The 144179-nt window shown below is 43.0% G+C and overlaps 4 protein-coding genes and 1 long non-coding RNA gene across 19 annotated transcripts in view; 2 read left to right on the forward strand and 3 right to left on the reverse strand.

The window, feature by feature from the left end:
* Positions 1-31078: 31078 nt before the first annotated feature.
* ALKAL2 (ALK and LTK ligand 2) lies at positions 31079-40615 on the forward strand. Of its 2 annotated transcripts, none has more exons than XM_033176716.1 (6): positions 31079-31377; positions 32029-32338; positions 33573-33626; positions 33713-33793; positions 36761-36825; positions 40032-40615. In XM_033176716.1, exons 2-6 carry the CDS (start codon positions 32086-32088, stop codon positions 40035-40037), a joined length of 459 nt encoding a protein of 152 aa, XP_033032607.1. In that variant the 5' UTR covers positions 31079-31377; positions 32029-32085; the 3' UTR covers positions 40038-40615. The 2 variants fall into 2 exon arrangements, with proteins under 2 accessions (XP_033032607.1, XP_033032608.1); XM_033176717.1 differs by having other exon boundaries at positions 40035-40615.
* Positions 40616-41891: 1276 nt separating this feature from the next.
* Positions 41892-57456, reverse strand: ACP1 (acid phosphatase 1). 5 transcript variants are annotated; one of them, XM_033176712.1, is made up of 6 exons: positions 57296-57456; positions 50132-50205; positions 49772-49885; positions 44969-45030; positions 43087-43192; positions 41892-42946 (listed from the first exon to the last, which is right to left on the reverse strand). In XM_033176712.1, the coding sequence occupies exons 1-6, from the start codon at positions 57336-57338 to the stop codon at positions 42869-42871; spliced, it is 477 nt and encodes a 158-aa protein (XP_033032603.1). In that variant the 5' UTR covers positions 57339-57456; the 3' UTR covers positions 41892-42868. The 5 variants fall into 5 exon arrangements, 4 of the variants coding, with proteins under 4 accessions (XP_033032603.1, XP_033032606.1, XP_033032605.1 ...); XM_033176715.1 differs by lacking the exon at positions 49772-49885 and adding an exon at positions 49927-50040 and having other exon boundaries at positions 57296-57443; XM_033176714.1 differs by lacking the exons at positions 49772-49885; positions 57296-57456 and adding exons at positions 49927-50040; positions 53662-54547.
* Positions 57457-57522: 66 nt separating this feature from the next.
* Positions 57523-103048, forward strand: SH3YL1 (SH3 and SYLF domain containing 1). Of its 10 annotated transcripts, none has more exons than XM_033176701.1 (11): positions 58193-58267; positions 59449-59604; positions 69075-69185; positions 72478-72591; positions 74728-74792; positions 86165-86277; positions 87206-87334; positions 89230-89398; positions 90388-90466; positions 95706-95762; positions 102206-103045. In XM_033176701.1, coding segments are annotated over exons 2-11 (1029 nt in total). In that variant the 5' UTR covers positions 58193-58267; positions 59449-59603; the 3' UTR covers positions 102397-103045. The 10 variants fall into 10 exon arrangements, with proteins under 10 accessions (XP_033032595.1, XP_033032597.1, XP_033032600.1 ...); XM_033176702.1 differs by having other exon boundaries at positions 58250-58267; positions 59485-59604; XM_033176704.1 differs by lacking the exons at positions 58193-58267; positions 59449-59604 and adding an exon at positions 57523-57599.
* LOC117062811 (10 kDa heat shock protein, mitochondrial-like) lies at positions 81493-81965 on the reverse strand. Its single transcript, XM_033176719.1, has one exon. The coding sequence runs from the start codon at positions 81934-81936 to the stop codon at positions 81625-81627; it is 312 nt and encodes a 103-aa protein (XP_033032610.1). The 5' UTR covers positions 81937-81965; the 3' UTR covers positions 81493-81624.
* Positions 103049-142295: 39247 nt separating the features above from the next.
* Positions 142296-144179, reverse strand: part of LOC117062812 — a 23398-nt gene continuing 21514 nt past the window's right edge. The window contains exon 3 of the long non-coding RNA XR_004428607.1: positions 142296-142323. This is a non-coding gene — a long non-coding RNA (uncharacterized LOC117062812). The remainder of the gene's footprint in view (positions 142324-144179) is intronic.

A 144179-nucleotide genomic window follows, 5' to 3' on the forward strand; every position in this document is an offset into this window, starting at 1 on the left:
TAAAAACTTAGCGTGAGCTGTGACCACACCACTGCACTCTAGCCTAGGCGAGAGAGTCAGACCTTGTCTCAAAAAAAACCCAGAAGTTTTCCTTCCCTGAGCTCTCCTCCTCCACCGTGTAGCTGAGAACTTTAAACATGAAGCAGGCGGCGACCCCAATTGCCTTTAATTAAAAGCTCAGTCCCACTGCACAGCAGCCTTAAAGAACAACTTCTTCAGGATGTTGGAAGCGTCAAGTCCGGTCCAAGGTGGAACCTGCGTTCTAATTCCTGCTTCATAATAAGCACATGCTGCGTGGATTGCACCTGATGTCCAAGGGGAAGGGGGTGTGGGGCCCGGATGTGCCGGCTAAAATCAAGCAACCCTGTGGCAGGTGCGGGGAGGGCTGGCCCCTCCAGCCTCCCTGCTAGCAGAGCGCCGGCTGTTTACATCTTGGTGCTGTTCTGTCACTTACTAAGCCACCAGGGGAGATGAAACATTCCAGCCCTGGTGGTGCATAAGTGAGCGCCAGCTGTTTACATGTTGGTGCTTTTCTGCCCGCGCACACACACGCCCGCACACACGTGCCCCCACACACCCGCACACACGCGCCCACACACACACGCCCGCACACACACGTGCCCACACACACATACCCACACACATTGCTGCACACACACGCCGCACACACACGCACCTACACACACCCCACACGAGCCTGCACACACACCCACACACATGCTCGCACACACCCGCGCGCACACGCACCCGTGCACACACGCACCCACACACACATGCCCACACATGCCCTCACACACATGCCCTCACACACACGCCTGCACACACATGCCCACACACACACGCCCTCACACACACGCGCCCACACGCACATGCCCAGCAGATGTCTTCCACCAGCAGCGGAACGCAGGCGGCAAGGCCTGTCTCCTGCATTCCTAAAATGTGGACACGTGAGGGCACGTCCTTGCCGGGCTCCCTCCCCATTCAGCCACGTGGGCTCAGCAGCGAAGCTCCCCACCTTCATTCACATTCACACTCGCGTTTATTCAGAGCAAGTGAATAAACGTGTCTTGATGTTACACTGTAACTGGTTAGTTCTTTTTCAAAAAGGGAGAAATCAGGACTTTATTATTTCTGCTTATTGAAACAGGCTCTTTTTTGGCTGACACCAGATTGTACAAGCATCTGCTTGTTGCTCTATTCTGAAAGCAATGTAAAAATCTGGTTTCTTACTCTTTCCTCATATTATCACTGTTACAACCATGGCTTGGATTTCAGATTCATGTATCCCTAAGCTTGAAGGTCCATGTCTGGTGAAGCTGATTAGCTGCAGGGCAACAGGAAACTGGATCCTCGGGGATAACAAGAAAGAACCGTTCTCTTTACATAGAAAAACTTTTTGCCAAAATGACAGACAAGTTCTCCTGAAACTGAGAAAGTGTGTGTCACCCTGACACCACATCCTGTCTCTGACTCACCAAGTGTTTCTCCTGTAATCCCCCTGTTGAAAGCTGGTGCAAGGGGCTGTGAGGAGCCTCCAGGCGAAGCCTAGCTCCTGCCAGACCTTGAAGCAGCCATAGCCATCACAGCACCATCGTGGCAGCCTTGATCTGGCCAATGTCCTTCCACCCTCTTACCTGAACCCCAGTGTCCAGGCCAGGATAGGAGAGAGACTCCCGGCATCCGTTCCTTAGAAGCTCCCTTCTGCTTCCATATCCAGGTCACTGTCACACAGTACAAAGCCTCTGCCACCAGCAGGGCCAATAGCTGCGGACTCTGATGTTCATCCCATCATAATAAACGTGTTCATCAAACTAAAGCCTCAGACTCTCCTCTTTTGTGTGGGCTGACAGCTCTGACTGTACAAGAGAAAGTGGTGTTGCCGAAAAGTGAAAAAATACCATTTACTTGGGGGAATGGTGAGTCATTCTAACTGAATTTGCACAGAGCCTGCAGGGGTCCTACAGGATCCACCTGTTTCACATTTGCAGGACAGAGGTCAAGAAGGTCATGCTGCCGGGGTCATATGCTAATTAGTGGAACAGCTGGGACCAAAACCTGCCTTGAATGAGGCAAGCTGTGCAGAGCCGCTGGGTCAGGACCTGGCTCCATCGCGCTCAGGAAATGAGTCTGCGTCTCTCATGCTGCTCGAGCACCGCCTTCTACAACACTCCTCCCTGACTCAGCTCAACCAAACTCGTCCATTTACCACTATTCTGGGATTTAAACTAAATTTCTTTTCACTCGTTTCCCACACTGGCCATGCCGGGCGGCTCAGGACCATCCAGGCCTCCCTCAGGCCACCTACATTCGAGTTTCTGTGGATGCTCTCAGACCAAGGTGGGTGGTGACCCTCGTGCACCCATTTCCGCCCCATAGTCATCTATTCAGCATGAGACAAAAATCCCATCTGAACTCCATTACATGTTATGCAAAGCATATGCCCTAAGTTGCAAGCACTATTCAGTATTCATACAGGAAACACTGTCTGATCTCCCATAACAAATATAAACATTCTGGGCCTACCCTGTCTTTTGGTGAGTGCTTGCTGGTTGTCCTAATCAAAGAGAACATTCCTCTTGGAATATTAACTGCTACTTTTATTAATCAGGCTCTTCTGAGCAATCTTCCTGCAATAACCTTTGTAACACTGTTTCAATAGCTTTTTGTATTAAGACAGGGCCTTCAATATCACCTAAGTAAACGGTTTTGATTTAAAGAGAATTAAAAGCCTTTCTGACTGAAAATTTTCCCCAATGTCCTGTTTAAAATTTCCACTCTTGGTCAAATGAAGTAAATGAATTGATTTAACCATTAAAAATATTTATTGTCTACCGTGTTTCAAACATTCAGCTAAACAGAGGAGTCTATAAGAAACACAGTAGGTGCATTCCAGTCTCACCACACGGCCTTTCTGACCCCACAGCCCCCCAGGTGCTTGCTAACATCCTAGCCTGTGGGTACTGACCTGCTGCCATGGCCCAAAGTCGTGTATTCTCAGGAGAACTCGGGAGAGCATCGTGAGGGACGCGTCCTCAGAACATGGGAGAGCATTGCGAGGGACGCGTCCTCAAGAGAACTCTGGAGAGCATCACAAGGGACGCGTCCTTGGGAGAACGTGAAGAGTATCGCGAGGGACGTGCTAGAAGCTGCTGGCCTGTTTTCAACCCACAGCCCCAAAGACCACTGGCTCCAGACTCTTGGGCTGAGGGGCCATGAGGCCACCCCTTTTCCTTCCCGCACCCTGGGCACTGCACAGCCGTCCACTTTGCAGCCTTGGTTGCACTTTCTCCAGCTACTTGCTGTGGAAACTATGATAAAGTTCAGCCTTGAAGGCACTGGGTAACCTGTTTTATGGTTTCTAAAAAAACATTCTTCTTTCTCCTCTCCTCAATTTAAAGACATCTGTTTCATAAATACCAAGCGAGAAAATTAGTGAAGTGTTAAATAAATGCAAGTAGAAACTGTATTAGTCTGTTTTCATACTGCTGATAGACATACCCAAGACTGGACAAAAGAAAGAGGTTTAATTGGACTTACAGTTCCACGTGGCTGGGGAGGCCTCACAATCATGGCAGAAGGCCAGGATTAGCACATCACCTTGCAAGCGGATGCAGCAGGCAAAAAGAAAGCCTGTGCACGGCCAACTCCCGTTTTTAAAACCATCAGATCTCGTGAGACCCATTCACTATCACGAGAACAGCGCGGGAAAGACCCGCCCCTGACGAGAACAGCGCGGAAAAGACCCGCCCCTGACGAGAACAGCGCGGGAAAGACCCGCCCCTGACGAGAACAGCGCGGGAAAGACCCGCCCCTGACGAGAACAGCGCGGGAAAGACCCGCCCCTCACGAGAACAGCGCGGGAAAGACCCGCCCCTCACGAGAACAGCGCGGGAAAGACCCGCCCCTCACGAGAACAGCGCGGGAAAGACCCGCCCCTCACGAGAACTGCGCGGGAAAGACCCGCCCCTCACGAGAACAGCGCGGGAAAGACCCGCCCCTCACGAGAACTGCGTGAAAAGACCCGCCCCTCAAGAGAACAGCGCGGGAAAGACCCGCCCCTCAAGAGAACAGCGCGGGAAAGACTCGCCCCTCACGAGAACAGCGTGGAAAAGACCCGCCCCTGTGATTCAATCATCTCCCACCAGGTCCTTCAGCACACGTGAGGATTATGGGAGCTACAAGATGAGATTTGAGTGGGGACACAGAACCAAACCATATCACAAACAGATAACACTAAAAACCAAAACCAAAGCAACTTCTAAGCCTGACACAGGTCAGCTGTCCAGGGGCCACTGTCCCTCCCCCCCCCGCACCCAGAGAAGCTTCCTCGTGGCAGTGAGATGCCGCCAGGGCAGGGGGTCAGAAGACAGGGGGGTCTGGCCGCAGTGGTGAGGGACCTCTGGTGCCTGGGCTGCAGACAGACGCCTCTGTTTTCAACTTGGGAAACAGAGCCACGCCATCAAGACAGACGGCCTTTCTCTCCCACTGCAGCCAAGCCTCTCCACACCTTCCCAGTCAGCAGCAGTTGTTTCAAGAGATTTCTAAGAAGAAACAGGTTCAGTCTTGATGCCAGCTCTACACAGCAGTGACCGAATAGCCCCAAGGTTTAGTCACCTAAAGCCAGTGAGAGAGGAAGTACAGGCAAGCCCCCAAAGCTCCTGTCCAAATGGACAGAAACATATTTGTATTGGTTGCCTCCTGATCCCGGCCTCAAACGGTGCTTTGTAATCTGTGTTTTCTTTGGATTCACTGAAGTGGGGGATTGTTATGCATTTCTGAGCTGCACAAATGCTACCTCTTTCAGTAACAACTCTCCCAGGATTAAAGATGATAAAAAAATAAAAAAAAAAAAAAGCCACTGGCTGGCAAGCCCCCAAGCTGAACACAGACCTAGATGTGTATCGCCCTCCCCACAAGTTATTTTTTCCACTGAATTAAATTCCAGATGTTTACAAGCACAGATTTCTGTGTTTCTCTGGTCAGAAACGTGATGTGGTCCGTTGTGTGGAAGCCAAGAGAGGCGCTCGGAGGCCCCCATAACGTGACGCTAAATGTGGAAATCCAGTGAAATTATCTTTGCGTAAAACTGGCTCACTTTGCTTTTTAAGATGCGGTTGTGAATGGGAGCTAGGGCACCTCCATTCCCTGTGAACCAAATCCATCTCAGGTTCTTCTAGTCAGCATGGCTACGTGCCAAAACACACCTAGGGTTAAACTGGGGCTCTTCGGCCGGGCGCAGAGGCTCAAGCCTGTAATCCCAGCACTTTGGGAGGCGGAGACGGGCGGATCACAAGGTCAGAAGATCGAGACCATCCTGGCTAACACGGTGAAACCCCGTCTCTACTAAAAAATACAAAAAACTAGCCGGGCGAGGTGGCGGCGCCTGTAGTCCCAGCTACTCGGGAGGCTGAGGCAGGAGAATGGCGTAAACCCGGGAGGCGGAGCTTGCAGTGAGCTGGGATCCGGCCACTGCACCCCAGCCTGGGCGACAGAGCGAGACTCCGCCTCAAAAAAAAAAAAAAAACTGGGGCTCTTCCACCTGTCCCTTAATCCCACACTGGGGACTTCACAGAGGGCCCACGCCTGACCACTTTGCACCTTTTCCATCTACTCTGATAGAATCATCTCAATAGGACAATGCATATTCATGTTTTGAATCTAAGTACTCCTGCATCAGTCACAAAATCGAGCCCCTGGCCACTGAGGCCTCCCCGTTCACCTCCCAGAGGCTGCCACTTTCTTCAGGGCTATCAGATGAAAGCAGCAACAGAAACACCACGACAAGGCCGACTTCAGGCTGCAAAGCTGATGACGCCCCACAGGCTCTCCAGCTTTCCCCGTGTGCTTCACCCCTTTCCCTGCGGGAAAGCCCCCAGGCATTCCTGATCCCTAGTCAGAGCTGTGCTGCAGCCCCGGGGCTAGGGTGGGGACAGCGAATGTGTTTGTCCACAGACCTTCCTCAGGTCACGTTCTGAGTCTGCTTCTCACTCCTGCCCCCTCCCACCCTCCTGGTTCTGCCATGGACAAGCTGAGGTCTCCCTGGGACCAGGGGACCCGCATGGCCCAGCCGCCCCACCCCACCATCTCCCAGGCACGTGAGAAAAGATCACATTCTCTGTGTTTTGGAGATTTCTTCTAAATGTATTTTCCAACTATCATTTCATATCAAATCAGCAAGAAAAAAGATAAGTATGTGTGTTCACCTGGCCATCTTAAACCAAAGCCACTTAACCAACTCATTTGTTTTTCTAAGTATGTTTTAACACTGCTGTGAACAATTCTCCGTCCTCTTATTCTTTCATTCTGTCTCAGTACACACACACATAAACACACACACACACACACACACACACACACCCCTTCCCTACTGAATAGGATCCCTCTGCTATAGGAACAATGTCTTATTCTCTCTGGTATCATTTTTAGTTTGCATAGGAACCACTTGGCATGGTTGTTTAAAATATAAAGGGCTCTAGGCCTTAGACAGTTTGATGCAACAGCCCCAAGCAAGCCTACAAATCTGCATTGTAAGAGCTCCCAGTTTTTTCTGATGCTAGGAGTTAATAGCACATTTTGCAAAATATGCTCGGGTGTTCTGTATATAAGGCATGCTATAAACATATGTTGCCTTCTTAACATAAAGGAACTAACATTCTTTCTGCCTATTTACAAACAAGAAAATAGGCTTTACTTAGAAATGAAACTCAGCTAAAGGTAAAAGATGTCAGGAACATCTCCAAGAAAGCCAGAGTCAGCCTCTAAACTTTGCATCAAGAACGGCAGAGGCTTCACTGAGGGCCCAGGGACGCTTGGCAGCTGTGAGGCAGCCCTTTCTGTGCTATCGCGGAACTGGGCACTTCTCCACTCCCTTCCCACAAGGTGGGTCTCTGCTCACGGTCCCTCCTTGGGGGCCTTCCTGGGTGCGGGAGGTCGTAAGCCTACCCACTGCACGGGGAAAGCCTGAGAGCTGGGAGAGAAGTCAACAACAGTTAACAGCCTCTGTAACAACAGTCAGCACCACCGTGTACAGTAAACTTAGAAATTCAACTCCAGTGAAATCTTATTTACTTTATGGAGATCATAGACCACTTAACATGATTGAAATACATTCAAGATGGTTGTAGTCACAGATTTCCCAAAAAGGATGTAGTTATCCAATATTTCATATGTATTCACAGTCGGAAACATGTCAGGCAACAGAAAGCAACTGGCCAAGCCGCTGCATGCATGTCAGCATGGCAGAAAAATCAGGCCAATAAATCACTGCGACTCTTTGCTGCCAAACCACAGCTAAAGGTGTTCGTCAGCACCACGGGCCACCTCTCAGCGGAGCTGAAGGCAGCAGAACACTTTGGGTGGGTAGAACTTTGATACAAATGTAAATAACTTTTAAAATCTCTTTTGGGAAGTATACTTTCTTTTGTGGTTATAATACATCTAGGTCATTAACAGCCATGAGACTTCTATTACAATACATAAATGTAAGCAGAGAGGCCAAAGAAACGCGTCCAGTCACAGGAGTCCTGGGAACTCGGGAAGGCCAGTCACGCTGGAGGACAGGGACCATGATTATTTAATTTAAAATATGTAGATGTTAAGTAGAGTCATCTAACTCTGTGTTCAGGTGGAGGTTTTAAATCTCAGGCTTGCGGCTGTCATGTTTGATCTGATGTGGATGCTGTTGATGGCTAACAGCAGATCAATTCTTAAGACTAACATTGACTATTTCTAATCCACTTTAAGGAAAACTTGCCATTCTCTCATCACCTTTACGGGGGTGGGTAACATTTCTGATGAGAACAAAATGCTTTCTGGTCGGATATCTGAAATGAAATTGGGAAGTAGAGCAGCGCCTCGGTCCCGAACCTCTGACATCATCACCTTTCCAAGGGAATCAGTTCACTTTGTAAAACCCACAGAATTACACCACCTCCATCATTAATGAGAGTAATTAATGTCCTTTTCATTTTATTATTTTGATATTTTTATGAAACTGTTTAAGGAGACATGTTAGTCTCTGGAGGAGGAAAATCATGAACATCAGAGGCGTGTTCTTGAATTAAACGGTCAGTCTCATCCGACATGGATTTCCAATCGAATTCTGAGTCACAGCCTGACAAGGAGAAATACTGGTCTCCGGATAAGTTAGAATGTGCAGAAGAAATGCTTGGGCAAAATAGACGAGTTTTGTTCTGTAAAAGATTCAGGACTTAGTGCTTGTGGTTGAAGTGGTGGACATGGCAAGACAGGAGCGGAAGAGAGAGATGGAGAAGACGCAGGGGAACTGCATCTGCCTCTGCTGCTTGTGTGGAGACCAGCGCAGGGACCATGGACGGGAGAGTCCTGATGTACTCAATATAAATACCAATTGTGTGCTTCTTTTACAGTGAAAATGTATTCCTCATGTTATGGTGTTATTTACCAACATACAAAACTAAATACTATATCATGCTGTGTTCTCTTAGGCATATCTCCGTGAAGGCCAGCCACCAACACAGCATAATAAATAACTGTATACACTGAAAAAAAAAATACTCAGGAGGGGAAAACATGCTACATTAAGCAGAGCAATAGCTAACTGTAAAATCCCCAGATCGAAGTCTCGTGGTCAGCAGAAAGAGCAGAACTTAATGCTAATTAAAGCTTCATTTAACAGGAAGGGTGAGTTAACAAGTGGTCACCATAGCAACAGAAGAAGCGAAGGGTGTCTGCGTCCCCACACTGCACACCTGTTGAATCCCTTTATCTTCACAATCCATTGCACCGACCCTTACCTGACAGCACGTTACCCTCTCTCAAACAGGTGGGGTCATAGTGGAACAAAGCATTTTATAGATTATATTAAGAAATAAACTCAGAAACTACTACTTTCATGTAAGACAGCGTGAGTTCGGTGGACCGCTGATTTCAAACTCATGCACTTCACGTCCCGCTGATGGTGAGCACCATGGGATGAATTCACTGTTTGGCAGCCTTGGCTTCTTGGCTGCTCAAGCTCCAGAGTCCCATTCTCAGCTCGCTGTGCTCACCTGTGGGGACTTCACCTTTCCTTCTGCAGCTTTTCTGGAAGGCCAGAGCCACCACCTGGGCCCCTCCTTCATCTTTACCCGGCTGGTCCCCAAAATAATCATTATCCACTCAGCTGCCCCAGCCTCCTTGTTTGATAAAATAAGCCTTTTTACCATCTTGTTTACATAGTTACCTTTAAAAGCCAGCATAAAAAAACCAAAAACCTTGATTCTGCTACTTAGTAAAGGGTGCCATCTTAAGTAATTTAACTTCTCTGAGAGCATGAGAATAAATCAGTAAATGTTTTTTTAAGCAGTGAAACTTTTTTTCTAGGTACAATATTAGGCAGAAACCCAATTTAAAAATAAAAGCCGAGTTGTAGATTCAGTGAGGGTTAGGGACCTGATTCTGATGTGCCATCTCCCCATTCAGACAGGGGCTTCCTGGAGCTCCTGCACCCCCAGCTTCGGTTCCTGTGCAGTTCTAGGATCAGATCAATTAACTCGACAACAAGAGAGACATATGGAGATTCCTACACAAAGACTCTCAAGCACAAAGAAATCCTGCTGCCTGTAAAGTGGAGCTGCCTCAGCTCTTGATGAACGACATAAAATGTAAGAGTAGTTGTCATTTTCATAAGTAGTCACCTAGATTCATATCCACAGAAAAGATAAGAGTAAGTTGTCATTTTCACAGGCAGTAACCCAGATTCCTACTTGCAGCGGCAGCGCTAAGTCACATGAATTGATTGAGTCGTCAGTGGGTTCACTGATAGGTTAAAATCGTCTATTTTGGGTTGAGTTTGGTAATATGTACCAGAAAACCAACTTGCAGTGGCTTGACCAAATCAATAATCATCTTTTGCATGAAACCAGCAGCCCACTATTAGGCAAAGCCAGATTGAAACAGCAGGTCCACAATTCACTTAAGTCCCAACGTTTCTCTGCTTCATACACTCTGGGTTTAGTTTTTGTCTTAATGGTTTTAAAGTGGCTCTTACTTGTGTGATAAGAGATCATGTGTGCAGCTGCCCAAAGGCCACCCTCACAATTGGGCTTCAGTGAGTAAGGAGGCAAGGGCAACCTGCCAGCAGGTGTGCCGAACACCTGTGCGACCACGGTCGGGCCCACGTCCCCTGTGCGACCACGGTCGGGCCCACGTCCCCTGTGCGACCACGGTCGGGCCCCACGTCCCCTGTGCGACCACGGTCGGGCCCACGTCCCCTGGGGCTGCTCCTGTGGGCTAAACAGGTCCTCAAACCTGGCTGCCTGTTCTCACTGCTCCCTGGAGAGCCACCCCAGCGGACTGTCTCCACACTGGAGATCACCCGTCCTGGAAACTCCCTCCCTCACTCCTTCTGGTCTGGAAGTGGGCGGGGTCCTGGGTGTTACAGCAGCTCTGTTTCCCCATAGCCTCTGCCCCTTCACTCTGTAGATGATGACATCACTAACTCCTCCCCTGAGTATTCTGGCAACAAAGGAGCCAGCAGACAAACCTCTTCTCTTACACAGACCACCTACGCCAGACCTCATCGCCTCACAAAACGCTCACCCACCTACTGCTTTTAGCTCAATTTCCAGGAACTCAGATGAAGGGAAGTGCTCTCATGGGACCAGGTGCAGTTCTTCCAGTCCACTGCCCTGCAAGCCTCAGGGGAAGCCAACTGCCCCTCAGGGAGTAGCATGTGCTTTGTTGGAGGCGTTGGAAGTGCCACACGCTACATGTCTGGCCCTGAGCGGGAGAATATAGGTGCAGGGACGTGCTGGGGACGCTGACTGGGGCTGGTTCAGGTCTAGCTACAGAAGAATCATGAAGACTGAGGGTTGGAAAAACAAAACCTCAAGTGTGAGGCAGACAACCTGTGACCTTGAGGGACTGTCCTGCAGCACAGCGGGGCCATGGGAACAGCAGCAGACACCCGGCCTCCTCACTACCTGTGTGTGTATTAGACACCCCGACCTCCTCACTACCTGTGGGTGTATTAACACCCCGACCTCCTCACTACCTGTGTATTAGACACCCCGGCCTCCTCACTACCTGTGTGTGTATTAGACACCCCGGCCTCCTCACTACCTGTGGGTGTATTAGACACCCCGACCTCCTCACTACCTGTGGGTGTATTAACACCCCGACCTCCTCACTACCTGTGTATTAGACACCCCGGCCTCCTCACTACCTGTGTGTGTATTAGACACCCCGGCCTCCTCACTGCCTGTATGTGTATTAGACACCCCGACCTCCTCACTGCCTGTGTATTAACACCCTGACCTCCTCACTACCTGTGTGTGTATTAGACACCCCGACCTCCTCACTACCTGTGGGTGTATTAACACCCCGACCTCCTCACTACCTGTGTATTAGACACCCCGGCCTCCTCACTACCTGTGTGTGTATTAACACCCCGGCCTCCTCACTGCCTGTGGGTGTATTGACACCCCAACCTCCTCACTGCCTGTGTGTGTATTAGACACCCCGGCCTCCTCACTGTCTGTGTGTGTATTAGACACCCCGGCCTCCTCACTGCCTGTGTGTGTATTAGACACCCCGGCCTCCTCACTGTCTGTGTGTGTATTAGACACCCCGGCCTCCTCACTGCCTGTGTGTGTATTAGACACCCCGGCCTCCTCACTACCTGTGTGTGTATTAGACACCCCGGCCTCCTCACTGCCTGTGGGTGTATTAGACACCCCAGCCTCCTCACTACCTGTGTGTGTATTAACACCCCGGCCTCCTCACTACCTGTGTATTAGACACCCCGGCCTCCTCACTACCTGTGTGTGTATTAGACACCCCGGCCTCCTCATTACCTGTGGGTGTATTAGACACCCCGCCTCCTCACTACCTGTGTGTGTATTAGACACCCCGACCTCCTCACTACCTGTGTGTGTATTAGACACCCCGGCCTCCTCACTGCCTGTGGGTGTATTGACACCCCGACCTCCTCACTGCCTGTGTGTGTATTAGACACCCCGGCCTCCTCACTGCCTGTGTGTGTATTAGACACCCCGACCTCCTCACTACCTGTGTGTGTATTAACACCCCGGCCTCCTCACTACCTGTGTATTAGACACCCCGGCCTCCTCACTACCTGTGTGTGTATTAGACACCCCGGCCTCCTCATTACCTGTGGGTGTATTAACACCCCGGCCTCCTCACTACCTGTGTGTGTATTAGACACCCCGACCTCCTCACTACCTGTGTGTGTATTAGACACCCCGGCCTCCTCACTGCCTGTGGGTGTATTGACACCCCGACCTCCTCACTGCCTGTGTGTGTATTAGACACCCCGGCCTCCTCACTGCCTGTGTGTGTATTAGACACCCCGGCCTCCTCACTACCTGTGTGTGCATTTAGACACCCCGGCCTCCTCATTACCTGTGTGTGTATTAACACCCCGGCCTCCTCATTACCTGTGGGTGTATTAACACCCCGGCCTCCTCACTACCTGTGTGTGTATTAACACCCCGGCCTCCTCATTACCTGTGGGTGTATTAACACCCCGGCCTCCTCATTACCTGTGGGTGTATTAACACCCCGGCCTCCTCACTACCTGTGTGTGTATTAACACCCCGGCCTCCTCACTACCTGTGTATTAGACACCCCGGCCTCCTCACTACCTGTGTGTGTATTAACACCCCGGCCTCCTCATTACCTGTGGGTGTATTAACACCCCGGCCTCCTCATTACCTGTGGGTGTATTAACACCCCGGCCTCCTCACTACCTGTGTATTAGACACCCCGGCCTCCTCATTACCTGTGTGTGTATTAGACACCCCAGCCTCCTCACTACCTGTGTGTGTATTAACACCCCGGCCTCCTCACTACCTGTGTGTGTGTTAGACACACGTGCTTTATACATGTCTACTTTAAGCCACCTTTGAATTTCCTGTTACTTATCACCAAAATCATTGCTAAATGTTTCCATTTCAACTTTCAGATCAACTATGGCCTGAGTATGATAGACTTATCCATGCTTTAAACAGAATATATTATTTTCAACTTTGAAAATAGAAATATGTAAATTCAAATGCAGAAATGTGAGAAGAAAAGAGAGCAAACAGAGTGGAAGGTCAGGTGACCTTGCCTGGCATGAACATTAAGGTCAAGGTGTGTGAACTGTGAAATTTCCAAGAGAACCTCACTGAAGCAAAGGATGGAGAAAGAATCGCATTTGGCGCTGGGAGGGTGCAGGCGTGGGTGGTGCAGGAGCTACATCATTTTTATACCCAGAAATCAACAGCCACTATTTGAAATAATCTAAATTTGTGCTGCTAACCTTCAGTGTGACACAAATCACCTGGGGATCTTATTAAAAGCCAGTTTCTGACTCACTAAATCTGTATGGGGTGGGAGTTAAGGGCAGAGAAGCTCTCAGAGGGTGTCGAGCTGACCCTGAACCAGACTTTGAGGGTCAAGGTTCCAAATGGCATTGCCAGCAGCAGGGCAGACACTAACATTGTAGGAATCATCCCAAGAAATGAACAGCCTGTAAGTCACATGTTGAATGTGAAAGAAATCAGGGTGTGTGCGTGTGTGCGTGTGTTTCTCTGTGTGTGCACGTGTGTGCCTGTTTTTGACTCTGTGCATGTGCGTTTCTATGTGTGCACATGTGTATATGTGTCTGTGCATGTGCATTTGTGTGTGTCTGTGTGTGTATTGGTTTAGATCTGTTGGAGAGTTTCTATTTGATGAGATCGATATATTTCCCCACTTTTTGGAAAGGACGATGTATATAGAAAGACAATGAGTGCTTACGTCATGTGAACGGAGTCTCTCTCCGACCCTCAAATGTTTTATAGAAAGTAATGATGATGGTGAGGATTATAATAATGCATGTTTCCTGAATAATGAAAAGGAGTTACAGTACACTTTTACCTAGTTTTCCAAAGTGCTAGGTCAGATTTAGCTAAAGTGTGCTTGGAATTAATGAGACTTGGAAATGCAAAATCTCAGAGCAGTAAACATCTCTTTGTTCTAATGTTCTTATGTAGCCATTAAAACTTAAATATTAATACTAAAATAACTACTGTAAAATAAAGTAAAAATGTAAGAAAATAATGAAAATAATTCTAAACCATCCACAAACGCTTTTGAAACTCCATATCTACACAGTGACATAAAGAAATTTAGATGTACCCAAGAAATAATGAAGAGTGATTTTCCTTATGAAGAGCTGATTGGCTTTAAAAATAAATTGACCACAGGTTCTTTAAATAACAAACATCCTTAGCACATTTGAGGTTCAATTCAACTTAAATTTCACCTCCATTTCTCAGGGACACACATAAGTAATTATGAGCATGTCGTCTGGGTCAACTCTGAAGAAATGCCCTGTAAAGACTCCAGCCAGTCGCTTAGGAGGGACGTCTCAGGGGTGCCAAACATTGGGAAGCATCAGGATGATGAGTCCCTTGTTTCATTTTACGTCCGAACGCTCTCGCGTCATATGGCATAGACACTGGTGTTGCATATAACAGTTTCTCAGAACTGACTGCATTTTAGAAGAAGGAGGAAATTATAATTACCAAGCCCCTATGCATGGGACTATGTTTCATAAATCTCTTAATCATAAGGGTTCAAGTAAAAGCCAAAAATGTAATGAGCTCTTTCCCTTTTTGTACATACAAGTTATACTAATATAAGAAATAAGCTGGGCCCAATGAAAGCTACAACTTGAGAGTTTGATGAATTTGTTTCCACTATTGTCTATGACTGTGATTTCAATCTGCTGACAATAAGAACGGAACTTCTTCCTGTGGTGTGATGCACATGAAACTCACCATTAGAAACATTCATTAAGGTTTGAATAAGGCCAAATCACAAGCGTAAGAAGAGCTGTCTACCATTTTAAACAGCCATCAATTAATTTTGGCAAAAACAGTCCCTTGAGAACTGTTTATTTTTAATACTTCAACGAGAAAAGCCTTTAACATGACACTCTTCAGTGTCAGGTGTCGTTTCAGTCTGGACTCCACTGGACTGGCCACATCCACATTAATGTCATGGTTATTGGTGGCACTGAGTAAGGGTCCCACCTAAAGAAATCAGTATCAAACGTGCTGAATTGTGCAAGCCGCATTTACTTCTTGCTATACAAATACTATTTATAATATAAGTGCAATATAAGATCAATTACTAAAATGTGTCAAGCAGTTAAAATATATCTTAATCTTAGTAAAGTTATAGCAATTTAAAGATACAGGCTTTACCATAAAAATGTCCCTTTTAAAGGTGGAATCAACTCAAATGTTCCCACTCTGGGGAAACCAATAATCACCCACTGCCATCTGCCAACACCCCACTCAAACCAGATGTTGTTCAGATCTCAATGTAATGGTGCTAGAGCTGACCATTATTATTCTTAGTATGACAATTTTCTAATGTCTATTTTTTAATGTGAAGTAATGATTACATAGAAAATAAAAGCAATATCCAGGCTCACCTTGGAGATAGTGCAGGCTCAGTTCCAGGTCATCCCAATAAAGAGATGTTGCAATAAAGTAAGTCACCCAAATATTTTGGTTTCCCAATGCATACAAAAGTGATATTTACACTATAATGTGGTCGATTCAGTACACAATAGTATTACATCTGAAAAAAGTATAAACATTAATTTAAAAATGTGTTGCTAAAAATGCTAACAATGCCTTCAGTGAGTCATGATCTTTTTGCTGGTGGAGGTCTCCTCCCTGTTGATAGGTGATGAATGATCCTGGTGGTTGGGGTGGCGGTGGCAATTTCTGAAAATAAAACAAGAATAAAGTCTGTTACATAGATCGACTCTTTTTTCATAGACCATTTCCCTGTAGCATGTGACGCTGGTTGATATCATTTTACCCAGAGTAGAACTTATTTCAAAATTGGAGTCCATCTTCTCTAACCCCTGCCACTGCTTTATCAACTAAGGTTATAAAATACTCTAAATCCTTGGTGATCATTTCAACAATGTTCACAGCATCTTCACCAGAAGCAGATTCTACCCCAAGAAATCAGTTTCTTTGCACATGCATTAGAAGCAACTGATCACCTGTTAAAGTTTAAAGTTTTTATCATGAGATTGAAGCAATTCAGTTCCATCTTCAGGCTCCACTTCTAATTCTAGTTCTCTTGCTATTTTCACAACATCTGGTTACTTCTTCCATTGAAGTCTTGAATGCCTCAAAATCACCCATGAAATTTAGAACCAACTTCTTCCAAAGTCCTGTTTATGTTGATACTTTGACCTCCTCCCATGAATCATAAATGTTCTGAATGGCATCTAGAATGGTGAATTCTTTCCAGAAGGTTTTCAATTTACTTTGCCCAGCTCCATCAGAGGAATCACTATCTATGGTAGATATAGCCTAGCAAAATATATTTCTTAAATAATAGGACTGGAAAGTCAAAATTGCTCCTTGATCCATGGACTGGAGAGTGGATGATGTCTTAGTAGGCATGAGAACAACACCCGTCTTCTTGTACATCCCCATCGGAGCTCATGAGGGACCAGGTGTCAATGAGCGTTAATATTTTGGAAGGAACCTTTCTGTCTCAGCAGTAGAGCTCAACAGCAGGCTGAAAATACTCACTAAACCACGCTGTAAGCAGAAGTGTTTTCATTAGGCTTTGTTGTTTTATTTATAGAGCACAGGCAGAGCAGACTTAGCATCATACTTTCAGGCCCTGGGATTTGGGGAATGGTAAATCATCACAGGCTTCAACTTAAAGTCACCAACTCCATTAGCCCCTAACAAGAGAGGCAGTCTTTCTTTTAAGCTTTCAAGCCAGGCATTGACTTCTCCTCTCTAGCTATGAAAGTCCTAGATGGCATCTTCCTCCAATAGAAGACTGTTTTGCCCACATGAAAAATCTGTTGTGTAGCATTACTACCTTCATCAGTGATTTCAGCTGGATCCTCTGGAGAACTTGCTGCAGCTTCTCCATCAGCACTTGCTCCTTCACCTTGTACTTCTATGTTATAGAGATGGCTTCTTTCCTTAAACCTCGTGAATAAACCTCTGCCAGTTTCACACTTTCCTTACGCAGCTTCCTCACCTCTCTCAGCCTCCATAGAAATGAAAAGAATTAGGGGCCTTGCTCTGGATGAGGCTTTGGCTGAAGGGAGTGTTGTGGCTGGTTTGATCTTCTGTCCAGGCCACTCAAACTTTCCCCATAGCAGTAATCCGGCTGTTTTGCTTTCTTGCCACTCATGTGTTCACTGGAGTAGCATTCTCAATCTCTTTCAGGAACTTTTCCTTGCACTCACAACTTAGCTAACTGGTGCAGGAAGCCCAGCTCTGAACCTATCTTGGCTTTTGACCTGCCTTCCTCACTAAGCTTAATCATTTCTAGATATGATTTAAAGTGACAAACATGAGACTCTTCCTTCCACTGAAACACTTAGACTTCATTGCTGGGTTATCAATTGGCCTAATCTTAGGCTCGGTGTGGTGGCTCATTCCTATAATCCCAGCACTTTGGGAGGCATAGGCGGGTGGATCACTTGAAGTCAGGAGTTCGAAATCAGCCTGGCCAACATAGTGAAATCCCGTCTCTACTAAAAATATAAAAATTAACTGGGTGGGGTGGCACTTGCCTGTAATCCCAGCTACTCGGGAGGCTGAGGCAGGAGAATCACTTGAACCTGGGAGTTGGAGGTTGTGGTAAGCCAAGATTGTGCCACTGTACTCCATCCTGGATGACAGAGCAAGACTCAGTCAAGAAAAAAAGATCACGAGGTCAGGAGATCGAGACCATCCTGGCTAATACGATGAAACCCTGTCTCTACTTAAAAATACAAAAAACTAGCCGGGCGACGAGGCGGGCGCCTGTAGTCCCAGCTACTCGGGAGGCTGAGGCAGGAGAATGGCGTAAACCCAGGAGGCGGAGCTTGCAGTGAGCTGAGATCCGGCCACTGCACTCCAGCCTGGGTGGCAGAGCAAGACTCCGTCTCAAAAAAAAAAAAAAAAAAAAAAAAAAAAGAAAAATGACCTAATCTTAATATTGCTGTGTCTGTGGGAATAAGGAGGCCTGAAGAGAGGAGAGAGAGAAAATGAAATGGTTGTTCATTGGAGCAGTCAGAACACACACACTTATCAGTTAAATTCGCCATCTTATATGGGTATAGTTCATGGTGCCCCAAAACAGTTACAATAGTAACATCAAAGATCACTGATCATAGATCACTATAAAACACATAATAAAAATGAAAACGTTTGAAATATTGCGAGAATTCCCAAAATGTGACACAAAGACGTGAAGTGAGCACGTGAGGTGGACAAATGGCACTGATGGACTCACTGGATGCAGGGTGGCCACAAGCCTTTGATTTGTTAAAAGGAGACTATCTGTGAAGCACAATAAGGCAACATATGGGAAACGGTGAGCATCTGTCATACGTCAGCATGGCAAGGAATGTTAACGCCTAACGAGGGCACGTCATGTCCCACTCAGGAGCCCAGCGTCAATGTGCAGATAGCAGGAACCAGGAGATCCTCAGGCCACTGCCCATCTTCTGAAAGCCTTTGAAAATGATCCAATGGCATAACAGCTGCCATATGATAGTGGTAAATCATTCATAGATGGGGGAAAAAGGTAGATCTAGAATGAATCTTTTCTGAGCACCTAAGAGGATATGAGTGGTGACAATGCACACAGTGATGGAGGTTTTATTTATTTATTTATGTATTTATTTATGTCTTTTATGATGTTGACTTTTTTTATTACACTTTAAGTTTTGGGGTACATGTGCACAACATGCAGGTTTGTTACATAGGTATACATGTGCCATGTTGGTTTCCTGCACCCATCAGCTCATTATTTACATTAGATATTTCTCCTAGTGCTATCCCTCCCCCAGCCTCCCCACCCCATCGACAGGCCCCAGTGTGTGATGTTCTCCTCCCTGTGTCCATGTGTTCTCATTGTTCATCTCCTACTTATGAGTGAGAACATGTGGTGAGTGAGAGCATGTGGTATGTGGTTTTCTGTCCCTGTTATAGTTTGCTGAGAATGATGGTTTCCAGCTTCATCCATGTTCCTGCAAAGGACATGAACTCATCCTTTTTTATGGCTCATAGTATTCCATGGTATATATGTGCTACATTTTCTTTCTGCAGTCTATTATTGATGGACATTCGGGTTGGTTTCAAGTCTTTGCTATTGTGAATAGTGCCACAATGAACATACAGGTGCGTGTGTCTTTATAGTAGCATGATTTATAATCCTCTGGGTATATACCCAATAATGGGATTGCTGGGTCAAATAGTATTTCTAGTTCTAGATCCTTAAGGAATTGCCACACTGTCTTCCATAATGGTTGTACTAATTTACACCACCAACAGTGTAAAAGCGTTCCTATTTCTCCACATCCTCTCCAGCGTCTGTTGTTTCCTGACTTTTTAATGATCACCATTCTAACCAGCGTGAGATGATATTTCATTGTGGTTTTTATTTGCATTTCTCTAATGATCAGTGACGATGAACATTTTTTCATGTCCGTTGGTTGCATAAATGTCTTCTTTTGAGAGGTGTCTGTTCATATCCTTCTCCCACTTTTTGATGGGGTTTTTTTTTCTTGTAAATTTGTTTAAGTTATTTGTAGATTCTGGATATTAGCCCTTTATCAGAGGGATAGATTGCAAAAATTTTCTCCCATTCTGTAGGTTGCCTGTTCACTCTGCTGATAGTTTCTTTGCTGTGCAGAAGCTCTTTAGTTTAATTAGATCACATTTGTCTATTTTGACTTTTGTTGCCATTGCTTTTGGTGTTTTAGTCATGAAGTCTTTGTCCATGCCTATGAACTGAATGGTATTGCTTAGGTTTTCTTCCAAGGTTTTTATGGTTTTAGGTCTTACATTTAAGTCTTTAATCCATCTTGATTTAATTTTTGTATAAGGTGTAAGGAAGGGGTCCAGCTTCAGCCCTCTACATATGGCTAGCCAGTTTTCCCAGCACCATTTATTAAATAGGGAATCCTTTCCCCGTTGCTTGTTTTTGTCAGGTTTGTCAAAGATCAGATGGTTGTAGATGTGTGGTGTTATTTCTGAGGCCTCTGTTCTGTTCCATTGGTCTATGTATCTGTTTTGGTACCAGTACCATGCTGTTTTGGTTACTGTAGCCTTATAGTATAGTTTGAAGTCAGGTAACATGATGCCTCCAGCTTTGTTCTTTTTGCTTAGGATTGTCTTGCCTATGTGGGCTCTTTTTGGTTCCATATGAAATTTAAAGTAGTTTTTTCCAATTCTTTGAAGAAAGTCAATGGTAGCTTGATGGGGATAGCACTGAATCTATAAATTACTTTGGGCAGTATGGCCATTTTCATGATATTGATTCGTTCTAACATAACATGAGCATGGAATATTTTTCCATTTGTTTGTGTCCTCTTTTATTTTGTTGAGCAGTGGTTTGTAGTTCTCCTTGAAGAGGTCCTTCACATCCCTTGTAAGTTGGATTCCTAGGTATTTTATTCTCTTTGTAGCAATTGCGAATGGGAGTTCACTCATGATTCGGCTCTCTGTTTGTCTGTTATTGGTGTATAGGAATGCTTGTGATTTTTGCACATTGATTTTGTATCCTGAGACTTTGCTGAAGTTGCTATCAGCTTAAGGAGATTTTAAGCTGAGAAGATGGGGTTTTCTAAATATATAATCATGTCAGTGACAGAGGTTTTAAACCTGTGAGCTGGGGGAGGGAGTGCACCGCTGAAAGCCAGGCCTGTTGAGGGCGTCGGCAGAGCAGAAATATTGCTGCTGATGTCTCAAAACTGTAAAGAAAGAAGGCGAATTTCCATTTGAATATATATAGAGAGAAATACATGAAATACATCTGATGCATTGTATTGATTTTTGAGCATTCAGCAGCAGAGCCTGGGAGTCACTACTGATGGGGGCCCCAGATTCTGTGAAAGCAGAGAGGACAACTAAATGGGACCCAAATTCCTGAGTCAGAACGAGGGTGGCACATGCATTGTGACACTCTGAATGAAGCTGTAATCACTGCTTCACCATGACAGGTTCTAAGACAACAAAAACCCAAAATGTTACCACATAAACACAGTCCCTGAAACATGGGATTTTGAAAGGAAAACCAGGAGTGTATTTGGTCAAAGTCAACTAAATTATGAACAGCACGAAAAAAATAACACAGTCAGTTGCTTAGTTTATAGAGACAATTATATTTACTAATTGATTCAATCCTTCAAAAAGACCTACACACTAAAAAGAAAGAGAAAGCAGCCCCACTTTGCTCATGAGGAGATTAAAAGCCTGGAGCCACAGGGACTGGCTGTGGCCACAGTGAGTGTCGGAGTAGGAGTCAAAAATCAGCTGCCCTGCTTGGTCTCCTCTGACTCAAAGCCTTTCCTTAACTCTTACACACGACTGATGGGAGTGTAAACTGGTACAGCCACTTAAAAGCTAAAACTGAGAACAGAACCTCTATATGGTCCAACAAACCTCCTACTGAATGTTTATCAAAGGGAAGGGAAATCTCGATATGAAAGGGATGTCTGCACCCCCCAATTATTGCAGCACTATTCACAACAGCCACAATGCAGATTCAATCCAAGTTGACAGCAACAGCAGGTGAATACAGAGGAAATGTGGCAAAATACACACTGGAATACTCAGCCTTAAAAAGAAGAAAATCATGTCATTTGCAACAACATGGGTGAACCTGGAGGACATTGTGCTAAGTGAAATAAGCCAGACACAGAAAGAAAAACACCGCACGGCCTCACTTACATGTGGAAGCTAAAGAAGAGCTCACAGACGTGGTGAATGGAACAGTGGTTACAGGAGACAGTGAGGGAGTGGGGTGCTGGCGGGGGGAGCTTGGTTAACACGAACAAACCTACAATTACAAAGGAAGAAGTTCTCGTCTCCTCAGAGGGTAATTGACTGTATTTTCAAGCAGCAGAAGAGAGGATTTTGAATGCTGTCAACACAAAGAAACGAGAACTGAGGTGATGGATATGCTAATTAGACCGATTTGATGATTACACATGGTACACATGCACCAATATTTCACACTGTACCCCATAAATATGTACAATTATTACATGTCAATTTAAAAAATCCATGGGAACAAAAAGTAGAGTTGCTTTTGCCAGAGTTTTGGGGAAGAGAGAAATGATGAGCTAGTGTTTAACAGGTCCAGAGATTCTGGTCAGCATGATGGAAAGTTCTGGAATTGAACAGTGATGATGATGGTTGTACAAAATTGTGAATTTACCTGATGCCACAGGGCTGCACTCTTAAAATGGTAAAAATGGTAAGTTTTATGTTACATATGTTTTATCACAATTAAAAATAAAATAGTACATGCATTCATTTTGAGAGAAAACAAAAGTCTCCTTCTTCACTTTGAAGGTGTCAACTCCCAGCCCATAAGGACAAAGAGAAAACCTCAGAGTCATGTTTAAACATGTCTGATTTATACTGAGGACAAATTGAAGAAAGTAATTTATATTGTGAAGAGTAAACTTACGGAACTCATTGCCAAAAGAGGAGGTACAGACATAAAAATATCCAAAGACATCTACGAGAAATTGTTCATTTATTGACAGCAGCCTAACAGAACATGGAGCACGATCAGGTTTTGAGTCACCCTGAGGTTCACATCACAGCACACAAGCAGCTTTTTGTCCCACTGCCACTGTGCCCCAGTGCATTTCTGAGGACAGGAATGAGGAACTGGATGTATCTGCAGGTCCTCCCCATAGCAAAAACGCTGCACCTTGCACACACCTGGGTCCCTGCTGTGTCCAGCCCCAACCTGTGCACAGTGAGGACAACATACCTGGTGATCAGGACAGGGTCAACCCTGAGATGCCCAGTGCCTAACTGTGCACAGCGAGGAGAGTACACCTGGTTGTAAATGCAAGGTCACCCCTGAGATGCCCAGTGGTTTTACATGGTGAGGGCAGCACACCTGGTTCTCAGCACATGGTCACCTGTGAAATGCCCAGTACTTGCACGTTGTGAGGGAATCACACCGGTTGTCAGCACGGCGTCACCTCTGAGATGCCCTCCCGCTCACATGTGTAGCAACAAAAAATGTCTGGCTTAACAAGTGTCATTCTCAGCTCCCAAACACAGCAGAATAGGGTGTTGTGCTCATATTTAAAGCTTTATTTTGTATTGTGTCTCTTTTTATAAATTGTCTGTTTCTTTTTTCACGTAGGTGAAAGTTACATCTTCAATAAGCCAAGTAATAGGAACTTACTTTGCTCACCACAGTGCCTGCTCCGCCTCAAACTATGCTCAGGATGTGGCCAGCACGTGGTCAGTTTTTGCTGAATGGAGGGAAGAATTAACTTTTGGAGGCTACACATGGTCCCAAGCTCAAGGCTATGTTTTCAATGGTCCTTTTAAATGCTCTTACAGAAATGTTCATACTGGGAATGCCAATGTCAGGATGAAACAGGTGATTTCTGTAAAAGATGATTCTCTTAGGAAACCAAGACTTTCTCTACTCTCCATCCTCATCTCCATGCCCCAGTTCTGAGCCTCCTCCTTTTTTCGCCTGCATCAACTACAAATGTGGCTGTGTCCATGCTGAGGTTTCGATTCAAATACCATGTCCTCAGAGATGATTCTAAAACCACCTTATCAGATGCAGGTCCCCTCCACCCTCACCATCTTATCTCTATCTCAGCATTTGTCTCTCTCCTTCTTCCCTCTTTCTTCCGTGATCTTTTTATAACTTCCTACTATTTCATATAGTTATCTGTTTGCTGGTGTTTACCTTCTGAAGCAAGAAAACCATGCAGGAGGGACTGTCACACCTGCAGCACCTGGTGCAGTGCTGGACGTGGGGGACACTTTTCATCTCTCTGCTTAGCAACAGCATGTGACGGAAGGAGGGAAGGTCAGAAAGCCCCTGGCTTGCCTGTCTGCCCACTGGGGAGGGTGGGCAGAGGCAGGCAGGACTGGTCTGTCTACCCACGGCCCCAAACTCTTTTCCTCCATCATCCATAGCTACCTCCATAAAACACAGATCTGATCATGTTGGTCCCCTGCTCAAGGCTTGTCAATCATTTCCCACTGCCTGCAGGACGAAGTTCAGAGTACTGCAAGTGGCATTGAGAATGGCCTCTTCTCCCCTTGTCTCTCCTACACTCTGCTCCGGAAGGGGCCCCTCACACATTCCAAGCACGCTGGGACCCGGCACCTTGGCTACTTTACATGTGCCTTCCCTGCCCCCTTCATCCATAAACCAGCCTCAAGGGAGTGGCCCCCACCCTACACTCAGCCCAGTCTCCAGGAGCACACAACACATGGGACACATTGCACCAAACAATGCCGGTTTCTTGTGGACAGAATTTCTCCCTCTGTCCCCTGAGCACCTGAGGACCCAAGCAATGGCCATGGGATGTGTGAGTGAATCAAAGCTTCTTAGCACGAATTCTCCCTTCCTTCCTGGAGGTGCAGACTGTTTCTGTTTGATGTCCATTTCCAAGCATGTCCAACCTGTGGCCCACGGGTCACATGCAGCCCAGGATAGCTTTGAATGTACCCAACAGGAATTTGTAAACTTTCTTAAAACATGGCATTTCTTTGGTGATTTTTAAAAAATCTTATCAGCTATTGTTAGTGTTAATGTATTTTACATGTGGCCCAAGACAATTTTTCTTCTTCCAGTGTGGCCCAGGTAAGCCAAAAGGTTGGGCATCTCTGCCTCCGGTTTTTCCCGGGACCAGCAACTGGCCTGCGTTATACTGGTGCTGCCTATCTGCTGTGGTCTCAGTGTCTGTGTCTCCCCAAAGTGCTTGTGCTAAAACCTAATCCCAAGAGTGATGGTGTCAGGAGGTGGGGCCTTTGGGAGGTAATGGGGTCCTGAGGGTGGAGCCTGATTAATGGGATTAGTGTCCTTGAAAAAGGGACCCCAGAGAGTTCCCTTGCACCTTCCACCAAGTGAGGACTCAGTGAGAAAGCGCCATCTATGAGGAGTGCGGGCCCCACGTGAGGACTAGGTGAGAAAGCTCCATCTATGAAGAAGGCAGGCCCCATGCAAGGACTCGGAGAGAAAGCGCCATCAGTGAGGAGGGCGGGCCCCACGTGAGGACTAGGTGAGAAAGTGCCACCGGTGAGGAGGACGGGCCCTCACCAAACACTCAGTCTGCCTTGATACTGGACTTCCAGCCTGCGGAACTGAGGAATATGTTCCTGTTGTTTATAAGCTACCTGTGTATGATATATTGTTCTAGGAGCACACATGGACTAAGACAGTGTCTCAAGCACTCTGCCTAATGGACTGCATTATAATAGTGGCAAAAATATCAGAGAAAGCAGTCTTGAAATGTCCCCATGGTTTCAGGGAAGGGTCAGTTGAGCAAAACATACACTGTTCTTAACTAGGGCTATGGATTCATAGTCCTAGTATATCCCAGCCAGCCACACTTATATACCATCCTAACAGCACAGGTACCATGCCTCAGGCAGCAGCAGGGGCCCTCACGCACAGGTCTGAATCCTACTCCACTGGACTGAGCCCTCACCCACTGTTCTGAGTGCTGGTCACATGGACACTTACTAATTCAGGATATTTCAGTCCACTTCTAACTATAGATTTTCTATGCAGCTGTGAACAAGTCACCAAATTCTGATGCCCCAGACGTTCTCCAGGATTGGATAATGCTCTTTTTCATGCCATATTGTAAGGGATAAAATACAGGAAAAAATAGACCATTATGACAGCAGACACTCTGAAAGGCAGTAATAGCAATAATTGATCAGTTACAAGACATTTAAACTACACTAAAAAGTTAACATACTTTACCTTATTTAATGTTTATAAAACCTCTGAGGTTGTACATACTCCTGTCATTTTAGACATGAAGAAACTGGGCTCAAAGAAGTTGTCTTGCCCAAGTTCACACATATGTGAGCAGGAATCAGAACCTGAGCCCATTTCTGTGACTTTGAAGCCCACATCCTTTGCACTCTGCTGTGCTGTGTTCTTGAAAGAAAGTGGAGTTCAGGGGAGGTGACTCTCCATCAGTTCCTCCCACCCCCTTCCTACAGCCCCATCTTCCCAGCAGATCCAAGAGGTTCTGGTGCCTCCTCCTCAGGAGTTTGCAGATGCAGTTCCCTCTATCCAGGAGGCACCCCCATCACTGTGGTTAGCTTATCCTAGAAACAAACAAAAACATACTTTGGTAGGTGGTGCCTTTATGACACTTTGGATGTCTCTGCGATGAACCTAGATCATTGTGTGTGTCACTGCTGATCAGGATATTTGCTTTCCTGCAGAAAACCGATGGAATGCAGATATATCATTGTTGTTACTCAGCATCTATGAATATAGTTTGTTGGAATATTGTCATAGATGAGTTTGACTGTTGATGTAGCCTTTATACCAAATAAAAGGGTTTTTTAAAATATGTTGATGATGGGTGTGTTCTTTCAAATTTATTCTTACTGCTTTCATCAAAAGATGTCAGATTGGTGCCTCCAAATGGCAAGTAAGCATCACAGTGTTTTTAGATTTTAGAACTAAAATTCAGTTTGAAGGAACAAGGTAAAGTCCATACTTCCTTTAAGCCTTTCCCCATGAAAAGTCCTCTTTATCTTGGCCATGGAACAATAAATTTTTTAAAAAAGCAAAGCAGCCATGCTATCTTATCCCAACCCTTTAAATAAAACTTTCACCTGATTTCTGCATAGCAGCGTGCATTTGCAGATGCAAACGCGGTGTTGAAGAATGGGACGGCGGTAGATGACCATGTTTTTGGAATCATCTTCCTCCCTGAAGGGGAGAAGCGTTACACAGAATGCTGCACTTCATTGATCTAGAATAAGCTGCAGATATCATGCATACATTTTCACTTATAAGAGTCTATATTTATTACATTTATACCAGGAAAATTAATCCTGTTAGAAAGCTTGTCTTCCTAAATGCTTTAAACACTGTTTAGTACGTGCCTAGCATACTAATAGCATTTTGATAGCTTGAAAAAAAAAAAAGAATTGGTAAATATTAAAGAGTAAGCAATATTTATCATACATGATGCTATCCTTTATGAAAGGTGATTATTTTATTCTACGATACGAACTTCATTAGATTTTTTTTTTTTTTTTTTTGAGGCGGAGTCTCGCTCTGTCGCCCGGACTGGAGTGCAGTGGCCGGATCTCAGCTCACTGCAAGCTCCGCCTCCCGGGTTTCCGCCATTCTCCTGCCTCAGCCTCCCGAGTAGCTGGGACTACAGGCGCCCGCCACCTCGTCCGGCTAGTTTTTGTATTTTTAGTAGAGACGGGGTTTCACCGTATTAGCCAGGATGGTCTCGATCTCCTGACCTCGTGATCCGCCCGTCTCGGCCTCCCAAAGTGCTGGGATTACAGGCTTGAGCCACCGCGCCCGGCCCATTAGATTGTTAAATGATTGACATAATGACTGAAAAATATAACAATTCATTTTAAAGCATGTGGTTAATACATACGTATTTTAGAAGTCTTTGAAGGCAGCTAATATTCATCTAAAATTAAATACGTACCCTCTGGATGAAGAAAAAAATGACTGCAGTCAAAACATCAGAACTTTTTGGGAGGCCGAGGCAGGCAGATCATGAGTTCAGGAGATCGAGACCATCCTGGCTAACACGGTGAGACCCTGTCTCAACTAAAAGTACAAAAATATTAGCCGGGTGTGGTGGCAGGCGCCTGTAGTCCCAGCTACTCCGGAGGCTGAGGCAGGAGAATGATGTGAACCCGGGAGGCGGAGCTTGCAGTGAGCTGAGATGGCGCCACTGCACTCCAGCCTGGGAGACAGCCAGACTCAGTCGCAAACAAAACAAAACAAAACATCAGAACTTTAACCTGTTTATGAATTGAAAAAAATAACTCACCCATCTCATGACCTATACATAGCACTCTTAGAGTAGATTAAATACAGGTTTTTATTTTTTTCTCTGCTTGGTTTTCTTTCTATGATCCAACACAGTTTTCTCAAAAAGATAACCAACTAAATCAAATCTAGAAAAAAACTTTTTTCCAGTAATCCTAGAACATAGTTTGTTGCTAATTTTGCCTCTTTTCTTTTTGGCTTCCTGGACCCTTGACAGTAGAATGTTGTTCACGTTCTAAAGGAAGGAATTAAATGATTTAATATGAACATATCACCTCTTCTTGTCTGCAAATAGATGGTGAAACTCATAGTGATGATCTCAAGTGAATTATCTTCAGCTTTTTGTAGGGAACACAGCATCTTGTTTTTTTTTTTTTTTTTTTTTTTTTTTTGAGACGGAGTCTCGCTCTGTCGCCCAGGCTGGAGTGCAGTGGCCGGATCTCAGCTCACTGCAAGCTCCGCCTCCCGGGTTCCCGCCATTCTCCTGCCTCAGCCTCCCGAGTAGCTGGGACTACAGGCGCCCGCCACCTCGCCCGGCTAGTTTTTTGTATTTTTTAGTAGAGACGGGGTTTCACCATGTTAGCCAGGATGGTCTCGATCTCCTGACCTCGTGATCCGCCCGTCTCGGCCTCCCAAAGTGCTGGGATTACAGGCTTGAGCCACCGCGCCCGGCCAGCATCTTGTTTTAAGACTTGTTTTGGTAATAATTTTAGTATTATGTAATTTTAGAGTTTGGAGACCAACTAGCCCAATCACCTCATTTTACACAAAAAGTAGAGGAGAGACTAAGCGATTTGTTAAATACAGCTTCATATGTTCATCTTCACTGGGATGCTTTACTTTGCATTAACCGGCATAGCCAATGGATTTAGCAGATCAGACTGTACTGACACAACACAGCTGATTCTTGAACAACACGGGTTTGAAGGGGTCCACTTACAGATTTTTTTTTCAAACGTGGGTCGAAAACACAGCAGCTGGAGGATGCGAAACGCACGCAGAGGGAGGGCAACTTTCCGTATTTGCGTGCTCCACAGGCCCATTGTGGGACCTGAATGTACTTGGATTTCGGTATCTGCTGGAACCAGTCTCACGCTATACCAAGGGATGACTGCACACGTATTTCTGGTGACTGGAGAACTCCAAGGGGTTCATCTTGACAATACCATTAACTTAAAAGTTCAATAAAGATGAACAAATCAGTGGTACACTCTAAGTTTGTTAAAATCTGTAAAATTTGTTTCTGTAATATAAAATGAGCAGCACCTAGATAATTTTAGCACAGAACTTTGTAAAAACAAATGAACACATAAATTGCCTGACTCTTAATTGTAAGACCTCATTAATCCAAAGACCAACCAAGCATCAGCTCTGCTGCTGTTGATTATCCACCAAACCTCTGCTGAGATGGGCAAAAGTCTTGGCCCACACTTGGATGGTAGAAAGGGCTCGTTCAAGGAATCCATTTTTCCCAATAAAAACTGCAAAAGAAAAGAGATAATATTAATTACTAGCAAGGCTTCCTCGGTAGGTAGAATTTGTGTGTGTGTTGCAGGGGGAATAGATCCTACTGGTATTTTATAGAAGAAATTTAGCTTTTGATTGTATAAAATACTATTCTAATAGAGTCTACGTAAATTTAAAATACGTGAAAATGTGTTTTCTTCTTTTTAACATACAAAGCTTTTTGAAAAACTGTCTTACACCAAGCTATTTTACAACAGTAAAATCTTCTCATGGTTCTATTTTTCTGGGAACTGCGGTGTCCACCAGCCGGTGGGCCCTGCGAGCAGGACAGGGAGCAGGGCCGGGGAGGGCCGGTTCCATCGCCAGGCGTCGCTCTCGCCAGAGGAACTCAAGTGTCTAAAGGGAAAGGGAGAAAGGAAAAATGCCTCCTTTGAAGTGCCTAAGGTCTGTTTGACATAAAATTTTACTTTTTTTCTGAGTGCATTTTAGCAGAAATGTTCACATTTCAGTCATGTTGCTTGCAAAAAGAAAAAGAAGAAAAGCCTCGCTGTGAAATCAAACCATCTGTTTTTTAAGGGAGCGGAGAGAACGCACATCCCAAGGGCGTGGGGCGGGGTCCTGAACAGGCATATTTCATATCTTCCCTCTCCACGTTGCCTCCTTGCCCAGTTCTGCCGGACACTTTCTCCTCCTAAGGAAATAGACCCGGTGCAGGAGGAGAGAAAGGACGCGGAGACGGGCGCAGACCGGGCCTCGCCGAGAGCTCAGGGGACCGGGGCGCGCAGCCTCCAGCCCGCACCGCCCGCGCGCACGTGCGCCTGGGCCAGCACCTTCCCGCCGCGGTCCCGCGGCTGCCGCGATCCTGGTGCAGGCCTTTAATTCTCGCCCACTCCGCCTCTCTGATTGTGCTCAGAACACCTTTCCCAACCAGATCGCGGACTTGGAAGACGTCCAGCTCTTGCCCAGAAAGCACCAATCGAATGGGAAAGTGCGCAACTGATGGATAATACATTTTACAAGAATAAAACAAAAGAGGCAAATTGCTGAACTTTCACAGATGTGCCGGGCTTCAGCCAAAGAGCCAAACTTTCTTAAAGACGAGCCCGGGAGGCAAGTGCCCTCCTGTGGGCTTTCCCTGCCGGGGCGCGAGGTACCTGCCGGCCGAGGGTCCAGCGCAGAGGAGCGCGCAGGCGGCGCGGTCCCTGCGGGGGAGGGACCTTCGCTAGTCCTGTCGCGGGGGGTCTGGGGAGGCGGTGCAAGCCCGCCCCGCTCGCCCACCTCCTGCCTCCTGGCCACCCCGCTTCGGGGACCCGGCCTTGGGGACCCGAACCTGGGGACTGGGCTCGGGCGAGGCAGACCCCTCGGGGTCCCGAGAGCGGATCCCTCCAAAACGGATGGACTCTAATTGACTTATTAAAAGTCGAAGCAATCGGGCAGCTCCCTTTTTAATAGCCCAAGATCTACATTTAGACAAAAACAGAACCGAGTTCCTGGTAAAGGCGTTTCTTCTCATCCTGTCACAAGTGACAGGAACGGAGGGAAACAGGCTGGGGGAGGGGCGGGGGGAGGACAAAGGGGGGAAGAGGAGGAGACGGGGAGTGGGGGAAGGTGGGGCAGGAGAGGAGACGGGAGACGGGGAAGGTGGGGAGGAAAGGGGCGCGGGAGACGGGGCGCGGGCGAGGGGGAGACGCGGTGGAGATGCGGTGGGGGGACAGGGCGGGGGCGGGGGCGGATTGGGAGGGGGGCGGGAGACGGGGGGGAGGCGAGAGCGAGGTGAGGCGGGGGTACTGACGAAGATCCGCATGGGGGTACGAACACTTCAGCGGCTTCTAATTAAAGCCCCGCTCGGAGCCCTCGGGGACCCGCCTGACGTCGGCGGGCGCGGGGATAAGAAGCGCCCCGAGGTCCGAGGCGGGAGTCGGAGCCGGCGCACCCCAGGGCGGCCGCGGGTCCAGCGCTCGGAGCGGCGGAGTCCCCGCGTCCCGTGCGCTCCGCCCGCCGGGCATGGAGTAGTGGCGAAGCTCGGGGCGCGGGGACAGACGTGCGCACAGACGGCGGCGACTCCGGCGGCTCCAGGTAACCGACCCGGCTCCGACGCGCAGGTGGCTCCGCGGTGGCGCGGGGCAGGTCCGGGCGGGCGCAGCCGCCCGGAGGCGGAGGGGCTTCCAGCACGTGGCGCGGCCGGGGCCATCGCGAGGGTCCGCACCCGGCCTCCTCCGTGGGCTTCGGGGACTCGGCGCCCGCCGGCGACCACCGCACAAAGGCAACGCTGGAAACTTGAGCGCTGCCGCCGGGCCGGCGCGCGGCGCCGCGTTCTTGGAGAGAGGTGGGCGCGGGGGCGCGGCCCCTCCGAGGTCCACCCGCGGCCGGGAGCTGCCTGGCACCCGCGGCTTCCGAAGGGGAAAGAAAGTTGTGCCCGCGCCAGGCGCAGCGCGCTCGGCGGACGCGGCCTTTCGGGCGAAAGTTAGGAGGGGCCGGGCGGGCGGGCGGGTTCCGGGGGCTCCTTTCGGCACCAGCGGCGGTCGCTCCCCGTGGGCGGGACCTCGGGCGGGATCGTCGAGGAGACCGCGGCCCCCTCACCTGCCGGCTTGTTCCTCGGGGTCCGCGGAGGTGCAGGGCCGGGTCCAGCGCCAGCGGCTCCTCCCGCCTCCCCTCCCCCCCGCCCCGCACTCCGTCCCCCTCCCCCGCTGACTTTCTCTCCGGCCCCCCGCGCCCCTTCTCCCGCAGCGAGCCCAGCTCCCGGCGCGTGTCGGAGTCTCCCAGCCCCGCGGCCCCGAGCGCACGATGCGCGGACCCGGGCGCCCCCTCCTCCTGGGGCTGCTGCTGGTGCTGGGGGCGGCGGGGCGCGGCCGGGGGGGCGCGGAGCCCCGGGAGCCGGCGGACGGGCAGGCGCTGCTGCGGCTGGTGGTGGAGCTCGTCCAGGAGCTGCGGAAGCACCACTCGGCGGAGCACAAGGGCCTGCAGCTCCTCGGGCGGGACTGCGCCCTGGGCCGCGCGGAGGCGGCGGGGCTGGGGCCTTCGCCGGAGCAGCGAGTGGGTGAGTGGGGCCGAGCGCGCCCGAGGGCCGGGGCTGCTGGGAAATAGAATTGTCTTTGAGAAACACGTTTCAAAAAGAGACATCAATTTTGACCATTGAACAGCAGAATTCCTTTTTTTTTTTTTTTTTTTTTTAAGAAAAAGAAAATAGCAGCAATAGGTCCGCGCATGAGGCCTGGCAGAGAAGCGCCCGGTCTCCTCCTGGCGCGTGTGAGCTGCTGTGCGGGTTGGTGCTTTCCGCACGGAACTGTCACCCGTCACTTTGGAAATGGAAGCATTTCCAGCAAAGCGTTCCCAACTGAGAAGGAAGCATCCAGGCTCCTTCGTGGCCCTGCCCAGAGTGGTGGCCCACGGGGAATTTCCCAGGAAAGCATGAAAGCTTCTAATGCTTTTGTGACACAATCAGGTCAAATATGATAAGGTCCGTTTCACCCCGGCCGCGTCAAGTTAGGAATGAATGAAGACTCTCACTAGGGGGATGCCCAGCGAGGGATGCCAATGCTCCTCTTCAGAGGGCCTGACTTCACACACAGTCGGGGCTCAGCCAGGAGCCCTGAACGGGGCAGTGAAGATGGAGAGGGTTGTAAACACGCAAAACAAAGCTGAACTCAAGAACACCCGCAGGGTTCTCCCCACCCACTGTCTGCGGAGAACCCTGGTGGTAGAAGTTTGCCTTACTGAGTCTTTCCCTAGGATTCTTACCCTACAAACCAGGTTAATGCATATTCCCACTAATTTACACCTCACTGAAACGTGGTCTTTTAATCCTTATTCTAAATATTTATCTAGAAAAATTAATATTCTATAACCCATTTTTGTTTGAAGGGTCAAGGGTTCTCTAAAAACTTTGAAATGTGGGATTTGATTCCCAAGGTCCTCAAAATTAAAGTGCCTAAAAGTGACTTATTCACTAGAAGTTAAATGTTTAAAAGAAAAAAAGTTTTCTTACCTCTGTCACTTCGTGGTCTCTGTCTGCATCCCATGGGGTAGAGAGCAGACATAACCCTGGAGTTTCAGGAGTAGTTACTGTTATTTCAAGGAAAGTAAATGTCCCTGATACTGACTGAGTCTTCTTCACTGTCGTGTGTTGCAATCCAGGGCCCCAGCCTTTTTTATTTTGTGTAAAGCAACTTGGCTAATGTGGAGTTTCTAATTTTCTTCAACGTTCACTTAAGATCACATTTTTAAAAAATGCTTCCTTCAGGTAATATACTACTTTATTTTCCCTGAAACAGAAATTGTTCCTCGAGATCTGAGGATGAAGGACAAGTTTCTAAAACACCTTACAGGTAAGTTTCCTCCTCGTTCCTCACCTCTCCCAGAGTTCCTTTGCACCTGTGAGTCTTCATGATCTGTTTCTTCTTCCATGTTCCAGGCCCTCTTTATTTTAGTCCAAAGTGCAGCAAACACTTCCATAGACTTTATCACAACACCAGAGACTGCACCATTCCTGCATGTAAGTAACAGCATTGAATTTTTACAAAATGCAAGCGCAGTGCAGGCAGCGGTTCCCACCTCTTTCCATTTCCTCATATAGGCCCCTGCCTTCTTAGCTCAAATTTGCCTATTCCTTCCTCACTATGGAGTTAGGGGCCAAGATGGCCAGACCACTGCAGAAGATAACTAACTTCTGCATCAGCTAACGCCAAACTGGAAATTATTTACAGTCACTGGAATAATAGGCTCTTGGGATGGGCTGAACTCCGATTCTCCTTCTGTTGTTAATTCTCCTCCAATGCCCATGTTTGTGCATACTCGACTATGGCAGTCAAACAGATGTTAAGAATGAGTTGCTAAAATGACTCCAAGAATCAGATTGACCTGGATCATCACCACTGCTCTGAGCAGACTTTTTCCTCCCATCAGTAATTATAACCTCATCACCCAAGAATTTCATTGTGATTTCAAAACTGTTTCTCTGGCTGGTTCCATCACTCCTTCAGAAATGCAGAGCTGCCCTTATCAACCTAGCTCTCAGCAGTAGCTTTCTCTCCTGTTTATTTTCAGTCTTCCTAACCTGCTTCTGGCTATTCATTCATAACAAAACATTTTATTTCTCCAAAAGTAGCTCCTTGTTCTCTTCACTGAAACCTTATTAGCTACAGTGATAGGGCCCTAACCCATTTTTTTAAAATTCAGACTCCAACTTTCATTTCATTTAAGGCTTACAGAAAAGTCACGCAGAGACACTAGGCATCCTGCTAACTGCTGTCATCAGGGCTCTCCAGCCGGACCAGGCAGCAGACCAGACTTGCTGTCCTGCCTTCCCCCTCCAAAAACAAACAAAAAGCCAGTGTACACAAAGAATAAGTGCTTTTCTTTGTTTAGGCAGCAAAATTACTTCAAATAATAATAACCATCATTTATAGGGCTTCTTCTGTGAGCCAGGTGCATGCCAATGAAGCTTAGCCCACTGAAGTAGTACCACCAGCACGTTTTGGACAAGGCTGAGGCACATGCATGCTTAGCATTCGCACCAACAGCACGAAGACACATGGAACGCAGCCTAGGCCCCTCTGACCATGGCTTTAGCGACACCATCCTCACGCCAAGGCCAGCAGCACACACTTCCTGAAGAGTTTCGTTTTCATATTCTTGGTGCTGGGCCCCACCCCTCCATGTGGACCTGGCACACTAGTACTGTTTTCTTCTTTTGGAATGTAATCACCTGTTTGGGAATCATTAATGTGGCTCTTGGGGCCAGAAAATTTTATCATTTGTATTGTTTTGATGTGCATATATTTTAATTACATATTTCCTTACAGTAATAGGATCACAGATTCCAAATTTGGAAGTGACCTCTGAGTCATTCAATCTCATCTCTTCATTTATGGATAAGGAATTGCTTTTGCGCTGTCAGATATCAGCAAAGATAAGGCACAGATCTCATGGTTGACTCTGCAGGCCTTTTTCCAGGGCATCAAGCTGCGCCCCCATTCGATACCTCCTTTTGCTCACAGCAGCTCGGCTTTGTGATACTAAGCTCCTGATCACAGCTCAGCCTGGGCCATGGAGAGGGAGAAGGCTGAGAGATCTGTGCCTTAAGATGGGAGGCTACTTTGTTGCTTTCTGCCTTTTCTTAGCCCATAAAGAACTGGAGAGCTGAAGTTGGACCACTTTTTTACTGCATTAGGCTGTATAAAAGAAAGTCCTTGGGATCCTGGAATATCAGACCTGAAGGAACTTAGTATCTTCTCAAAGTGTGGTCCTATGGGGAGCTTGCTGGGAAAGCAGAAGTAAGTCCCATCTAGACTTGTTGAACAAAGTCTGCATTTTAGTAAGATCCCCAGATGATTGGTCTGCACATGAAGGTTAGCAAGACATTGCTGAAAACACCTGGGTTAAGCAGGATGTGGTCAGCTGGGACCCTGGACATGACACAAGTGGAAGTCTTTACAATTCATTGATTAGATCAGCCACTGAAATCACACAATCCACTGCATTCATGATGTGGAATCTGTTTAGGAAAACTACATTCTAAAAGGCATGATGCTGCTTGTGAAAGAGAAAGCCAGGCGTTCAGATGACCCAGGGCCACTGTTTGGGCATGCTTTTTCCCTATGAAAAACATTTTCTGTTTGAAAAATGCCTAACAATATGTGCCATAAATATTTAGGAGGTATATTTTTGGAAGTAGAGCTGGCTACTTATCTAACATATTGTATACATTTATCATTGTCAGTCTACCCGTTCAACTCAGATTTTCAGTTGGGTATAAATTCTTCCTTTTAATAGGATTTTTCTATTCTTCAGAAATAAACTGTAATAATTTACAAACAATTTCAGCTTTCCATAGATCTTCACCCTGAGGACATATTTTCCCTTATGGCCATGACCACTACACCTTCTCAATTTCCACAGGCAGCATGGCCAGAATAGTGGAATGGGAGGCTGTGTACGATACCAAGGAGTATCAGTCTCCGCTTAGAAATGGGCACATTGCTTCCGCTCGCCATCCACTCCAGGCCTCTGCTCTGCTGACTTTTGACCCACTTTCTTTAGAATTTACAGGCAGAAGGCTTTGTCCCATGGTCAACTCAAGTTGGGATTCAGCCTGCACATGACCCAAAAGTAGCACAAGGGTATGGAAGGATTGTCACGTAGGAAGCAAAATGAAGTTATTTCTGAGAGAAGCAATGGGCAGCCAGCTCAGCCGTGCAGTCTGCGTGTCTGTCCCTCCTCCCTCCGCAGCCCCACTTACATCATCCCACTTCTGCCATTGAAGCTTAAGCCCTTGAAGTACCATAAATTATTAAGTCAACAACTTAGAACCCATGCCTGCAGATTAGACTCCGTATTGCTTCCAGGGAATTCAGATATTTAAAGAAATAAATGGCTTTAGTAGCTGATATACTTGCAAAAAAAAGTGATTTATTTGTTTTTTAAGTAACTGACAAGGGTCTGTGATTTATTTTCACCATAGACTATAAAAGATGTGCCAGGCTTCTTACCCGGCTGGCTGTCAGTCCAGTTTGCATGGAGGATAAGGTAAGCCTGGACAGAAGCGCACTGGAGCGCATACCAAAGACGGGAATCCTGCTTGGGACATGAAAACTTCATGGGAGTTTAGGAACACTCATTCTTTGCCTGAGGTAGCCGTATTCTAAGTAGAGATGGTCCAACACTTATCTCAGTGCTGAAAGCCGCCCTACTGGCCTGTCTACACTGCCCAGGCAGCTGTTGTTAACTGCTCACCGCATGGCACATGGGCACTGAGTGGGTCCTGCTCTGAAACACAGCAAATCAGCCAGTTTCAGCATATGACTGAGTGCATGAGCCAGGAACAGACTAAAACTGACCCTGTTTACTTTGAGACATTCATTCATTAACACTCACAAGTTGAGTAGATGACCAACATTGTCCATGTAAATTCAAATGATCACATCTGGTAAATGTTTGAGTTGTAGTCTATCATGACAAAAAGCTCATAAAGAACAGCTATCCTCTTTAAATGTTTCTATCAATGGTTTTTTTTTTTTCATAGCCTCTAATAGTAAAAACATAAATGCATAACACATTTATGAACTGAACTTTGTACCTGGGCCCCTCGAGGGCTGATATGCAACATGTAACACCAACCATCAGCGGATGTTTTGAAGGGTAAGGTTTTATTTTCCTGACACAAATGCCACAGAATTCAGTCACGTTAGACAGCAGGATGCCACTGTAATTTCACCAACTTTATACTTACTACATATCTTGTGTGTGTGGGCACTGCCAGATGCTGGCTGCACCAGCACAAGACAGACAGGCTTCCTGCCCATTGATAGCTGTTCAGAGCACATTCATGAAAAGGGAATATTTTTCTAGTGGTTACTCGAGTTTGTCTCATGTAAAATGGATGAGGGTAGGGTAGTGCTCTTTCCTATACAGATGTGCTCTCTACGGAGAAGCAGTGCTTATGAATATTTAGGTAGCAGCAGCAGAAAGGTTGCGTGCACGACCCCAACAGCAGCAGGAAGCATCTTTCCCAGTAGAAGAAACTGCTGCTAATGAGAGGAATGGCACTGGGGGAGGCAGGCCGGTGGGTAATGGCGGGTTGAGGCTGCGTTTTGCACAGTTTCACTGCACTTTTTCTTTGGAGATAGTGAAGGTTTCAATGCCAGGCAAAGCTGGGAAGTGCTGTGTAGTAATGTCCCCCCAGGTCCCTCCTCTTTCCAGTTCTCTCGAGCTGCTTATCCACTGCCTGTATGTCACACGGACTTTCTTCTCTTTAAATCAGTGAACAGATGTATATTCCTGTCACCCAAGGTGATATGCCAGGGGAGATGAGATTTTTTTTTGAAGGTATTTCTTTATAATTAAATCCCATTGTTCCCAGAGATGAGCCAGGGACATCCTTGGAAATTTTCCACTTACTTACAAGTGAGGAGAGCCAGTTCCCCACTGTTTTAGCCACTCGAAGAGCTACTCTGTCTACATGTCCATTAGCCAACCCCTGCCTCCCCTCTGCTGGCTGCTGCTGGAGGCAGCTGCAGTTACACTGAAGAACGTGGTCATTTCAGTGGGACTCAGGCTCCTGGATGGGTCTCTGCACGGCACTTCATGCTTCGCAAATGCCACAGTGATGCCCCGCAGAAAAGCTGTGGCGGAATCCCCTCGATAGTCTCCAGCACCCTTTACATCACTCTCCCCATCACCGGACAACCACATCAGAGCCTGACTGACGATGAGATGCAGGTAAAGGTAACAGGGCAAGGCCCAGGCTCGCAAGCTTCTGTTCCCAAAAGGCCACCTGCTTGACAGCCACAGGTGTCACAGCTGTAACTGGGTTCATTTTGGCCAAGACACAGGTATAGCTTAAAACACTGATACCCTCTTAACTATAATTTCATAACTTCTATTTTTATTTATTTATTTATTTATTTTGAGATGGAGTCTCGCTCTGTCGCCCGGGCTGGAGTGCAGGGGCTGGATCTCAGCTCACTGCAAGCTCCGCCTCCCGGGTTCCCGCCATTCTCCTGCCTCAGCCTCCTGAGTAGCTGGGACTACAGGCGCCCGCCACCTCGCCCGGCTAGTTTTTGTATTTTTAGCAGAGACGGGGTTTCACCGTGTTAGCCAGGATGGTCTCGATCTCCTGACCTCGTGATCCGCCCGTCTCGGCCTCCCAAAGTGCTGGGATTACAGGCTTGAGCCACCGCGCCCGGCCAACTTCTATTTTTTTAAAGATACTTTCTTCAAATTCCAAAAGTTTTAAACGGCAACAGCAAACTGTTACCTGGCTAGTCACCACAGTGTAGATACAGTCCGGGGTCTCTCTGTGCTTTGCAGACCTCAGTGAGACACCAGAGGGCAGGGCAGGCATCCCAGGGTGCCCACACTAGTGCGACGGTGTGGCATCAGGAAGGCTCTGCAGTCCCGGTTCTGCTGCTTAACAACCTGCCACACGCACTTCTGTCCTGACACACAAGGACGGCAGGGCAAGACTGCAAACCATGACCTTGTCTTTGTAAAGAAAGGCCCAGAGCCTGAGAAAAGCAGGTGTTTAGCAGGAAGGCTCTGCCCTCATCTCAGAGCAAATCCATTTGCCGCATTCTGAAGCTCATTAATAGACCTCTTGAGGCCAAAGAGAACAATGTCCCCACCTACCCTCCCTAACAGTCACAGACGCCCTTCACTGTGGGAATTCCAGGTCAGTCAGAAGCCTGAGCTCTGGAATATGGTCAAAGAAAAGGAGTTCTGAGTAGTGAGTGCCCAGTGCACTCTCCCAAATGCAGCCTTATCTTAGTAACCTTGAAGTTTATCATTCTTTTAAAAATAAACAGAATACCAATGGTTTAGTTATTCCAACAAAGAATGCTAGAAACAACTGTCTAATCTTGATTATTAGCTTTACCAACTCTGTGAACACTGAGGTTGCAGAACTGCCAGGTAAATCCCTGTGGCCTGGACTACTGAGGATTCTGATAGCACATGTAAGACTAAGCACTCTTCTTCAAGCTTTAATAAGCATCCACATGTATCTGTGATGACTTTCATTGCTTTAGCATCGCAGCCATGTAGTAAGTGCACAAAGAAGTTATTTTTCAAAATACAAGAGACTACACTTTTTGGAACACAGAGACATACAGACGCACTCTGAGACTGCCTATGTTTATACACATGTTGTATCCCCTAACTGAAGTGACAGGTCTTCTGGAATTCACAGGAAGAAGTGTGGATAGTCACATCAAACGCAATGTATTTGTTTTCAGCAGTGAGCAGACTGTACAGGAGCAGCACACCAGGGGCCACGAGAAGTGCCTTGGAAACCAACAGGGAAACACAACTATCTTTATACACATCCCCTCATGGACAAAAGATTTATTTTTGCAGACAGACTCTTCCATAAGTCCTTTGAGTTTTGTATGTTGTTGACACTGTTTGCAGATACATATTCGATAAATCAGTGTATTGACAGTGATATCTGTCACTCTTATTTTAAAAACAACCACAAAAGGAATGCTCCACGTTTGATGTGTAGTGCTATAAAACACAGAGAATATTTCATTTTCTTGATTAGGTGAAATCACAAAAAATGTTTCTTTAGAAACGTAAGCAGAATCTTAAAGTATATTTTCATATAACATAATTTAATATTCCGTATTACTTTCACTGTTAAATTCTCAGAGTATTACTCAGAATGGCATGAAAAATTAAAATTTTGGTCATGTTTTAGGAACAGTGGAGTGTAAATCTGTGGCTAATTCTGTCGGTCCTTTGTATAATAAATGTAAAATAGTATTCCAGCTATTGTGCAATATGTAAATACTGTAAATAAACACAAGTAATAAATGAAGTGTTTGTTATAATGACTAGTCTTCAAAGTGACTCTCTACCTCTCTAACAGGTTCACTGTTGGGAATTCGTGACTTCAGATTTACTGAGACCATGACACTGGCAAAAGGTCACAGAATATAAAAGTCATAAACAAATGAAAACTTGAAGCCTAAGAATTTCTCTAAGGGATAATTAGCATTTTTTTAAAGTAGAGGCTAGTATATATTGGTGACATAATTTCTTCAGATAGGCCCTGATTTGCTGGGAAATACTCCAAATAAGGTTGTATCCATTATTTCCCAAGCGATTTTGTAATCATGAAAATGCAAAACTAGGAGGAACCTTAAGACTTCTAAGCAGTCTCAAAATGTTACATGTAGATATATTTTAAACAGATCTAACTGGATCCAATTTAAAAAGCTGAATTCAGAAAGCAATGTTTCTCCATTCATATGAGCCCTTGTCGGCAGATGGTATTGTCTGGGTGTAGCCATAAGGACAGAATAGTCAAGAGTCCTAGGATTTGTTTGAGGATGTGTATTTATAAACATTAAAGAAAAACTATAGGATTTTATTTCCAAACATAAAGGAATAGAAGAGTAAGAAATTTTGACTTTGAGATAATTAAAAGCCATTACTGAATGAAGAGAACAGGGTGTAACTTTTGAAGTCTTCTTATTTAATCCTGTTTTCTAATTACAGCTCATTACTTGACCTTTTCTTCCCAATTTTTTAAGTTTTAAGGATATCATGTTCAAATATCCAATCTATTAATATTTAATCCCCTAAGTTTTCCGTATGTCTGAGTAATTCCAACAAGAGCAAGACTCACTGAGTTTGCAAACTTTCTTCCTATGAAGACAGCGTGGCACTTCCACATGATACAGTGGGGAAACTACTCACTCTCATCTGGCAGCAGCTCATCCTCCAGGCACCAGTGAGTCAAGGATCAAACATGTCTCCTCCCCCTGGCACTGCCTGGGACCCTGACGATACTGGTCAGGAGTGCAGATGTTCTGGCCAGGCAGCTGTGCGTCACTGCACAGGAGGGCACAGCGTAGAGGCAACATGTCCAGAGGATGGTATTAGGCAAGGACATTTCCAGCTGAAGGACCTCAAACTTCTTTCAGAAACTAGACATTATGATATGCGGCAGTAATGTGCTTATTTTCATCATTTTACTTTCTCATCCTGAAGATAAAACATGCACACATAACATCATAGATCATGTAAAAAGGACAAAACAATGTTTTCAAATGCTTCCTTGTCAATAAAAAAAACAGGCAGACACCAGATTTATATCTCTAGTTGTATTTTTATAACTCCCCAGTTTATTTTGAAATATTCATGATTTCGACATTATCTCAGAATACACAGAAATTACCTATATCTGCCTATATACACTTATTAAATGCTGATGAAGAATACTTAATATTTAAGCATGCCAAATAATAAAGCTTTTCCCAACTTTTAAAATTTTTAAAAATAAGCCAATTTATATTGGACATTTGGGTTACATGTGCATATAAAAATAGTCATATTCCTCAACTGACCATAGTTAGACTAGCATACAAGCGTCCTTCTTTCTGGATATAATTAAGTTTCAGAGGCAAAGTGGTTCAGATGGGAGCCAATGAGCTGACCTCATGAAGTAAACTCGACAAAAATCATGAAGTATTGAAGGTGCTAACGACTGTTTCCATAAATGTTTCTCTCTTCCCTATCTTTTCAATATACAAGTGTGCACTATGGGTGTGTATAAATTAAAACACTTCTAATCTAGACTGTGAGCTCCTATGGAGAGGGCTACTGTCAATCCATAAAAGGCCCTGGGGAAGAGAGAGGTAGCACAGGGAGCAGAGGGCACCTGCCCTCCATCAGGCCATCCACACAAACCTACTGAAGAGGTAGACTTGACTGACTAAGTCTCAGCGGGCTCAGATGCTGACCTGGGCCTTCAAGTGAGGTTTTCCTTCATTATGTTTTATGTTGCTTGTTCTACTATTTTTGTAATTGGGGCAAAGTGAGATGTTCAACTAGTCTAAGAATGCTTAATATACCCCATAAACTGTCAGAATCAAATAATTTTATTGATTCTTCTGCCAAACATAACTGATTTCCATCTACAATATTTTTTAAGGTAAGAAACAGTAAGTCAACTGAACAAAGAGCTAGGCCTTTGGGCTCTGGAACATGATTACACACTGACTGAGAATGCAGGACCTCAGGGTGGGGTCTAGTCAGGCTGGCCACAGCAGGGCATGAACCTGCCTCAGTGGGCCTTCTCCAAGAACGCTCTGCAGCACCTGACACATTGCTGGTACACCGTCTCAAAGTCAGAATCATTCCCCTAAATGGACAGGAAAAGAAGAAAATGGCAAAACCTGCATAACAAGAACATCCTTAACACAATCTACTCTGTTATTTAATACTGCAGGATACAGACGAGGTGGGTCATCATATTAGCCCTAAAACGTGAACTGTACTTACATAATAGGGATCTTCAATAATAAGTTGTTTTTGTGGATCATAGCTCCCAAGTAGTTCAATTTTAGCTTTGCAGGTTTTAACTTGATTACTTTTTCTATTCAAATCTCTGTAAAATTGAAACATGAACTTAGTTTTCTGATCTATGGTTTCAAGTTAAACAGGGACATCTGCTAGGGTCTTATGAAACATCCATATTGAAATCAAGACAGGCTGACCTAATTTGAAATGAAACAGAACACTCAGCAGGCCCGTGTGGCCCCTTCTGCAGCTGTATGCCACTGCCCTCTCTCTAGGCAAGAGAGTTTGCGACAGCAGCTTATTCTCACTGATTCTGTTATACAAAATATACAATAATTATATTTTCTCCCACGAAATATATTTTGAGACAATCAATCAAGTTTCAGAGATAAAACAAAGGTGACAGAAAGGAACCCAAAACACCATCTGAACCAGTTCCAAAACAGAGGGCTACTAATTCCATCCTCAAGTGTCTTGACAGCACTTCCCACAGCATGACCCACTCCTTAATTACTCTTCCTTCTTTTACTCCTCAAGCCTCTGCCCAAGCTGAAAACTCAGCTTCACTCTAGACTTCCACCTTTAGCTTTCACATTGCTACAAAAGAAAAAGGCAAACTGAACTAAGTGCCTCCATTTATTTAACACATTCGACTGAGCACCTACGGCAGATGAGTCGATGAGTCAGGCATGTGCTTTATGTGGGAATGGAACAGCCAAGAGCCCCGTGCGTGAAGTTTTACAGCAGCTCAGGAGTAGGCGCAGGGACGAGAACTGCGGGCAGGCCTAAGTCTAATGCACAATCTGGCCTAGTGACAGGGTAGCGGAATACCTCTACAAAGAAATGAATTTCAGCTGACCCACAAAAGGCAAATAGGAGCCGAATGGCCCAAGCAGCAAGACGGAGCTTCCAGGCAGAGGAAGAGCACATGCAAACGTGAGGCTGCAGGAACTCCGCTTGCCCCCCACACACAAAGAAACACAGTGCTCAGCGCCGATCAAAGCAAATGGGGTCTCCTAAAAAGGTGTTTTTACGATACCTATAAGCTATGGTGTCAGTGAAAACAATGAGAACAGAATAAGGACTGAAAAATAAAATTTAAAAATGCATACATTTTAATGAAGGTCCCGATTAATAAAAAGTAATTAAAACTGGTGCATCCCTATCTGTTCATTTGTACAAAAGTAATTAAAAACACAAATAGTTTATCTTCATCAAAAACAAGTACTATTTATGAAAAAGTAGTGATGTAAGTCAGAATCCTGGAGTGACATTAAATTATGATTAGTTCCCAGCGACGCCCTAAGTAGAGGACTGGGGCAGGTCAAGAGAGTGGTGACTGAGGCAGGACAGCAGGGCCCTGCCTCACTGAGCCTAGGCTTAAATCCCACCACATCTACCACATGTTAGCTGTGTGAACTTGGGGACACAACCTAACATTACCGTTTCTCACGTCCTTCTTTCACAAGATGGGGTAATAATAGGAACCTACAGTTGCAGAGCTTTGGCCTGAGAATCAATAAAACACTGCCCTGTCCAGGAATCATTACAGCAAAAATAACAAAATCGCTCTCATGCAGAACAATGTGCCTGATAACAAAACTATCACAGTCAAGCTAGTTTTCCAATTAAATCATGCTATTAATAACTGGACTTTCCCTTTTCTAAGGTGTATTTCCTTGAAAATACCTAAGGGACAATTCTAGATTACTAAGGTTTTTTGCTGCTCTAAATAAATAATTTTACATATGGTGACCATAACTATTAAACCTTTAATATAGAAAAAGTAAATCTGGACAACAAATTACTTGGCCCATTACTGAACTGAGAGTTGAACAGACATATTCTTCAAAAACAGGATTACCTCAGATTGCTTTCATCCATACATAGTATATAATCAAACGTGGCAAAATCTTCTTTGGTAATCTAAAATTGAATAAGAAGTCAAAATACAGTGTTTATACCATTTAAGCCTAGAGGATGCAAAGATATACTAAAAGAAAACAAAACTGCTATATTTGAGCCTGTTATTCACTAACAATTTAATTAAATAATTTTTAGGATACTTTTAAGTTAGAACAGAGTTAACCTACTTCTCAAAACTGTACTGCAAAGAAATTTTGTATTATAAAGTTCCATACAATAATCATAAAATAGTATAATGTGTAGACACAACGTTTATACATCAGCTTCAATTTCTTAGTAACAATGTATAACAGTCAACATACTAAAATATCACATATTTAATCCCCTTCATTATTCTACTCTATTTCTCATTCCACAAGCACTGAACATCCGGGGCCCAGTGACACACACCAAGCTAAGCGGATAGAGCCGTGTCTGGTGGAGCTGCCCTTCTACACGGGGCAGGCAACACACAGGAGGCACAGATGCCCCGGAGGAAATAAAGCAGAGAGGAGATACACACAGGTCTGGGGCAGGGAGAAGGAGAAGTATTAAGTTGGGTGGTCAGAGGTGGTCACTAAGAAAGAGACACAGGAGTCATAACCGACAGTCCTCCTTTATTTTGATCGAATATTCATAATTTAAACCTGACACAGAAGAAAATGCCACCCAGTATTTCTTTTTTTTTTTTTTTTTTTTTGAGGCGGAGTCTCGCTCTGTTGCCCGGACTGGAGTGCAGTGGCCGGATCTCAGCTCACTGCAAGCTCCGCCTCCTGGGTTCACGCCATTCTCCTGCCTCAGCCTCCCGAGTAGCTGGGACTACAGGCGCCCGCCATCTCACCCGGCTAGTTTTTGTATTTTTAGTAGAGACGGGGTTTCACCGTGTTAGCCAGGAAGGTCTCGATCTCCTGTCCTCGCGATCCGCCCGTCTCGGCCTCCCAAAGTGCTGGGATTACAGGCTTGAGCCACCGCGCCTGGCCTGCCACCCAGTATTTCTACTGATTGTAACCTGAAAGCTTATCATTGTTTTCTGATATAATCTATAAATATACCTACTTAAAATATAAATAAAAAGATTATTTTGTGAATTTCAACTACTATAAATAATGGCAGAATAAGAAACATAAACATACATACTGCGGAACAAAGGCGCAAAGTGTAACTTTCCTAATATAACTTGTTTTTCTGAAAAATGAGAAACTTCGGCTTTTAGCATGCACTTCCAGAAACTAGAAAGGACTGTATTTCGTCAACACTCCCATGGCACTGACTTATTTCAAAATTGAGAATAAGTACAATACTGAATTTTTTTTTCTTTTTTGTTTTTAGAGAAAAGGTCTCACTGTCACCAACGCTGGGGTGCAGTGGTGAGACCATAGCTCACTGCAGCCTCAACTTCTTGAGTTCAAGCCATCTTCCTACCTCAGCCTCCCAAATAGCTGGGACTACAGGCACATGTCATAGCACCCAGCTAATTTTTTAAATTTTTGTAGAGATGGGTCTCACTATACTGCCCAGGCTGCTCTTGACCTCCTAGGCTCAAGCAATGTTGAGCCTCTCAAAGTGTTATTAGGATTATAAGTGTGAGCCACCAAGCCTGAACAGTATTATTTCTCCAAATTAGTTATGTGAGAAATGCCCTAAGATTTAATACTAAACTTGTTTCAAATTCTGAACTAATTGTAAATTTTTCATAAAAAAAGACTTAGTAATCGTTACATAATTTTTAGATGTTACAATAATTGAGAAAGGAAAGAAACAGCTATAACTTATGTAACAAATGCACAGTAAAGGATTTCCACTTGCAGCTATAAATGAAACAGCTTGTGGCAAATCATCCCTATTACTAAAAACAACTAGAAACCCCATATACAAAACCAATGCTCTAGTGACCATCAGGCTTTGGGGGCCACGAGGCCGCTCTAGCTCTGAGGCTCTCGCACAAAAGCAGCCACACACTACAGGTGAATGAACAAGTCTGGCCGTGTTCCAATAAACACTGTTCATAAAATAGGTACCTCAAAAAAAGGTGCAGTCCCCAACCTGCAGACTCCTGCCACTTGCCACTTCTCTTCCCGCTAAAACTGAGCAATGACAAGGCCTCAGAACAGGGATCTCAAACAGTTCAGTAGCAGAACTCTTTAACTCTTTACAATTATTTAAATCCTATGTTATGGTTTGGATGTGTCCCCCAAAGTTCCTGTGCTGGAAACTTCATCCCCAATGCAACAACAGTGAGAGGGAGGATCTTGATCAATGCTACTAGCTTGGGAGTGGGCTCCTGACACTGATGGGTCCTCTCTCTCTCCTGTTTTCCTCCTCTTGTTTTTCTAGTTCTTGCTCTCACTCACTCTGGGACACTCTCGACTCCTTCACCTTCTACCACAGGATCAGGCAGCAAGAAGGACCTCACAGCCCCATGAGCCCCTTGGACTTCACAGCCTCTGGAACTATAGGAAATAAATCTCTGTTCGTTGTAAATTACCCAGTCTCAGGTACTCTTAGAGCAGCACAAACGGACAAAGATACACAAGCAACAAAACAAAGAGAAAAAAACAGAAAAGGAAAGCAGATTCACAAATGGTCCAGATAATCAGAAAATCAGATAATCAGAGTTGCCACGGTATTTAAAGCACTTGTGATAGTATGTTCAAGAAAACACAGAGCAAGATGTAGAATTTCACCAGAAAAATAGAATCTACAAAAAAAAAAAAAATGAAACTTAAAGAATTAAGTAAATAACAGACAATCTTGATACTGTTTGAAAATGGCAGAAAGATTTGTATATCAGAAAACAGGTCAGCAGAAAATATCAGACTGAAGAAGAGAGTGAAAAGGATAGAAAATAGAAGAGTGTTAGAAATATATGTTCAATATACACGTAAGGTGACTCTCAGGAGAAAAGAGAAAGAGAAGTACAATACGAAAAGATAACAGCCTGGGATTTTCCAAAATTGATGAAAAGCATCAAGTCACAACGTCAAGGATCATATCTAGTCTACCACACCGAAACTGCTGAAAACCAAATTCCGAAAGAAAAACTGAAAGACTGCCAGAGAAAGTAATAGACAACAAAAAGACAACCCATTAGACAAATTTTTCAAATGATAAGCAGAAACACTATCAATCTTCAATAAACTTTTTTTAGAGAAGAAAAAGAGGGAACATCCCCAATCTGTTTCATGAGGATGTGTACCCCACTACACGGTGTCTGCTGGGCATGACTCCAACAGAACACAGCAGGTGCACACCGTTACCACAGCAGCACTATCTGCAGTAGCCCCAAACTAGAAACCCCCCGACCCCCACCAGGAGGACAGCAGACAAACTGTGAAATGATACCGTATCCGGCAATGACAATTATATTGCCACAATCAACACGGAGATTCTCACAAGCAAAAAAAGCTGACAGACAACAGCATGTACTATAATTCTACTTCTATGAAGTTAAAAAGTACAACCAATTTTTTGTGGGGATTTCTGGAGGAGTGGGGAGGGGCTATTATGGGACCTCAGGGTTGCACTCACAATCTGTGTACACAAGTCAATGAAAAGTTTACCGAAAAGAGAACATAATGTATAATAAAGTAAAAAAATCTCCTTTGAACTAACTGGGCAGGAAGCTCACGTATTCTAAAAGACTAACTGTAAGAGTTAAAAATAAGCACCCTAAAAACATTTCATTTATTAAACACAGGTTGAAAGGCACTGAGAAAATTGAGATTTTAAGAAATGTACAATAGTTATCACACAAACTGTGACATTAGTAAAGGAAAAGAACTTGTAAACAAAGATCTGATGTGATACTGATTCATAAAACATACCTTAAAAATTTCTTAAAAGAAACAGGAAAAAAAAAAGCAAGAAACATGTGCAAATACTGCTTCTAAAACTGTTCTTTAAAAAAGTTCCTAATATGTCTTTAAAATACTTCATTTGCATCCACTCTTATTACACACTTAGTGTATAAAAAAAACTGACCTTAAAAACATAAAACTTCAAAGTATGAGTGCTCATATTCTGAAGGACTGCTCCAAATAAATCTATTTTCAACAATTGGCAGTAGAAACTGGCAAGGTATGCAAAGGCCTGAAGAGATTAGGATGGATAAATAGTATAAAAATGTTTAATCACCTGACCAATGACAATTCCATTTCAGAAAAGGTCAGTCCCAGAGTACTTCATTTAAACAAAGAACTCTTAGAAAAATCAACTTTAGCTTCTAATTTATAATACAAAGACAAGGTTATCTTTAACTGAAATTGCAGAATTTGATTGTGACTTTATTAGACTCCAAACTTGAAGTGTGGCACAACACACTATAATTATATGTCCATAATGTTGTTGGTATTACCCTATATTACTAAGCCACTTTACAGTTGAAAAAATATTTTTGTATGTATTATATAACTTAATTCTAGCAACAAACTTGCAATATAGGCAGGATAATTACTATGGCCTAAATGTTTAATAAAAATTATGCAGGAAGGAACAGAAGACAGAGTACCGCTCAGCCCCAGCTCGCAGTCAGGCTCTCTTGTTATAAATTACCTAGCTTTTATGTGCATTTTAATAAATAAATTCCAAAGTCATGCAAGTCTTTCAACACTGTGCATCCAGAAGTGACAAAATGGACACACTGTAGCTGGTTAAGCTCACCCTAAATAAACACATTCATTAATATACAAGTCTGGTTAATCCCTTCACTACTTCTCAGGTTACCGGACTCTACATATTAGAAATGGAACAAGAGCTTGTCTACCTGTCTTGCTTTATGGGCTGTGTGAATGCCATGATTTCTTAGGCAGCTCACAGCTCTTGGGTCTGGGGACCGGCCCACGTTCCAGTCAGAAACAGCACCGCTGTCAATGACCCACTGAAACACAAAACACACATCTTCAAGTCCAAGGACGGTACCTGCCGGGCAACGTGGCTCATGGGAATGCCGTGCCTCTTCATGCAGTTCTGCCCTCGGTAGTCAGGGGCGTTCCCTATCTCATACCGGGAGGTCGCCGCGCTGTCTACCCTCCACTGCAGGGGAAGAAACACGGAATTTTTTTTTGGCAATTTCCTGCCCAGAAGAGTTCAGGTTGGCCTCTTTAAGATAATGAATGGTACTTACATTCTCTGAGATGTTTTGATCAGTTACAAGTTTCCTGAAAACTGCTTCTGCAATGGGTGATCGACAAATGTTACCTTTAAAAAAAGGGGGGGTTGGGGAAACAGAGGGTTAGGTTGGATGGAAGGGCACACACCAGTTCCCCCTCTTCACATACCTGACACGCAGGGGCTGTGCTACCCCTCAGGAAAAATAAAGGCCACCAACACTATCCTCTGACGCCTTTGTCCAACCAGTGAGGGTAGACCCTGCTGGAGAACAGCCCATCAGGCTCCAGTTCAGTGACTTGACACCAACCGGCCAAGTACTCATGACAAATATATCAGAGTAACAATTTCAACCAAAATTACTGTTTAAAGAGCTGCTACTAAAGATCCAGGAGCGAATCATGAAAATGAAGTGGGTTGCAACCAGCTTATTTTAAAATGAAATACAACAGAATAAAAATAAAATACAGTGGTCTGTCCCTCAGCAGACTCAGGGAGCTGGTTCAGGACACCCTCCCGCGCCGACCCAGTATACCAAAACCTGCATGCTCAGGCCCCACAGGTGGCCCCTGTGGATTTGGAGTCCAAGGATAGGAAAAGTCAGCCCTCCAGATAGACGGGTTTTCATTCAGACAACAAGGTATTTTCCATCTGTGCTTGGTTAAAAAAATTACTTGAATAAATCCCTCGAAGTTCAAACCCCTGTGGTTCAAGGGTAAACTATGTATTTTCAAGTATATCACACATAAGGATGACTATTGTTTCACAAAACAACACATAAACACACAAACACACAAACATGCATTTAAGCATAAACAGCGATTCAACACCGACATTCACTGAGCGATCACATGCGAAGCCCAGGGGCACAGATCCAGGCATCAGCAGCCCAAGGTCAGGGACCCCACTCTCCAGACCATGATGCCGACACGAGGGCCACCCCTACTTCAGACAGCAAGTGAGAAATCCAGGTTCCCCAGGGCTCCCTCAGGTTTGATAATTCCCCAGAATTACTCCCCAAACTCAGGAAAGCAGAACACTTACCATTACAGTTTCATTATAATAACAGTAACAAAAACAAAAACGAAAACAAAAAATAAAACCAGCCAAAGCAAGTGACCCACAGGGCACACTCTGGGAGGTTTCCTGACAGGCAGCTCCACTGTCCCCCGGGACACCTTCCCCTCCTGTCATCAACATGGGGCAATATTCAAAGAGCAACCCAGGAAGCTCCTCAGAGCCATGGTGCTCCGAGGTTTTACTGGGGTTTTTGGAGGGAGACACAATGGGTTCAATCACTGGCTATTCAGCTGAACTCAATCTCCAGGCTCCCTCCCACATGTGGCTCAAAGCCCCCACCCTGAGTCATCTCATCAGCATATATACTATGGGGGCCACCTTCAATAACTAAGATACTCCCATCACTCCTAGAAAACTCCAAGGCATTTAGAGGTTACCTCCCAGGAGGTAAGATAAGGGCCAAATTCACTACCCAGAGGAAAAAGACATAAGATCTCATCCCCAAACAGATCTACCATATACAAGCAATGTACTTATGGGAGGTGCACAGTTGGCTATAATAAAAGTGAGAAAATGAATACTAATAAGCAATATACTACAGTAGCACAGAAAAAGAACGATGCTACAAAGCAAAAACAAGACGTAAGAAAATTTCCTACCAGAAAAAAGAAAGATTAGAGATGATATTTAAAGGATGATCAGGATCTTAATGGACAGAGGAAGGGAAAGGCATTTAACTCAGGGAGATTGTGGCACTAAGCAGGTGAGGCTGCGATGCTTCAGATACAGCCAGCCAGTGTCTGGAAACTGATGGGCTGGTATACAGGAGGCCTAAAACACTGGGCCAAGACTTGGACTTCGCGTAGCCACTATGAGGAGAAATAGAAAGTCCTATGGAAAAGGGTAATATGACTTATTCAACAAACATATTTTGTATGCCCACTCTATGTGCCAAGCACTGTGCCCTAATCTGAAGACAGAAAGTTGTTTAAGACATAGACCCTTCCTACAAGTTACCAAAATTACTGGCAGGGCTAAGGAAACGCTGGAAGAGCACATTACTGAATTGGAGAGACCTTGTAAGAGGTTCCTATGGAGGAGCAAATACAAGACAGTGTCAGAGTGGAAAGGTGTGGCAGCGTTCCTCAACCATCATAAAGGTCATGGAAGATACTCCTGTAACAAAAGACAGGTTAACAAGAGAAAAAACATAACAAATCTAATCAGTTTTATGTGACATGGAAGCCTTCAGAAACGAAGACCCAAAGACCCAGGGAAATGGTTATGATGCTTAGATGACCAATGCACAACCATGTAGAAACGGAACTGGACAAAAAGAAATGATCCAATGGTAGTGGACTGAGGAGGGAAAACCTGCAGGGCCACAGCATTTCCTCCCCCAGGAATGAGGCAGGGCCCCTCTGGAATGGGGTCTTCAAGAGAAGGCAGAAGGGAGAGAGTGACCTTTGTAGGTTTTGCGGCTTGCTCTGCGGGAGAGTTCTAGTTTCTATGATCTGCGTTGGGGAAGATAAATGACGGTTTCTATGACCTTGCTTCTGGGGCTGCTCTGAGGCCTTCCAGGATCCTTAATGCCAAAGCACCATACTGAGTCCAAACATTAGGAACTGAATTTAGGAAACAGACAAGAAAAAGAAGAACTGTGAGAACAGACAGCACTAAATAAGAGTTGACTCTTTGTCATTACTAGGGTTTCTGTTTATGACAAACAAGTACAATGAGGATCTTCTAGTGTTGTAAAACACAGCTAATTCCCTAATTCAGATAACCAGCTCATTGCCTTACTATACAGCCTTCAGTTTCTACATTGTAAGACCTAAGCACATTATGTAATTTTTTCTCACAGAAGACTGTAGTTTCCACAGCAGTAAAAAATCTTACCTACAAACCATAAAGGGAAAGACAACAAATTAGCCTTGAATGCCCTCTCTATGCCACTTTGTGTTGTGAAGTTGTTCCTTTCGACATTCTAAATTTGGTTTAGTTTTTTAAACAGGTATTGTCATCAGCACTATTTTAATTACTGAAAGGCTTCCCATGGGTGTGTAACTCTTTTACTTGTCACCATATACCCTGGGAATATTTTTAACAGCAAACATTGTATTTCTAAATTAAGACACTTACTATTATTTTGGAACTGTACAACAACAGATGCCTAATATCTCAGCATCTAAAAATATAATAATAAAGACTAGCCCCACACGTTTACAAATAATTATCATTAACTGTAAAATAACAGCTCACTTTCCCCACAACAATATGAAAACTTGCATTATTAACTGTCCTGAAGGCTAGTAGTAGTTTGCCCTGTTGATTTCGAAAGTTGATGCCACCAAATTGTGTCATGAAAAAATGGAGCACCCTGGTCTTCAGTGAAACATTGCATGTACTTCACCTACAGAACAAGTTCTAAAAACAGAACATTCCAACCTCAAATGCCTTTAAAAACTGTTTCAATCTGTAAAGTATCAAGTTTGTCTTTTCCAAATTAGGCAGACTATTTTATACCTTTCTTCAGCATTTTCAATTCAAGGATGGAGACTCATAAAAGGCAACAGGTAGGCTCTGGGAGCGTAGGGCTGTGTCTGCTATACCTGGTAAGAGACCCGGCACCCAGTATGGGTGTAGCCCAGAAGTAAAGTGACTCCACCAACATGTGCTATCTCCACCAACCATGCTGGCTGGGTCATGGCTCCTGCATCATCTTCACTGGTAAGTCTCTATCTTACAAAAACATAAAGCACCCTTCATAATTGGGCTGTAGTAAGGCAGCTCAATTATTTCCCATCATTAGCTTCCCCGGTGAAAAACCTCTGATGCTTTTCTACACTTCAGTCTCAAAAGGGTCCAAATGAATGCTTTGAAGGAATAAAACTTTTTACATTTCAAAAGCATACAACTGTAACTGTCCTCTATACAGCTACCAAATAAAATGCCATTTACCGCTTAAATTCCCTCAGAATGCAACTACTCACCACCCAACCAGTAAGGGCATGCTCCACCTCCAGTTTAATCTCAAAACAACAGCTGAAACTCTTCTTTTTAAACTTAAATTTGATCATTTCCCACCTCTGCTCAAAACCTTCCAATGTTTATTCAGAGTAAGCCCAAGTCTTCACATGGCCTCCCAAGATCTGGATATAAAACATGGGTCTGTAAATTGGCTCATGGTCCACCTTTGTGTACAGCCCACAGTGGTAAGAATAATTTTTACATGGTTGGGTAGTTGGAAAAAATCCAAAAGTAGCATTATCTTGTGACATGTGAAAATTATACAGAGTTCCATCCAACTGTGATGTCCATAAATGAAGATCCACTAGAACACAGCCAGGTTCACCACATGCATGGGTACTTTGTGCTACACCCTTTCTGTATGGCATGTGAAGCAAATCTAAAATAATTATAATCTGGTTCTTTACACAAAGAATTTGCAAACTCCTGCCCTAAAGGACCAGTGTATATAAGGAATTAACTACTCCCTATACATCTACAATGGAAGCACTGAGAAAACAGTCACTCAAATTATCTGCTAAATCTTCCAGTATAGATGAGGAATGCCAACTGAGAAAAGGTATCCAGCCACCAGGCCCAGCCACTGTGGCTTCCCTGTGGTTCATGACCATGGCCAGTATTCTCCCTTCAAAACCTTTACCTGCTTTCCTCTGGGTTCAGGATGCTTCTCCAAAATATCCTAGGCTTGCTTCCTCACCTCCTTCAAGTCTTTACTCAAAGGTCATCTATCAGATGGGGCCTTCCCTGACCACCCCACTCAAAACTGCACTCCACTCTCATTCCCCTTTTCTGCTCTATTTTTCTTAATGCTTCACACCAACCGATTGAGCGCATCAATTAATACTGGCTGGTGACTGAGAGAAGGTGAGCTCCAGAGACGCTGGGATTTTTGTCTGTTGTGTTCACCACTCCATATATCCCTACCACTTAGAGGAGTGCATGTCATATAGTAGATGCTCAACAACAACAACAATAACAAATCATTGAATTGTACTGAAATACAGTAGACCCCCTTTTACAAGGCTTTGCTTTCCATGGTTACCCCGTGGTCAGTTTCAGTTGGAAAATATTAAATGAAGAATTCCACAAACAAATAATTCCTAAGTTTTAAATTGTGCACTGTTCTGAGTAGCAGGATAAATTCTCATGCCATCCCATTCTGTCCTGCCCCAGAAGTGAATCATGCCTTTGTCCAGCGTATCCATGCTGTCTATCCACCTATTGCCCTCTTGCTTATCAGATCCATTGTGATATGCTATCACAGTGCCTGAGTTCAAGTCACCCTTAGTTTACTAATAATGGTCCCAAAGCGTAAGAGTAGTGAAGCTAGCAATTCAGATACGGCAGAGAGACCATAAGCACTACCTTTAAGTAAAAAGGTGAAAGTTTTTGACTTCTTATGGAAAGAAAAAAAATCTTATACTGAGGTTACTAAGATCTACGGTACGAACAAATCTTCTATCCATGAAAATGTAAACAAGGAAAAAGAAATTCCTGACAGTTTGTCGTCTCGCCTCAAACTGCGAAAGTTGCGACCACATTGTAAGTGCTTAGTTAAGGTGGAAACGGCATTACATTTGCCGGTGGAAGAAATGAGCAGACACATGTTCCAATTGACAGCAGTTGGGTCTGGTACTACCCACGGTTTCAGGATCCACTGGAGAGTCTTGGAATGTACCACCTACAGCTAAAGTGGGACTACTGCATATGCAAGGGTCCAACTCCCCATGAACAGCAATCATGATACCTTATACCAGCATAGTCGACAATACTAACCAGAAATATACAAGGGAATGAAATAGTATTTGGTAACCATCCTTAACCAAACTACTGTTTAATAAACTTGTTGATTACATTCAGCCTTCAATAAGTCTTAAAAATTAAATGATGCCCACTACCAATGTGAAACAAGGTGAGCCTTCCAATTCTTCTTTCACAGAAATTAACTTCTACAAAACCTAGTCAGCGTTTATCATATATTGTCCTAAAGCTGGAAACAAAATGAAAAATAAGCCACAGTTATTGCCCTCAAGAAAATTAAACTTAGCTGGGATTTCAACAGACTATCAAATAATTATAGTAAAATTTGTGTAATAAAGTATGTCGATAAGCAATCACAAGAAGCAACTCATGGTCTGGGAAAGCAAAGGAGGAAATATTTGGGTTTGACTTTATAAAATAAAAAGACGTTCCAGGCAAAATTCATAATGGGCACCCAGCCATGGAGGCTCAGTAAGCATGTGAAGCGCTACAGAGTAACGAAAGATTCTGTAAGCCAGTGTCCCGAGAGTGTGAGCAGGAAAAGGTACAGGAGATAAAGTGAGGAGTCTGTAAAAAGAAACAGAAATTTTACTCTGCAGGAAATGCAAACTCACAGAAGGTTTTAAGTAACTGGACTACTGACAATTTAGGCCTTCCTCTCAGGGTGGAGGCACCGAGGAATATAACCTTGTAGTACTACACCGAAGGAAGATCCCTGAAAACCTAACGGAAAGTAAATTATGTTTGAAGTAAGGTAAGCTAAGTGTTGAAATTCCAGGAGTGAAAATATTTTAAGCTGGAAAGTTCCTAAAAGCCATTAATAAAATACACTTTTATTTTTCATGGGCAAAGTTATACAGGGACCTCCAGGTCTCCTTGGCTTGGCTTTTACAATCAAGAAACCCGAAACCGTAAAACTTCATCTCCGTTTAGCTCAGATCCATACCTAAGCACGGCCTAAGGAAACCAGCAAGCAAAACAATCTTGTCATAGGACTTCGGAGGCCCCTAAGAGACCACATTAGTCCGACAACTCCAGGCCTACCTGGGCCCATTGGAGGAGAACGAGAGGGATTCTAGTAGGCGCAAAGAACGAAGCTTGGCTTGTAGGGGCTGTGGCTGCAAATGCCAAAAGCCCCGGATATATGGCAGGTGCGAGCGGACCCAGGTGTACAGGGCAGGCTGGGCCGGTGCACGGGGCGGATGGGGAACAGGGGCGCTGCGAGACACTCCTGGAACACCCTAGCCCTCCCAGTCCCTGGCCTCCTCCCCCTCATTGTTCCCAGCCCGGCGGCATAATCCACAGGGCCCAAGCCCGATCCAACCCTCGCGGGGGACGTCAGAACATGAGTAAGTCGGCGCCCTCTTACCCAGACACACAAACAGAACGGACTTCGTAGCCTGTTCCGCCATCTTTCCGCGCGCAAAAGCGCCAACAGACCGCGACGTTCCGCACGCCGACGCGGCGCATGCGCACTGCCAGCCTCTCGCCCCGCGCGCCGGCGCAGTCCCGCACCAACGCCGCCAGGGCAGCGCGGGCTGGAGCCACGCGTGCGCAATCGGCTGCTGTGCGCCTGCGGGGGCGGTCCTGCGTCGGTCTGAGGGCCGGGGGGTGGGTCCGCGGGTCAGCTGCGAGGACTGGGCCGTCGTTCACCTGCAGGGGCGGGGCTGCAAGTTGTCCGAAGGAGGAGGAACCGCGGGGTGGGGTCACCTGGAGGGAGTAGGGCCGCGGCCGCGGAAGGCGGGGGGGGGTCACCTGGAGGGGGCGGGGCTGCGGGTAGCTTGGAGAGGAAGGAGCCGAGGGAGATCAAGGTTACCAGAAAGGGCCGAGAGTTGCCTGTAGGGGCGGGGCCGCGGGTCACCTGCGGGGCGGGCTCAGGCTCGGCGGCTCAGCGGACGGCCCACCTGGGTTGGGGCACAGCGCCAGTCCCGCACACGTGGCGGGCAGTGGCGCGCGTCGTCCGAGTTCGCGGAGAGAGGCTGGCTGGGTGAAGCGGGGGAACCTGCCTTGAGCCCCGCAGGGTCCACGCCGGACCAGGGCGGGCCTGAGCCTGGGCGCCCCCCGGGACCCCCACCCCCAACGCCGTGCTTGGAGCCGCCGCGGGGCCCTGGGCTTTTCGATCTGAAGGACGGGGCGGTTCCGAAGTCCCTGGGGGCGAAGGCCCGAGCGCGGCCCGGCGGGCGCGTGGGTTTTGTCCCGCCAAACATACACTGCAGGTGTGCTGCGCCGCCGCCTACCTCACCTGCCGCAGGTACGCCCTCACTGGGGCCTCCCAGTCCGCGGGGCGGGGCGGCGCGCCTTCCTCTTCCTGGGACCGGGCGGCACGGCCGGGCGGGCACCAGTGAGTACCGGGGGGCCCACCTGTCCTGCCGCCCCTTCCCCTCTCAGGAGCTGGGCGGTGGTGGGAGCAGGAGGACGGGAAAACCGACGATGCCTCTGGGGTTTGTAGGTCGCGCGTCTGTTAACAGCAAACTGCCCAAAGTTAAGATAGAGCAGCTCCCAGGACTTTCTTGACCGCAGCGATTTTGATTGAAGTTTAGCCACCGTCTTTTCCATTTTTAGAAAAGCTTTTCCGAAGTTTGGAATGTTGACGATGGTCGTGTTATTTTTAACTTCCTGATACTTGAATGGCCGGGTGTCAGCGACCATCCTTCCGTTCCACGGAGGCGGCTCTGAAGTTTGGGTCGGATACGCGCGCTTGGAATGCGCGTGGAACCCGCGGCGGGCGCGGGGAGGAGGCCTTGAGTAGGGCTCAGGCGAGGTTCGAGTTTGCCCACCCCCGACCTGAAAGAGAAGGGCCAGCCCTTCACACCCGGAAGGGAAGGGCCAGTCCCCCTAACACCTGGCGCCGGTGTTGCTGGGCTGCGGGGTCGTGGCAAGCACGGGTCCTCTCAGATCGCTGGGCCTGAGCGCTGGCTGCTGAGTTTTTCCTTCGTTAAGGAGTGAAACTGGTCTGAATCGGTTGACCACCGTAAGGAAATGGGATTTACACTGTGGACAGAGATGTGTCCTTTTCACTTCATTTGAACCAATATGCTCGTGCCCCCGTGGCGGCTGAGTTGGAAAGTGACAGGAAGCTGTCCCCGCAAGAGAGTAGGTGCTCGGTTTCTCTTCTGCTTACAGGAGATGCATGTCCTGATTTCTCGTTCTCCTAGGTGTTTTTATTGAGATGTAGGGAATATCTGAATTCATAACGACTTAGAAAATCTGTACACACAGTTGAGAGAAATAACAGGTCTCGAGGCTAAGGTGCTGTTTACTCCCATAGGCTGGCCTCTTATTAAAATATTTGTGCAGCGATTGATGTTTACAGATTACTATGTTGGAGGTTAAAATGATCAGAGTGATAGCCTCCATCCTGTCTATCATGTTTAAGGAGAATTGGTTATTTAGTTCACTAATGTTCTATTTAAACAAAATTTCTGTAAAACTAGTAAATGTTACCCCACATTCTTTGTAAGTTAAAAAAAAAAGTTTAATGTTTGCTCATCAAAAGTGATTTGATACTTTTGTTCTGTTTAGGAAATCTTTATTCTCAGGAGATTTCTCATTCCACAGAAATAAGGATCTGGCATGTCAACATAAACATAGGACGTTGATGCAGTCAAAGGGAAATAACTGCTGCCCTGACTCTGCTGAGAGCCTCACAAGTCCCTGTGCACACCAGCTTATTTGCCAGTGAGTGGCGTCATGATGAGACATAATTCTCTGCTCTTTGAGACCTAAGTACATGAAGTTTTTAAAAAGATTTTCTTTACTCTAAAAGATCAGACCAGTGTGGCATGTGTGGACCTGCTCTGTACCAAGATCACACTTTTCAGCTGGAGAAGATGAATGGCAGGATAAATAAAGGGCTTTCCTGTCTCCCGAGGGAGCAGAGAAACCTTTCTCTGTCCTCTTCCTTCCCCAGCCACAGCCTCGGTTCCAGGGACTGGAAACAAGCTCAGGCTGGCACTTGATGTTCAAATGGTAGTCTGGTTTAAAGTATGACTGGGGAAGTGAATGATCTGACCAGAGAGACAGGTTTTTATTTTGAGAACTGACAAGCTTTGTTTCCTTAAAACGAAGTAGTTAAACCAAGGTCACAGAAAGATAAGAATTGACTTAAGAAACAAAGGCCATAGTCGTCAAGCAGTGGGGTTCAAAATGCAGTTTTGTTAATAAAAGTAGCTTAAGGCCACATTTGAAAACCTCTTCAAAGATTAGATACAACACTTTCTTTTGGCTAAGATTTCTTCAACTTATTCTAAATATATCTTTAGCAGCATTCTAGTTCCTTTGATCTTAGATGGAATTTTATCAGTTTAGTGAGTTAATCTCCATTTCACATAAAGTATAAGGTTTAAAAATTTGATGAATATATAATCAATAAGAACTTGGAAAACCAAATTTACTAAGCTTGCTTTCCTTTCATAATTAGAGTCCATTGAAGAAAATAATATAAGGGAAGCAAAAGTTTGGGAATCTGAACTCTGGTAATGAAAGTGGTGGAGAGGGGCCCTTGGGTCTTCTTGCTTTCATTCCTGACCCTCCGTGGAGGACTAGATTGGAAACCGTAGTCAACTTTCTCACCTCAGGTGGCAGTTTGCTCCAAGTAGGGTTCTCATGTCCGTGTTTGCCCCCAGTGGCTCTAGCATTGAGTTTATAGACCTGTGATCAATACCTAAAATTATTTCCAGGTCTTAAGCTGATTTACACTTTTGAGGTTTCCAAAGTAAAATTTTTTTTGCCGTATTTTATAAGCCCTTCTCATTTAAAAAACGTGTTACTATGAAAATTTCAAACATTTTAACTTTTTTTTTAAAGAAAACTTTATCTGAAAGTTTATTAGCTTGAGGTTTGGCAGCCACCCTTTTTTTTTTTTAGGAAAAAAGTTAAATATTTATAGAGATTTTGCATGATTCAAGGGGCTTAAGACGTTTATGAGAGTGCAAATGCTAACCGTGATATGAAGTTTAAGAGGCTTCATTAGTATGACCTGTATCTTCGTAACTTTGGCCATATGATAGAATGGGACATCAGCACTCTGAACAGGTCATGCTCTACATGCCTTATGGTATAGCAGAAGAAAAATGGGTGAGCCATCATTTAATGCTGAGGATGGGATTTGAGGCTTATATCTAAATTTTTATTTGCATATGTTTTTGTTCTGACAGAGAAATTCACTGCATGTAACTGACCAGGCATGATTTTATCAGAAGTTGATTAGAATCTGTAACATTTTCTATAGTTCAACTGACACACTGAAGATGTCCTTACTGTGCCCAGCCTTGTCAACAGCTGGATCACAGTGACACAGGCTGTATCTAGGACGGGTCTTGCGGTCTGCAGCTGTGTGAGGCTGCATCTGATTCCCAAGTCCAATGGCTCTCTTCCCGTGTTTATAAATCAGGCCATGACCTTTCCCTACAGCAGGATGTTTGCAAGATCAACTCTCAACTCAGGAATTTGCTTATTTGACTGCTCTAATACTGCTTGGTTGAGAGTTCAAAGTAGAAAGTCTTCTGAGGGGATAAGATTTATGTATTATTTACAGTGCTTCAGTTGCATGTATCAGAAAATCTAGTCTAAATTGGCTTTAACAGAAAAAGATGTTGCTGGTCCATTTGACGAAGAAGTCCAGAGCTGCTGTGACTTCAGTCTGGCTCTGCAGAGCCCAGGTTCTCTCTCCACCTCCTGCCAGGCTCCCCTACCAAGGCTTTGCTCTCAGACTCTACCCCTGTGGAGACAAAAATCCCACAGCAAGTGGAAACAGAAGTGCCTTGGAAAAAGTTCTTCTGGCAGTTCCTACACAAGTCCCCCATCAGATGCTGGTATTGGACCAGCTTTGGTTATAAAGCCTTGCTGTGGCACAAAGAGGAATGTTGTCCTGATACAGCAGCCTCGGGTCACCCACTCCACTCTGGATACTATGGCTGCAGCATCAATGGAAGCAGACAAGTTGTGCTGCCTCTGAAATAAAGTAGATGAAATATTCAGCAGCGGAAAGAACAAGTTTCCACTCCAGTGAACTAATTCAAATGTATCAAGCATCTAGATGTATGCATAATATGGATATATGTAATTAAAATGTATTGAACATCTAGAGCATCTCTCCCAAGATAATTACTACCCGACAGTAATGGCTATAAAAGCTAAAACTGGAATCAGTCTACATGTTTAGCAATAGGAATCAGTTGAAGCATGCATCAAAATGCAGGCAGTAGTATTGGTGGGTATTAATGTTACAGATGCTTTTTATCCTTCATATTTGCATATCTGTACTTTTTCCTGTATTTTACAGTGTACTTGTGCATTGTACAAATAATTGCTGATAATGTAAAAATATAGAAATGCAGAAATTTTGTTGCCATACTTGGGTTTGTTGCACTACGAAGTTGAAAAAAAAATTCTATAATTCCTGGTTCTTTTATAATTTGATATTTGACATTCTAAATGAATTTGGAGTTTCATCTTCAATGAATTTGGAGTTTATCTTTCTGTAACACAAAGCTGTGAATGAATTTTTGTTTTTCTCCCCAAATGAACATTATCTAGTATGCAATACATCATTTCAATATAGAATTGAAATGTCATTTTTATTATATATTAAATTTGTAAAACATATTTGGGTCAATTTCTGAATTTTCTTTGTACATTAATTTTTGTCCTACATTTGCATCTGCTGTTAAGTATTAATTACTGAGGCTTTGTAATATGTCACAGATTCTGTCAAGGCTGGGCTATCATTGTTCTTCCTTTACGTATTATTTCCTAGCTCTTCTTATTTTCCCATTTGAAATTGAAAATTACTGTGTTTTGTTAAAAGACCCTTGTAAGATAGAAGACAGATTTGATTTCATTAAGAAAAAACAGAAAAAAAGCAAATTCAAAAGACAAGTAACAGCGAGTCAATGTTTTTAAATCATATTCCAGAAAAAATATTAATTTTTTAATGTATAATACGAAACAGGGAGAAACTCCCTGTAAATAGACAAGGTGCATGAAAAACCTTTGATAGAAATGTAGTCAGCATTGCTCATCATAAAAGAACAAATGGAAAATGCAGTGAGAGCTACTGGCTATGGCAGTGAAACGGCTCCTGTTACTCACACTCTTGGTAAACAGCTAGGAAAATGGGCAGCTGTGTGTGGAGCACTGTTTGCACATGTTGGACATGTCTGAGATCCACAAGATAAGGGGAACAGGAGGTGAACTCCATTAGTGACCATTTTCTGCCTGGAGCACTTCCTAAACTGCAGGACAAGGAGGGGGCACCCAGAGCCCAGGCTCCTGCTGAAACGAAGAGGCAGAAACGCTGAGGTAACTGGAATTTGCAGAGCATGTTATTAGCAATGAGAGACGGCTGAGAGAAAGAGCTCCAGAAATCTACAAAGGGATCCCCCTGAGCCTTCGGCTGAATATTAAGTGCTATCTGTGTAGGGTGAAATTGGCAAAGGAGGGCAAGAACAACTGCCATGAAGCTTTGAGGTGAACTATTCACAGTGCTTGCACCAGGCTGGGGACAGCCATTCCAAACAGCCACAATGGGGAGAGCTTATTAAACAACCAGGGCACCCAGGAGAGAACCCAGAAGGGACACACCTGATGGGTAAAATAGTTCTAAAGACTACTCTAGACACACAAACAGAACACAACAATAAGCCAACAAATGATCAAGCTGATCTGCAAGTAACTTAACTGCCTGCTAACACAAGTGTCAACACTTTTAAGGGAAGCAATGAAATCTAGGCACTCAACATGGTAATATCTACAATGCTGTTTTACTAGAAAGGAGTAAAAACAGGAAAACATAACCCAGAGCTAGAAGAAGAATCAGTCAAAAACAGATCTAGAAATGGCAGATTATGCAATTTAAAACACCTATTTAACACACAAAAAATAAAATACCTAAGAATACAGGTAACCAAGGAGGTGAAAGATCTCTACAAGAATTACAAAGCACTGCTGAAAGAAAACAGAGATGACACAAACATGGAAAAACATTCCTTGCTCAAGGATAGGAAGAATCAATATTATTAAAATTGCCATACTGCCTAGAGCAATTTATAGATTCAACACTATTCATATTATACTACCGATGCCCTTCTTCACAGAATTAGAAAAGAAAACAAAACTATTTTAAAATTCATATGGAACCAAGAAAGAGTCCAAATAGCCAAGGCAATCCTAAGCAGAAAGAACAAAGCTGGAGCCATCATGCTACCTGACTTCAAACTATACTACAAAGCTACAGTAATGAAAGCAGCATGGTAGTGGTACAAAAACAGACACATAGACCAATGAACAGAATCAAGAGCCCAGAATTAATGCCACACACCTACAATCATCTGATTTTTGACAAAGTCAACAAAAATAAGCAATGGGGAAAGGACTCCATATTCAATAAATGGTGGTGGAATACTTGGCTAGCCATATGCAGAGGACTGAAACGGGACCTCTTCCTTACACCATATGCAAAAATCAACTCAAGATGGATTAAAGTCTTGAATGTTGTTAAAAGAAAAACTTCAGCCGAATTAAATTTTAAGGAGTTTAATTGAGCAATGAATGATTTGCAAGTCAGACAGCCCCCAGAATCACAGCAGATTCGGAGAGACTCCAAGGATGCCTCATGGTCAGAACAAATTTATAGACTTAAAAAAAGGGGGGAAGCGATATACAGAAATCAGAAATGAAGTACAGAAACAACTGGATTGGGTACAGCTCATCATTTGCCTTATTTGAACACTCAGCAGTGTATGAGTGGTTGAAGTATGGCTGCTGGGATTGGCCAAGACTGAGCTATTGTTACAGATGCATACTCCTAAGTTAGGTTCTCAATCTTGTCTACATATTAAGTTAGGTTGCAGTTCATCTACAAGGACTCAGATATTGAAGTATGGAGTCCTCAGGTCATATTTAGCCTGCTTTAACAATGTAAAACCTAAAACTATAGAAACTCTGGAAGATAACCTAGGAAATTCCATTGTGGACATAATCCCTGGCAAAGATTTTATGATAAAGATGCCAAAAGCAATTACAACAAAAACAAAAATTGACAAATGGGACCTACTTAAAGAGCTTCTGAACAGCAAAAGAAGCTATCAACAGAGAAAACAGGCAACCTACAGAATAGAAGAAAATATTTGTAAGCTATACATCCAACAAAGGTCTAATATCCAGAATCTATAAGAAACTTACTTTAACAAGCAAAAAAACAACTCCGTTAAAAAGTGGTTAAAGGACATTGACAAAAGATTTAAACAGACACTTTGCAAGATATAGAAATAGGAAAAAGTGTTCAACATCATTAGTCATCTGAGAAATGAAAATTAAATCCACAATGAAAGGCCACTATGTACCCACTAAAATATCTAAAATTTTAAAACCTGGACATTGAAAGTGTTCGTGAGAATATGGAATAACCAGAACTCTTCTAAGTTTCTGGTGGAAGCCTAAAATGTATAATCACTTTAGAGAACTCTTACGTGGCTCCTTACATTGCTAAATACACATTTACCACGTGAACTGGCAATTCCTATCTTAGGTAATTACCCAAGAGAAATAAAACATTTTTTCTTTTTCTTTTTTTTGAGATGGAGTTTCACTGTTACTGCCCAAGCTGGAGTGCAAAGGCACCATCTTGGCTCACTGCAACCTCCACCCTCCAGGTTCAAGTGATTCTCCTGCCTCAGACTCCCGAGTAGCTAGGATTACAGGCACGCATCACCACGTCAGACTAGTTTTTTGTATTTTTAGTAGAGACTGGGTTTCACCGTGTTAGCCAGGCTGGTCTCCAACTCCTGACCTCAGGTGATCCTCCTGCCTCAGCCTCCCAAAGTGCTGGGATTACAGGCATGAGCCACCGTGCCCGGCCATAAAACATTTTTTCACAAAAGGCTTACAAAGGAATATTTATAGCAGTTTTATTTATAATAGCCAAAAGCTGGAAAGAACCCAATTGTCTATCAACAGTGACTGGAAGGACAAATTGTGCTATGTCCACACATTAGAATACCAGTTGGCACTCAAAAAGGAAGAGCTTCTGATCTATGCAGCAATGTGAGTGAGTCTCAGTAATTTCATGTGAGTAAAATAAGCTAGACAGAAAAGAACACACTGATGACTACAGGAAATTCTGGCACAGACAAAATTCATACTCAGTGACAGAACTCAGATTGGCACCAACCTGAGGCAGGGACTGGGTACAGGAGTGACCACTGCAGAGGGCATGGATGGAGTCGTCAGGGGTGGTCTCTACCTCTCTCTGTCCATGCCCACTGAGCTATACCTGTAACAGGTAGATTTCATTTTGTAAATTGTGTCTCATGAAGTTGATTTGAAAAGCCTACACTGAGAGGCAGTATTTTAACTATTCTGAGATAATTTAAAAATGCAATGTGCCAAAATACACTAATGCTGTGATGCCACTTGTTTTTAAAAGGAGTAAAGAGCTACACACATGCATCATGCACACTTCATTTTGCATAAAGTATCTATGGAAATACCTTCCTCTATCTTAATGCCATTGATGATTCTTGGGATGGATTTTTTTCCTGATTTGATACTAATACTCCTGTGTTGAGCCACAAAGAACTGATACTGACATCTTTTAAAGAAATTAAAATAGAACTCCAAAATGAACCTAAATCAGTTTTAACTTTTTAAAATTTTATTTTAGTTTGAGACAGGGCCTTGCCCTGTTGCCCGGGCTGGAGTGCAGTAGCCCAGTCATAGCTCACTGCAGCCTTAAACTCCTGAGTTCAAGTAATCCTCCTGCCTTAGCCTCCTGGGTAGCAAGGACTTCAGGTGCACGCCACCATGCCTGGCTGATTTTTAAAATTGTTTTATTGGTAGAAATGGGGTCTCACTATGTTGCTCAGGCCGGTCTCAAACTCCTGGCCTCAAGTGATCCTCCTCCCTTGGCCTCCCAAAGTGCTGGGAGTACCCAGCCAGTTTTCACTTTTAAAATAAATTACATCTTTCAAACATACCAAGCACCAAAATATATCACATTTTATTAGAAATATTTATATTTTCTTAAATAAAAGAAAGGGATTTTTCCCCCTATGCTCTTTGAGCATTTGATCTGTTGAAAGAGTAAACCATGAGTTTACACTTGAGATCTGACACAGGTCTTAAGCAATTTTAAAAGTTTATTTTGTCAAGGTTAAGGATGGCCCATGACACAGCCTCAGGAGGTCTTGACGACATGTGCTCAAGATGATCTGAGTATAGTTTGGTTTTATACATTTTAGGGATACATGAGACATCAGTCAATATATGTAAGATTGATTAGATCCAGAAAGGCGGGACAATTCGAAGTGGGGAGGGGGCTTCCTGATCATAAGTAGATAAAAGACAAACAGTTGCATTCTTTTGAGTTTCTGATTAGCCTTTGAGTATGTGATTTACAGGAATAGTCACTTACGCCTTAGTCTGGCTTAGTGAAACAAACAGGGCAAAGGAAACAATAGATATGCATTTGTCTCACGTGAGCAGAGGGAAGAGTCTGAATTCATCTTTTGTCCACAGGGAATTTCCTTGTGGCAAATTGTGAGGGAAGTGTGTAGCTTACCTTTGTAGCTATCTTTTTAGGAACAAAATGGGAGGCGGGTTTGCCTGACAGAGTTCCCAGCTTGACTTTTCCCTTGGCTTGGTGATTTTGGGGTCCTGAGATTTGTTTTCCTTTTACAAAAGCAAGCTTCCGTTAGCGTACTTCATCTACATTCTGTAAATTACTGAGGTGAAACAGTGGAAATGAATGCCTTCAACCTTCCAGATCCTGACATCTTGCAGTACAGTCACGCATGACCCTCTTAACTGTAGTCAGTGAAACAAGAACTTCTCAGCCTCAGGGCTCTCATGGTCCTACACTGAAGCCACTCAGCTTGTTCGCTCTGCTGATTCCTCATCCAGTGACAAGAGAATACTCCATCTTCTCTGATACACTTCAGAGCTGGAAGAATTACGTGAGCTTTTTTATGACAAGCCCTCCGATGAGTATATAAATGTCCAGGTGATACTGAAAACGTAAAGTGCCATAGAAATGCAAGCTGGCATTACTTGTAGACTCAATTCCCAAGTCTTCTAGAGTTTTACTCATCGGAAAGTCTACAGGCAGCCAGTTCCAACATTTTTAACAAGAACAACAAAATATATTAAATTTTATACTACATATTATAGATACAAAATATATTTATTTTTAAATTTTAAATTCTTATTTTAAGTTAGTATTGAAGTCTGTTAATTGCAGGAAGAAGATACATAACGGAGGTTTGGCCAGGTTTTGTTTAACATCCTTTGGGGCCCAAGGATTTTATAATTTCTGAGATTCTGAGAGTTTAGAGTTTCCCACTCTCAGCATAGATTTCATTTATTAGGAGAAAGAGATGATATTGTCAATGAGCATTTCCAGTTCATTTCCTTTGATAGGCTATGCTGTGTTAATGCTTCATTGTGTTACCAAAAAGGGGTCCCGATCCAGACCCCAAGAGAGGATTCTTGGACCTGGCGCTAGAAAGAACTCAGGGCAAGTCCATAAAGTGAAAGCAAGTTTATTAAGAAAGTAAAGGAATAAAGAAGGGCTACTCAATAGGCAAGCAGTGGCATGGACTGCTCGACTAAGGATACTTATAGTTATTTTTCAATTACATGCTAAACAAGGAGTGGATTATTTGTGAGTTTTCTGGAAAAGGGGTGGGCAATTCCCAGAACTGAGGGTTCCTCCCCTTTTTAGACCATGTAGGGTGACTTCCCTACATGTTCCCTTGTAAACTGTTGTGGCGCTGGTGGGAGTGTCTTTTGGCAGCTGACGCATTAGAATTAGTGTATAATGAGCAGTGAAGATGACCAGAGGTCACTTTCATTGCTGTCTTGGTTTTGGTGGATTTGGTCGGCTCCTTTACTGCATGCTGTTTTGTCAGCAAGGTCTTCATGACCTGTATCTTGTGTGGACCTCCTATCTCATCCTGCAACTTGGAATGCCTGACCTGGGAATGCAGCCCAGTAGGTCTCAGCCTTATTTCACCCAGCTCCTATTCAAGATGGAGTCTCTCTGGTTCGAACGCTTCTGACAATTGTATATGAGAAGAATGAAATTATAATAAATTTCTCACTTCTATTTAGCAGAATTTTTGATTAAAATATCTTTTTTTATCTTTCAGTGAATAACCCTATACCTTCCAATTTGAAATCAGAAGCAAAAAAGGCTGCCAAAATATTAAGAGAATTCACAGAAATAACTTCCAGAAATGGACCTGATAAGATCATTCCCGGTAGGTAAATAGGATGAGTGCTGTTCATCTCTAAATGTTTTTTTCCTAAGTTGTTTTTTGCATTGTTCAACATTCCATTTTAGGCAGAAGCCTCTATCAATGCCAACAAGTAGTTCCTCCACCTTTTTTCTCATGGCTGATCCAGGGATGCTCTGGAAACCACTACCTGTTCATTACCATTTCCAGTTATTTCCAAAGGGTGTTCACAGCATAACTTGTTTCATGCAAAGGAGATCCAAATGCCAGTTCACTTTGGCAGTGTTACAGACCAACCTCCCTCTTAATCAATCACAGCACATGACTCTGAGCTCTGTTTTAAAAATTTGTTATTGATAGAATAATCTTAATAATGATAGTAATTATTTTTGCATTCCTGTCACTTCTCCCATCATGAGAAAACAGTCCTCATAGACCCTTGCTACTCCAGGTGCAAGGGGTCTGGACAGGGCCAACTGCAGACCAGGCAAACCAGCAGGGCCTCTTCCCTCCCTGTCTCTCCCTTTTGTATAGGCTTTTTCTCCTGCCTCCCACCCCGGGGTGCCAGTGCCCTAAACACCATGTGTTCGTGTTCCACTTCAGCTCTCTGCAGCCTTGTCTGTCCTTCGCCTCGCGTGCTGAGGACTCTGCAAGCTAACCTCGCAAACTCACCAGCTAATCTCATACATAAATTTTAATTTTGTGTTTCCTCCTTCCACATAAGACATTTACATTCTCTAGTGGTTTAAGACATTAATCAGTAATTCCCAACACAGATGTGCGTCAGTATCCCCTAGACCATAAAAGCACAGTTCTTAAACCTCATTCCAAACCTGCTGAATCAGACTTTTAGTGCAGTGTGTCCAGGAACGCATGCTTTAAATGTGTTTCTCATGTAATTCTTAAGTAGTCAGTGACACATAAAATCGGTCCAGAGGGGAGCCTTCGAAAACCACTATCTGTTCATCAGCACTTCTAGTTATTTCCAAAGGGTGTTCACAGAATACTTGTCTCATGCCAATTAGCCTGGATACTATTACAGACCAGCCTCCCTCTTAATCAGAGTACATGACTCTGGGTCCTGCATTAAAGAGATAAGTTTAATTTTTCTAAGCCAGATATCTAAAGTTATGTAATAAAACTTTAAATAATGTTTTAAAAATTTGTTATTGTTTTAATAATCTTAATCATGATATTAATTATTGTTGCATTGGCCCGGTGACTCCGCCTGTCTTGAGGAAACAGTGCTTGGTAGAGCCTTGCTACTCCAGGTGCAGTCTGAATCTGCAGCTTGACATCCCCTGGGAGCTTGTGAGAAATCTGGTCAGATGTCACAAATCAGTCTGCATTCCTCCCAAGGTCCCAGTGAAGTACACACACACACTAGTTTCAGAAGCGCTGCTTTAGAGCTTAAAGAAAATTCAACAAGAAAAACTAGATTTTCAGTATCAGTATTCTGAAGGAGCCCCTGTCAGTGGGTGAAGCTCAGAAAAAGAAATTCTGTTTGCATGTTAGTCTAAGTAAGAGATCACCTCAAGGCATGGGTGTGGCAAAGACAGAAGTTCCACAGCCAACAGAGATCCAGGCCCACTTCTCCTCGGAGTCTGGTGGGGGGCATCATGTTTATATTAAAACAAAGATGCTATTTCATAGGATAAACAATTGCATCTACAAAACATTTAAGCAAGACATCTAGATCTTGAGACCTTCCCAGTGGTGTGTTTGGCCTCCTCTAATGTTAGGATTCTAAGAAGTAAGTGAAACTTAATTTAGCAATTAAATCTATAATCAGTACATTCTATGTTATAAATCAAAAGCTAATTGGTAGATTATTCAGTGATTATTATTATTTTAGTGCCCCTGAATTTGAGTGGAAATCTATAAAAATATAATTGACAAGTGGAATATGTTCATTTTAAAACATGCTTTTGTTAATATCTAGTATTCCCAATAGGGGCGATAGCAACTCTGGAAGCACTGAGAATAGAATGTGGGGAAGACATTCTGCCAACAAGTGGCTGTAAAAATAAACCTGCATGACATATTATACAGCTGTTAATCTTGTTACAATATAATTATAACCTTTTAAATACAAAAATAAAGTACACTTAGTAGACAGCCATCCAGGATGCCACCTTATTTTCTGTAGCTTTTTTATTAAGAACAGCTCCACAAATGTTCTGCCTGTGAACTTCATGGTGTTGGATGAATTATTTCTAAGAGTTGGTTCTTAATTTAAACTTTGAAATGGTGGCATAATTACATGAGAATTTTAGTGTTCTCTTGGGGCATCTGCAAAGCATTTGCTCTGTGTGCTAGAGCCCCATGTCTGACTTCACTTCCTTGGCAGAATATTTGATAAAAATAATAATAAATTAAGCTACCTTAAAATTATATGATAGGCTTCCCTTGTTAGTTTGAATGAGGTATCATTGTGTCACAAATTCACAGAATCCTGTGGGACTATATTCAGTGGATACATATACTAATAACCCTCATTTTATGTAATGAACATTTCTGAAATGTGAATAAACCAATATTTTTTAATGGAATTATATTATCAGTGTACTAATAGTTAAGTGGTACTCAAATGCTATAGCGGATCATTTTATAAAGTTAAAAATGGTTTAACATTGAAAAATTACTTAATTTTTCTGTTTTTGAATCCAACTTCTTAAATTAATACAAGGTTAATTTAGCTACGTGGCTTTAAGATCAAAGTTCTAATTCATGCTGCCTTTTCGTAATTTTTAAAGTTTCGCCTTAGTACTATACGGATCTTAATTTCATTGAAAACGTAACGTTTATCTTCTATGTTGTGCACTATATCCTAAATTAATTGAAATTGCCAAAATATTTGCAATACTAGCAGATATCAATAAAATCTCATTCAAATATCTAATTTATTTTGTCAGTTACAGGATTTGAGAATATTTATGATGTTGTGTTTAGCAATGCAAAAATAGCAAACACAAAAAACACATGTGGGAAGAGAGAGGCCTCGTGCCCGTTTGTTGAGTGACTGACTTTTGTTCATTGCTCCTGTATGCCCTAAATTCCTAGGGAGAACCTCTGTGTACACTGACTCTTGTTTTATTTATTTATTTATTTAATTATACTTTAAATTCTAGGGTGCATGTGCACAACGTGCAGGTTTGTTACATATGTATACATGTGCCATGTTGGTGTGTTGCACCCATTAACTCGTCATTTACATTAGGTATATTTCCTAACTCTGATTCTGTTTAACACTTAATCGTCTATCCAGGCACATAGATCAAAATACTTACCTTCCCATTGTTTTCCACGTTAACAGCTCATGTAATTGCGAAGGCTAAAGGCCTTGCAATTCTGTCTGTGATCAAAGCCGGGTTCCTGGTGACCGCCAGAGGAGGCAGCGGGATTGTACTGGCGCGCCTTCCAGATGGAAGTAAGTTGGCGTCTGTTCACTGGAGCAGAGAATCTTCATTCTTTGTTCTGTCTGTTTTCATATGAACATGTTGCATAGCGAGTAGGACAGGTTTCCTGCATATCAACTAAAACTTAAGTAATCAGGGCTACTCGACTGAACGTGCAGTTTGGTGTCAGTGAACAAGCCACGGGAACCAGCCTTTCTGTCTCTCTCTGTCCTCAAAATATTAGACAAGACACGACACGTAGATCTAACTTTGTTTTGCATGCATTTTGTAATTCTTCCATGGAGCAAATCTTTAAATATGGCAATATGTGCATTTCTTTTGTTTAATATGAATTATTATTCCTCAGCTTCATGGTATGCTACTTTCTTTTGTTTTATGGAAATTGATGTGAAAATAAGGGGCCATGTGTGAACTTCTTTGTTTCTGTGGTAGGTCATAAAAACTGTGACGTTTGAAGAATTTTTCCCAAGCCAGAATCATATCAAAGAGCAGTATCGTCGGGTTTTACTTTCTGGGATGAAATCTACTACTTGATTCTTCAGAGATGAAATCAAAATATTTGCCATGAATCCCAAGTACTAACATTTATAGTAATATTTAAAATGCACACAGGTGTGTCAAAACCAACTAAAATGTTTTTTATACCAATTTAACATTGGCTGTTCAGTGCACACATTTTCTATTAGTTGCAGTTTTTTAGCATAATTTTATTTTGAGAGAGCATGGGACACTCACAGACAATAAATATACAATATATGCATTTGTGAAACATGGCCTAGAAATAGCAGTCAGCAGAGTCACCATTTAGCAGTCAGCAGATTCACCATTTCTTCCCAAGGTATCCCTACCGTCAGCAAGAACCTCTTCCTTATTATGTGGATCAGTTTTCATAGCTCAGTGTGTGGCTTTGAAAATGAGAAGAAAATAATTCTGTTTTTCTCAAGCATTATCCAAATTTCCATGGGCAGACTTCTCAGCAGTAAAACCAAACAAAATAGAGGCACATTCCAAGGGGGCCCATTGTCAGATGGGACTCAAAGTCTATGAGAAAGTCCCCGCGTGTCTCAGGTCCCCAGCTGCTCCATTGACGGGGTGACTTGCTGACCAAGGGGAGGGACAGCCAATACGAAGCCTTGAGCTCGTCTCAGAGCCCCAGCAAACCTTCCTACTGGTTTCAAAACCTACTTTTCTCTCCCTTCTTCCTGAGCTGCAGCTGCTGACTCTACTGACAGTAATTTCAAAACTGTCCAAATAAGGCACGACACATTCCCCGGGATTCCGGCCAAGACCAGCCGTCTTAACACGGGGACAGTTCCTAACATAGGGAACCAAAAATTATCAGACACTGATTTCTGTAACCCAGACTTCTCTAAGCCTAGGTAGGATAGTTCTGGATATATTCCAGCAGTATTCTATTATCTAGCATGGATGGTAGCAACCGTTTTCAAAAAGTGCTTTGGCCAGACCATCCCCCCACCAAATTGAGAATACATTTTTCTAGACTTGTTTAAGGTGACTGTTTCTACATCAAGAAAAATAAGCATATAGTAATCCTAAAATGAGCCATATCATGGCAAATGGAATTACTGTACTAAATGTAATTTATCTTGTTAGAATTTTAACAACCTTGAATTTGTAGCCTATTTCTTGTGCTCAAGCATGAGAGGTGTTAGAATAGTTTTTGCCCTCAGAAATTTACAGTGGAAACAATTACTATGTTACTGTTAGATAATAAACTCTCTTGAATCCTTCTGATCTCTTAAATCTATGACAGAATTCTAGCTGAAGACTGGAGCTACAGCTAAGTTGTTTTATAAAAGTATTGACAGTTGAAGTTACCAGGTGCTCTGTATGGTTAATGGTTAGGGAACCAATAGTTTGGTCTTATGCATGTTGGTAGAGAAAGATTAGAGGATGTGAGCTTGTAAGGCTATGAGACTGGTAATGAATAGCTAATACTTTTCAAATATTTTCAACTTTTTAAAAATTACATATTCTTTTTGAAGAACACTTTAAAACAGGGGGAAATACCAAGTCTCATTATTTTAAATAGAAGCACTCTTTAGATTTTAGCATTTTTCCCTCCTATATTCACATGTTGAGGGTGTTTTAATGTTAGGATAACATTTGTTTGTTTTTTTTATTAGAATGGTCTGCACCCTCAGCCATTGGGATAGCTGGCCTTGGTGGGGGATTTGAAATAGGAATTGAGGTAAGTAGGTTGTGCTTGTCCATACAACTGCCATATCCTCTGAAGACACTTAAGATGCAATCCGTGAAAACTGAGAGGTTTCCTAGTGTTCTTATTGTTACCGTTGGCAGCTAGGAAAAATTGTTTCCTTTATTTTCTCAATGAATGTCCAACTAAAGCTATCTGATGGTTCCCATTTTCTTTCCTTTTCTTTCATTAGGAGTAGGGTTTCTTTCATTTGCCATTTTATCTGCTTCTGTCTCATGTACATTTGTGTAACAGGCACATCTCAACACCCGGCCAGCTGTCATTGGCAGTTTATGGACTGCTCATGGCAAAGCCACCCTTCTCCTTCAGTGGACATTGAAATCACGTGGGCAGTGAGCGCATCATCATTTGTGGAAAAATCCAGTTTTACAACATATGATAGTCATATCCCTCCAAATTCTTTAAGTAGAGAAGAGCTTCACATTATTTCAGTTTAGAACGTTGCTCCTGGGAGTCTGGCGTCTGTCGGGCGGATGTGTATGCTCACAGAGGTCTCCTACACAGGGATCCTCTTAGGGCTGATGCTCATCATCAGTCTGTCGTTTTGCAAGGGACTGGAAATCGAATCTCCTGGTACGCTCAATTCATTTTCTTCTCAAATTTCAGTCCATTTCTTCCTAAACTATCCTTTGTAGATTTGCCCTGTTGGCATAGTTTTAAATTCCCTCAGCCTTATTAGGAGGAAGTATTTCTAACTCTTCTTTCATCTTTATTCAATCTTTCTTACTCAGTGCTGTATGAATCTGTAGTATAAAAGAAACATATTTCAGTTTTGCTTATCATGACTGCGTTTTTGTACCATATGCAACCAAATCAAAGCTTTCAAAACTATCGCCCTCTGGTGGAAAGTGTATTTTCATCAGGGACTGTGGTTTCCCTCCCTTTCCTTCTCCCTTCCCTCCCCCCCTTCCCCTTTCCCCACCCCCACCCAGTCCCCTGGCCCTCCCTGTAGAAGGGCCTTTTTCTGTCAACAGATCAGACTGCTAAACTGGGCTGAGTCGCAACCCCTTCTTCCCACAACCCTCTGGCTCCCTGTGAGGCTGGGGGCATGCTTTGAGCATTTATTTCAAAAATGATGAGAGACTCAGAAATGATGTCTGTATTAAATTTCAATATATTAAAGATCAAAAGCTGAGTTTCCGTGGTAATTCTTTGAAAATTTTGGACTTTTAGCCACAGGGCACATTAGTAGCCCTGAAAAACAAGTACAAGTAAAATGTGGTCTCTTGATCCAGTAAACAAAATAGAAAGACGTTAAACATTTTATAGACTGATACACAGTATTTTTTTCTTTTCTTTTTTTTTTTTTTTTGGAGACGGAGTTTTACTCTTGTTGCCCAGGCTGGAGTGCAATGGCGCGAACTCAGCTCACTGCAATCTCCACCTCCCGATGTCAAGCAATTCTCCTGCCTCAGCCTCCCAAGTAGCTGGGGTTACAGGCATGCGCCACCACACCCAGCTAATTTTGTAGTTTTAGTAGAGATGGGGTTTTACCATGTTGGTCAGGCTGGTCTCAAACTCCCGACTTCAGGTGATCTGCCCACCTTCGCCTCCCAAAGTGCTGGGATTACAAGCATGAGCCACCGTGCCCGGCCTTAGACTGATACACAGTATTATTTTTAAAAGACAATATGAGATAGGGGTGAGCTATGAGAGAGAAGACTGGGTCAGACCATTCTGGCTCCAGTTCTGACCTGGGTGTTTCCACTCTGTGACGTTAGGAAATAGCTTTTCTTCTCCACACCTTGGCTTCATCTGCAAAACACAGTTAAAAATAGCCTTATATAAGTCTCTGGGCCTATATTGGTGATTAAATGTGGATTTCTACAGTAAAAGCACTTGAAATGACACAAAATATAATTCTATTGTTAATATCTTCTTCATCTTTGCAGCTTATTTAGGCTTGCCATTTACAGAAACTTTTTATTGCAAAGCCTGTCTTTATGACAGTATGGAAATTAACTATGGAATTTCATTTAAATAACATAACTATTAACTTTTAAATGTCAATTTCAAACAGAGATAAGAAGCATCTCCTGGGGATTGGAGACATGAGCTTTAAACTTCTTAACTATGAGCTGACTTTGCTTCTCAGAGCCCCACAGATAGGTCTCTGTGTGTAACCGTGAGTGAGTGGTGTCACAGCAGTCGGCTGGTTTTCGATGTTAACAGAAAGCCCTGTTTGCTCTCCGTGAAGCACTCTCAGATTCTGTCTAAGCCTCCATCCTAACAGAGCACTCCCGCCTGCTGTCTGAATGAGGGAGGGAGTCAGAACAGGAGCACGGGGCATCTAGAGCGGCTCCCTCAGGCTGTTCTCATCACAGCAGGTCTGGTGCCACCGAGACCACGGGGGCTGGAGGGTGGACACGTCTTTCCTGAAGGGACCGACCTCTGAGGGCACTTCTGACTCAGGTGACCGGCTGAGTGAGCGTCCCCTTCGGGCCTGGCTTCTCCTGGAACTTGCTCCTACCATGCATGTCCTAGTAGCCACAAATAGTAAGGACCAGCCCTGAAGTGGACTGTGAGTACCAGGAGGGCAGAGACTTTCTCAAACTTCACAGCTACGTCCACAGAGACCGAGGAGACACCCATGAATACTTCCTTTCTGTAAAACGGGACAATGACGGGCCTGTAACCACACAGGGTTTTCCTTTCAAGCACATAGAGGGCACGCACGTCCTCGGTTCGTACTATCCAGTATTTGTTGAATAACTATCTGCCATTCTATTCTCATTTATGTATTTATTTATTTATTTTTGAGGTGGAGTCTTGCTCTGTCGCCCAGGCTGCAGTGCAATGGAGCAATCTCGGCTCACTGCAAGCTCCGCCTCCCGGGTTCACGCCATTCTCATGCCTCAGCCTCCTAAGTAGCTGGGACTACAGGTGCCTGCCACCATGCTTGGCTAGGTTTTTGTATTTTTGGTAGAGACGGGGTTTCACCGTGTGAGCCAGGATAGTCTCGATCTCCTGACCTCGTGATCCGCCCACCTCGGCCTCCTAAAGTTCTGGAATTACAGGCGTGAGCCACCGCGCCCGGCCATTTTTTAACAAAACTTGTACGCACTCGTACGGAACCATTTTCACAGCCATGGAAGGTGGTCACCATTGCTCTCATTTTATTCGTAAAATAACCAAGCCATGGGAATTCTCCAGTAGGAGGTAGCCAGAGAGTGGCAGATTGGGAAGCGTCTGGTCCCACATCTAGGCAGCATGTTATACAAAAGACAGAGTTTCCTGTTGTCTGTCTTGTCTGCACATCCCTCAATGGGGAAAAAAGGAAGGTTCAGGAAAGTTACTTGATCTTGGTTTCACAGGTGTTTGGGTGGTAAAGTAAAGGCCACCTCACTGTCACATTCATCTGCATAACAAGCCATCGTTTTCAGGGCACTATACAAGGTAGGCAAAGTCCACATTATTTTCAATATACAGAGACATTAGGTCTTACCTAAGATCACACAGCTAGTGCGTGGTTGTCAGATTGGGTTCACTAGAAGCGGAGCCTGATACCAGTTCAAGTACATGTGATATACCGAGCCAGTGTTCTTCGGGGAAAGAAACTGAAGGTACTAAGGGAAGCAGGGTAAAGAAGGGGAAAGGTCCAAGCAAGGCTGTTGCTTAAAGTTCAGTTAAACTCGTCTTCGTCCGTGTTGAAAGGCAGTTCAAGTTACCGACTCAAGATCTGTTTTTTTTTAATAGACACATTTACAGCTACACATTCCCTCTAGGCGTTGCCCTTGCTGCCTTCCATAAGTGTGTATCAAAAAAAAAAAAAAAAAGAAAAAGAAAAAATAAGATTCTAAGTTGACCAGTTCTTTGTTTCAACATTTTGTCATCCTACTGTTTTCTGAAGTCTACTGTTTTTGACAAGAAATCTATCTGTTATTCTAATTGGAGTTCCTTTTTTTTTTTTGAGATGGAGTCTGGCTCTGTCGCCCAGGCTGGAGTGCAGTGGTGCGATCTCGGCTCACTGCAAGCTCCGCCTCCCGGGTTCACGCCATTCTCCTGCCTCAGCCTCCCGAGTAGCTGGGACTACAGGCGCCCGCCACATCGCTCAGCTAGTTTTTTTGTATTTTTAGTAGAGGTGAGGTTTCGCCGTGTTAGCCAGGATAGTCTTGATCTCCTGACCTTGTGATATGCCCGTCTCGGCCTCCCAAAGTGCTGGGATTACAGGCTTGAGCCACCGCGCCCGGCCTAACTGGGGTTCCTTTTATGTGATGAGTCATTTTTCTCTTGCCCCTTTCAAGATTTTTCTCTTGAGTTTTAAGATTTTTTACAATTATCTATCTGGAATGTATCTTGTTACATTTATTCTACTCAGAATTCGTTGAGCTTCTTGAGTGTAGATTCATGTTTTTCATCAGATTGAGAATTTTCAGCCATTATTTCTTTGAAAAAATTTTCTGCTTCTTTCTCTTTTTCCTTGCCTTCTAGTACTTATATCACACATATGTTGGTGCACCTAATGGTGTCCGAAGTTTCTTGTGTTTTTGTTAATTTTCCTTCACTCTCTTTCTCTTAGTTTTTAAGACTTTCTATTGACCTATCTTCAGATTTACCAGTTCTTTATTTTGCATGCTCAGATCTACCATTGAACTCCTATAGTAAATTAAATTGTTCTTGTTGCTTAATACACTTTTTATCTCCAGAATTTCCCTTTGGTTCTTTTATATAATTTTATGTTTTTATCAATATTCTCTATTTGATAAGATATTCTCATGGTACGTTTTTCTACTTCTTAACCATAGTTTTCTTTAATTCTTTGAACATATTTATGACAGCTGTTTTAAAGTCTTTGTCTGCTAAATCTGATAGCTGGACCATCTGAAAGGCAGTCATTCTCGCCTGCTTCTGTTTTTAATTTGTTTTCTATGTATGGGTCACATGCTCTCGCTTCTTTGTTTGTCTTCTTATTTTTGGTTGAAAATCAGAAATTTTAGATATTATATTGTATCAACTCTGGATGCTCACCCTCTCCCCCAGGAGCCTCTTATTGTTTGTTTAGAGATTTGGCTGGACTGTTTGAATGAATTCTGTACCCCGCTACTGTGAAGCCTCCAATGTTGTCTATGGGCATGCATACAGTTTTCCTGAGATGACAGATGTTCTGACTATCCCTGTCCCAGACCTGTCTGTTAAGCTGTTTGTCTCCCTTGGTATGACACACTGTTGTTAGCCTCCACTAACTGCCTGCTGATTGCTCCATTGTTTCCAACAATGCCCTGGGGACATAAATTTCTCCACAGTTTGATCCAGTTAAAATTGTGCTCCTGTGCACAGGTGGTCTTTGAAGCTCATTTCTGTTTCAGGAGGGCTCTTCTTAGCTATCTCTGTCCCTGGTTCTCCCTGATAATTTTCTAGACCACCTGTGGTTTAGCTTGTTGCTGTCATGGAACTGAATACCTCATCTTAAATCATCACCAAAATCATCACCCTTGAACTTCCCCACTCTCTGTTCCAAAAAATTTCACTTCCCTTGGGGAGAGCTTTGGAGCTGCCTGCCCTTGTAGCCTGTCTCTGTCTCTGCCCAGGATCTCTGTGCTGTTGCTCCAGAGCTGGAGGCTGGGGCAGGGGCTCACCTCTCCTGGAGTGACATTCCTGCAGCCTTGGGCGGGGGAGTAGTGTGGCTTGCCTCTGTCAGCGTGGAGCTTTTGCCTCACAGGTGAACTGGGGCCAGAGTGGGTTGGGCCCTGGTGCTCCTGAACTGTTGTGCTGGGCTGGAGCCTCCACTTACACATGGGTTCTGGGTGGAGGAAGGAAGCTCCAGACCTCTCAGCTGCTCTTGCCTGGAATGGAGCTTCTGTAAATGGAGCTGTGGGAAGAGAAATGCTGGCAGCAAGCCTCTCCTGTGGAGATACTGCAGCCCTGACCAGGGGCTGGGGGAAGGAAGTCCGTGTTCTTGCAAACCCCCTTCCCCAAGAGGAGCTTCCATCAGGCCGTCCTGCAGCAGGGCACAGGTTGTAGCTCAAATGTCACCAACTCTCTCTGTCCTCACCAATATTTAATAGTGTTTATTGAATCATTGTGTCTTCATTTTCTTCACTTGCCATTTGCCCTTAGGACAATTTCCAGAAGTGTTAATTTTTAAAATAATTTACCAGTTGTGGTTATTTCGCTCTCGAGAGGGTCTGTGGCCTCTTTATGCCACCATTGCCATGGCATTCTGATTTGTAGATACATTCTATGGTGGAATGGAGATTCAACTGTAATTGTTAAGTTTTAGCTCTTCTTTTATTAGTTACAGAACATTGAACAAAGTACTTAATCTTCCTGAATCAAATCTGTAAAATAAAAAATTGTAAAGTTGAATAAAATGGTCTTTAAGTACCCCCTTTCCCTGCGGATACTTGTGACTGACAGCAAAGCTTGCCGGTTCTGGGCTAAAGTTGTGGCACATTGTTTTGTGCCTGGGTCAGTCTCAGTTTTCCTTCGGACACCTCCCACACCTTCTACCTGTCCAGTGCTGCAAAACCCTAACATTTGCTCCAGGTTCTTCATCTGACCTTCTAAACACAGAAAGGGATTTGAGTACCACCTTCTTAATTATTTGTGCTATTACTCTAGAATATCTGGGGAGATGCTAACCTATTCGTTGCAATGGATGCCTTAGGACATTAGAGCTTAATTCTCTTAGAGAATCCTGGTGGAAAAAGATTGCAATCTTAATTGTGTGTTCTTTTTTTTTTTCATTAGTTATCCTTAGTTTGTTATAAAAGAGAAATATGGAAATTATTTACATGATGAAAGATTTCAGAACTTCAGTGGAGTGGGCAGCTTCATGTTGATGCCATTTCAATAGTGACTTATTTCAGTCTACGTACTCTCCAAGAATGTCACCATCTCTAAATAGGAAAGAATCCTTGTCATCTAGAACTACTTTGGTGCCTCCATATTCTGGCAGAAGAACTTTATCTCCAACTTTTACGCCAACCGGTTGAATCTCTCCACCCTTTCCTTTAGAACCGGATCCAACAGCGACTACTGTTGCTTGCAGTACTTTTCCTTGAGATTTTTCTGGAAGCATAATGCCTCCTTTGGTTCCAGTTTCAGCAGCACTCCTTTCAACCAATACTACTTGGTCAAAGAGTGGAAGAAATTTTCTAAACGCTTGTCCTGCCATGACTCCCTCCGCCTCAGACTCCTCTGCTCTAGTGTCATCCTTAAGGTCAGATTGTGTGTTCTTAAGGTCAGTTCTCTTAACTAACAAGATCTAGTTATGCAAAGGATGCTGCTTTGCAGCCCCTGCTGCCTGAGGCTGCTTCTGGATAGCTTACTGCATTGTGCCCTGGTTTCACTGGAGAGTGAATGTCAGACTCATTCTTCCAGGGGCGTAAGTGTAAGTGACCCTAAGCTTAGCCAGAAGGCCGGCATGGGTTAATTTATGTTTGACAATCTCAACCTTTAGACTCCCAGATTCTACAGGGCGGAGAGTTTCCTGTTCTTGGAACATCAGAGGTACTGAATAATGGTCTAAATTAGTGACTGAATACCTGTATCTGGATTAGGGATTACTTTGGGGGAGGGGGAAGTTTTTGTGGTAAAGAGAGAGATAGGTCAAGAGAGTTGAGATTGTGAGAAGGGAAGATGTGAAAGTCGGTAGTCTGAGGAAAGATAATGCTACATTTCGTTTAAATACCACTAACGGATTATTTTTGGATAACAGTTGTAGCAAAGCCCAAAGCTCAGAAAGTCCTGCTGTTGCCTTGGCTTTGGACCTGTACAGTCCTTTGCTGTGTTTCCAGTGCCAGAGCTCACACTGGGCCATCAAGCCAGAGCAGTCTGGCTCTTACTCAAGATTGGAATTTGAAAAAACAAAAATGACTCTGCTTTTTCCAGGGAGAATTTAGATGGGCCCTTTCACTTTACTGAAGAGGAAGGTATCTGGGTTACAGTTGAGGATAAATTATTGTTAGAGACCAGAGTCCAGTTTTTAAGCCCCCTAAGAATGGGATGTAAGGAAAAGATCTGTTGTTCCGAGGCATGGAGGGTGTTGCCGGAAGGGCCCTCCACTTGAGCTTGGTTTGCATATTGAGACTGGTCATGCCACACACAAGGAGGGAGGAAAACGTTTATTCCCCTTGTAGTGAGGCTTTTAGGGAGAGTGGGGTAGGGAGAGTGGGGCAGGCTCCAAGCCCAGCCCAAGAGTGGCGTGAGAGAACTGCAGGCCGGAGGAGGGAGCCCAGCTTTCTTAGCAGGTTGTCCAGATGTGGGGCTTGAAGGCTGACAGCAGTCAATCATCCAAAAGGGGGTGAGGCTCTGACAGGACGACAGCCCAGGACTCGGCTGTGTGAGTGTGAAGCAGGCTGACCACACGAGAGGGACATGGGGTGGCACCTTCCAAGGAGCTGCTTTCGGGACATTCAGTTGCAGAAAAGAGGGACGTTCTGTCCTGCAGCTTCCCCTCCATGGCAGTTGTGGTTTTTCACTTTCTTATATTTAAGAATGTATTTAATTGAAACACTTGCATCTGAGTTATTGTTTTATTTTTTAATTTTATTTTTTGATTTATAGTGGAGTACGTATTTTCCTGGCACTTGTAATAATTTAATACATGCATACAATTTGTAAAGGTCAAATCAGTGTGATTGGGATATCTGTCACCTTAAATATTTGTCATTTCTTTAGGCTGGAAGCATTCAAATTATTCTCTTCTAGCTACTTTGAAATAGTCAATAGATTGTTGTGAACCATAGTCACCCTACTGATCTCATAAATAAAACACAAGTCTTATTTCTTTAATCAGACTGTGATATAGTTGAGTTTTAATGCAAACTTCTGAAGAAGTCTTATCAAACACTTACAGGGTTTCTGAGAGTGCTGTCCCAACGTATTGTTCAGCTGATCCAGATTCCTGCAGGAAATTTGTCTTGCTCCTTCTTCTACGTTGTGGAAATAAACTGAGGACTGTTGCTGCTCACAGGCTCGCCAAGCTGTCTGCAGAGCTTTTGACCTGGTTCTTGAGCTAATTGGTAGTGTCACCAAAAAACGCAATGTTATCTTATTCTTATTTCAAAAGAACTAAAGAGAGATCAGACCAAAAAAAAATAAAAAAAATTTTTTTCCTTCAGCTGCCTCTCATAGCTTGGCCTTACTTAACTGTACCATGATGCACCAAGCCAAAGCAGAACATAAGAACCAGTGTAGCTACAAGGTCATGGGTAGAAATGTGTATTTTCTGAGTGTGTATGTGGCAAGTATTCTGCAAGGCAAATTTGTTATCTAAAAATACATATAAGATGCAGGTTATACAATCATTGGCGAAAATGCTTAACTTTGCATAAGAAAAGCTAAATAATTATCTGTCATTCAGCACCATAATCGTCAGAAATTGTCTATATGTAAAATAAAATGAGCAGTTGGCAAGCGTCAAGCTGAAGCATCCTGTGTGGGTCAGCTGTCTGATAGACTTAGTTTGTCCTACAGATCTTAAGTGTATTTTATTTCATAAAATGATTCAAGTTGAGCATTATTAAGAACATGCTTGTATCAGGAACTCTCTTAGGGCCTTTCAAGTATAATCTCATTTGGTTATAACAGGATTTTTCTGTCATTCATATGAAAACGTTGACTTGAGAGCACTGATTTGATTAAAAATGTGAGTAACTGTAATGAAGGCATATTTTAAACACGAGTCTGCTTGACCTTTGCGTGTTGTATTGAACTGATTTCAATTCATCCCTAAACAGCCTTGAATATGTGCTGCTATTATTACACCCATTTTCCAGAGCTCAATGATTTGCCCAAGGTCGCACAGCATGCAAAAGGGAGTCGTGGAGTTCCCACCTAGCTAGTTTTACTTTTGAACCCAAATACTGAGCCCCATGCCAGCACTCTGTCAACTTCCAGGTGCACCTGACACCTCTATCTGATTCTGACGATCGTTCCATGAGGTATGGGTCCTGGTAAAGCAAATATTAAACACAGAGCGGTCAGAGACACAGAGGCTGGTTAGAAGACCCACAAGGTCCACAGCTCTCGAGAAACGGAGCTGGGATGGACATTGGTTCTCCACACTCAGGGGTGCCCTGGCCCATCTTGCCTCCCCTGACCCATGCTGCCTCCCCTGGCCCATGCTCCCTCCTCTGACCCGTGCTCTCTCCCCTGACCCGTGCTCTCTCCCCTGACCCGTGCTCTCTCCCCTGACCCGTGCTGCCTCCCCTCGCCCGTGCTGCCTCCCCTGACCCGTGCTGCCTCCCCTCGCCCGTGCTGTCTCCCCTGGCCTGTGCTTCCTCCCCTCGCCCGTGCTGCCTCCCCTGGCCCATGCTTCCTCCCCTGACCCGTGCTGCCTCTCATTTGATGGGTCATGTTATTTTTCAGGTCTAACTTTGGGCTTCCACACTGCAGTGATGAATTTGAGAAACAAATGATTTCGCTATGTTGACTTGCCTTGAGCATTTGGTTGAATCTCATTGTAGTTTCTGCGTTTATTTAGAGAAAAATTAAGTCCGCTGGGCTCAGTGGCTCACGCCTATAATCTAGCACTTTGGGAGGCTGAGGCAGGTGGATCACCTGAGGTCAGGAGTTCAAGACTAGCCTGACCAACATGGTGAAACCCCATCTCTACTAAAAATACAAAACATTAGCCGGGTGTGGTGGTGGACACCTGTAATACCAGCTACTCGGGAGGCTGAGACAGGAGAATCACTTGAACCCTGGAGGTGAAGGTTGCAGTGAGCTCAGATCATGCCACTGCACTCTAGCCTAGGCAACAAGAATGAAACTCTTTCTCAAAAAAAAAAGAAAAATTAAGTCATGGAAATAGGCATTCCTAGTGGAAACTACTTTGCTTTCTGATATGTTGAGCTTTTGTGACCTGTAGTGAAGTGGCCCAGGTTCAGCTTCCTAGTAAGGAGCACACCACTGGCCAGGAGGGAAGTGTAGAAAGTCTCTCAGGACCTTCAGCCCCAGCATCCCTGGTGCTGTGCTCTTCGGGCTTGGCTTGTACGAAGTGTTTAGTCTGATGAGATCAGAGAGCCTGTCGGATCCCTTCCTCCAACCTTTGTTTGACTTGTTAGCACTGACAGTTTACCTAACCCCACTAAACCCTAGGATCACCACCTACACGACCAGGTTGTGTGGAAGATTAAAGGACAAGATGCAGGCAAACCTCATAGTATCCACATGGTGCACAGTAAATGCTCACTGGGGTTTGCTGTAATTACCTGTGGCAATATTGGCTTCATCATTCATCAGCTCAAAATAAAAATACGGCTCTTGTCTCACATTCTTTCCTGTCTCTATTGATGTTTTGCTGTAATGCATACGGTGTCGTTGAGTTTTAGTGAAGATGAATTTTAAATGATATTTACTCTTAACTATTTTTAAGTCAGTGGGTTTCTACACTTTAGGTGTCAGACTTGGTGATAATTCTGAATTATGACCGTGCTGTGGAAGCTTTTGCGAAAGGCGGAAATCTAACGCTTGGAGGGAACTTGACCGTGGCGGTCGGGCCCTTGGGAAGGTGAGTTCCTTACGTAGATGTTAGACAGTAAAGGCCTAACAACTGCATGTTTTATTTTGCTTTAATAGGAAACTTGAATTAAAATGAACAGATTTATACATCTCCAGATTTATACATGCCCAGAAGATTCGAGGTCTTCACAAATAGGAAATTCGCCAAACACAGCCAGTGAGATAAGCTAGAAAATCTGAAACCAGAACACACAAGAAATAATGAAATGTTTTAGAACCATAGGCCATTGTATCTGTCAGGCTTGAACATAAAATCCACCTTCAGCTTTGAGAGAGCCAAAGGCAAGTCAGATTTTATGATAAAGTTCAGCTTCCATTAGGAAAGAAAGAGCTTTTTTCAAAGTAAATCATAAAAATTGGATATGGATGTGTTTTTTTGAGCCGTGTTTACAGTACTTAAAGTGTATTTTTCTTCTTTATTAATGAAATGCTAGTCTTGGATTAATTGTGCGATGTAGAAATATCTTTTACCCACACTATAGAAATTACACAGTGAAATCATCTAAAAATGTTTCTTGGTTCCATGAAAATACTCAATGTAAAAATAATCCAAATTATTTAGCACTCTTGAGATGTATTTCCCAGTTTTAAGAGAGGACGATCCAGTTGGAAAATATCAGACTTACAAATTTTTAAAATATATTTACACATTCTGCACTGTATTTTTTGCAACACAATTCTATATTATCATAACCTTCTGTAATAACTTCATGTATGTTTTTCCCCCTGGCCTGTTTTTCCTCTAGGCCACATTAAAACATCTAATTTAGGCCTACAGTAAGTAAAACATAGAAACAGCTGAAGAAGGTACAAAACAACATAATTCATCTGAGCTAGAAGAATAGTGCTATTTAAATCGTTATCTTCGGGCTTAGAGCTGCTCACAGCTTTGTGACGCAAAATCTTGTGCTTTGCAGGAACTTGGAAGGCAACGTGGCCCTGAGAAGCTCGGCCGCCGTCTTCACATACTGCAAGTCGAGAGGACTCTTTGCAGGCGTGTCTTTAGAAGGCAGCTGTTTGATTGAAAGGAAAGAAACTAATAGAAAGTCAGTTCAAGTTAAAGTGATTTTAATTGAAAGTGTGATGAGAAAATAATACTTAAAGAGTTGATATAATTTGCAGAGTACATTTATATATCCTTTTTACAACATGTGGTTTTAAGTGTGTATCTTACATTTAAAAATTAAATATATAAATAATATATGCTCATGGAAAATGCAGAAGACACACAAAAAATAAAAGAAAAAACATTCGATCCCTTTGAAAGACTAACCCAATTCACATTTTGCTTTACTGCCTTCCAACATTTTCCTAAGCATAATTTTTTTGTGTTGCCATATATGATGGTAATCACCATATATATATTCAACTGTAAATGCTGTTTTTCCACTTCGCGTTTTAAGATAGCTGAAAACCATCATTCTCAGCAAACTGTCACAAGGACGGAAAACCAGACACCACATGTTCTCACTCATAGGTGAGAACTGAACAATGAGAACACTTGGACACAGGGCGGGGAGCATCACACACCGGGGCCTGTCGGGGGTGGTGGAGCCTGGGGGAGGGACAACGTTAGGAGAAATACCTAATGTAGATGACGAGTTGGTGGGTGCAGCAAACCACCATGGCACTCGTGTACCTACGCAACAAACCTGCACGTTGTGTACATGTACCCCAGAACTTAAAGTATAAAAAAAAAAGGAAACGTCAGCGTAAGTTAGTAATACCCTTAGTTGGATGCAGCGACTTCAGTGATTTTCAGATGTTTGTGGAAGGCACACCAGTTACAACTCACGGGTCAGTCGGTGACGTGAGGTTTCCTGTTCTATACTCCACCTTTGTCTTTTCTCTATGTCAAACAGAGACCAATTTAAAATACAGAAATACAGTTTGATTAAAAAAAAAAGAATCTGGAGGTACCCTAAGAGGTAAAGGGAAGCTTCTACTTTAAATTGCATCTGGCTAATTTTTCCTAAAATGCAAATTAAGTGGCTCTAAATTGCCACTAAAATATGTGTGAAGGCCCAGAAAGAGATAAAGAGCTAAGACTGACAGCAGGACTTCTTCCAGAACCTGCAGAAGTTCCCCTAATTGCCAGCCTGATGAGGCTGGCACCGCTGGCATTGACCGTTAACATTCGCCACGCATGGCAGACAGACCCGCCACTCTCCGAGACAAAGCGCCCAGTGTTCACCCCACCGACTCACTCAGGAATCCTACAGCACTATTTGATAAAGCTAAATATAAACCACAAGAGGTAGAAAATAGGAGGGATGGGGAAAAATAAGGTTTGCAGAACTATTCATCTTATAAAATCAAAAGTGATGTGTTAACTCCTGGTTTTATTAATTTGAGAAAAGTTGACAAAAGAATGCTTTTAGAAACTTCTGGTTTGAGGCCGTTGGCAGACCTTCCCACTAAAGTTCAACTAAACCCTGGATAAACTAAAATAAATATGTTGCTTAATGAATGGCAGGGCCTCCAAGCATGTAATGTAAATGTTTATTTAATCTTGATAAAAATAAATATTTTAAGGAAATTACAAAGCCACAGTTATAGGTACCTTTTTTAAAGAAACTTAAAAGTAAAAACCTATAAAAATGTATGTGCTTGTATGTATATTTATATGTGTTTATATATGAATATGTGTATATGTATATATGTGCAAGTATAAGTATTTCTACGATAATGTGGATGTGCTTTTTGTGTTAACAAAGAAAGGATACATATAAGGATATTTACGGCAGTTGGCTGTAGAGGTGAACTTGGGGTACATTTAAGACTTGAACATGGGATATTGCTTAAAGTTAGTGTTTAAAAAGTAGTGTATATGAAGTGCTATATATGAATGATTATATATACACACCGTGTGTGCACTCATGCTATGTTTAGAAAAGATTTGTGTATATTGAAATGTTTTTAATTTTGTATTTCCTATTAGATTTTATTGTCAAGATATCCGAGCTTATGACATTTTATTTGGAGATACACCGCGGCCTGCTCAAGCTGAAGATCTTTATGAAATTCTTGATTCCTTTACTGAAAAGTATGAAAATGAAGGACAACGAATCAATGCAAGAAAAGCAGCAAGGGAGCAGAGGAAGTCTTCTGTACCGTTTGGTTTTATGTTTCACTCAGTATTCTCAGAAAATCTCTTTCTGTAGAACATTCTGTCCCTGATATCAGGTTCCCAAGAACCTACTAAGCCTCCTTCGTAGTTTCACTGACTTCACATTCTTGTGAAAAATTCATGCTACCTTGACATTTGCTCTATACAAATTTCAGGGAAAGACGTCATTTGTCTTTTGTGGTTGCATTTCTCCAAGGATGGAACTTGGTTGTATCAATAATACAGATAATGTTTGGGAGGCCGAGGCAGGTGGATCACTTGAGATCAGGAGTGTGAGACCAGCCTGGCCAACATGGTGAAACCCTCTATCATAAAAACAGAAACATTAGCTGGGCATGGTGGTGTGTGCCCGTAATCTCAGCTACTAGGAGGCTGAAGCAGAAGGATCACTTGAGCCCATGAGGTTGCACTGAGCCAAGATCATGCCATGCCTTTGCACTCAGCCTAGGCAACAGAGCAAGACCTTGTCTCAGTAATAACAATGACATGAATAATAGTTGCAGATCCTGGCGCCTGTGTATGTTAGGCCCTGGGGCACCAAGGAGTTCGTGTGCCTTGTTCATGGGGCTCCACAGCCCTTTCAGAGTTGGTCTGATGCCTGTTTCATGGAGTAAAAACTGAAGCCTAGAGTTTGTCTGCCACTGCCTCTGCCAGTCGCTTGCTAAGCCAATTACTACAATTACCATCCCTGCAGCTCGCAGCTCCCTAAGACCTTGCACAGGTGGTCAGAGGTGCCTGGGGGACGTTGGCTTCCAGGCATGAGAAGAGCACACCCGGTCCACATCTGAATCTTGTCGTCCAGTTCAGTTACACAGAGTCCAGAGGCGTGCATATGAACTTTGAGAGCGCCTCATTACTAAGCACATATAATACAAGTTTGCTAAATAAACTCATTGGAAAAGAGTTATATGTGCCTAAGTAAAAACAAGATTTTAAAATGACGTGTATTTATGTTTTTGTTTCTCCCAGGCTAAAGAATTACCTCCAAAGCCACTGTCGAGGCCACAGCAGTCGCCTGCACCAGTCCAGCTGAACTCTGGCTCTCAAAGTGAATATTTTTGTTGCAATTCAAATACAATTGTAATTAAGTAATTATTAAATGTTATTGTTAAGAAATCAAGATACATTGTTAAACTTTAGAGTTAAATAGAAGAACTAACATATTTAAGAGTAAAATAAGTGCTCAGCCTCTTCTAAATACATGAGACAAATTGTCGTTGCTATAATTTATGAAAACTTCTGTTTCTATTCATAAGATACTTTCTTAAACCTACAAAGATATTTATCTTTAAAGGTTTTCTCATTTATTTTCTTTGCCGTTTCTTGCAGAAACCGTTATCCACCTAATTTGAAATGACAACAAAACAAGCCTGTTTTTTTCTTATATACTCACACATTTATAATTCTGAATATCAGTTTTGACATAATGTTCTTTGGAGCTCAGGATTTCATCAGATGGTTTTTAAACTAGATGACATTTATAAAGCACCAGGTTTTGGTCTTTATCTTTTTTTCTATCATTCATTTTGTGAATCACTCTCATGTCTCTGTTTTTCGTATATGGAGGTCACCAGTGAATAGGAGGATGTTGAAGTAGGCACTTTGAGGTGATGGTTGACTGTTATACAAGAGTCATTGTGCTGTGGCTTTGGGTGCACAAAGGTGATGTTAACGTAGATTTGGCCTTTAGAGAACTTTCAGAAGAGGAAGAGAGAGATTACATGTAGAAACATAACTGCTATTAGTAGGAGAAGGCATATGCTGAGTTTTGCGGGGAGTAAATAGTAAAGCTCTGCAGCAGGCAGGAAGCTTATCCTCGGGCTGCTCCTTAATTTTCTGTATTCGTTTCCCCAGCTTTGAGCCCAAGTCCCTCATATGATTCTTGGCTGTGCCTTTGTCTGGTCTAGATGTGGCCCTCCCAGGAAGATGCTCAGGAGCCAGGCCTGTTCCTCATTTCCCACCTGCCCCTGCATTGTCCCTGTTCTTTTGGGATTCAGGTGGTCGGCCCACTGCTGATTCATGTTCACATGATTGATTTATTGAAACTCGTGTTTGCAGTGACTAATGAGATGTGAGCACTGAATTTATTTTTATTTTAGATCTCAGTGATTATATAAAATTTGACCCATATGTATGTTTTAAAATATGTAAAATGTCCTCACTGAGAATGGATACCTGCATGTATAAAATCCTCTCCCTTATAAAAATCCTCTTAGTATCAAGTCCTTATCAGTGCGGATTTAAAAATGACTGTGGACCTTAACTTAAAAAATGCCTTTCAGTTAACAATGGAAAAGCTCTGCAGCTTGTTTCCGCCGTATGACCCCCTTGAGCGAGCTTTCTAAAAACGGGCCCCTAGCCTGTGCCGGCTTCTGGGTCTGTTTCCCATGGTGCCCTCGTGTGTTCCCCGAACCCTTTCTCGGGGAGACGAGCGGTGCCCTCCCCATTTTGCAGTCACAGCTGTGTCCCAGCCGGTGTACAAGTTAGCCTGGCCATGTTTCTGCAGCCTCAGCCTCACTCGACAAACCTTCTCGGCTTCATCCTTTGCGGCTACGCCCTGCAGGTTTTCCATGCAATACCATCATTTCTCATGTGCTGTATCTCTCAAGTTTTGAACATCAGTTTTTAATTCAGTAAACTAAAACTGTAAAACTAGTGTCTACTTTTAACCTTTTATGTTAAATCTGACCTTTTCTTAAGTTCTTTATTTAAAAACTAAGTATTTTCAATTTATTTACATATCCTTACATATATATACACACACATAATTTTATATAAATGCACATATGTTCATATGGATGGTCAGTGAAGGCAGTATTTTTTTTCTTTTCCTTTGTTGTGTTGCTTCCTTTTTTCCATTTCACCTATATTTTAACTTACAAGATACCCTCCTCTACCCTGATTTCAGGAAAACCAGGTTCACAACATAAATTATGAACTTCCACATTTTTTTCTCCATTCTTGTGTAGTCCTACACATGACATGTACAAACATATACATAAACATGGCCAGAATAGTTTTATTTTGTCTCATAAAAATGCTATCATCTTATACTGTATCTTCTTGATTTATTTATTTGTTATTTGTTGGTTTATTTTGCTCAACAACTCCACATACAAATCCCTAAGTCAACTGGTATAGTTGTAATTGCTTCTTTTTGGTAATTATTTAATATTCCATGGCACAAATGTATATAGTTTACTCAGCCACTCTCCTATTGATGGATATTAACTTTATTTCAGATTTTTTCCATGCCAAACAGTGCCACAATTGATAGACTTCTAAATTTTTTTTTTTTTTGAGACGGAGTCTCGCTCTGTGGCCTGGGCTGAAGTGCAGTGGCCGGATCTCAGCTCACTGCAAGCTCCGCCTCCCGGGTTTACGGCATTCTCCTGCCTCAGCCTCCAGAGTAGCTGGGACTACAGGCGCCCGACACCTCGCCCGGCTATTTTTTTTTTTTTTTTTTGTATTTTTTAGTAGAGACGGGGTTTCACCGTGTTAGCCAGGATGGTCTCGATCTCCTGACCTCGTGATCCGCCCGTCTCGGCCTCCCAAAGTGCTGGGATTACAGGCTTGAGCCACCGCGCCCGGCCGGTAGACTTCTAAATTAATATTTATATATACTGGCACTTTTATGTTTTTGAGATAGTTACCACTAGTGGACATAATAGGTCAAATAATATACTGTTAAAGTTTTAACAGATTTAGCAGATTACTTTTCAAAAGTTTTTACTACTTAGAGTCTCATCAACCATTCCCCACCATAACATTCACCAGCATATGCGTTCCCCACCACAGGCATTCCCCACCGTGTGTACCACCCACCATGCGCAATCCTAACCATACATACTCCCCACCATGTACACATACTCCGCCATAACCTTCCCACCATGATAGTCCCCAGTATAGTTGCTTCCCACCACAGGCATTTCCTACCATGCACATTTCCCACTAGACTCCACCATATGCATTCCCCAACGTGTGTCCCACCCACCATGTGCATTTTTCACCATGGTTACTGTCCACCATATGCATTCTCCACTATATACATTCTCCACCATGTATACTGCCCGCCATACTCTCTACTGTGTATACCACCCACCATGTGCAATCCTAACCATATGTCCTCCCCAGTATATATACTCCCCCATAACCTTCCCACCAAGTCCTCATTATATAGACTTCCCACCATAGACATGCCTACTATACACATTCCCCACTGTACACATTCTCCACCATTTTCATTCCTCACTGTGTGCATTTTCAACTATTACATCCATTATGATATTCTTCAGCATATATCTTCCTCCCCACTGTTAGTGCAGAAGCATCTAGAAGATTTTGCCAGTCAAGGCTTATCACAGCTCCTTGTTAATTGGATTGCGTTTATTCCCATTAGTGAATGTAAACATCTCTTCATATAAATTGCTGGTGCTTTGGATTTAATCTTATCTGAAAAGTCTCTTCATTTCATTGGTCTGTGTTTCCTATTGGGATATTTGTTGCTTTCTCAATTTATGGAAATGCTATCTATATACAGGTTTTGTTGGTCATTTGCGTTGCAACATATTTCTACATTTATCATTTTTCTTTTGACTTGTTTTTTGTAATTTTACTATATGAAAGTTTTAAATTTTATCTAAAAATATGTCTATCATTGAGTTTTTATAGATTTGGATACTTTGGTCATGGTTAAGGTCTTCCCACCTCCTATACAAGATTGAATTCATAGTCTCCTAGATTTTCTTGTGATTTTTTTTTTATCTTTGCATATACTGGACACTTAGTCTTCATATAATCTGAGACCATTTTCCCAATTTTCCCCTCCTCCCAAATATGCAATTCTAATTGAAATAGTATTATGTGCTTGCACCCATTCTATAATTTTTTGATGCTAATTACGTAATGTTACATGTATACGTTGATTAATTTGAGATATAATAATTTTACCATTTCATGCTTTCCATTTGTTGAGCTTTTATTTATTTATGCCTTTCAATAAGATTTCGTCATTTCTGTGCCTTTTGTGTTAAATTTGTTCCCAAGTACTTTGTGATTTTGATTTGCTATGGTGAACAAAATGCACTTTTCTATTTCTACTTAAGTACCAATTTTCACAGTTAAGGAAATCTTAATTTGCTTATATTTTGTTTGTCTTATATCTGGTCACTTGCCCAAAAATATTTCTAATCAGTTTTTAAAATAGGTTCTCATGGGATATTTGTATCCTTTTCCCCATCCCACCAATGTTTATTTCTAAATTCTTACTTTCACAAATTTCTTAGGCCAATGGCCTTCAAACTGGTGTGTGCCTGTCCTTAGGGTACACAGAGACTTAAAAGGAGGTGTGGGCACGGGTCACTTAAGACACACGATCTCCAGATCTCCAGCTCCTGGATAAGTTCTTTTTAAAGCTGAACGTGATGTGCAGGGTGTGCTCTTCATCTTCTATACTGTTTTTTTTTTTTTTTTTTTTGCCCAGGCTGGAGTGCAGTGGCACGATCTCGGCTCACTGCAAGCTCCGCCTCCCGGGTTCACGCCATTCTCCTGCCTCAGCCTCCTGAGTAGCTGGGACTACAGGCACCCGCCACCGCGCCCAGCTAGTTTTTTGTATTTTTAGTAGAGACGGGGTTTCACCATGATCTGGATCTCCTGACCTTGTGATCCGCCCGCCTCAGCCTCCCAAAGTGCTGGGATTACAGGTGTGAGCCACCACGCCCGGCCATCTTCTATACTGTTAGAATCCGGTTTTCTACATTTGAATAAGAAAAGCAAACGCCCAGACCATCTGCCTCTTTCACTCTTTGTCTCCTATACTGTTAGAGTCAGTTTTTCTACAGTCGAAGAAGAAAAGCAAACCCCCAGACCATCCTGCCTCTTTCTACACTATGTTGCCCCCAGAGCGTCAGAACAGGAATCCAGTGTGAAATGTGGATGCAGTTAGTGAATGACGCTTGTGCACAGTAAATCCTTCCATGAGTCAGTGATTTCTGTTTCTTCTCCTTCAACGCAATTGAAGAAGGACCTAGTAGATTTGTCATCTGAATTTAATGAGAATAGTGTGTGTACTTCTGTGTCATACAGATATCAGGTATTTATACTTCATTTATCTTCCGGCTTTATTCAGGCACACCTTCTGATTTAAAGCACAATCAAATGATGATGATCCTATCAATTTAGTGATTTAAAATATTTTCTCAGCAAGGGCAGGATTTGGCAATTTTGTATGTTTTATATAATATGTACTAATAAGTTCTCAAAATCACCACTCTCCTCTTTTTTGGCAGGTAACAGAAATGAATATAAGCTCTATCCTGGACTTTCCAGCTATCACGAGAGAGTTGGTAAATCGATAAATCTATACATTATAAATGATTCATATTCATTTTGTGATCACAAACTTCCTAATTAATCTGATAGCTTATGAAAATCTCTGGGAATTCTTCAGCCCTTTTCTTTAATTTATAGAATATTCACATTATTTTGAGAAGTACTTCATTTAAAAAATGCTATGCTTTTGTTGTCTTACTTGCCTTTAAGATCATTAGGGTGACAGGAAGCTGATGGTCAGTGCTGACTGTGTAGGGAGCGTGTGCTGGGGATAGTGCTGCTGAGCCCCGGATAGAAGCTGACGGTCAGTGTTACCTGTGTAGGGTCAGTGTCGTCTGTGTAGGGTCAGTGTCGTCTGTGTAGGGTCAGTGTCACCTGTGTAGGGTCAGCGTTGTCTGTGTAGGCTCAGTGTCACCTGTGTAGGGTCAGTGTCGTCTGTGTAGGGTCAGTGTCGTCTGTGTAGGGTCAGTGTCACCTGTGTAGGGTCAGTGTCGTCTGTGTAGGGTCAGTGTTGTCTGTGTAGGGAGCGTGTGCTGGGGACAGTGCTGCTGAGCCCTGGGAGCCATGGCGTCTTCTGAGGAGCATGTGATCTCCTTAACACTTGCTGTCCGGAAGCTTTTGAATTTACAATGGAGATAAAATGCCAAAGTTTTCTAATTCTGAATTACAATTTGATCCTTATTCCATTTTCTCTGTGTTTTAACACCATAAATTTTATAGTTCTAAGAATTTTATTTTTCACGTTCAAATGTTTTGTTATTATTGGGAACTACTTTATAACACTTGTTAAGATTTACCGTAGTGAAAATGGTCCTTCAACCATCTTAAATACTCTTCAGAGGTTCCCTGGAAAGAGCTGAGCAAATGTGAGTGGGACACAAATTGAGGGCAAAGTTAAACAATCATAAAATAGCCTGTTTATTTTTTCACGTGAATACTTTGGTCACTGGAGTTACAAAGCCGTATGCTGCCGGATATATAACTGTCGGAGAACTAAACATTTCATGTAAATAAAATTCCAAAAAATTAGGTACTCAAGCATATTTTAGAAATTTATATCATGCAGATAGATAAAAATATGTCGAAAAGGTCTCTTAAGCAGCATCTCCTGAGAGGTCAGTGTGTTCCTGACGGATTTAGGGTTGGTGACCTTTCTCTGCACCGTGGTCTCTCCTCCTGGGAGCTCACTCCGGTGTTTTTCCCAGCTGGTTCTCCTGTGAGGGGGTTGAGCATCTGCTCCTAGAGTCTGTATGGAGAGCAGGTGTGATGGTCTGGCTCACCTGCAGAAGATGCCGTGGTCCTAGGTATGCAGAGAAAGCTCTGAGAGGTTTAAAAATGTGTTTCATCGTTTGTGGTTCACACCCATGTTAAAGAGATGAAAAGTTTGGCCTTTGGATACACGTCCTTTAGAAGCAAAAGTGATTAAGGTGTAAATGTTGACACCAAGACAGCCTAAACACCTCGATTTTTATCTTACACAGCCTCTTACTTTTAAAGACTCAAGATTAGACTTAGACTTAGGTGTCTAGTTGGTAAAGCGCTCCTGAACTTGACAAGGTCAGCTGACTGGCCGCACCTGCCTGGGAAGGGAGGGGTCCCTGCAGAGAGACAGAGCTGAGGGAAGCTGGCTGAAAGAGAGCTGAGGCCACGGATTCCCCAAAGAATGCCGTGGTAATGTGACGTTGGGAACTAGAGTTCCTTTCTCTATTAGAAACTTCCTGTAACTGGCACCAAGGAAAAATGTTTCATGATAAGAAACTAAACTCTAAGTGTGCTGTGGCGACAGGGTTCCAATGTGAACCCCGTACTTTCACTTTACCACCTGTGGGACCCAAAGGTAACTTCACTTGCCATGGCTGGTTTCTCGGCTGCTTCTGTGTTTGTATTTGAGGACAGGACAAGGTAAATTGTAACTCAGTTACAACTGAGATACTATTCCTTTAGCCCATTCTCCAAAGAGGTTCTTGAAGAAAAAAAAATAAAAGGGAAGACTTATAGTACACTTTTTAAATAAAACTTACTTTACGTCAGTGTATTTTTTTAAAAGCAGCTGTGAAGGCATTAACCTCTTACCAAGGAGTTCCTCATGTTTTCTTACCATCACTGCAGAGAAAAGTCACAGTTACATGGCCCCAGGGTCCAAGCCTTAAACTGAAAACCTGATGAAGCAGGGCACTCAGTCCTCCACGGGCGAGCTCCTGAGTCTATCTCAGCCCCAAAGAGGGGCTGTCAGGTGTGATGATCCGCTACATCACCTGTACTTTCCTCCCACCGTCTTTTGGCTTTGCCCTTTAGAAGGTCCAGCTGCGTAGTTCTTGGGCCTCTCAGAGAGACAAGACTCAGAAATGCACAGTCCAATTTTCTGATCTTCCCTCTAGGGATTCTGGAAGGAATGGTTTCATAACCAAAAGCCTGGACCCTCCAACGTCGGCATTCTTCCCCTTCCTCTTACCTATCCCATAGTTGTCCGGGGTGGGGTTTCTCAACCTGGGCAGTACACGCAATTTAGGCTGGATAACACTTTGTGGTAGGGGCTGTCTTCTGCCTCATAGGGCTTTTAGCAAAGGCTGTGTTCTCCTAGTTGTGACCTTCCCAAGGCTGTGATTTTTCTCCTGAAACAGGTCAGGCCAGGGGTGCTGGCTGCAAGGAGGCTACCTTATGCAGGCTTCGTGAGAAAGTGGACTGGAAGTGCAACAGGGACATCCACAGACCAGCCTTTCTAATCATGGGCCTCAGGGCAGCTGCCAATCACCAGTGCTGACTGTAATCTAATTCTGCTTCCTGTTTGGGAAACATAACCCCTACCAGAACTAAACTTGAATATTATGAAGGAAATGGCCAGTTCCCTCAAAGATCCTTCCGATTTTTTAAGTACTTGAGTATAAAGCTTAAAGGCATATGTTGTGCAGAAGGAAAGGCACCTGTGAATGCCCAGCTTTTCAGTAACTCAGTGGGGTTTGCTTCCCGGTAACCAGGAAGGTTTTTCTTCGTGGAAGGAATCATTACTTGGCTCACGTTTTTTTAGTGAACTCTTTTGTGGGTATTAAACTTCTCCTTGTTAAAATTATTTCTAATATTTACATTAAAGAGGAACTTTAAGTCATTTGGAGTTTTTCAAAAAAAAAAAAAACTAGCAGGGCACAGCACTAACTGGCTTATGAACTGTTATCTCAGAAAGCAGGTAGGCTCCTGGATCTGCTGGCTTCACTCCTGTGATTTTCATGTGGATGGAGTTTCTCCAACAACTGCTCAACTCCTGATGCTCCTGTACTCCTCCTCAGGAGGCAGAGGCATTTATGGTGAATTGGGTGAGGAACTGGGTGAGGAATTCAGCACAAGGAACAGTCAACACACATCTTAGCCTCAGTAAAGGAAAAATGTGAGATCCCAGCCCCTTCAGACCTTCAGTGGTGGCCTTGCCTTCAGCTGTACCTGAAAACCACCCATGTTGCTCCTCTAGCCTCCTCTCCCACTCTGCTTAATCCTCATTTCATTTGGAATCTGCACTTCAGAGAAAATTAGACAACACTGAAATGTGAGGGCAGGTACCAAACCGGGTCTGTGATCTCCTTCTTTCTCTTTCTTAGTTCATAATATATTTATTTCTCTAATTATTCATCATAAAATATATTCCTGAAACTGCTTAGAACCAATCCAGTTATCAGGGATTACCCGGAACCGCTTAGAACCAGTTCAGTTATCAGGGATTACCCGGAACCACTTAGAACCAGTTCAGTTATCAGGGATTACCCGGAACCGCTTAGAACCAGTTCAGTTATCAGGGATTACCCGGAACCGCTTAGAACCAGTTCAGTTATCAGGGATTACCCGGAACCGCTTAGAACCAGTTCAGTTATCAGGGATTACCCGGAACCGCTTAGAACCAGTTCAGTTATCAGGGATTACCCGGAACCGCTTAGAACCAGTTCAGTTATCAGGGATTACCCGGAACCGCTTAGAACCAGTTCAGTTATCAGGGATTACCCGGAACCGCTTAGAACCAGTTCAGTTATCAGGGATTACCCGGAACCGCTTAGAACCAGTTCAGTTATCAGGGATTACCCGGAACCGCTTAGAACCAGTTCAGTTATCAGGGATTACCCGGAACCATAGCATCAGACGCTGTTATTTGTACAGTCTGGAAACCCAGTGATGCAGGCACCACGCGAATCCTCCTTGAACATTTGCCTCATAAAAGTAAAATGCTGTGATAAATGTCAGTTTGGTCTGTTGAGCACAATTTAATATTTGTGAGGTTGTTGAGGGTCTTGGATGACCTGGAGACAAGCTTCACTGGATCCTAATCTTGGACAAATTACTCGGCATCTCTAAGGCTCAGTTTCAAATTCTGTGACGTGGGACAGGAGTAGCTGGCTCGTTGCAGTGGGCGGTGTAAGTGGAGCGCGTGTGAGTGTCTGCCACGTGCCTGAGCAATTCGCGGTGGCTGTTCTTCCCAGATGCACATCGATTGGTGCTGTTATCATTGTCATTGTCCTTATTATGCATTTTTGATTTTACAAATGAGACTGCAAGTGTATAAATGGATGGTAGCTAAGATGGCTACAGCTCCCAGCACATTCCCTGATGTTCACAAGCATTCTTTTAACTCACTTCTTCCTGTTATCTAACGTGTCTGGGAGACAAGAGGGAGGAGAACAGAGTTCCTGGAGGGTCTTGACTGATTTGGTCTGGTTAATTAAGATTCAACTTTATTAGTGGATATCCTAAATATAATCATGAATGAGAGATTTCCAGGATGGATTTTTCTTTATCATGAGCTTGCATCCTGATCTGATGACAGGGAAGCATGGCGTGAGCCCCGTCCAGGGCAGAGCACAGCCCCTTTCGCAGTGCCTGGCAGTGACTGCTCATTAACATGTGTGGAATTTAATCGTGTACTCAAAACGTTTAACTTATTCTGTTTCTAGACTATGTCAAAATTTTATTTTGGTGACATTCTTTTAACCTTATTCCTTAAAATTGGTAAACTAAAAGTAAATATAAGATGAAATAAAATACACAGAAATTCTTTGTATTATAGAAAAAGTAGTTATACCAGTATTATCTCTAGTGTAATTATTATTAGGATTATTTCTTTAGAACTCAACTAGATGGCACGTACTTTAAAGAAAGAACGGTAGCACCATCTTGTGTGAGCTACAAATTCAGTGTTTTCGTCAGAGTAGTTTAAAGTGTTGACTATTTTTATTTCTTACGGATGGACCAAATTCACTTTATTATTATTGTTACTATTATTGTATTATGGGTTCAAACAGGACCTGGCTCTAGAGTCTGGTTATTGGTGTTTTCTGTATGTCTGTACATCTAATTGCCTAATTTATGCACAGAATTATATGACGTGTAGAAGCATCAGACTCCATTTAGCTGAGGGCTCAAAAACTGTTTCATTATATTTTTATGATGTTATATGGTTTATAATATTTAATGTCCTTTATTCATGTTAACTGCTCAGTTCTCAAAGTATTTTCTTCCTTCTACAATACGTGGATATACACATTGCATTGAAATACTTGTGAAACATGTAGAAATGCTCCTGCCTGTGCTAATTCCAATTTATCTCTGATATTGAGAGGATGGATCAATTAAGCACAGAAATGTAAACAGTCACAAAGCCCAGGGAGAAGAAATGTCTGCTGATGAAACAGCAAAATATAACTGGGCTGCAGTCTTCAAGCCCAGTGAGTAAAGGGCCAGGTTTTAAAGCTGACTCCCCTAGGGTTTGATCATGAGCTCACATATCTGCCTTTCTCCCGCGTCTGCCATCCGTGAAACTGTCGCAACTATCTTAGCCCCTTCCAGCTGCTATGACAAAACACCATACCCTGGGCAGCTTATAGACAATGGAATTTTATTTCTCACACTTCTGGAGGCTGGATTCCAAGATCAAGGTTCCAGGAGACTCAGTGTCTGGCAAGGGCTTGGTTTCTGCTTCAGAGTTGGTGCCATCTTGCTGCATCTTCGCAAGGAGGGAGTTGCAAGAAGCTCCCCTCAGGCTCTGTCTGTAAGGACACTGATCCCATTCTTGAGGGGGAAACTGAATGACCTAATCAGCCCCTGGAGACCCCGCTTCTAACACCATCACCTTCGGGTTGAGGATTTCAACACTTGAATCTCAGGGGGACCCAGACATTCAGACCACAGCAATAACTACTCTATTAAAATCGAAAAATATATAAGTTGTATTGTCTCATAGATGATTCAAAATTTAGAAAATTATAACCAGAAGCATGTGCTAAATCCTTAGGTATATAATGTGCAGAGAAAAATAAGTTTAATAATGTGATGAAAATTACACAGACTGTGTGTTGTGGTTTCTGCCAGCCTCCAAGACACCAGCATGCCAAGCCCTAAGTGGTTAATTTGTATCTTACCAGCAGTTACCCCCAGTTTCTGCCTTAAAGAACATAAATATGTGAATACTTTTTTCTTGTTTTAGGCAATTTGAATCCACCCATAGAAGTGACAGCGCTGTATTCATTTGAAGGACAGCAGCCTGGGGATTTGAATTTTCAAGCTGGAGACAGAATCACAGTTATATCAAAAACAGATTCACATTTTGATTGGTGGGAAGGAAAGCTTCGAGGTCAAACTGGCATTTTTCCAGCCAACTATGTAACCATGAATTAAAGCGTATACTATTTTCTTCTTTGAGAATTACAAAAAAAATTATTTCTATGCTGACAGGATTTACTAGTTAAGCAATGTTTAATATAGATTTTAAAAACTTCTGTTCTACACAATTTCCATTCAGTATGTAAAAGATCTTGTTTTTCTATATAAAAAGAGTTGATTGACATATCTTTAAATACTTTGTACTAACTTGATCACACATGCTGTGCCATAGACTATCCTACAATTTATGTGCTCATAGTTCTTTTGTGAACATTTTCAAACATCACTAAGCATTTGATCTGGCCATGTATATGGTTTGAGAATCTTGAGGGTAGAGCTATGAATTTCAATTCATACATTTCCATTTGCAAAGTGACTAGAGAAAAAGAAATCAGCTTAAATGAGGTATGAAATAATGTTTAGAGTTGTAGCTATTAATTAGAATATGAATCCTTAGAAATCATATTTATGCTTTCAAAAATTGTACTGTGCATTTATCATAGAAATATGATTACAAAAAAGTCTGATTACCATGTCTTTAGACATATGGCATCTCTCAGCTTTTCTTCCTTATGGGGCTACATTTGTTCATTTCCAGCAGTAGCATAAACTTACGGTGACATGGTAGACTTGTCTGTAAATAAAATTTTTAAAAGTTTACTAACAATATTTCAATTTTGTTCTTTTTTTTTTTTGTAAGGTAGGCAAAGGTCCTGTGTCTCGTATGCAGGGTGAAATCCACCTCGTTTTTGGGCTACCTGAGCTCCTCCCTGAACTCTAGATTCCCCTCTCCAGCTATGCACTTGAGAGCTCCATTTGGACAAGGAGCTCCCCTCATGGGCTCAAATCCAAGCTCTTCTTTCTCCTCACTTAGCCCGCCCCTCCCACAGTGTTCCTCTTCAGTAAATGGAAATTCCATCCTTGGATTTCCTTGGTCCTTAGGGTGACTTCAGAGCCAACTTTCGTTCTATCTCATGCTCTCTGTCAAATCCACCAGAGATTATGTTGCCTTTCAGACACTCGCTGACCCAATATTTGCACTCGCCCTGTGCCCACCCTGAAGCGAGCTGCCCGCTCAGCCCCAGCTCCCGCGTAGACTCCTTGCTTCAGCCCTGGCTTCACCCAGCGAACCCTCCTGAGAGGAGCAGGTGCACATTGCACCGTTTGTCCTGCTATTCACTCCTCGCTGCCTTATGTCATACACACACCTGTGCATTTGCCTTTTTATTGATTGTACCTTCTTAAGACATGGAAAAGGAGAATGAAGATCCATGTTATCTTCACCCAGCGAGAAGTAAAACAGTTATTTCCTACTTTCTAAGCCCTTTCCAATCACCGCTGTCTCTTTCTAACTCAAAGGGAATCATCACCCTGAGTCTGCTGTTTCTAATTCCATACTTTTCTTTACATTTTTACTACATATGTTTGTGTCCTTAAGCACTATATGGTATTTCCTTCCATGCTTTTAAACTTACAAAATTTAAAGTTTTAAACTTACAAAAGATACGATAAATTCACTCATTTACAATGGATTTATTGTAAAGAAACTATGCTTTATACGTTCAAGGAATTAAAAGAAAAGGTGGAGAACTTCAGCAGAAATTTGACACTGTAAGAGAGAACTAAATGAAAAACGTAAGACTGAAAAGTAAAGTAAACTAAGAAGACAATCAATGGATTTGACAGTCATTTAGACACAGCAGAAAAAAGAATCATTGACCCGAAGGCAGATCAGAAACATGCATCCAGACTGAGAGTTGAAAGGACTGAAAATACTAGAAAAAAACAAAAGAAACTATGGGATAAGGCAAGAAGGTGTAGAAAATGAGTAGTGAAGGTTCTAGTCAAAAAGTGGACAGAAAATCAGGCAGATGCTGTACATGAAGATCAAATGCCAGAGCAGATTCCAAAACTTTAAAAAGACATTGAACTACAGATGTCAGAATTACTATGAACTCCAGGCACAATAAACACAAGGAGAGTCACATATGTGCACATCATTATAAAACTGCTAAAAACCACAAAGATAAATCTAAAAAGTAGATCAGAAGTTAATGGATAAAAATGCACACTTAGAAAATATAACACCAGGCGTCTTATCGATCATTAGGGTGACTACAGTTAACATTAATGGATTATACATTTCAAAATGGCTAAAAGAGAATAATTTGAATGTTCTTTTTTTTTTTTTTTTTGAGATGGAGTCTCGCTCTGTCGTCCAGGCTGGAGTGCAGTGACCTCAGCTCACTACAAGCTCCACCTCCCGGGTTTACGCCATTCTCCTGCCTCAGCCTCCCGAGTAGCTGGGACTACAGGCGCCGCCACCTCGCCCGGCTAGTTTTTTTGTATTTTGTAGTAGAGACGGGGTTTCACCGTGGTAGCCAGGATGGTCTCGATCTCCTGACCTCGTGATCCGCCTGTCTCAGCCTCCCAAAGTGCTGGGATTACAGGCTTGAGCCACCGCGCCCGGCTGAATGTTCTTATAAAGACAAGATACATATTTTATGTATTTGATATGAAAGATATATATGTATATGTATATACATATACATAAAGATATATGTAAAAAGAAAAGATAAATATTCAAGGTGATGAATATCCCAATGCCCCTGATTTGATTATACGAATGCATCAGATTATCACATGTATATCAAAAAGATATACATCTATTACATACCAATTTTTAAACATAGATGAGAACTGTTACAAATCACTAAGATGATAAACAACACAATCAAAAAATAGATCAAAGATTTCATTGATTTCACCAATGAAAATATATGGATAACAAATAAGGACAGGAAAATATGTTCCATATCTTTAACAATTAAGGAAAGCAAATAGGAACTGAGAGTGAGATGTTGCCACACAACCTCTAAATGGCTAAAATGCAAACAGCTGATGCTATCAAGTGTGAATGAGGAGATGGAGCCCTGAAAACTCCCAGGCACTGTGGCTGGAAATGCAAAATTGCTTGGTGACTTTGGAAAACAAACGTGGTAGTTTAACTTCTAGCCCAGAGATTTCATTCCTGGGTATTTGTCCAGGAGAAAAAACAATACATGTCCACATAAAGTATCATATGATGTTCATAAGAGCTTTATTCATAGTGACTCCAGACTTCAAATCCACATGTTCATCATCTGCTTAATGGATGAAAAGCATCGTGCTCTACCTATCCTGTGGAACACCACTCAGCAGTAAGGGACGGACGTTGACACATCGACAACATGCTGCATCTTCAAAGCATTTTGCTTCATGTCGGAAGTCACACGCTGAAGGTGACATAAATCCACTTACATAAAGTTTCTCAAAAGGCAAAATTGTAATAATGAAAAGCAGATAAATATTTGCCAGGTGCCAGAGGTTGAAGGAAGAGCTTGACTGCCAAGGTTGACAAGGGCACATCTTATGATGTTAAATTTAATAAATCTAAAACAAATACATAGTGTGTGTGGCTGTCAATGGGCCTGTTAATATTTAGCAAGCTAAAGTATATTAGAGAAACAGAGAAATCTAAAAAAACAGATTAACCCACCCCTCAGCATACTGTAGATCAAGCCTACAAAAATATATAAACATATATACTCTATAAAAATAAAAGGTAGCCAATGATTTGAGACCGTACCCTGAACTTAGGCTGCCTATTTATATCAAGTATCCACAGAATATTCCCAAAAGTTGACCATAATGCCACAAAGAAAACTTCTTTTATGCCATTATAAGAAATAGTATAGATAACATTTCCTGGCTCTGTACTATAAATAAGAAAATCCACACTAGCTTGAAAATTTCAAACTCTTAATAACTCAAGGCATATATATGTGTGCGCACCCTCGTGTGTGCGTGTCAAGTGAGTTTGTGTGTATACACACACAACACACACAAAAAAATCCTAATCAAAGAAAATAAAAGAGAAATGATTATGTTTCTTAATTCTTTCCAATTAAATTCAAAAATATAAAAAGTCCACTATATAATATTAAAATTGTTTGATTACAGGTGCACGTCACCACACCCAGCTAATTTTGTTTTGTATTTTCAGTAGAGATGGGGTTTCACCATGTTGGTGAGTCTACTCTCGAACTTCTCACCTCAGATGATCCACCCACCTCAGCCTCCCAAAGTGCTGGGATTACAGGCTTGAGCCACTGCGCCTGGCCAACTCCATTTTTTATAAACACACTTAAAAAATGGTCTAGATACTTTCTTAACAAAACTAGGCTTATTCTGTCACTGGAAAACATGAGAAACGGCCCCTTACAGTAAGTCAGAAGAAGTCACCATCAGCACTATGACTCAGTGTCGTCCTGGAGGCATTTGCCAGAGAAATTAGATGACATGGAAATGAGAAATATGAAAGTTAGAAAGGAGGAGATAAACAACTGTTTTTTCCAGATTATAAGATGGATTACTTGGGAAATCCAAGTGAATACACTAAAAAGAAAACAGGTGCTATAAATAATAATGAAATATAATAATTTTCAAAACTAGTAATCAAAATTAAGAGCTTTCTTATTTACCAAGCACAATCAGTTAGAAGATGTAATGAAAAGAACCTCTCAATTTCAAAACGCCACCAGAAGTGTTAAATACCTAAAATCAAATAAAATAGAAAAAATTTAAAGGCCTAATGAGGAAGACGCTCTTTACAGACACACAGCTTAAACGAAGGGACAAGCATAGATGATTCTGGCTAAGAAACCTCACAAAGACAGCAAGCTTCTTTGGGCTATTTTTTTTTCTGAAAAAATAAAACAATAGGATGATGAGCCTACCAGACTCTGAAACACACCCCAAAGCTGCAGCAAGCTCACGGGGCAGTTCTTCGCTCCAGTCAAGGGTGAAGATGAGTGTTTCCTGCTGAATATGTGAGCTGTTTAGTTTGCCCATTGTTAAAGTTTCTATTTCTTCCTGATTTTTGAGTTTTTTTTACATTACAGAGATGATCACCATTTTCTGTAAGTTGCACGTATCTTCTCCCAGTGTGTTTTTGTTTTTCTACAGTGTTTTTTGCTATTTAAAAAAATCCACCTTTTTATTTTCCTGAGATGGCAGATTAGAGTCTTTTAGCTTATCTCAGCCACCTGGAAATAGCAAAATAGTACATAAAGATCAACTCTGTGTGCTTTAATTCAAGGAAGAAAATGGGAATCTACTGGAATCATGAAGGACACCCCAGCTCCTAGGAGAGAGGACGAGGGCAAGCAGCCCCCACGATGGCACTCAGTGGATAAAATCGAGTGAAGCCCCAGGACGAGAGAGCGAAGGGAGACCCTCTGTGGCTCACCTCAGCAACGCAGGCCGTACTTTGTTTTTCCCAAGTCCTGGAACTGACTTGAGGAGAGGCTTGGCGAGCCTGAGAGGGAAACACTGAGAAGAGCTGCAGGCATTTTCCTAGACCTGGGACCAAGAGCAAGAGGCCGTTTTTAATCCAGGTGCATACAAAGTCAGCCTTTCCTTGGTGACCCAGCAGTGTGGCCATACAGGCATTTTAATCTCAGGCCAGAGATTGGAACATTTGCTCTGGAGTAGGGTAGGGACCTCCATGGACAGAATCATGGAAAGCACCTTGGCAACAGGTGCCGAAATTGTGCTCTCCCCCGTTGCAGGCAGGGAGCAGGAGGAGAGCTGCTATAACCCTGATTCCTCCTGGGTGACAAGACTTGGAGCCAGGGCCAGCCTTGCAACCTGGGACCAGTGTGTGTGTGTGTGTGTGTGTGTGTGAGATTGTTTGGTGCCCTGGCCCGCTTTCCTGAGAGCATGATGCAGCAGGGCCCTCTGCACTCCACCCCAAGGCAGAACTCCAGGCAACTGGGGCACCTGCTTGCCTGGATCAGAAGCCTGGGCTGTCCCACCCTTTCTGGGCATAGATCGTGGTGCAGCGGGACCCTCTCCACTCTACACCCAGGAAGATCTCCAGGCACTGGGAGCACCTGATCCTGGTGCAGGGGGCCCTCTCTGCCCCACACCCAGCCAGATCTCCAGGCATTTGAAGTCCCTACTCTTTCTGTGCAGAGACCATGTTGAAGCAGGGCTGTCTCCACTCTATGCCCAGTCAGGTCTGCAGGGATCTGGAGTACTCACTCTGCTGGATTAGGAGTTTCAGCCATACCCCTCCCCATACAGAGAACTTGGGGATGAAAGGCTTCCTGCCTCCATGCCTAGGCATGCCTCTGGGCACTTAGTGGCCACCCACTGGATTCTCCCTTGGCACTGGTGCTTGTGCCTGCAATTAGGGGACCTATAGGCAAATCTGCCTGCTCTAGCCCTGCCAATTTTGCTCCCCCAACCCGGGCTGGGCAGGGAGCTCAGACCTCTGTGTACTCCATGGATCAGCCCATTGCCAGAGGCAACAGAGAGCTTCTCCCAGTAAACAAGGATCCAGTATATACCTAGCCACTTGGCCGCAGCCAGCTGTTACTCATAAACACCATCTACTTGCCTGTAGATCAAACTGCACAACCCAATATAAAACCTACTGACAGAAGGACATGGGGATACAGAACCAAAGCCAAGAGACCCTACTCAGTACTCTCTACAGTCACCCCCCTATGGAGAGGGGAAGGAGAAATGAAATAGTAATATTATAGAGGCAGAAAGAAAGAAAGAAAATCCTATCCACACTAAAATAATTACATTAGAGATAGCAGCATCTCCAGATGAAAAGGAACCAGGAAAAGAATTCTGGCACCATGAAACAAGAGAACTATGAAACACTGCTGAAAGAAATCAGATGACACAAACAAATGGAAAAACATTCCTTGCTCCTGGATTGGAATAATCAATATCATTAAAATGGCCATACTTCCCAAAGCAATCTACAGATTCAAAGCTATTTCTATCAAACTTCCAATGTCATTTTTCACAGAATTAGAAAAGACTATTCTAAAATTTATGTAGAACCAAAACAGAGCCCGAATAGCCAAAGCAATCCTAAACTAAAGAACAAAGCTGGAGGCATCACATTATCCAACTTCAAACTATACTATAAAGCTACGGTAACCAAAACAACATGATGCTGTTTCAAAAACAGACACATAGACGAATGGCACAGAACAGAGAACTGAGAAGTGCAGTGAAGTGCACACCTACAGCCATGTAACCTTTACAAAGTCAACAAAAACAAGCAATGGGGAAAGGACTCCCTATTCAATCAACAGTGCTGGGATAAACTGGTTAGCATGTACAGAATATTGAAGCTGGACCTATCCTTTTTACCATATACAAAAATCAACTGAAGATGGATTACAGATTTAAATGTAAGACCTCCAACTATAAAATCTTAGAAGAAAGCCTAGGAACTACCATGGTGGACATGAGCCTGAGGAAAAAATTTATGACTAAACCCTCAAAGGCAATTGAAACCAAAAGAAAACTGGACAAGTGAGACCAAATTAAACTACAGAGCTTCTGCGCAGCAAAACATCCTATGATCAGAGCACACAGACAACCTACAGGATGGGGGAAAAGATCTGCAAACTATTTGTCTGACAAAGGTCTAGTATCCAGAATCTACAAGGAAACTAAACAATTCAACCAGCAAAATTGGATAATTCCATTAAAAGGTGAGCAAAAGACATGAACAGACGCTTCTCAAAAGAAGACATATAAACATCCAACAAACATAAAAGACATGCTCAAATCACTAATCATCAGAGAAGTGCAAATCAAGACCACAATGAGATATCATCTCGCACCAGTCAGAATGGCTATTACTAAAAGTCTAAAGGCAGTAAGTGCTGGTGAGGCTGTGGAGAAGATGGAAGATGTGTACACTGTTGGGTGGGAATGTAAATTAATTCAGCCATGGTGGAAAGCAGTTTGGAGACATTTCAAAGGAAAATAAATTGTTTGACCAAAAAGACACGTGCACTCATATGTTCATCGCAGCACTAGCAAAGACATGGCATCAACCCAGGTGCCCATCAGCGGTGGACTGCAGAAAGGAATGAGGTGACACACACCATGGAATACTACACGTCCACAAGAAAGGATGAAATCACGTCCTTTGCAGCAACATGAATGTAACTGGAGGCCATTATCCTAAGCGAACTAATGCAGGAACAGAAAACCACACACTGCCTGTTCTCACCCATATGTGAGAGCTAAACACTGGGTCATGGACATGAAGATGGAAGCAACAGACACTGGGGCTATTTGAGAGGGGAGGGAGGGGGCAACGGCCACAAAACCTACCAGTTGCTATCCTCACTGGACACGCAGCCAAACCATATCATCCTCAATAGAGAAAGAGAGACAAAGCATAGGAAAATTGAGCAGTTTGACAAGGGCTGCATACTCTTGAAAGTCTAGAACTTAAGACACATTCTTCTGAATCTGTAGAAATATTCTATATTTAATGGAATCAAGCCAAATTCTCCAAACATCATTCATGTATCATAAGATGTTTGCCCTACATTTTAAACATCACTAACAGTCCACTTTTGTAAAAAAGATAGTCTTCCTCATCCAAAATACTCAGATATGTGTCTTCAGTGTTATCTACAATTCAGAAGTTTATTGAGAGTTTCAAATAAAATTAAAAATGCTTGAGAAAAAACCGCTAGTGGCACTAACTCTTTCGAATTTGGTCTCTTGCCATGTAGAGTGCAGAATGTGCCTCCCTGTCTTCCCTTTCAGTATCCTCAGCTGCCTGCTTATTTGATCACCAGATCCACTGAAGGCCACACTGAGTTGGTCAGGGCTCTACGGACTCAACGCTGAGTGTAACGGGGCAGAGCCACGGACGTTCACAAAGACGCGGATTAAATTTTCACAACTACTCCCCAAATGTTCCTAACATCACCAAACCACTTCCTTCCGCAGATGTCTTCATTTTGTTTAAATGTGGTATTTCCTAACTGCTTCCAAGAAAGTTAAAATGAGGCCACAGGGATTTTCTGACATCTCCAACAAAGGAAACCTGTGAGCCGGGACGGCCGGGGCCTGTGAGCGGGGGCGGCCGGGGCCTGTGAGCGAGGGCGGCCGGGACGGCCGGGGCCTGTGAGCGAGGGCGGCCGGGGCCTGTGAGCGGGGCGGCCGGGACGGCCGGGGCCTGTGAGCGAGGGCGGCCGGGGCCTGTGAGCGGGGGCGGCCGGGGCCTGTGAGCCGGGGGCGGCCGGGGCCTGTGAGCCGGGGGCGGCCGGGGCCTGTGAGCCGGGGCGGCCGGGGCCTGTGAGCGGGGGCGGCCGGGGCCTGTGAGCCGGGACGGCCGGGGCCTGTGAGCGGGGGCGGCCGGGGCCTGTGAGCCGGGACGGCCGGGGCCTGTGAGCGGGGCGGCCGGGGCCTGTGAGCCGGGGGCGGCCGGGGCCTGTGAGCCGGGACAGCCCAGCACAGGCCGAGCAGCTGCGCTGCGCGTTCTCCGAAGAGCCACGGACTTTGCACAGCAAACGTCAGACGCTGCCTGGAAATGGGGCGGTTTTCAATCCACTGCCACAGAGTGTGCTGGGCGGTCACACTTCCCAAAAGTCTGAAATGTGAACCCCGCCTGGAGTCGGATTCCCACTTACTTCTGACTGGTGTGGGCAGACCACGGGCTCCGTAGTGGTCAGTCCGAGGTCCGTGCTGCTCCCGCTGCAGGATCGGGGGAGGTTCACGCTGCTCAACCCCCAGCCTCGTCTGTAAAGCACCCACTTGCTGGGACTCCCAGGGGCCTCGGAGGAAGAGGCCAAGCGTCCCTGCTTTGTAAGTGCTCCTGACTCTTCCCTGGCGTAACACAAACCTTTCCACGCAAGCTTGATTCTTACAGGGCGCATCCCAATGTCCATGAAAAGGTAACCCGGACATTTATTTATTTATTTGTTTGTTTGTTTAGCTAAATTAGAAACTGACTAAATAATTCTCACATTACATAAGGAAAAGCCTCACATTTACCAACAGAAGGTTGTCCCTTCATAAAAGCAGCCCTCACACTGCAGAACCTCCCTGCAGTCAGAGTCATCCCAAATGCAGTAACTGTCCTGTCTTTTACAATGGACGTAACAACTCATTTCCTGGTTAGAAAGTAAAAATAAATGAATTTTACAGCACTACAGAGAAGATCCAGTCTATTCACAACCATAAGATAGAATTGTTAACAAATATGTCACCACTAATGTGAAATGTTAAAAATAAGGGAAATTTGAGGTGATGACAGAGGGTATGGGGACTCCTGTACTCGCAGCTCAGTGCTTTCTGTAAACCTGCAACTGTTCCAAAAATGAAGTCTATTAATTAAAAAATATTATCTGAAACTACCATTTGATCTTATAATTTAATCCACTTATAAATAAAATGTTTATCGTTAAAGAAAAAATATAGCTTCCACTTTCATATGACAGCATTGGCGTCTGTTTTCAAGATTCAAACCCTCATATTTATGTCATGTAGTTTAAACTTCTCAAGAAAGTTATAAGTAACAGGCTGAGAATGTGCTAAGGATGACTCTCAGAGCTACCTATAGTTAGCTACTCTCTGGGGCAGAAAGTTTTAGTGGCTGGATAGAAACTCAAACCAGCCATAGCATTCCCTTAAGCCAAAACCTAATCCAGAGCAAGACCCTAATTTTCTTCCATTCTATGAAGTGGGCATGGGAAAGCTGAAGAAGTTTGAAGCTGGCAGAAGTTGGTTCATGAGGTTTAAGGGAAGAAACCAACTCCACCGGATAGAAGTGCAAGGAGAAGCAGCAAGTGCTGATGGAGAAGCTGCAGCAAGTGCTGATGGAGAAGCTGCAGCAAGTTCTGCAGAAGATGCAGCTAAGATCATTGATGAAGGTGGCTCCGGTAAACAAAGAATTTCCATGTAGATGAGACAGCCTGCTATTGGAAAGCAGATGCCATCTAGGACTTTCATAGCTGGAGAAGTTAGTGCCTGGCTTCAAAGCTTCAAAGGACAGGCTGACTCTCTTATTAGGGGCTAGTGCAGCTGATGACTTTTGGTTAAAGTCAGTACCGATTTGCTATTCCCCAAATCCCAGAGTCCTTAAGAATTATGCTGAATGCACTCTGCCTGTGCTCTGCAAATGGAACAACAAAGCCTGGATAACAGCACATCTGTTTATGGCATGGTTTATTGAATATTTTAAGCCTAATGTTGAGACCTACTGCTTAGGGAAAAAAATTCTTCCAAAATATTGCTCATTGACAATGCTGATGGAGATGTACAAGAAGATACATGTTGTTTTCATGTCTGCTAACACAACATCCACTCTGCAGCCCCATGCATCAAGGAGTAATTGTGACTTTTTAGTCTTATTATTTAAGAAATATATTTCATTAGGCTACATCTGCTGTAGACAGTGATTCCTCTGATGGATCTGGGCAAAGTCAATTGAAAACCTTGTGGAAAGGATTCACTGTTCTAGAAGCCATTCAGAATGTTCATGACTCAGGGGAAGGGGTCACAAGATCAACATGAACAGAAGTTTGGGAGCAGCTTTGGGAACAGTTGCTGCGCAGGTTGTTTGTGGTCAAACATGAAGGGGGGGGGAAGCTCTGATGTGAGGGTGGAGCACCTCCCGTCCTTGAGAAGAGTCTGCCTGAAAGTCAGGGAAAGAGCTGGAAGGAGCCTCTCGGTGCCCAGGGGAGTCCCAAGAGATGGAAGCAGTTTCCCATGTCAAAAAAGATATCAGAAAGAGCGCCAAGTGTAGGCACCAGAGTCCCAAGAGGATGGAAAACAGGCAGCACTGATGGAGGCGGATCTAGAGGAAGATGTAGGAATTCTATGAATTTGGAAGTGGGGTCCTTGGCTGAGCCTGAGACGGAGGCAGCTGGGAGAAAACACACTGTAGAAGTGTGTGGAGCAGGACAGACCCTCTGTGCCAGCTCTATGTTTACGTTCTTATTAGTTCCTTAAAAGAAATCTTAGTGGGAAGTCAGCAGGGGAAACCACACAATTTTTAAAGCTTTCACTATAATCTCAAGAAAGCTTGTTTCATTTCATGTTCAGCATTTAAAAACTTGTAGGGCTCTGAAAGGTGTAAGACTGGTTAGAAATCATATTGATTGCCTATTTTAGTGCCACTTGTGTATAACAATAAATTATAAAAATAGCCTAAGTTACTATAGAAAACTGTTTGCTGTAGACCAGGCAGTCTGGATGTAAACCCTGCTTGTGCCAAGGATCAGTTGGGTGATCTCAGCCAAAATAATATTTCTGGGCTCACCTTCCTCAATTTAAAAACAGGGGCCCTAAGAGGTGCCTCCAGCTGTCGTGGTGATGATTAAATATGATCGAATATGTTCCGTACTTGACACAGTAAAGTTTACATATTAAGATGATGAAAATAATAATCTGGAAAGATGGTATGATATGTTACAGAATTTTAAAAATCAGAGTTCCACATATATCAATATGATTTATTTTAAAAATGTACATATAACAAAGAATGGAAAGCATGAACTCAAACTGCTAAAATGGTTAGAGCTAGTTAATCTGCATGGTATTAATCAACTATAACTGAATATTTATTAATAAAAATAGTTATTAAAAATAGAAATCTGTTTGACAAGCCACCCATGAACAAACAGGGGACCAGGTCTCCTATCCAGGATCCTACGAAGGAGAGAAGAAAACAGATTTGCTGGTCACAGAAGTGCCCGAGCGGCTGATGGCAGCAAGGCTGGCATATCCTTGCTGTCTTACGTCTGCACAGGTGGCCCCGGGAGACAGACCACACAGCTGGGGAGGGCACAGCCTCAGCCCTGACCCAAATCTGTCAAACACTCTGCCCCACCAGCAGCTCAGATGGATTCCTTTACATCTCCACAGGCTTCCAGGTCCTCAATGCTCAGAACAGTCTTGAAGTTCCACAGGAAGGGCGACACCTTGTCCTCTGAGTCAGGGGCTGCCTCACTCACCAGGCATCTGATGAGTTAGTTAGCAGATGAAGGGGAAGGTGGAGCAGGAGGGAGCAGAGGCCTGGCTGACTCTGAGTGCAGGAGCTGCCTCCAGAGCACTCTCACCTGTCACCTGGGACATCATCAATTACAAGTCGTGCTGCCTGCATTCCTCTTGCCAGTGTGCACGTGTGCAGGGAGCCAGCCCCACCGCGGAGGCCTGTCTAAACAGAGCTGCCTCCAGCTCAGAACGTAAACACCTGCTGGTGGTCCCTGCTCTGTGGGCCGTCACTGCTGTCCCATGTAGACTGGGAGGGCTCGATGGGGGGAGATGAAGCCTCCTCTTTAGGGGCAGAGCTCTGGGGGTGGGGTGCTCCCTGGCTTTTCAGGAAATGACCCTGCTGTCAGGACAGAAGACCTAGCAACTTGGAATGCTTCCAGATTTGCCCATTAGAAGAGCCAGTACAAAATGTTAGCTGTGTGTCTCAGAGCGAAATTCAGGAAACAGAAATGCATGTTAGTGAAATAAGAACAAGTTAGGAACAACTAAAAGACACTAGGAGATTATGCTCTGTGCTCACACCCTAAAGGCTAATGCCAGATTTGCACACTGGGAGGTGAGTGTATGTGAGAAATGAGGGCACAGTCCTGCACTGAGTGTGGGAAGGGCCCTGGCCTGGTCACTCCCTACTCCTGGGCTGTTCTGACCTGCTGCACCCCTCCCAGGCATGTGGGCACAGATAACCCTTGTGAAATGAGACAGAAATGTGCTTTAATAATTCTGCCACTGCAAATAACAGTAATAGAAGACATGAAAATATTAGACTAAACATATCAGAAATTTCTTTTTCTTGTATAACAAAAAGTAGGGAGATACAAAACCCAAAGCTTGGAGGCTGGCGCTGATGGAGCTGAAACCCAGACACATTCCAACTTTCTGCCCTATGTTTTGGAATTTGTCCTCATCCATCCACCCATCTCTCAGCAGATATCCCATTAGTATCTACTATGTGTCAAGCCCTGTTCTGGTTGCTGAGAATACAGAAGTGAACAAAGGAGACAACAACATTTTATTGCAGAGCTTAATACACAACAAACAAAAGTCTGATTACAGCATATCAAGATCTGAGAACTGCTCTGGAGAAACATAGACTGGAGGGGGAGGAAGATGTGTGGAGGGAGGCTTGCTGTTTAAAATGGGGTCCTCAGGAGACATCTCAAGCAGCAGGAGCCCAGGCTCAGGCCACTCTGCAGTGCAGGGATCAGCTGAGCCTTCCCTGCCCTGTGCCTGGGGCAGGGAGGGACAGAGAGGCAAGAGAGGAGAGGAAGCCAGACATGTGAGGCGGCTGGAGGGCTCTGAGTGTTACTGTGAATGAGCTACAGCTGTTGAGGTTTTGAGCTGAGACGTGTTGCCATCTGATTTATCTTTCAGGAGGCTCTTCCTGGCTGCAGTGTTGAAAATCAGCTGTAAGAAGAAAGGATGGAGATAGTGGCAATTGAGTGGATTCTATACATCTTCCCACTTTCTCTCTTTTATTCCTTTTAAACCTAATTAAACGTTTATGATGCCCTCTCACTTTGACCATCGTATTCTTTACACTCTTTTATATTTTCTTTTTGTCTCATGGGATAATAGTCTGGATAATTTAGACATATCTTCCAGTTTTCTGATTCACCTTCAAGTGTCTCTAATTTGCTTTTTAATATTCATTGGGTTTTAAATGTCAGTTATTACAGCTTTTATTTGTGAAAGTTCTAGTGTCTTTTTCAAATATTATCCCTTTCTTGTCTCTTGTTCTTGCTTATATTTTCAGGTTTTTTTTCTGTTATTTCTGTAGCCATACCAGACACAATCATTTTGTATTTCATGTCTGGTAACCCCATCCTGAGCCCTGGAGAGCCTGAGTGTTTCTTTGCTGTTTCTCTCTCCTGGTGCCTTGCTTCTTTATTTGTTGTCATTTTTATAGGAAACGGATCAATTTCCTGAGTACTATAATTATGTCTGGGTTTAATGTTGCAGATTTCCAGATGAAACTTGTTTCTGCCAGTTGCTTTGGGGCTCGAGTAACCCAGAACTGCTTCACGTTGGGGCATCTAACTGGGTTTTGGACCACGAGCCTGTGTGTGTGACCTATGCCAGCACTGATGTAGGACTAGTTCCCATTTTTTCTTTTGTGTGTAGAGTTTCTTTCTTTTTATTCTTGCATGGAGTGCATGGCCTTTGCAGTCTCAGATTATTTGGGGATCTCTGATTCGTCTTCCCACCTTACACAGCCCTTGACTTTTTCTCCCGGATTTCATATCCAGCGTAGCCTTCAAAGTAGAGTCCAGTCTGCAGTCTGCACCCAATCTGGGTTAGGCATTATCTTGCAGGATTCCTGCCTTCGCTTTGTTTTTGCTCTCTGCGTTCCTAATTTTTGTGCCAGCTCAGCATTGCTTTTAAAAATATCTATTCCTCCTGTGTTTTAATGGACATGGTTACTAAAAGTATAAAATCTGGCTTCCTGTTGGAAACAGACTCTTTTTAACCCTTAGTTCAAGCTGCTACAGCAAACTGCCATAGCCTAGGTGGCTGTAAACAGCAGATACTCATTGGGGGTCCAAGGTCAAGGTGCCAGCGTGGTCGTGTTCTGATGAGCGCCTGTTCTGGGCCGCAGGCGGTGCCTTCCTGCTGTTCCCTCACCTGGTGTAAGGAGTGAGGTATCTCTGGGGCCTCTTTTATAAGGGCTCTAATCCCATCCATGGGGGCTCCCCTCCAGACCTCGTCACCTCCCCAACGCCCCTCCTAACACCATCAAACTGGGGAGTGGACTTCAACTTAGGAGTTTGGGGGAAGACAAACATTTAGCTCACAACAGACCCTTTATTTCAGTTTTGTTGTGTTAGTTTGCTTTGTTTTCATTTTCTGTTTTCTAAGGAGTTTCCTGCAATAGCTCTTCGTGGGCCTGCATCTGTGTTTGTTACCCTTTGGGAGATAAGTCTGCTTTTCTTCTATTTATTTTCTGACTTCTATCAGTTCATGCTTCATTGCCTTCTGGTGTCTCACCATCTCTCCCTTGAAATGCTGCGTTCTGGATTTGTGATCTTCTTTTATAGTAGTAATGGCTGCATTAATTTTTGTGGTTGATGAAATATTTAATTGCATTATTTATTCTGTGGGAACAGTTTTGGATGTTACTTAGTTCTACAACTTTCCTTCGTTTGTTCCTTCCCCTTCCTTTCTTCCTTCCTTTCTTCCTTTCTTCTTTTTTCTGTCTTTCTTATGAATTTTCTATTTCCTTTTATGGTCTTAATCATTGAATGAGTTTGGGTCTCTCATGCCAATATTTTCCAGTTTCCTGTGAACTTGGAGAAGTCCAGATTGTTCCTTGTATAGTTTTCACAACGCAAAGATTCTCTCTCCTTCTGCGACAGACACTGCTTTATGAAAATACGGTTTATCTTTGATCCTTTGTATCAACTAGTATTTCCCCGACCCCAGTTTCCCTCTTTCCCATGCAAGGGATGTGGCTTTGGCCCTCAGCATGTAGCACCTCACAGTCCTGGTCTCTGGTCACTGGGGCTTCTCTAGTTTCTGATTCTTCCCACACAGCTCGTGCCTGACCTCAGCTGGGTCTGACAGTCCTTAGAATTAATGTGGAGTCTGAGGATTATATTAACATCTGATCCTTGTTTTGCTGATAATGGGGTTTTCAGTGACTTAAAACAAATGTATTATCATGATGGTTTTTCACTGATTTCTGGGAAGAGAGAAGAGAATGCCAACTTCTTCAGCAATGTTCATTCTGCAAGTCTGCATTGACCTGTTCAAATTTTAATGGGGTGACATTTTTGTGTGACTTAGAAAACATATACAACTGTCACATCAAACCCATTGTTTTCCGAATACGGTTAGTTAGGGTAAGATAAAACATAGTAATTTTAATTGTACTTTATGTAGATTACACAAACTATAAGCAAGTACATTTAAGAATACATGTAAATGTTTCAAAACTTCAGCAATTGAATCGGCTGCTACATATGTTTTGAATTTGGGGTAATATGAATAAAATAAATTAAAAATGTATATTTTCCAAGATTCCGTTCCATGCCCATGATTGAGATCTATACTATGATATGGGAAACATCAAATCTGGATGTGGATGATTTTTATTATAAATATTCAAGTTGTTTCACAATAAAAATGTCCTTACTGTTGCTACAGTAACAGTTACACAATCAAAATGTCCTTACTGTTGCAAAGGACTATGCCTTTGCCATTGAAATTATGCTGAATTTTTAATATGACAGTGAAAATTGTCAACTATGTTTAAGGGCAGAGTACTGCATTCTCAATTTTATAGAAAGTCACATGAAACATTTGAAATTGGGACTCTGTAAATTTCCTTTCAAAATAGGTGATGGAGTGGTGAAAAACAAACGTTTTCATACTCTTTCTGTACATGATGAAATAACAACACCCAGCAAGAGAATAGTATATTGCTCATGAAGGTGTTCGGAAACAAAGGTATATTGAAAACATAGTTACTGTCTTAATTTTGTTAAGAAATTAGCATGAGAAAATAGTGAAATAATTGTGATTTTTCAAATATAAGAGGTGGTATTTGGAGAAGGACTTAGCATAAAAAAACAAAACACTAAATTGTCTTCTGAAATGGAAACAAATTTATCCTCATCCTAGCCTAAATGACATCTACTCAAATATCCATTTGTTGCTAACACATTATAAATCTCCATTTTTTTCTCATTCGGAAACTATCTTTAAAGTTTCATTTTGTAAAATCCAACATGTATATTAAGGTATGTTCCATTCTTCTGTCAATGAAAAGAGTCAAACTCTAAAATATTTTAAGAGATTTATTCTGAGCCAAATAAGTGACCAATGGGCTGTAACCCAGCCCTCAGGAGATCCTGAGAACTTGCACCCAGGCTGCAACTTGGTTTTACACATTTTAGGGAGACATGAGACATTAGTCGATACATGTGAGATCTACATTGGTTTGGTCCAGAAGGGTGGGACAACTGGAAGCAGGGGATTCCAGGTTACAGGTAGATAAAAAGATTTTCTGATTGGCAATTCATTGGAAGAATTAAGTTATTATCTAAAGACTTAGAATCAATAGAAAGGAATGTCTGGGTTAAGATAAGGGATTGTGGAGACCAAGGTTTTATCATGCAGGTGAAGCCTTCCGTAGCAGGCTTCAGAGAGAACAGATTGTAAAGACTTAAGATCTGTGTTGATGTTAATGCTGGTCAGCTTTTCCTGAATTCCAAAAGGGAGGAGAGCATAATGAAGCATGTCTGACCCCCACCTTCCCATCATGGCCTGAAATAGTTTTCTGGGTTAACTTTGGAATGCCTTTTATGGAGAGAAAGGGTTCCTTCAGATGGTTGGGGGGCTTAGAATTTTACTTTTGGGTTATGCTTCTATTTATTTTTTTAAATGACACATATAAGCCCCCCATTACATGTAAATATTTTAGTTAGTTTCTATTTATTTCAAATTACACCAATTTTTCATTTAAGTTACCAGTATAAGATTTCTTTTTGAAAAAGATGAAGAGAATGTGATTCTCTCGTATGAAAAAATGTGAAATTATACATGAATGACTGATATTTGAAAAGCGGTACTATAAGAGAGCTAGGCACCTGCTTTTAAGAAAATATGCCAAATATCTGTGATTCATGAGATTCTTAAAGCCGGCATTATGGAAGAGAAATGCTAATACAGGCAGTAGAATTATTTTAGACAATTCTGTAGAAATTGACATAGAACAATTTGAAAGTCAAGTTCTGTGGTTTGAGCTTTTATAAGCTATAAAATAAATGATGCTATGTCTGAAATCAATGAAACATGTTGTCAATTGAATTTCACTTATATTAAATTTGGGGGGCATATAAAATAAACATGATCTGAGAAATGCGTTGCTACTGATTCTGTTCTGATGTGTATTAGTTCATTCTTTTACTGCTATAAAGAAACATCTGAGACTGGTAATTTATAAAGAAAAGAGGGTTAATTGGCTCACAGTTCCACAGACTGTACAGAAAGCATAGCTGGAGAGGCCTCAGGAAACTTACAATCACGGTAGAAGGCAGAGGGGAAGCAGGCACAACCTCACATGGCCAGAGCAGGAGAAAGAGATAGAAGCGGAAGGTGCTACACGCTTTTAAACAACCAGATCTCGTGATAATTCACTCAATCATGAGACAGCAAGGGGGAAATCCGTGCCCGTGAGCCAGTCACCTCCCACCAGGTCGCCCCTCCGACACTGGGGATAACAACTGGCCATGAGATTTGGGTGGGGACACAGATTCCAACATATCAGATGCGATAAAAGGTTAGAATAGTATTTGGTCTTTCAGGGACTACTCCTGCCCTAGATTTTCATCAGCATGTTGGGTTTCAATATTAAAGTCCTGAGTATCATATTTTTAGACTAGGCAAATTTGTCAGGGATTATAGTTATGTAAAATGGAAGTTCTAAATGTCTATAAATTAGAACGAAGGCACAGATCTAATATAATTCAATCAGAATAGACGAGTCAGCATTTCCCCTCCTCACAACCCACTGCCCAAACTGATTACATACAAGTGAGAAAGGAGTCGTTTAAAATAGCAAAACGTAGGGATTTGAGGATTTCCGTGCCCTAACTCATGCGAACCTTCAGTGAAATGTCCATCTTAGGTCGGGAGGAGTCATTGTGCTGTCTGGGGATTACCAAAATGGCACAGTAAGAAGTTCAGCCAATCCCTGCTTCAGAAAGCAATGGGAAAGCTTGACAGAACTGCCAAAAACAACCATTTCAGAACTCTGAAAATTAACTAAAGGCATGCGGCAAGCTGACAGGAGGCTGCACAAAAAACCCATGCCTGGTGCATGGCAGGGTCACAGCTGCTGAGACTGAGATCCTGGGTAGCCTGACAATAGACAAGATGAAAAATTGGAAGTGAAATCTGGGGAGCGAGACAGAACCCTGATAACCTCCCACATGTTCCTGGTGCTCTGAGAGGCTCTCGTGTGCATGGAGCTGAGCAGGAGGAAACTCACATTCACTAAACATGAGAAGCTGGCTCAGCTGGCATGCCGGACCATGGACCCAGAATTTTATCCTTCATGTCTCCCCAGGAATGTGAAGCTACTGCACGCTGTTCACAGAGATCCCCAATTGTGAAATTACTAATAGAACATCCAGGGAATAACAAGAAAAAAAAGACCAATACAAGTGAATTTCTTTATATAGCAGTAATGACCAAATGTAGTGGGTGCTTTAGGCATTTCTGGAAACAGCTGGGGGGCTATGATGGTGTCTGGCTGTGTGTCTCAAGGGACACACGGCTGTCTGCTGCAGTTTGGTCTTGGCTACAGTGTTTGGGAAGTGCCTCTGCCTCACACCAGGACCCTGTGCACATCGAAGGTGCTGTGACTGTGACATTCAGCTGCTAAGAGTGACTTGCCTCTACACTCACCTGCAGTTTTGGAGAGCCACTGCATTGGTCCATTCTCACAGTGCTGTGAAGAACTAACGGATACTGGGTAGTCTATGAAGAAACAGGTTGTACAGGAAGCATGGTAGGGAGGCCTCAGGGAACTTATGGCAGAAGGAAGGGGAAGCAGCACCTTCTTCACATGGCGAAGCGGGAGAGAGAGTGACAGGGAAGGTGCTGCTCACTTTCAAACAACCACATCTCATGAGAGTCCCATCACGAGAACAGCAAGGGGGAAATGCAGCCCATGGTTCAGTCACCTCCTGCCAGCACCCTCCTCCAACACCAGGGATTACAATTTGACATGAGATTTGAGCAGGAATAAGAACCAAACCACGTCAGCCACCATGTAAACAAAACATAGGTTTAACCATCTCAAAGAACATAAAAGCAAAACAGTGAGAACAAAACCCATTCCACACACCTGTTTCAGAGAATGCATATCACACACACACAGCAGGCAGGAGGAAAAGGACCGGCCTGGTGACTCTGACAGTGATTTGACAGGATGACAAAAGGCTAAAGCAAAACAAATTTGTGAAATGTGCACAAGCTCCATATTCTAGTTAGTAAAAATAACAAAAGGTACACCATTGCACTTGCATTCTGTGTACAAACCGCTGTTTGAAATGTGTATATTTAAAGTGTTGCTTGAAAATTCCTTTAGGCCTGAGCCCATGGCACTTGGCATCCGGAGGGGCCTGGGGCATTCCCAGCACACAGGACTAAGCTCGCAGAGCTTGGCTGGGCCACTGTTGAGTTTGGCTTTGCTGTGTGTTTTTGCATGCGCGTTTACATTATTTCATAATTGTGTTTTCATTATCACAGCAGTGAAAACAGAGCTGTCTTCAGACCCAAGTTCTTGTGGGACTAAATCAGCAAAGGACAGAAGGTGGAAACTGAGCAAGACGTTGCTGGAGGCGGGGCCCTTCCAGTGGAGTTAGCCAGAGTCACCTGTGGAGCCCTGCAGGTCCCAGGCTGCTGTGCTCACATACCTAATAGTATTTCTGGGAAGGCTACCCAGACTTTGATGCAGGTTTCAAACAAAAAGTTAATAGTCTTGAGTGGCTTCTCTCTGTTCTCTCAGGGCACCTGTTCCTTGATCAGGTGGTGCTGCTGGCTCAGGCCTCGACTGCCTCTGGTTCCACACAAGAAAACTGGCATTCCTCTTGAATGAAGTCCTACGTACAGACAAATTTAGTAGGCAATAGACTGATCTCAAAAATTCCTACTGGTCACAGAATAATGACTTGTTTGAGTTAAGAAGAAAATGACTCAAGAACTCAGTTAAAAGCAATAATTTTATATAATGATTTTACATGAGTTTAAAATGGTGAATCTTTTTCTTTAAACTTTAAAAATATCCATGCTTTCATTTAAGTCAAATAAAAATATTACACGTGTGCTTCAGGCCTCCTGGTTTACCAGGTACTTTCCACACCATTCTCTCACTTAATCCTCACAACGGAATGAGGACGGGGTTATTGTGCAAATATTACTGGTGAAGAAACTTGGTTAATTCCCAGCATCGCATCCCGAGGAAGTGAAAGAATCACAGCTCTAAACAGGTGGGTGTTCTGCTTCCAAACCCAGGGGTCTCGGATCAGCCGTGAGAACGTGAGGAGTTCAGCTCTTCCCAGCCATGACTCTCAATCACCTGCCTGCAGGGCCTTTGATAATAATCCTCCGAGTCCTGAGCGTGAAGTAATTTCTGTATTTTCACATGAATTTTAGGTCAAGTGGTATAACAGGATTTGCAGGGTGGTCAAATGCCAGAGCTGGAGCTCCGCTGTCGGGGCTGGACCCTGGCTCTGCTGCCACCAGCTCCCTGACCTTGTCTGAGTGGCTGCTGTCTTTGAATCTCAGGTTTCTGCACTGCCAGATGGCACAACGCAAGATCATGCATACAGGTGGTCTTGTGGGGTGCTGGGCCCATGCAAATGCTCCCTAAGCATTATTGAAGGTGACTCTTACTACTCTTGCCACATAACACTTCAAACTTGCACTGGTGGTTTGCATACAATTGACATGTAGAAGCACATCTGATTGCTTGGATTCCAGCTGAAGTCAAGTCGTGGAGCTCTTTTTGGCCTTTGCCACTGTCTAGCACGGTCCTCAGTACATGTCTGCGTTATGGAATATGAAACCAGGAGCCCACTGAGTGTCCTACAGGCTGTTAGTTCAGGTGTTGCTGCACCAGGTGATTTATTGGATACTTTTTGGTTCTAACTTTAGTTTCATGTTTATTGAAGACTGGCCACACACGTAGTCCTTTAAAGTTGCTTCATTCAATCTGAACCTACCTTTAACACACGGTATTGCCTGTGCCTGCCTCTACCCTGTATGTCCCACCAAACAGCAATCAACTCCCCGAAAAGAGAGAAGCTGTCATGGTGTCTTCAGAGCTGAGCCTGCTAAATGGTGTGTCGTAAGCACTAAAATACACTTTTATTGAAGAAATGCTGTTGACAAATGGAAGTTAGGTAAGCCTTCTAATTCCCATTTTAATTGTTACACCTGTGTATATATTAAGACCACTGTATATTAAAAGTCTAATATCAGAATCTACTGTGTTAAATGACAATACAATCATCTATTCAATCAATAGAAGTACCATATTTATTGAATACCTACTCTGTGCCAGTCACGGCTATGCCAGCAAAGCAGAGAATTAAAAAGATAAACTGCTGCCTTGTCCTCGCTGTTACCACAGGGCCACGTCAGTGAACACGGACTCTATGAGGAGCCAGGCTCCCTGTAGCTTGTGTTCTTGCCAAGAAGTTGAAAACCAAATCAATGCAGTAACAAGACACAGATACATACGGGTGCGTGTTTGCTGAACTCAGGAATGACCACCAGATTGGCAGGGCTGATTTGCCCGCAGTGTTTTGTGTTTTTCCTCTAATTATCCTAAAAGGATCGTGTTGCTTTATTCCCACAGAACAAGCACTGGCCGAGGAGGAACTACCCCCAGCAGACCTCGGCGGTTCGGCGACGCACCCCTGCCCTCAGAAAGACAGCCTTGCTCTGAATTTATTTTCATAATTACATGAACGTTATCTAAAAGAAACAAAGGACGTGGGAAAGAATAAAGTTTAAAATAAACTTTAAGCTGTGGGAATGCAGGGGCCAGGCTGGACAACAGAGAAAGCCAGAGTGAGCTCAGTGTCTCTGTGATGCTCTACTCGGCCAGCAAGAAGCTGCACACAGCCGAGATCTGCATCCACCAGCCGGAAGTTCAGGACTCAGACACACAATATGCTGACTCTGTCTAGAGCTAATTCATTCCAAAGTATGAGAAACACAGAGAAAAGCCAGCAACTGTTGGCCACACAGGTAGTAACGTTTCTTTCCTAAATACTGGAGTTGTATTTCTTCCATTGTGGTACAATCTCATTGTTTTTATGGTCATATCATCATTTTATTCAGGAATGTTTAAATGCTCTGAAATATCACTTAGCCATTAAAATGTTGATTACTACAACTAAATGACAACATAGAGAAGTGCTTATGATACATCATTTAGAGAAAATTCAGGATACACGATCTTATAAGCACTATGACAGGAGCTGAGTAAAAGTGGACTATGTCAACAGGCCAGAAAGGAAGACAGAAGGGAAAACGCTCCGCGTGTTACGGGGCTGGGGGTGTGCAGTCAGGGTTTTCTTTTCCAACACGTTATATCATGTCTTATTTTCTTAATATTAGTAATAACACATTAAAAATGAGTTCAAGTAGAAATTAATTTTTTTCGAAGAGTAGGAATACATAACCTGGATGTTCATTGCTCTCACTTTGTCCTTGCTAACATTTGCAAAACCATCTGGAATTTCTCCCCTGGTGCTTCCAAGGAGATCATAATTATAACGCAGACACCGGAGAAGACACCTGCCGATGAGGTGACGTTTGTGACCCCTGGATCAAGGTCAGCATTTACAGTATGCTGTGTAAGTACTGAAACACAATTTTCTGCAAAACCTTCCAAATCAGTATACACATCTGTGGCTTAGAATTATTTAAACCGCCCGTAAACGTAGGCCAAATGCACTGCTTTGGTGGGCTCTGGCTTGCCCCCAGCAGGGGTGGCTGCAGTACTTAGTTGGGGTCCACTTGGTCCAGGTTTTTAATTTTCAGTAGTATTGGAAGGGTTCTTTAACATAGGAGTTTAAATGCTATAAAATAGATAGCCAAGAAAGACTGAGTTCTTGATGTATGCATACAATCCCAAACTCCTTAATATTAAAAATCGAGAGACTAAAACCCTTAAATTTCTGTTCCCAGGAGACTACAATGGTTTCACAAAAGCTTCCATGTTTCTGTGTAGACCCTGAGAAGGGCTCTTTCCACCAGAGAAGGCAGAGGTCCTTGGCCCCACCTCTGAGGTGGGCACAGCCTGACCCAGCCCAGATGGCTGTCACGGCCAGGACCAAGACACGTCCTGGCTGAAGACCACCGTGCTCAGGAGCCGGGCCCCTGAAACATGATCTCGATGAAACTGTAGCATAGAGAATTCCCAACAATTAAACTCTGGACACCAAATGAAATCCACCCCGGACAAAAATCTGTTTCAGTAACTACTGCCAACATTGGACGTTCCCCCTGCCCTGTGATGGGGAAAAGAGGAAAAGGAAAGAGCCACCTTCTCCCCACTTTGTGCTCCAGCAGCCACTGAAAAGAACCACCTTCCCCACCTGACACAGACAAGACTCACCAGTGACAGGGCCAGAATCAGACCCTCTGAATTCCCATTCTTTGTCCCACAGATGTATAGCTGAACGGTTTTGTCTCCCTGATCTATCTTAAAAAAATGCTTGTTAGCCGAACTTCGACTCAGCTTCTCCTCTTGGCCATGCCCACCCATGAGTGCTGGAACAAGGACCCCACCCTCCCCTCCTTCTCGTCCCAGTGACTGACCCATTTCCTGCCCACTGTCCACTGCGCCACGGGCCCCTCCATGCCTCACCCAGGTGTTCTAGACTTGGTTACTCCCTCCTCCTAAAACAAAAGTGCTTTTCTGCCTGAGATGCTTGAAGGTCTTGGGGTCAAAGCATTCGCCCTGGGACATGAAGTCCTCTCCCTGTCTCTAAATGAGAACTTCAGGTGAAGACTCTGCTTGCCTGTCTGGATTTGTGTTTCACTGAAACACGGAGAAGACTCAGAGGACACTGCACGGCTGAGAACGGCTGTGAGTCCTTAATAACAGCGGAAAATGAACAAGAGACAGGGCCCCACGTCCTGGCAACACGGAGAACCTGTGATCTAGGGAAGCCCTCCCAGCACAGAAAATGCCAGAAAAATAAAAACACAGAACATTTTAAAATTTATGACTGTGTAATTAGAAACATAAGGTGAGTCTTGGAGGTCTGAATCTGTAAGAACAGGCAGCCTTGACTGGCCGAGCCTGTGATTTTCCTAGAAGGAAAATGTGGCCGAGACATGGGGTTTCACAGGTCTCACCTGAGGGTGGTGGAACCGGCCTTTGTAAGTTTAAGTCCTGCAAAGGGAACAACTACCACGTGGGAAAAAGGGACAGGCCCTCAGGATACTCTTTGAATTCTGGTGGACGGGAAATGAGACCAAATATATCACCCCAGAGTCTTCCTCAACTCAGTGCTTTGATTCGGGGTTCAGTCCACACTGTCTCTGCGGCCCAGCAAGCCCTAATTCTAGAATGGAAAGAGCAGAACCAGGCGGAAGCGAACACACTCCTCTTTGGGGCAAAACACTTTCAAGACAGGTCTGGGCCACGTTCCAGGCCTTCCGGAGACTCTCCCAGGAAAGTGAGATCTGATTTGCTCCAGCTGTGGAGCCTGGGAAGGTGGTTTTGGGGGAAGGTCGTGCCTTTCTGAGCAGCCTCTGAGAGCTGAGTCAAGAAGTTCGAGGAAGCCAGTGTCTGGTTGGGCCTGGCCAGTAACTTCTGCAGGAGCTGCAGTGAGGCCGACCCTGAGCCCAGAAAAGTTCCCGATGATTAACAGGAGGCTCTGAAAAATGCATCGTTTATTCTTAGCATTGTCAAACGACTTGACCCAAGTCAGAGGTGATTCTTTGGTTATTTATTGTTGGAAAGCATCGTGGCTTTATCCCACAGGGGCCAATTCCCCTCACAGGGAATGCAGCAAGGAGCTTGGAAGCAGACGGCAGTGGGGAAGGGCCAGCCCGGGCGGGGTGCTTTGAGAGGAGAGACAGGGCCTTTGCCCTTGCACCAGAGACACACGGTGCCACTCAGAGAGCTGGGAAGAGGAAGGAATGTGTGAAGACACAGATGCCTTGAGGGACAGTTATTCTCCTAACTCAGGAATGAGGACGCTTCAGCTCACATTATTTCAAGGCTTCCAAGTAAACAGCTGTTAGTAAAAACACAGTAACTGTCTCTAATACTACTTGCTTAAATATATGGATATATGAAAATTTATCTCAAAAAAAATCTAAAGAGAAGGAGAAAACTATAATAAAAGGTGTTCATTGCAGTGATAAAAATATCCAAAAATAGTAGTAAATGTAAGAGTCTTGCAGTCAAGCTTTAGGATCTTGTTCAATAATCAAAATAAAATGTTGATGATGAAGCAACACATTAACATGCTTACAATAAAAAGTGAAATAATTACATACCAGAGTATTTTTCTAAACTATGATCAGAATGAAGGAAAACATATCACACATATGATTACAAACTGAATGTGTGTGTGGGAAAATATAAGCAATGATCTCAGTATAGAAAGAACGTTAACATTGATTTTTTAAAAAAGAATTCTGAGGTTTGGGTTTGGTTTTATACTATTGTTTCTGCACTAGATGATTTGTAAAGTTCTAAACATGTAGCCTCTAGATTTATTAAAGGTGCATGTAACGTGCAGTACAATGTCAGAGATGGGCCAGAACAAGAACAATACAGGCTCCTGGGACATTTGCAGTCACACATTTGCCCGTGTCGACAGCAGAAGGTTCTTCCTTTTCAGGCTCCCTCACCCGGAAAGAAGCTGCTCGTGCTGTAGTGTGACGGGGACACGTTTGGCAGGTGTGGTCTCCAGCGTGCTTGGTTTGGTGGTCCAGGAACCGCTGCCTCCATCTTTGCCTGGCTCTCCCTTCCCTGTGTACCCAGAGCCAAGCAAAACACCCACAGGGCAGTGGTTAAGAATTAATGTCTATTTGTTTTGCTATCCGTGAAACACAGGTTGTGAGCTAGCAAGAAACAAAGTACTTTTGGAGGCTTAGTGACTGGTTTTTATAAAAAGCGACTTTCTCCTCAGGCTTATGGTATGTCCTTAGTTGTGGGAAAATGTCTATCTACAGGCCACCGAACGGCCAAGACCATGTAAAATTGGAAAGTTAAAAAAATGTTTCTAAAATAACCCTCTCTTTCTTTGCCTCCCCCAAAGCTAGAAAACGCTGGCAGCCAGATGTTTTCAGAAGCGAAACAGTGTCCCCGGGAGGAGCTGTCGTTTTGAGCAGCAGAACTTGGCCTCTGTGGCCTATTTATAGTTGCCATGGGCTCTGGGTGAGACGCAGCTGGACGGGGCTTCTGGAAGCCTCAGGCATTAGCACGGCTAAGGATTTAAATTCTTCACAGGCCTCTGCTGGCCCACTGAGGGCTGGCCGAAAACACAGGGATGACTAACGGATTTCAGGGCAGAAAACAGCCTGGAGGTGCCCCACACAGGCTGCCAGAGGAGGCGCAAGTCAGTTTCTGCGTCTGGCTGACAAGTCTGACCTGGCCTCGGCTACCTCCACAAGCCAGAAAACCTTTACAGCTAATTTTCCAGGAGCGAGAACTGGAAAACCCCAAGCATCACCACAGAATGAATAGACGTCGGCTGTGATGTGTTCTGTGGTAAAAGTGTTAACATCACAGCACCCTCCCTGATCTTGCACCATTTGGCTAAAATGGAGAAGTTGCTAAGGTGTTCAAAGAGCTAAACACCCTTGGTGTGGAAACATGGAAAACGTGCAGATTTCAGATTTGGGAAGACTCGAGTGCCCCATTGACAGCAGCCAGGTGGCCTCAGGCAAATCTCTCTCCGTAACAGATCACCGGGTTCTTCACAGAGCACAAAGGCGTATTAAAAAATATAAAGGCAGGTGTTAGATATATGTTTGCTCTTTCTGTGTTAGTCTCTGGACCAGAAAACATGCCTAATTTTCTTTATTTTTCTTCCATGGTAGTTACAACAACACAAATTCTCTCTGGCTTAGTTCTCTAATATCTTCACCAATCACAAATCTGGCCACTACACTCCATCCTCAAGCCCACCCAACTTTCCCCTGGGTAGCCTGGTAGAGCACACAGCTGTCTGCCCTCATTGAGTGACTTTGGCTGTATCAGTTACAGCAGCGTAAAAGTGGCTGATCGGAGTATGGGATGGGGATTGGGGAAGAGGCCGATAGAAACAGGTGCAGTAGGCTGGGCACAGTGGCTCTTGCCTGTAATCCCAGCACTTTGGGAGGCCAAGGCAGGTGGATCGCAAGGTCAGGAGTTTGAGACCATCCTGACCAATATAATGAAACCCTGTCTTTACTAAAAATACAAAAATTAGCCAGGCATGCTGGTGCGTGCCTGTAGTCCCAGCTACTTGGGAGGCTGAGGCAGGAGAATTGCTTGAACGTGGGAGACTCTGTCTCAATTAAAAAAAGAAAAAGAAAAAGAAAGAAGGAAGGAAGGAAGCAAGGAAAGAAGGGAGGGAGGAAAGAAAGAAGGAAAGAAGGAAAAGAAAGAGAAAGAGAAGGAAAGAAAGAAATAAAGAAAAAAGGAAGAAAGAAGAAGGAAAGGAAGGAAGGGAGGGAGGAAAGAAAGGAAAAGAAGGAAAAAAGAAAAAGAAAGAAAAGAAAAGAAAGAGAAAGAAGAAGAAAGAAAAGAAAGAAAGAAGAAAGGAAGAAAGAATAAGGAAAGAAGGAAGGAAGGAAGGGAGGGAGGAGGGAGGGAAGCAAGTGCAGGGGAACAGAAAGAAGAGTGGCTGTCACTGGGCAGCGCACGTAGCAAAACCTGAAACTGATGAGGGCAGTCCTGGGATGGAAACCAGAGGACCCTCAGTTTTGCTATTATTTTTTTAACCTGATGACATAAAGCTTCTACTATTCTGGGTAATTATGTCCCAAACTTAGCAAGCACACACGTGCTTTTAAAATTTTTATTTCATTTTTAATGGTAGTCACAATCATATAACATGAAATTTACCGTTTTAAACTTTTTAAGTGAACAGTTCGGCACTGTCAAGTATATTTACACTGTTGTGCAACAGATATCTAGAACTTTTTCATTTTGCAGAACTGAAACTTTATGCCCACTAAGCACTAATTCCCTTTCTTCCTCCAACCCCCAAGCCCTTGGCAATCACCTTTCTACTTTCTGTTTCTATAATTTTGACTACTTGAGATACTTCATATTAGTGGAATCATACAGCACCTTCTGTTCTTTTGATAGTGGCCATACTAATGAGTGTGAAGTAATATCTCACTGTGGTTTTGATTTGCATTTCTCTAATAATTAGTGATGCTGAGCATCTTTTAATGTGGTTTGTTGGCCATTTTTAGATCTTCTTTGAAAAATTGTCTATCCAAGCCCTTTGCCCATTTTCTAATCAGATTGTTATTTTGTGATTGTTGACGCACGCATGCTTTGAAATGACACGAATGACATAAGTTAATGGAGAAGTCTGGTGATCTTTTTCCCCTTAAGTGGTTGATATGTATGCCTAAAATCTGGGGACTGAAGTTAGGGAGTATACACAAGTAGAAAAGAAGAAAAAGGATATTTTGAAGTTTTATTTAGTATGGGATTTCTCAACCTCAGCACAACCAACATTTGGAACAGAACAGTTCTTCGTGGTGGGGCTTTTCTGTGTGCTGTGAGGTGTCTGTCAGATCACAAGTGGCACTCCACCCCCCGGATGCCCCAGCTCTGGTCATGGCTGCATGTTCTAAGATGGGAGGCAGAATCGCCCCTGGTGGAAAACCACTGACTTCGTGGTTTTGTGGAAGGATGAGGAGTAGTCGTGTCACCAAAGTCTATTCTGGGCATTATCCAGCACTGTCAGGCCTCTCCTTTCCCACCCAAACAATACTGCACAACGGAGTGAAGGCGATCTTCTGTGCTAAATCTCCTTCTGAAGATTCGCTGTTGGTTCAACTTCTGGGATACAAATGGCTTTAGGGGAGGATGTTGATATTTTAGGGGACCTTAAATGTCATTTCTGCCGTAAAAATCTTATCAAGACGCTATTTGAAGCCCGCCCACATGCACATACAATTTTTTTTACAAAACAACTAGCTTGATATTTTGATTCTATTTCATGTGTGTACTGTACTCTAAGAACATAAAAATAAAATATCTCCCTCTAGACCATTTATAAATACCCTTTAAAAAACAAATTCTAGGTAACTGCTTTCAAATTTTGGCACGAACATGTATTCTTTAAGAATGACAACAAAACCTCTCTTTTCAATTTTTCCCTGGTGCTTACTTTAGCAAATAAAATCTATAGTTTACCAAATGCTTTTTAACACAACTTCTTCCTAATTGCCTTAATTATTAAAGAAAATATCAGGTAAACCATTCTCATTTTTCCTACTAGATAGTGGAGTGTTATGTATTATTGTATATTCTTAGTATATGCATGTGTCTATCATTCTTTCACAGGCTGATTTGGAAATATATAATAGTATTAAGAAAAACATGATGTTTCCTACAAGTCTTTTTACAAATTAAAAAGTGATTGAGATTATATTGTGCAATACATTTTATATATTACTTTTAAAATTTTATCTTTTTCCTGTTTAAAAAAATTACCCATAAACATAATTTTAATTATTGCATGATTTTCCATTTTCCTCTGTTTGCTAAACCATTTCTTGGTTTTGTATACATAGATTATTCGAAATTTTCACCCTTATAAACATGTTTGTGTTTCAGTTTTCTTGTAGCACCCAAGGTGTCCAGAGAAATTTCTAAAATAATAAATCAAAAGCTATATTTTAAAGCTTTTTTTATATATTGCCAAATCGTCTCTTTAACAAGTTGTACAGATTTGTTCACCAGTGGAAATAAATATTCCCAATGTGACATGTTCCCAAAACATCACAAAGAGGAATGCTGTTTTTGGAATTATAGAGATATGGGTATAAAGATGAACACATTGTGGCTCATAACAATGGTCTGTTCAACAAAGAAGCAGATTTTCCAAACTAAAACTAATAACTCAGTTTATAACATAATACTGCCTAATGCTTTTGTCTTGTACGATTTTTCTTTATGTCAATTAGGGTTCTTTCTCTTTCTCTTTCTTTTTCTTTCACATGTTGCCCAGGCTAGTCTCAAACTCCTGGGCTCAAACAATCCACTTGCCTCTGCCTCTCCCAAAATGCTGGGGTTACAGACATGAGCCACTATGCCAGGCCAGGCTTCTTTTTTAGTAGATATTGTTACCCTGGATGAGATGATGGCAGTGTTTTCAACATCCTGTAACTTTGATAAGTTGACCACATGATTCCATGCACAAATCTAAAGAGGAAATAAAAGCTTGTAGGAGCTGGGTCAGGATGGTTGGAGAAATTATAAGAAGAAATTATAGGAAAAGATGCAAACCTTCTTGGAAGGCCGGGAGGTTTTACAAAAGCTTTGAAAGATAATTTGACTAAAGGCAGCCAAATTCTCTTATCCAGAGCCTGAGAAAAATAGGTAGATAACAAGTAAGTGTAAGGGAATTGATCTGGATAAGTTAGTTTACTTAGGCCTCGGAACCTGGTCTTTAATCATCAGTGGGTGCGCTGGACTGCTCTCTCCAGGGGGCATTGAAGGTGGAGGGGGGCGGCCATGTTAATGGCCAACAAGTTATGTTGATTCAAAGCCTTTGTCATTAAATCTGTACTAAATAAATGCCCACAGGGCCAGCTTGTTGGCTCTGAAGCTGCTATGACTCCTTACAGAACCCTCGTTGGTGTCTTGAGTGGCCCGGTCCCCTAGCCACATGACCAGATGAAAAAACCTGTGTCTACGGATGTTTTTTCATCCGTCGCTCGGCCAGGGTCTGTGGGTCAGACCCAGCAAAAGCTACTTGTTTTTGTAGTTTTGTTTGTTCATACATATTTTCTAATCTCCGTTTTTGCCATTTTTAACTCATTCCTTCTTAAACTGATCTTTTTCATCGGCCTTATGGGTAATTTTTCATTTTGAGGTAGGTTGAAGAGTTGTAAGAATAGTGTGAATATCTCCCACTGCCCTTCACCTTTGCGTAGTAGTTGTTTACATTTTGTCTTGTTTGCCTCCTCAGTCTATCTCTCTTCATGTCTTTTTGTACATGTGCATATTATTTTTTCTGACTATTTGAGAGTCAGTTGGAGACGTCAGGTCACTTTACCCTTAGGTACTTAAGTGGATGTTTCTTAAAAGTTCAGGATGGAGAAGTGTGTTTTTTAAAATCAAATACTATATAACAAATTATCCTAAACTTAGTGAATTAAAACAACAAACATCTCTGTGCTTTAGGAATCTGGGCATGACATATAGCTGGGTCCTTCTGCCTTAAGATTTTGTGCAAATCTGCAATGATATTGTCTGCTAGGACTGTGGCCTCATCTAAAGACTGAGAAAGGAACTCTCTTAGGGTTCACCCATGTGGCTGTTGGTAGGATTCAGTCACTCATAGACCGTCACCCTGAGGCCCGTCCTCCCGGCTGTTCACAGAGGCCCTTCTCAGCTTCTGACCAGACAGGAGCCCCTACAGGGCAGCTCACAACACACAGCTGCCTCCATCTCAATGGGCAAGGAAGAGAACCACAGAACACAAGATGGAACCCAGAGACTTTAGTAACCTCATCTTGGAAGAAACATAATCACTTTTGTCACATTGTATTTATTAGAAGTAAGTCACCATCTCAACCACCCTCAGGGGAGAAGTTTCCGTGAGGGCATGGGTACCTACCATAAGAAAGATTCAATCAATTCTGCCCCTGATCTCTGCAAAGCTTCCAATAAAAGTTAAACAACTAGTTTTGGCTACCACATATCCTCCCAAATCATTTTGATCATTTGAGCTTTATGTTACAAAAAGCAACCAGAACAAAAACTAATAATAATTTTAAATATTTATGATACAGACACATCTCTATCAATGAATTATTTAACTGTGACATTAATCTCCCTTAGAATATCCCACATTCAGGTTCATGGAGGAAGGGGAATACAAATCACACTCATCACAGTTTCTCTTTGTAACTGAGCCCAGGTTTGGCTACTTGCCACTCAAAAATCAAACTCAAGAGATGAGAGCTGATGGGAGGAAAAGCAGGTTTATTCAAAAGCTGGCAACCTGAGAACATTGTGAACTACTGTTGCAGAGACCATCTTGAGTTTTTCAGGCTGGCTGGAGGGTTTTTATGGGAGAGGGATATGGAGAAGCTATACACAGGGGTTGACTGTGTGTGTCAATATGTTTGGTCTCAGTGACTGTCTTGAGTGATGGCCATCTGGTGGTCTGGTGGGCGTAAGCCTGATTGCAACAAGAATACAGATTAAATGCTCGGAATTCTTCCAAGGGCAGGATGTTCTGCAACTTTGATTCTACGCTTAGTTTTTCAAGGCCAGTTCCTGGAGTTCTTTAGGCAAAGTACATGAGTTAAGCATTATTAAAAGCCCAGCATGGAAAGAAGGGTGAAAAAAAGAGAATAATTTTTCAAGATAGAGTGGCAGTTTCTGGTACAAATTCCCTACCGTTGATTTTTAATTCAATTTCTATGGAAAATTGGTTGTCAATTACAATCTCGCTACTTCCTGCTGGATGGGGCTGTTGATTGGGAACTGGGAATGAAACCATTTGACCTGGCTGTGAGCTGACTTTTTTTTAGTCTTTAGGAGGACCCAAACACCCAATTGCAAAGGATGTAGGTACAAATCTGTGGGATGAGTGGTCCTTTTAGAAGCAAACTCATGAACAGATGTTAGTATAGTGCCTACAGTCTTAACATATTTGGCAATTGGTAAATTTCTTAAAGTATTAGTTGGTTTTCCCAACAGTGCAGAAACCTGGAATGGCATACAATATAATATTTTAAAGGGACTCAATTTCTTCCTATTTTGCGGACCTATTTTAATCTACAACAGGGCAACCAGCAACACCTCATCTCAAGTCAAATTAGTTTCTTGGCAGATTTTGATAATGCTTCTTTTTTTTTTTTTTTTTGAGTATGGTTATCTTTTAGTTTCTTTCTGTCAATTATAGTCTCCAAGATGCCAACTTAAAGGCTGCAGGAAGAGGCAAATCAAAGCTTCCCTGACATTCCTGCAACCTTCACAGTCTTTTTAAAATCAAGGGCTAGACGAATATTAGCTATACACTACATGGCCCCCATATCAATAAGAAAGGCAATAAGTTAATTACCCACTGTCAGTTGCAATGGGGTCCCTGTGATATATGATGACAGGTTGGCTAAACATATGTTTTTAATGAGTTATAGGAGGAGCTATGAATATTCATGAAGATGGTCCTGACTCGTGTATTGAACAAGCATGCAGGTAACATATGACTCATGTTCATGTTTGGTGTGGAGACTTCACATTTGAATGTACTATAATTAGGCTGTATCTGCTAAAAGGGGTTTTCAGGACAGAGAGGCATGCAAGTACGCAATCTGTAAATTGACCCGAACCAGTCCATAGTCAGTGGTCTCTTATCAGGAGAAAGTTACGAAAATCAGCTCTTGTCCAATCAAAGTTTTAGTTACAGACAATCAAAGCTTTAGTTTTAGTTACAGAACAGGGTCTGGAAATCAGTAAATCAGCATCTGGTGGAGCTGCAAATTGTTTTAATATTGCTTATCTCAAGACTGGTACTTGTTTAGCTGCTGAAGAAAAAGAAATATATAGTGGCAGTTTAGGGTGACTGTATTAGTCCATTCTCATGCTGCTACTAAAGACATACCTGAGACTGAGTAATTTATAAAAGAAAAAGGTTTAATTGACTTATAGTTTAGCATGGCTAGACTATATATATAGTTTAGCATGGCTAGACTTCCTGATGCCTCAGGAAACTTACAATCATGGCAGAAGGGGAAGAAAGCACATCCTTCTTCATATGGTGGCAGGAAGAAGAAGTGCTGAGCAAAGCAGGGAAAGTCCGTTATAAACCATCAGATCTCATGAGAACTCACTTACTATCACAAGAACAGCATGGAGGAAACCACCCCATCACGGCAATTACCTCCCACCAGGTCCCTCTCACGACACATGGGGATTATGGGAACTATAATTCAAGATAAGATTTGAGTGCAGACATAGCCAAACTGAATCAGTGATTTAATCCTTGCCTGGGATGGCTGTAAGTCCCATTTACAATTTGGTATCTTATTGCCACAAAGAGTTGATTCTGTCAGTCTTATGATCTATATTTTAACATTAATGTCTGAAACATAAAAGGAAGAGGATAATGGGAACTAAGTTTTTAAGATTATTTTTCTGGAGTTCTTTTGGCCAAGAGGGGGTTTATTCAGTCAGTGAGCCAGGGGGCGCTTAGCATTTTGTTTTTCAGTTTACATTTCCCCTTTTCTGTTAAGATATGCCAGAGGTAGTATAGATAGCCAAACTTTTATTTTGGCCCATTTTGATATGAGGGTGATGTGCTACCTGCCCCAGGTCTATCATGTCCCTCAGTGGGACCCCTTTGGGTCAAAAGACTTATAGCCAATGAAACATTCTAGCTCAGATGAGAATGGCAACATAAGAGCCCCAAATCAAAAGCCAAAAAGGAAAGTTATAAGACTGACTTGTCTGTAAGTTTCATGTGTTGAGCCATTGGTTGTTTAGGTACCAGTCTTTGATTTGGCAGGTCTTAACTAATTTTATCCCTCAAAACGAGTCCTTACAATCCCATGCTCCCACCTCTTCTGTAATAGTCCCTCAGCTTAGAGGGAGGGTGCTTAATTGTACAGCTTTAGCAGCAGTGTATGCATAATGCAAAACAGGTTATCCCAGTGAGATTGAACAGCTTTCCAATTCTGGAGATATTGGGTGGAGAGAGAAAGGTAATCTTTGTTGTTTTACCTAATTTCTGTAAGCTCAAATAGAAAACAAATTCTCAAATAGCACAAAAAGAAAAAAATAAGTTTTATTGCCTCTGGAAAAACAAAACATAAAGAATTAGCAACATTTCAAATAAAAAAGGTCATAAGCCCTAGTTTTGATAAAGACAGGAGAAGAAAGCTCATAGGTAGCTAAACATTTAAATTATCTAGTATCAAGCATTCAGATAGAGGCAAAATTATTAAATGAGTCTTAATATATTTGAATACAGGCTCCTCTCTGCATCTCATAAAAGCAGTTTACTTCTCCCAGGTCTGGAGAAAAAGCTTTGGTTAATGAGTCTGGTGTCAGACCCTGGTGTCAACATTTAAGATTTAGCAATAGTTGGTACCTTTTTAGATGAGATAGCTATACCCAGGAATCAAAACCCTGTTGCTTAACAGGACAAGGATTAGTCAATAGCACCTGATAGGAACCCTTTCAAGGGGCTAGAGGTAATGCTACTGGAGTCCATGACCTGACTGGAAGGTGTAAAACGATTCTACAATGTTGTGGTGATGAATTTTCATAGCTTTGGTAAGTCCCAAGTAATAAGTCTAGGTCACAGAATTAGTTTAGAATTTGTATTTTGAGGACATTTATCAGAGATGTTAAAAGGCTCAAAACATTTTGTCAAAACAGAATAATAGTTATTCCTTTAGCCAAGAGTGATAATTAAAATATTTTTAAAACAAGACAGAAGGTTTCATGGATGTAAAAACTTTAATCCTTTTAAATCTCAATTTTCTTAAGCAATAAAAACCTTCAAATATAACATAGAAATTATTTTGATAAAATGTAAAATCTTTATTATTTAGGCCGGTTATTAAAAAGGCAAAGAAAAACCTGAAGTGTGATTGCTTCTCTTTATGGGAAGCCCATTTAGATAACCTGGAAGTCAAATGTGATGAAAAGAGTACTTGAATTTAATAAGACACAGGAAGAGAGTGTTCAAAGTTATGAGTATAACAGAGAAATATATGACTCTTAGTGACTGTTGGAGGAGTTTTCTGGTTACATGGAACAATTCGGACATATTAAGAAAAGCCAAAAGTACAAAAACAAGTTATACTGCAGTAAACTGCAGTGCTTTCTTAGACATTTAAGATAAAGTATTTCAGCATTAGGCCACAACAACAGTTAGAACTGGAGGAAAAGTTACTGGTGCTGATGAAAAAGTTGAAGGAAAGAGTTATGTTAGGGCTTCCCAAAGGGAGAAAAAGCTGAAAACAGCAAGATACAATAACAGTTGAACTTCTGAGATATGAATCTGAGAAGTTTTCAAAAGGAAACAGATTATATAATTAAAATCAAAACCTCTTATAATTTTATTAAGAGTAAGTTAATAACTTAAGAAAACCATGTTTTAATATTAGGGGACCAATCTTAGAAAGACTATTATAAATAATTTTCTTTTCATTGCAGCCAACTTAATTACATATAAAATTTGTTTTGTAAATTTTCTTTTACAAAACTTATTGTCTGCATTATGACTTATGCAGACCATTCACAACATGCTTGGACTTCTTGATGTGTTCTATATGTTCCTCTTTTTAAAACAATCAGTTATTTTACTTCAGAACAAAAATTTGCCATACAAGATTCTTTTTCACACAAAATTATTCTCTTTTTAATAACCGTCCTTACCAAAAATACATCTTCATATCTATAATTTTTTCACAACTCTCTCTTCTACCCACTGATTTCTTTTTATCTTTTTTATAAATAATTCTTAACCTCCAAATACACAAAATTATTATTTGTAATAAGAACACAACTTACATATTTATATATTAACTATAATTCTTATTTTAGTAACTTTAAATTTTAGGAAGCAAGAAATCCTGAACTGTCTATCAGATGCTAGGATTTTATAGATGCAACCACTCTACAATTTTTAGAAATGTGTTTCTCTATATTGTAACCCTTTCTTAATTGAACGTGACCCAGACATCCAATGAGCAGCCATTATTTAATTGAAAATAATTTTAAGATTTTAAGTTACACAGAAAGTTTACCTACAAGCATTTATCTCATTTATGTGTACTCAATTCTTTTATTTTTAACAGTGTATCTAGAATACTTGTGAAAATTAAGATCTTATAAAAAATCTAGGCATTATTTAAAGTTATTTCTGTTAACCATTTTTAAAGCCTGTGAACATCAAGTGTTTACCAAAGTAAGAATCCTAAAGTTAAGGACATTGGTATTTTGCTGATAAGTCAGAAGATTCGGCTGTTTTTATTGAGCCAACAATTTTAAATCAATCTTATTTGTCAAAAAACAATCACAGAAACAAAGATTATTCTGTTTTTGCCTGGGTTTACAGTCCTATAACTCACATGCCAAACAATGACACCCTAAAATATCCAGCAAAGGCAAATACAAAATAATCATTAAACCCAGGCAAAAACATATGCTGACAATTCTAAATACAGTTCTATTTTTACTTTACCAATAATTTAAAAAGCATTTTATGTATTAAAGATTTACTTAAGTCATTGAAGCATTTGAACTTATTCATTTGATTTATGAGCATTTATTTATAATCTAATCTGGTCCATGCTAGACACAATACACAATGTAATACACATACATATACATCAACACATTTAAACATGTATACACACACTAGCAAAGATCCAATAGCTTTTACCTTGGAACTCTAGCCATGAGATAGCATCACAAACTCATCAACATATAAAAGATATGTGAACCCAAATTATTTTTGACAAAATTGAGACCTGTCCAAATGGCTAATTTTTGTTTGCCCCAGTGGGTAAATCCAGTAAAAGCTGTGGACCACAATTTTGGGTAAAGCAGTTTTCATGGCAGTTCAATTTTTTTTTTTTTTTTTTGTTGAGACGGAGTCTCGCTCTGTTGCCCAGGCTGGAGTGCAGTGGCCGGATCTCAGCTCACTGCAAGCTCCGCCTCCCGGGTTTACGCCATTCTCCTGCCTCAGCCTCCAGAGTAGCTGGGACTACAGGCGCCCGCCATCTCGCCCGGCTAATTTTTTGTATTTTTTTTAGTAGAGACGGGGTTTCACCGTGTTAGCCAGGATGGTCTCGATCTCCTGACCTCGTGATCCGCCCGTCTCGGCCTCCCAAAGTGCTGGGATTACAGGCTTGAGCCACCGCGCCCGGCCGGCAGTTCAATTTTTTAAAAATCTTTTAAACTCTTCTTTTCTGTTTTAAATGAACTTTTAATGTTTGCCTTTTAGCTTGAACTGGATAACTGTATTTAAAAATCCAAATAACCTTGAATTAGTAGTACTGTAGTGAGCTTTATCTCAACACCAGGAGCTTGTTAACTACGTAGCGTATTCAACGCAGGCAGAAAAGAAAATGAAGAAATAGACATAGCTTCAGAGGACTCTATTTAACTCTATAGTTGCAGGTTAATCATTTCAGGTCTAAATTTTTCTTACTGTGATTTGCCCATTAGTTTTAAAACATGTGCAGGCCGGGCGTAGTGGCTCAAGCCTGTAATCCCAGCACTTTGGGAGGCCGAGACAGGTGGATCACGAGGTCAGGAGATCGAGACCATCCTGGCTAACACGGTGAAACCCCGTCTCTACTAAAAAATACAAAAAACTAGCCGGGCGAGGTGGCGGGCGCCTGTAGTCCCAGCTACTCGGGAGGTTGAGGCAGGAGAATGGCGTAAACCCGGGAGGCAGAGCTTGTAGTGAGCTGAGATCCGGCCACTGCACTCCAGCCTGGGCAACAGAGCGAGACTCCGTCTCAAAAAAAAAAAAAAAAAAAAAATGTGCAAAAAGAAAAAACCTGGCATGCCTTTGAATTTGCCCATATTTTTAAATCATTAAATAACAAACACATGGAAACTGACACAAATGGAGAACTCCCAAACTAATTCTCATAAAGGGAGACAGGAGAGATGTTTTTAGAATATTATCTCACACAATCGGGTACCACAAATGACCTGTGCTAGGTCCAAATGGCACTAAAGCCCCAGTGTCAGAGATAGAGTCCTAACGTGCACATTAGCTTGACTTACCCAGTCTCGAAGCCATCGATTCCTCAGATACCGCTTTTTCTTGCACCAGCTGGGAGTTGCAGGCAGCTGATGCCACGTAAGGCTGAGAAGGGAAAATATCCAAGAAAAAGAGTTCTTGGTAGCTGCTGGGATGTTCCTGGAATCTTGGCCTCAGCCACAGGGTCAGATAGCCGTGATCAGCTGGCACTCTTGAGCAAGTTGTTACTCTGCCCAGTAGCATGCATGGGTAAGTTCTGACATGCTGCTGAGGGCAACTTCTCCACCCACTGGAAACTAGGCAGGCTAGATCACCTGAGGTGCTCAGCGCCATGCTGGGTGCCATAACTTGTCATTGAACCCAGGTTTGGCTGCTTGCTGCTTGAAAACCAAACTCAAGAGACAAAGAGTTGATGGGAAGAAAAGTGGGTTTACCCAGAAGCTGACAATCTGAGAAGATGGCGGACTAGTGTTGCAAAGACCATCTCAAGTTTCTCAGGCTGCCTGGAAAGTTTTTATGGGGGGAGGATGTGGAGAAATCATGTGCAGGACTTGACTATTTGTGGGTCAGTGTGTGGTCTCCCTGACTGTCTTGAGCAACGGCCATCTGATGGTCTGTCTGGCATCAGCTTGATTGCGACAGGAATATGAACTCACTGCTCAGAATTCTTCCCAGGGCAGTGTAGTCTGCAACCTTGGTTCTATGCTTAATTTTTTAAGGCCGGTTCCTGGAGTTCTCTAAGTAAATCATGAGAGTTAAGCATTATGAAAAGCCAAGAATAGGAAAAAGGGAAAACGAACAGGACTGGATAACTGTATTTAAAAATCCAAATAACCTTGAATTAGTAGTACTGTAGTGAGCTTTATCTCAACACCAGGAGCTTAATAATTGTATAGCATATTCAAAGCAGGCAGAAAAGAAAATGAAGAAATAGACATAGAGAGCTTCAGAGGACTCTATTTAAATCTATAGTTGCAGGTTAATCATTTCAGGTCCAAATTTTCAGGTCTAAAAAAGGAAAACAATTGTTTCTCAAGATGGGGTGGTAATTTATGTTACATCTTCTCCAATGGGAAGCAGTGAGTATTCAGAAATAGTGGAATAATTTTCACAGTTTTTTTGGTTAAAAAAGGGGTCTGTTATCTATTTTCCTTTAAATATGCAGCAGAAGTTCACTATTATATGACTAAATTATGTGGGTTCTCTAATTGCCCACCTAGATTAATATGTGGCTTATTTCACCTTGATGTTTTTAAAGACAAGCCTGTGCTGTGTGAGGGTTAGAACATGCACCACGAGCAAGGAGGCTTGAGATGGCAATGCCTCCCCGAAAATGCCACACCCCAGGACCGGCACAGGGACCACTGCTCTGAACCTTAACACTTCTGAAATGACCAGACGTCTCTGTATGAGCTGTGTTTACTCAGTTGTTCCATTTATTCTTATATTTGACAAACA

This window comes from Trachypithecus francoisi, unplaced genomic scaffold (assembly GCF_009764315.1).
Source record: "Trachypithecus francoisi isolate TF-2019V2 unplaced genomic scaffold, Tfra_2.0 Lachesis_group17, whole genome shotgun sequence".
NCBI classification, from domain to species: Eukaryota; Metazoa; Chordata; class Mammalia; order Primates; family Cercopithecidae; genus Trachypithecus; species Trachypithecus francoisi.

Bases quoted from the DNA above. Each gene is read 5' to 3' on its own strand.
- ALKAL2 (XM_033176716.1), top strand. From the start codon at position 32,086: ATGCGCGGACCCGGGCGCCCCCTCCTCCTGGGGCTGCTGCTGGTGCTG. The intron at 33,627-33,712 runs GTAAGTTTCCTC...TCCATGTTCCAG, and splicing joins GTTTCTAAAACACCTTACAG to GCCCTCTTTATTTTAGTCCA. The intron at 33,794-36,760 runs GTAAGTAACAGC...TTTTCACCATAG, and splicing joins AGACTGCACCATTCCTGCAT to ACTATAAAAGATGTGCCAGG.
- ACP1 (XM_033176712.1), bottom strand. From the start codon at position 57,338: ATGGCGGAACAGGCTACGAAGTCCGTTCTGTTTGTGTGTCTGG. The intron at 50,206-57,295 runs GTAAGAGGGCGC...CTTTTTTTAAAG, and splicing joins CGTTCTGTTTGTGTGTCTGG to GTAACATTTGTCGATCACCC. The intron at 49,886-50,131 runs GTAAGTACCATT...TTTGTGTTTCAG, and splicing joins ATCAAAACATCTCAGAGAAT to TGGGTCATTGACAGCGGTGC.
- SH3YL1 (XM_033176704.1), top strand. The intron at 69,186-72,477 runs GTAGGTAAATAG...CCACGTTAACAG, and splicing joins ACCTGATAAGATCATTCCCG to CTCATGTAATTGCGAAGGCT. The intron at 86,278-87,205 runs GTGAGTTCCTTA...TGTGCTTTGCAG, and splicing joins GCGGTCGGGCCCTTGGGAAG to GAACTTGGAAGGCAACGTGG.
- LOC117062811 (XM_033176719.1), bottom strand. From the start codon at position 81,936: ATGGCAGGACAAGCGTTTAGAAAATTTCTTCCACTCTTTGACCAAGTA.